The following is a 144,179-nucleotide window of genomic DNA, read 5'->3' on the forward strand; positions in this document are numbered from 1 at the left end:
CCTATAAGTGTCAAATGTCTGGTCTGAGACCAGATTTGAACTCAGGTCTTCCTGACTCCAGGGCTGGTGCTGTATCCACTGTGCCACCTAACTGCCCCTTATATGCCACTTATAATGTAGATGGTAATCCCACAATATTTTAAAGACATATTTATAGTGCACATCCAATTTGCCTTATTTTAAACTCTTCATTACTACCTTGAGTTTGACATTGGGATTCTTATTCAATTGAAAATGAATCTTCCTTATCAGCTTTATTATTTTATTGTTTATTTGGCTTAATTTGTTATCTGAAACTGTAACCAAGGCAAGAGGGGGAGGAAGAAAAAATAAGTAGAGTCAAGTTCAGATCCCCAAATCCAGAATGGCAGAGACGGGTGCTATGTGGTACCCGGTGTGGTAAGGACCAATACTGGAGGAGTTGGCAGCCAGCCCTAGAGAGTTGGACTAGGTGCTTTTATAAGCCATGAAGAAGAGTGGCCCAGCCTCAGGGAGTCAATCACCAGTAGTTCCCAGTCTCACATCAACTGCCTTCAAACAATAGACCATACGCTGTAATCAATTTGCTGGGGAAACTCTTCAGTTTCATCAGCAACTGAAAATTAATATAGCCATTTTCCCATAGCCCCTCTGGCATTTTTCATTTTCCTTTTTGGTCAACTTTGCCAATCAGATGGTGTGGTTGGTTTAATATGCATTTCTCTAATTATTAGCTATTTAGAACATTTTTTCATATGGTTATTGATAGCTTTGATTTCTTCCTTTGAAAACTTTATATTCATATTCTTTAACCATTTGTCTATTGGGAATGGCTCTTATTCTTATACGTTTGAATCAGTTTCCAAATATCTTAGAAGCAAGAACTTTATCAGGGAAACTTGCAGCAAAGATTGTTCTCCCATTCATATGCTTCTCTTCTAATGTTATCTGCTTTGATTTTCTTTGTACAAAAGCACAAAAACATTTAAATTTTATGTAATCAAAATTGTCCTTCTTGCTTTCTGTGTTCCTATCTATCTCTTGTTTGGTCACAAACTCTTCTCCATAAGTCTCACAGGTAATTTCTTTCTTGCTCCTCTCACTTGTTTATGATGTCACTTTTATATCAATCACGTACCCTTTTGGAACTTATCTTAATATATGGTGTGAAATGTAGGTCTATACCTAGTTTTTGCCAGAAGAGTTTCTAATTTTTCTAATAGCTTTTGTGAAATGGTGAGCTCTTATAGTAATATCTGGTAGTTTTAAGTTTATTTTTTAAAAGAAGTCTACTGTGCTTATTTATGTACATTATATACTTAATCTGTTTCATTGCTCAACCTCTCTATTACCTAGCCAGTACCAACTTGTTTTAATGATTGTTTTGTCCTATACTTTGAGGTATGGAGCTGCCAAGCCCTCTTCCTTCCTATATTTTTTTTTCATTTTTGACCTGGAGATTCTTGACCTTTTGTTCTTCCAGATACATTTCATTACTATTTTTACTAGCTCTACAAAATATTCTTTTACCATGTTTACTGGAATGACATTGAATAAGTTAATTAATTTAGGTAGTATTATCATTTTTATTATATTTCTTCATTATATTTCTATGAATAATGATAATTTCTTCAATTATTTTGATGTCTTTATTTGTTTAAAGAGTATTTTGTAGTTGCATTCTTATAGTTCCTGTGTTTCTTGGCAGGTAGCCTCTCAAGTATTTCATATTTTCTGTAGTTATTTTAAATGGAATTTCTTTTTCTACCTCTTCCTGCTGGCTTTTGTTGGAAATATATAGAAATGTGGATGATGTATATCTGTTTATTTTATATCTTTCAACCACTGAAATTGTTAATTGTTTCAATTAATTTTTAATTGACTCTCTAGGATTCTATAAGTAAACTATTGTGTCACCTGCAAAAAAGCAATAATTGTATTTTTTCCTTGCTTATGCTTACTACTTCAATTTCCTTTTCTTGCCTTTTTGCAATAGTTAGCATTTCTAGCACTATATTGGATAGTAGTGGTGATATGAATAGCCTTGCTTTATCCTTGATCTTATTGGAAAGGTCTCTAATTTGTCCTCATTACAGAAAAATGTTGGCTTTTGGTTTTAGATAGATAGCACTTATATTAAGGAAAGAAAGATCCAATTATATCTATGCCTTCTAGTTTGTTTTTTAAACATGGAAGGATGTTTGCATGTTGTCAAAAGCTTTTTCTGTATCTATTGATATAATGATATATTTGTTGTTCTTGTTATTAATATGATTAATTATGTTTATAGTTTTCCTAATATTGAATCAACCATGCACTCCTGGTATAGAACCAACCTAGTCATAGTGTATAACCTTTATGATATATTACTGTAGTCTCTTTGCTAAAATTTAATTTTAAAATTTTTGCTTCAATATTCATTAAGGATTTTGATCTGTTTTTTCCCTTCCTGCTTTAGGTGTTAAGACTATTTTTGGAATTTATTGGAGGAATTTATAAGACTCCTTTTTTTTCCTGTTTTCTCAAACAGCTTCTATAGTATTAGAATTAAATGTTCCTTAAATGTTTGATAGAATTTACTTGTAAGTCTATCTAGTCTTGGGGGTTTTTTTTCTTTGCGAGTTCATTTATGGCTTGTTCAATTTCCTTTTCTGTGGTTGGGTTATTTAAGTTCTCTATTTCTCGTTCTGTTAATCTGGGAAGTTTGTATTTTTGTAAAGGTTCATCTATTTCATTTAAGTTGTTGGTTTTATTGACATTCAAGCAAAAATAGTTTCTTTTATTTCTTTATTTCTTGTGAATTTTTTTTCATTGTTGATCATTTAAATTTGGTATTTCTCTTTTAAAAAATAAAATTAGTTAATGGTTTATCTATTTTATTTTCTCCTCTCCCAACAGTTTCCAGTTTTATTTGTTAAATTAATGATTTTTTTGCCTTCAATTTTGTTTATTTTTTAGAATGTTGATTTTGTCATGAATTTTTGTCATCTCTTGTTTTTCTTCATTTTTATTTAGCTACATGCCAATATGTTGATCTATTTTTTCTCTATTATTGATGAAAGTGTTAAGAGTTATAAGATTTCACCATTGAACTGCTTTGGCAGCATCTCAAAAATGTTGGTATGTTATTCCATTGTTATAATTTTCTTTAATAAAATTATCTATTATTTTTATAATATATTCTTTGATTCACTCAATTTTTGGTGTTATTTAGTCCCTAATTAATTTTCTTTCTTCAGTGGTGCTTTACTGAACAAAATTTTATTGTCTCCTGTCAATAAAATTTATGTTTAATATTTTTTCTTTTCTGCCTTTCCTTGTGAGGTTTTTAAGCCCTAATAAATGGTCCATTTTTGTAATGGTGCTACGCAAGGTTGAGAAATAGGTATATTTCTTTCCATTCCCATTTAACAATCACTAGAGGCCTATTTTATCTAACTTTTCTACAATTCTACTCATGTCCTTAACTTCCTTCTTGTTCACTTTTAAAATTAGGTATAAAAAGGCTACATTGAGGTCCTCACTATTATAGTTTTACCATTTCTTCCTATAAGTATTTATATGCTATGCTATTCAGTTTATAATGTTAAGTACTGATATTAATTCATTCTGTATGATACCTTTCAGCAAAATATATTTTCTTTTTTTGTGTTTTTTAATCAAGTCTAGCTTAATTGTTGGTTTGTCCTCGTCTGAAATCATGATTGTTACCTCTTTAGAGTTCAGCTAAAAGCTTCTTTATTTAAAATTTCTTTGTGTCTTTATGTTTCAAGTATGTTTCTTGTGAGTAATATATTCAGATTCTGCTTTCTACTCCATTCTGTTATCCTCTCCCATTTTATGGGTGAATCCATCCCTTTCACATTTACAGTTATGATTATTAATTATGTACTTCCCTCCATCCTATTCTTTTATACTCCCCCCTTTCTTTATTCCCTGCCCCCTCTTTAAAAGAAGAAGATAGTAGGGTAAGAATGTGCTAGTAAAAATGCTCTGTGGCTGATATGATGAGTATCTGCTTCCTTGATGCTCTTCTCTTTTCCTCACCCAGACCCCAATTACAGATTCTTACCTTTTCTTTCTTTCTTTCTCTTTCTTTCTTTCTTTCTTTCTTTCTTTCTTTCTTTCTTTCTTTCTTTCTTTCTTTCTTTTTCTTTCTTTCTTTCTTTCTTTCTTTCTTCTTCCTTCCTTCCTTCCTTCCTTCTTCCTTCCTTCCTTCCTTCCTTCCTTCCTTCCTTCCTTCTTTCTTTCTTCTTTCTTCTTTCTTTCTTTCTTTCTTTCTTTCTTTCTTTCTTTCTTTCTTTCTTTCTTTCTTTCTTTCTTTCTTTCTTTCTTTCTTCCTTTCTTTCTTTCTTTCTTTCTTTCTTTCTTCTTTCTTTTCTTTCTTTCTTTCTTTCTTTCTTTCTTCTTTTTTCTTCTTTCTTCTTTCTTTCTTTCTTTCTTTTCTTTCTTTCTTTCTTTCTTTTTACCACTCTTCACAGTTCTCCACTCTAAGCTTAGAATTTGTTTTCCTTATGACTAACCCCTCATTGAATCTACTATATCTATTTATCTATGTATCTATCTATGTATCTATGTATGTATGTATCTATCTATTTTTTTATCTATCAATTCATCTATCTATCCACCTACCTATTTAATTGAAGTGCCTTTCAATTGCTCACTTGTATATCTCTTTTTTTTTTTATGTTTCTATTGCCTCCTGAGGTGGTACTTCTCCTTGCCAAAGCAAAGGGTCTTCTCTACATGCTCAAGTGATCCCATTCCATTCTGTTTTCTTTAATAAATTGCCCTTTTTATCATCTCCACTCTCTCACTATCTCTTTATGTGATATAGGGGTGAAGGCAGACAGTGGCATAAGGCATCTGGATGATGGGAGAACAGGTAAAGATGGAGCACTTGGTAGTTAATATTTTTTTCAGTGAAATATGAGGTAAGGTTCTAAGCTGAAAGGGTGGGGAAGAGGAGAAACCATGGGAAGTTTGAGAAAGGATGAAAAAGTTGGGAAAAGACACTGTGATGAGTAGTATAGTGAGCAAATTAGTGAGGTATAAAAGGACTACCTTGCTGCAGTGAGAACAGAGTTAAGATTATGTAACAGAAATTTGCATATAGCCAATCGGAGAATTTGTTTTTCTTAACTCTGTGTATATACTGCAAGGGTTTCTTTTTTCCTGTTTGTTTTCACCCCAGTGGGGTTGAGTGTGGGAAGGGAAGGAGGAAGGATAGAAAAAGTGTATCAAAATAGAAAAAGGAAAAGAAAGGAAAGAAAAGAACATCATTGAAGCATAATTTTTTTTTAAATGCACAGAAGGAAATGGAAGGAAGTTCAGAAAGGATCACAAACAAGTAGGATAACTTTGCACTGAATATACTGGATTTATTATATATTTAGAAGGAATGCAATAGATCCATAATTTCATTTACATCCCTATTCTTTTTACTATGTATGTGGAAATTTTAATTTTTTGGTGATTTTTTTAAAGTTCAGAATTAAAAACAATAAACAAAACATGTAAAATTATAAGGTTTATTGTACGTCAATAGATTTAATTGTTTTATTTTACCCTTTTAATTTAGGCACCAATGTATTATTGAATTTTAGTTATTTGTGTTTATATCTTATTTTCATATTAAGCTGTAAATGAGTTCCAGGAGGGAAGTTTGTATTTTCCTCATGGTATAGCACATTTTATGCACTTAATAACTGCTTGTTGAATGAAAAAATGAATGATGGAACTTAGTCTTGAATCTTTGCACTTTACTCTTCTATCAGGTTTTCCAATCATGAAAGCTACTTATGCCTAATCAATTAAAAACACATGAAGCTCTACTAGGCAAATAAACCAGGGAAGTCAAAGATGGCGTAACCTACACTAGTCTGGCTACATGTCCCTACCTTGGGGTATTAGAGATATCCCTGAGGAGGAGTGATACCACCTCTTCTCTAATGGCACAATAGTATTACATTACATTCATATACTATAATATGGAGCTTATCTTGGTCTATAGCGTGAGATGCTGGCCTAGACCTAGTTTCTGCCAGATTGCCATCTTATTTTACTGGCAGTTTTTTAAGCAGTCTTGCTCAGGTTCATCTGTATGTTATTAATGAGTATTTTTATAATGGTGGAGGCTTCTTAGACCCAGCCTCCAAAAAGCTTCCAGTGGGTTTTGCGGGGATAGTGCCTGCAATGAATTTTGGGGAGCTAAGGGTACCCATTAGGGGTCAAGGGAGTGTTTAAGCAGAGGGCTCTCAACTTGGAATCTGTGGGTAGATTTTAGGAGATCAATGAACTTGAATGGGGGAAAAAATTACAGTTTCATTTTCACTGAACTCTATATTTAGCATTTCCTTCAATTGAAAAAAAAAAACAATGGGGGGCAGCTAGGTGGTGAAGTGGATGGAGCACTGGCCCTGGATTCAGGAGGACCTGAGTTCAAATCTGACCTCAGACACATAACACTTACTAGCTGTGTGACCCTGGGCAAGTCACTTGACCCCATTGCCTAGCCAAAAAAAGGGAAAAAAAAGAAAAAAAAACATTATTTGGCGATTGAATCTATAGCTGAGCATAGTGGTACATGTTGAGGTTTAGGGGTGCTGGGATCCCAAAATCACGACCCGGGGGTCCTGTCTGAATGAATTCGACCCAAGCCTTCTTTCAGACAAAGATGAGGTTTATTAAAGATCCACCATATTGGCCAGATTCTTAAGGAATCTGAATATTTGTGAGCTATTAGCTAGATTATAAAAATCTGAGCCCTTGTCTAGACTCTTAAAGAATTTGAGCACCTTAATGGAGACAAGATGGACCTTATATACAGAAAGACTGTAGGAGGGATCTAGAGAGGCTCTTGATGGGAGTGGCTGGGAGGTTGAGAATGGGGTCTAGCTAGGGTCAAGGGTGGGACTAGGTTAAGCGTAACAAAGAATTGGGAAATTGGGCATAAGTGATAATGACAACCCAGTTGATGGGATTATAGCCTCAGGCAAAATCCAGAGATTTGGCCATGTGGGCAAGTCCAGGATTTTTCTTTTCTGGGGCCCAGATCCTAAAGACATGGCACTTTCCCTTTAAGGATTCAAATCCTATCCCCATCAGTATACACTTGTAATCCTTACTATCAGGGGAAGGCTGAGGCTGGTAGATCTCTTAAATTCATGAGTCCCATGCCATAGTAGGGCTAAAGTTGATTTGGCATTCACACTAAGCCCAGCATCAATGTGTTAAACCCCAGGGAGCAGGATGCTATCAGGCTGCTTAAGGAGGGACAAAGTGACTCAGGTCAGAAATGGATCAGGCTAGAGCTTCCATGACCAGCAGCAAGGGGAGCAGGCCTGTGAGTGGCCACTGTACTTCCAACCTGGCCCATTTTGTCCCTATGCATGTGCCGTGGTCACATGTGTTCTCTAAGTATAAAACTTCTCCACTAGAGGTGTGGTAATTCATGGGGAATGTAAACCTTATCTGTGGGGAAATTTTTTTTTTGTGACTTTTTATGCTATCCTCATAGAGTAAATGTATTTTGTTTTGAACTCATGTATCCTTTGGCTGGCTGGTAAAAGTAAAGAGCAGGAGAGGCTTATAAGCTATGGTTTTGAGTGGGTACTGATCCACAGAGTTCCTGGAACCTGAGGCATCTTTTCTAGGGACCAACATGCTCTATTTGTGCTTGCAAAATTAGGGTAAAATCAACATCAAAGGCAACTTTGAAAGAAAGGCACAGAAAGAAGCTGATATGTCTTTGTGTACAAAGAAGTAGGGGATGTTCTACTCATTTTGCTTTGGCAATTATGGAGGGAAGGGCAGTGTTGTGAGATGAGTGCTGGTATGTATTTGTCCCTCTGATTTTTTTTATCATTGGCTAGAATAGCCACCTCCTTCTCTTGCCTCCGTGAGTCTTTTTCATCTATTAGACATTATAAGGTGGTTATGTACATGTGTCCAGTGTGCTGATATTTCCTCTTCCTCCTCTTTTCCTGTCTGAGTAAATGGAGAAATTAATGACTGGCATTGTGATACAGTAGAAAAAGTGCTGGGTTTAGGACCTGAGGACCTCAGTTTGGATCTTGACTCTGCTCCTGTGAGTCTGCATAATTGTGTGCCCTTTTGCAAGTTAGTTAACCTCTCTCTGGGCTTCAGTTTTCTCATCTGTAGGTTGTACTAGAGGACTTACAAGGTCCCTTTCTTTTGTAACATGTAAAGTGTCCATCCCCTCCAAAGTGTATGCATTTGTGGTGAGTGGAATTGGTAGCTGGTAGAAAGGAAAAGCTGAAAGGACAAAGTCCCTTATGCAAGAATGGCACCCAGGAAGGAGAGCAGTAGTACTTGGAGTGGTTTTCCTTTCTTTTTTAGGGAGAGATGGCACAGAAAAATGAGATTTGTCCTTATCTCATCTGATAAGTTGATAGCCTGGTTAGGCTAGTACAACTACAGAGCTGGGAAGCAGCACAAGGAACAGCTAGAAGATGGAGAGAGGGAGATAAGATTTTAAAATGAGCTTCTCTTTGCTCAGCAGGTCAAGACAAGGCTTAGGGAAGGAAAGGGACTCTAACAAAGAAGCTTCTCTCATCCTCAGAACTGCAATTGACTTTAGAAATTTGCATAAAGTTTGAACTATAGGATGCTCATTCAAATATTCCTGCTTCTTTTCTTTCTTTTAATGAAATTTTCTTCTGAAATATTATGAACTCCATGTTTGCAAGTGGAGGTACCATGAATTCATTTTCTCAGATTTCCTTGGCTATGAGCCAAGACAAATCAGAAAATTCCCTAAAGTGTACCCAGGTCTTCTGTTTCTTGAGACTCTGATACAAACATTATATATGGAATAGAATGGGAAAGTATTTGTTAAGTGTTTCCTAAGGGTGATACAAATAGAAAACCAAAACTCAAGAAGCTCACATTGTAATTAAAAGAGGCCACAAATAGAGGAGAGGTCAGCTGCTGGGCATCTACACAGTGGAGTGATTGATTGTACTTTCACCTCCAGTCTCACAAAATTGTAGGAAGGAAAGTGTTTTGTAAAACTCAAAACACTACCAAAATGTTAATTGATTAGTCCTTCCCCCAAGTAGAAAAAAAGGACAGAGTTCTAGTCCTTGTGTTTCAACATGCTAACAGAGCTAATCAGATATACGATTGAAAATATTAGTGAGCACAGAATTAATATGAAAACCATTAGTGTATCAGTGAGTAAATGAGATATCCGTGTTGGCAAGACACGTCCATACTACATTTTCCATTTATTTTGTGTGATATAGGCACAGTTAAACTCTCTACGCTATTCTTTTTAAGTAGTACTTCCAAGAGAACAGCATGTACTTTCTTGTGTTATAGTTTAGCCAGACCATACAGGTATTGGCCAGAATGGTTTGAAATGATCAACTACACATGTTTCAGCCAATCTGGCAGAGATATGTTGTACTTTGTGAGAGGGAAGGGAGGTGGTTGTAATGGCTCTTCAAACATTTTTCTGCACTACCCATTAATCAACAGCAGAACAGCCAGGAGGGACAGTATTGCTTGGTTTCAGGACAAAGAGGTGAGTTTTGTGGTTTGCAAGTGTGTGGATTGGGAATTCCAATTTTGACTGATTGGTGCTGAAGTCATTTCTAAAAATGGTTATCAAGCTAGGGTCTCTGTGCCTCAGTCACTGAATAAATCATTTTTAAACTCGACAAACCTAAGACTTGAAAGTCAGGTCTGCTTGTAAAAGAAAAAAAGAACAATGGCTTCACATTGAGAAAACACTAAGTTAAACACACTCTGGACAGGGAAGCTGTTGCTTGTGTCTTAACCACTTTCTTTCTCAACTCAAAACCCTCTCTTCTCTGTTCTCCCCAATCCAAAGCCCTATTCAGTCTAATTAGTTCAGAATGCCATGGCCAAAATAATTCCCAATCCCCCCCCTCACTGGTGGAATTTTTACTGCTTTCCAGAATCAGACTTCAACTTCCTCTCAATGTTGGGGCTCTCCTATCTGCATTCTCTATCTCTTCCTTCATGTCCTTTCATTATTCCAGTCATCTCTGACCAAGCACATCTTATATCTTCTCCCTAATACTTTTAATCACTCTCACATCCAAGTATGTTTATGACTGGAACATTCTTCCTATAACCTCATCAAAGATGAAATGCTTTCACTTTTCCTGGTCATGGAGTGGATAGAGCATTAAGACATGGCCTATTTATATCTATCAAATTTTGATGTTGATTTAAGAAAAGGTAAAAGCAAAATAACTAAAGGGGAAAAAATCATGACCTTCCAAAGCTTATGCAGTATGCTGTGAGGTTTTCTGTTCCATACAATCTTTTTACCACTCCCTCTATAAAATTCACATTTTCCCATCTCTAACTCAGTATACTTTCTACCATAACCACTAGGGTCTATATCAACTCTTAATAAATGTTTTCAGGCTTTTCTTTTCTGTTGTCAACCACTACTTCTGAGTTTATTCTCAAAGCCTCTCTTGTTGGAATCATCACTGCCATTTAAAAATTGCTCATCATTTTTGAAAGAGCCAGTGCCTTTTTCATAAAGCATCTCATAATGCTATTACTCTTCTACAATAACTTGAGTATTTGTAATACTTTTTTTGTAAAAAAATCCTAGAAATGGAAATCATTGGGCTATTCTTCAGTTTTAGATACTAAGACCACATTAATAGAACTTTCTATGACTTGCTGATAAGTAACAAGTTTGCTGATACTTGTAAAAAAGCTATTGCATCCTTTTAAATCTGATGGGAATAGTTCATGAATTATCTTCCTGACAAATCCTTTAAGTTTAAGCAACTTTTCATTGTGTCAGGAATTCTCAGTTGAAGCTGTGATATATATACACTTTAAGAAATGGAACTTTAGGATACAAAGGAAATGGTTGAAGACATATAGCAGCAAAATACAATTTGTTATTTTGAGGAAAGCACTCTTAATTGGAAGATCTTATGCACAAATTCTCTGAATTTGCCACTGAATTCTCTACAGAAAACAGCTTTGAATTTGGTCTACAAAATGTCAGGAAAGAGAAGGATTTATGAGGTGCAGCTTTATAAGAAAAAATCCAGGGATGGGAAAGTCGCCTGGGTAAGCAAAATAAGAAGTCATAAGAGAAATCAGATGAATCTCTGTGTAAATCTTTTGCTAATAACATTGTACATATGAAATCCATCAAATTCTGTAGATCTACTTTTCACCTTTATATGAATAAAACATATGCAAGTTTTACTTTTAGTTTCTGGCATTGAATGCCAGAAAATTTCCATGCTGTTTTCTTTACTGGGTACAATATACAATGCAATGAAGTTACATGGAACATTTTGTTCGTTGATTTTAATGGTCAGTCAGTTTTTCAACAAATTCATGCTAGTATTTTTTGCTTATCTTAGAGTTCCAACCAGATTGCATTGCCTCAAATGCATTTTGGGGAAGAATGTGAACATGAATGACATATGGAGTCCCTGTTGACACTGCAGATGTTGGTTAATTTTAGATTCTGAAAGAACAAAAGAACAGAAGCAATACTAGACAAATTAGTTTCTCTTTGGCCTTTTCTTGGAAAATTCCTTTTCTATCACCATCAGAGAATGGTGGGCTAGAGAATCTAAATTCTGTAGATCCAAGCCATCTTGTAGAACACAAATTTTTCTTTCTGAAAGCTATCTGACCTTAATGCTAAAAGAATAATTGCATTTATTTCTTGATGGAATGAAGCTAGAGATTCTAAAAGATGGAGGTGAGAACACAGAACATTCAAGGCAGGAGCGCACAATCTGTGCAAAAACATGGAGGTGGAAGATGGGATGTTATAAATGAGGAAACAAGAAGGAGACCAGTTTGGCTAGAGTACAGAGTACATGAAGGGAAATGATGTGAAAGTCTGGAAACATAGGCTGGAGCTAAATTGTGAAGGGCTTTAAAGCCAAAAAGACGAGTTTCGTATTTTATCCCAAGAACAATTGGGAGCCACTGAAGTTTGTTGGGTAGAGGATGGACATGGTCATTCCTGTTCTTTAGGAATCTCATTTTGGCAGCTGGGTGGAGGACTGACTGGATGGCAGAGAGACCTGAAGCAAGGCCATCACTTAGGACACTATTACAGCGATCCAAGTGAGAGGAGATGGGGCCCTTGGAGTGTTGGCTGTGTGAGTGGAGACAAAGCAGATGCAAGAGATGTAGCAGCAGAAATGGTAATGCTTGGCAACTGATCGAATACAGGAGATAAGGGAGAGAGATCATGGATTTAGAGGCCACCTAATCCAACCCCTTTATTTTGTATGGAAGAAAATGGAGACCCAGAGAAATTGTGATTTGCCTAAACAAGTAGTTATGTGGCAGAGGTGGTATTTGAATCCAGATCCTCAGACACCTAATCTCTTGCTCTTTCTACTGTATCAAGAGCTGTCTCTCAGCATTGAAAAGACTTGGCAATTGATTGGCTATGGGGTGATGATGTGAGGGGGAATTAAGAGCTGAAGTTGATTCCATAGTTACAAACTATGTAAGGATAACGATGCCCTCCATAGACACAAGGCAGTGAAAAAGTGCAGTGGGTTTAGGGGAAACGATAATAAACTCTATTTTAGACACAGTGATTTTGAAACACCTGTGACAGTGGAGATGTCCAGCAGAATAAGAATTCTACTTGACACTGAATGTTATGATAATGCCAACCAGTAATATTATGGTAATCTGAATATTTTTCTAGGTAATTCCAAAAGGCTTCCTCATCTTCCATTTTGCATAGCTCTTTATCATTTGCAGCACAATTGCACGCCTAAGAAGGCAAAGGTTTTTTTTTTCCTTTTCCATTCAGTAACTCTTTAAGTGCTTATGCTTGTCTACTGAGCACTGTCAAAATTAAAGAAAGAAAGAAACAGATGGTCTTATCCAATATTCCTCTTACAAGGAACTGATCTAATTTATTTTAGGGAGTCGGTACTAGTTTGGTGTTAGCAGTGAATGGAGTTGTTTCTAAAGCATTCAGGTCTATAATCATCAGGACTGGTCCCATTTCCCATCAATCAAATAAATCAAAATCAATCTTGATTTTGACTGAGCCTTAATTTCAGTGTAAGCAAATGTGTAATATAGTTACATCCTTTTTAGGCCATAAGAAGCATCATCTTGATAGGATAATTAATATTGTATTTGATCCTAAAGATTCAAGATAGACTGCATCCGTGATGAACAGCATCATAAATTCTACTTTTTATATACAAATCACTATAGAGATAATTTTGAATATTACACAGTGTTCTCTACATTAATAAATCATATACAAAGAAGTATTTTTATAAAATTCTGTCTCTTAATAAATAAGGGTTACCTAATTTTGAAATAACAGCAACTGCCTGTAGTTTTTTAAAGTGAATTTTGAGGCATTGATATCATTCAAGTTGGTTTGTTTTAAAATACCAACATTTGTCCTGTGCCAGTAGAACAATGATTACTGATGATGGTGTTTTGTTATCATGTCTAGAACAACATGTTTTCATTGAAGAATTTTAGAATGCTTTATTTATCAATTTCATAGGTGCTTTTTAGCAGGTGTTGTGATTTTCAATTTATAAAACTATGACTTGAAGTAGTTAAATGACTTCCAAAGGTTCCATGCCTATTCAAAGGCACAACTGAATGATGAAAATTACAATTTATTATTATGTTGTACTTTAAGGTTTACAAAGTGCTTTTCTAACAACCCTGTGAAGTAGACAATGGAAGTAAATTGTGCCCATTTTATCAGTATGAGGAAATTTTGGCTCAGAGATGTTAAGCAGTTTGTTCCAACTCACATACATGCTAAATGGGAAGCTGGGATTCAATCCCAGGTTCTTTGACTCTAAATCCAGTGTACATTTCACTATATCACACTATTAATGACATACACACACATATATGCATCTATACATACACATATTTTCTAGTTATATGTATGTGTATATAGATGTACACATATATATGTATGTAACTTTTTAAATAACACTAAGGCTCCATGGAGCTTCTTAGGTTCACAGAATCTCAGTGAGAAGGGACCTTGGAGGCTAACTATTCTAGCCCATACCTAAGCAGTAATCTCTTCCACAACATTTCCCCCCCCCTCTCCTTAAAGAATTCCAGTGAGGCCTCCCAAAGTAGGGCATTCATTCCACTTTGGGCCAGCTCTGTCTATTATTACAATGAGCCAAATTCTTCCTCTCTACGACTTCCACCCATTTGTCTATTCATACTTTGGGGCCAAGCAAAATAAATCTAATTTATATTCTACATAACCACCCTTCACCACATATAGTCTTTTCTACCCTGGTCTAAGTAATTTCAATTTCTTCAAGCAATCTTTAAATGTTATGGTTTCAAGTTATCAAGTTATTGGTATTATTCTGGATACTGTGCTTCTATGAATGTAATCTATTGCTAAATTAGTATTTTTAGAAGCAAGATATAAAATGCTGAATGTAGAGCACGTCCCTGAGGGCCCATCATGTACCCCTAAACAGATTCACAATATCTGGTTCCTGAATAAAATAAGGGCTGTTGTTTTCTATTCAGTGAAATTGTACATGTGATGACATGACATGATATGTAACAGTCTACCTGACCAAACAAAATGTAGGCGAGTATGTACCAGAGTACAGGGTATCAGGAAAAATACCAGGCACGAAGTCAGAATGATGTGATTAAATATAAATAATATGTTAATTTGACACAAAATATGATATGTGCCATCATGTCATGTGATACATGGGGTTACTGTCACCACATGTCATACAACACATGCTGTCATGTCCCATCATATAACTAGATGTATGATACATGGCACATATGTGTTAGCACAATAAGAAACAGGACGAGTGCCATGTGATGACACATGGTGAGAGTGATGTGTCATAGCAATGCTGTCACATATGATGACAATTAACATGTGATTACATGAGATGATGCAATGTGACCTCTTATAACATGTGACTTGTGATGTCAGGCAACATGCACTGATACATGATACAACCTGATGGCATGTGACACATGAAGGCAATGGCACATGTGATGAAAGGTGATGTGCCATGCCATGCAGGCAACACGATGTGACAATGACATGACATGTGACATGACATGATATGCATGATACGGTGTCTGATATAGGAATGTAAAAAAGGATCCGTGATTTCATTATTACAGGGATCATCCTAGTATGGAAATACTTACCACCATCATATGCTGCTACCAGTCTATGACATGGTAATAAGGAGATGCATGAGGCATAAAAATTAATCAAAATGATCAAAGTCACACAGTTATTAAATTGTAGGGTTTGAATTAGGACCCAGATGCTCAGAATCTAAATCCATCACTAAGACTCTGTCCTTGGCCTCACAAAACTTGCTGTTGTTTATTCTTTGTTTTTGAAGAGGACCAATGACATCACAGGGTGATGTCTCGACTCATTTGTGAATTAGATTTAAGTGAGGAGTTACACAGTCATCAGTCTCACTCTCTCTTCCAGAATCATCAAAGTCCAGTGGCAAGATAAAAAGTCAGAACAACTGTCAATGCCCAGGATGCAGTGACCTTGGCATCTTTGATGTCTACCTGGGAATTAAGGGATGACTAGCCCCTCTGGTGTGAGGGCTTGCTGAGCCCTTTTCAGGGCTGCTCATCCACCTTTAGTGTCCATCTTTACCCAACTCTCACCTGTGGCTCCAAGAAGCCATAGTATGAACCACTCCGATAAAACTGTCTTGGTGCACAGCCTAAAACCAGGCTGAGGGTAATTGATGGGTCTCAAACTGATCAGTGAGTTAGGAAGATGTCCATCCCAAGCACGTGTGAGTGCCTTTCAGCTCTTAAATTCATAAACATTACCTTAGGTCAATGATGTTAATTCTACCATTCTTTTAAACTATCATCCTTTTTTCTTCTTCCCTTCATAGCCAAACTCTTAAAATATTGCAGAGTTGTTTACACTCACTTCTTTAAATTTGTCTTCCCTTTCCCTTTTGTCCTATTTTTAGCAAGTCACCAAATCCTGCCTAGTCTTCATGTTCCTCAAACTTGTCCATCTCTCTCTACTGATATCACTACATTTCTTCAGCTCCTCATTGGTTCTGGAGGCTCATGACCGTAAATCTGCAGTGCCTTGCTACTCTTCTGGCTTGTGATTTTTAATCCAAACCACCCTGTATTGAGCTACTTGTATACTTTTTCTTAAAATCACATTTATTATTTCTTCCCTTCTTAACATTACCTATCCATCAAAATCCAACTCCAATGTCTTCTGCTCTATGAAGTTTTCCTTGATATCCCATATTAGAGACGAGATGCTTTCAAAATCCACAAAGCACTTTGTTTTATACCTTTCTGGTGCATTTAGGTCGTATTGTTTACTATAGTTATTTGTGTTAGCATCGTCTTCCTACTAGAATGTAAGCTCCATGAGGGGTGTATGGGGCTTTCAAGGAGGACTAGCACTTCTGGTATGGAGGCTTGCTGAGCCCTTTTCAGGGCTGTTCATCCACTTTTGGTGTCCACTTTTCACCCAACTTTCACCTGTAGTGGTTCCAAGAAGCTGCAGCATGCGTAATGGCCACACTGGTAAAACTGTCTGGGCACACAGCCTAAACCAGGTTGAGGGTGAGCAAGAGGTTCACCCTTTGGTGAGTTAGAGGGGTGGCTACCCCAAGCAAGTGAAGACTTCCCCTGGTGGGGAAGCAGATAAATGATCAACCAATCCTTTATCTAAAAACCTGCAGGGAGGAGAAACCTGATGCCTCCTGAGGCAGCCATTGCTAGATAGTTCTAGATATTAGATTTTCCTTACATAAATCCTAAAGTTGCCTCTTTGCAGCTTCCACCTACCACTGAGGCAGGACAAACCCAATTCTTCTTCCACTTTAAAACCCTTTAAATACTTGAAGATAGTAATCATGTCCCCCCAAGTCTTCTCCAAGAGTGGAGGAAAAATCTTTTTCTTTGTGATGGTTTAGGATATTTCATCCTACTGAGAGCTAAGAGGATGAAGAGAAGCTACACTTCAATTTCCCTTTCAGTCTTATAATGCTTTGATTTTATGATCACTGGGAAAGAAGTTAGCGCTAATAAAAGATTTCTGGGTTGCTACGTATTATTCCTTTACTAACCTTGAACACTTTTTTCCCCCTGCTATCTATAATTAAACCCTCTGGAGTAAAGACAGACTATTCTATTTTGTATGGCCAATAAGCCTAAAAAAATCTCCTAATTTTAGTTCATTGACACTATCTAATTTTAAATGGCACTCCTGACCTACTGTTCTCCATGGAATTCCATGTTATTATTGGAGGTTCAGATGGAAAATCAACTGATAAAAAATTCCTAGGCTCTGTGAAATGTGTGTGTGGGAGGAGGAGCTGGAGACCACAGTCATAAATGTCTGCTCACCCTACCTAAAAAGCCATTTCCATAGACGAGCATGAAGAAGATGAATTGCTAGGAAGAAAAACTCAAGGAGGATATTAATGGAATGTGTTTAAAGAGTTTCTTGTGACATTAGGTTTGGATTGTTGATTGAGATGTGTGATGGACTACAACTTGGAATCTACAACTTCCAACTGATGCTTTGAACCTCTGTTACCCTATTAGGAATGACAAAAACTGGACTACTCTTTAGATTCAGCCACTTACCTAAGCAGGCCATATCACCCCTGGATTTTTCTTTCTTTAGTTTTTTTTTTTCTAAGATAAAGCATGTTACTATTGTTAAGGGAGGTGGGGAGGAGCTTATGGAAAATTCAAAGCCTGTACATAGCTTAAAGGTACAATTTATGGAACACAATGAACAGCTGCTCTCATTGGAACATATTCACTCACCCCGCAAAGAAAACATTTTTATTTACCAACCCAGTCATACCATGGTAGATAATGCCTTTAGAATTTTCTATCAAAAAGCTTTGGCAGCAGAATCTCAGATTGATGGGATTCAACTACCACATAACAATTAGGTAAAAGCCATGGGTCTAGTCATAAAAAGAATACTGGATCCCTCTCTTTTGCTGCCTCCTGATATCAGCTGAAGGCATATGTCTGTAGGATGTGTGTAGGGGGAATGATAAGCAGAAGCATACGCACAGACATTCCCTTTCCAATTTGCCTGGCCACCTCCTTTCCTCTCAACCTGATTCTGTGATGCCTACTGCTTCTTCCTATACTTTCCTTACACCTAAAAACAGCAATAGTATATCTGAGACAATGGAATGGATAGGAGTTTTAAACAATGGTGGTAGTTATTTTTATTAGCAGAGAAGTTAAAACTACATAAAAAATCCAGATGACTCTACATTCTTAGTGAGAGCCAGCCTGAGCCAACAAGCACTTGATTAAGCATCTACTGTGTTCTAGGCATTGTGCTAGTCTCTGCCTTCAAAAAGCTTACATTCTAGGGAGAAGAGAACATGTACAAAGGTAGTTCTATACAAGATACATGCAAAGCACTTATGAGGTTACTTTAGGTGGGAAGGTACTAGCTGCTGAGGGAACCAGGAAATGTCTCGTGCGGAGAGGTGTTCTGGAGTTGATTCTTGAAGGAAACCTGGTATTCCAAGAAGTAGCCATGCAGAAGGAAAGCATTCCAATCATGGGGGATAGCCAGTGCAAAGGTATAGGGACCAGACAGTAAGCATTGCGTATGTGGAACAGCAAACAGACGAAGATGGCTGAGCTGTGTAGACTGAGCACAGGGAAGTAATGTGCAAGATTGGAGAGGAAGGAAGAGGATAGACTGTGAAGAGCTGGACATGCCAAAAAGATTTGTCTTTGACTCTAGAAAAGGGAATTACTGGAGTTAGCTGTGTAGGGGGATGAACACAGGAAGATCAGTGTTCAAGTGTTGGATTGTGTGACTTTGAATCCTCTTCTCAGCCTGGCCTTTTTGAACCTTTCCAGTCTTTCCACCCATTCTTTCCTTCACATATTCTTGGCAAGTCACTTAACCTCTCAGTATCCAGGCAACTCTCTGAGATTAACACATTGGTAAAATGTGTTTTATCCTTGGAAATTCCCTACAGTAGTGAAATCACAGATCAGAGCAGGAAAAAATACTACTAGTACCATATGTAATCAAAGGTAAGGAAGACTCTATTATCTTGAAAAGAGGCATGGGGGACAGTGGCAACATTTGGATTTTAGTCCTAAGTTCTGTTAACTGCTTAGCTAAATGACCCTGGGGAAGTCACCTAACCTCTCTGTCAATTTCCTCATCTCTCAAATGATAGAATTCTCTTCCACCTCTGTTAAACTCCAGTGGCTTCCTGTTACCTCTAGGATCAAAAGAAAAGTCCTCTGGCATTTAAATGACTTCTTAATCTAGTTCTTCCCTACTTTTTTAGTTTTCTTACACATTACTTCCCTCCAGCTACTCTTGATCCAGCCATACTGAGCTACCTGCTCCATGACTTTGACTCTCCCCCATACCTAGAATGTATCACTTCCACATTTTTGCCCCTTAGAACTCATAGTTTTTCTTAAGACTCAGCTCAAATGTCATCTGAAGACTTTACTGATTCCCCTGCCTCTGGCCTCCTTCCCAATCCTCCATTGTATTAATATTGTATGAAATATTCAGCATTACTTATTTATATACATGATGTCTCCCTTGTTAGAATGGAAGCTCCTTGAAGCAAAGGACAGTTTCAGTTTTGTCTTTGAATAACCCAGTGCCCTAGCTTGTAGTAGTCTCTTAATAAATGCTCACTGATTGCTATCTTCATTTGCTGAAATCCTTCCCTTTAATGAGTAGTTCGGGCATTGCCCCACTTCTTCCTCAGTGAGGTTAAATGTCGCAGCTAAAAGAGATCCCTCCTTCCTTCACCGACCATCCTTCTTTTTGACATCTCCTATGCTCTCTTCTCATTTTAATTTATATTACATCTATTTGTACATTGTATTTGGAAGGGAAGGAAGGGAAATGTTTCAGGGCTATTAAAATGTTCTTTCACATCTCTTTTTTCATTAATTTGAAAATGTTTCCTGCCAAAAGAGAGGACTCTAGGTCTCATCTGATCAATGGTGCCACTTTAAGATGACATGCCAATACACCTGGTATCAATTCTTGCCACCTGGGAAGAAGAGCTTGGCTTCTCAGTGTTTTACTATTGTGGTTTCCTGGGTTGGGCAGCTGGGTGCCCAATAATAATAAAAACCATAATAATGCTTCATAATTACTTGCTACTTTTTGCCAGAATTTGGACTTAATTACAATGAATATGAAAGGAACTGGCACCAGCTCCTTGCCTGTTGGGGTACAACACCCATGGGCCCGGAAACATAAATGAGACTGGGACTGCAACCTTCCCCTGTGGAGCCTATCCTGGCAACTTACCCACAGTTCTTTGGGCTTTTCAATGATCATCACAAACAAAGAGTACTTTTGAAGTACCCACGTGAGCCTGTCACTATGAAGTTAAATCATATTTACCACGCAACTGCTACCACATGTGGGTGGTACAGAATCATGGAATCCTGGGCCTGGAAGGGACTTCCAGTGGTTATCTCATTTATTCTTCTGCCTCCAGGCACAACTGTTACCTAACCCAGACAGGAAAGAGGAGTGATTGACTGTTTTTTCTTTTTTAAGGGAAGGAGACACCACAACCTGTTTGGGGCTGCTAGTTTAGTGGAGTCAGGGTTTCTTTTTAAAGTCTTCCTTGGGGTGACATGTGGCTTGTAAGGTCTGCAGTGCAGGAGTGCTGTATTCTTCTGGCCTAGCACCTCAGGCATTCCAGCTACATTTGTGGCTGACAAAGTGATGACTACAAAAAGCCAGGCAGGAAGAACACAGTTGGTCAAAGGATGAATACATGATGACCTAGGGGATGAGAGTAGCAAAGGTGGAGGTGACCTCTGCCCTCCTACCACTCCTGGCTTTTTGGTCATTTCTCCATTGCTGGCCTTTCCCCAAAAGGTGGGGCTGGAAGACAAACACCACACAGTCCATTTGTCCAGCAGCTCTGCTGAAAGTTTTAGGCAGGAGAAGGGAAATAACTATCTAAAAGAGGTGCCAGCAACCTTTGACAGTCCTCCCTTTAGGAGTCTGGGGACTTGGCTGAGTGGGACCAACCCTAGATAAGTTTGTAAGGTCCCAAAAGGCATCGACTCCCATTGTATACACTTATTTTTCACAACTTTGACTTAGATCCAGAGGCAGCTAGGTGGCAGATAGGGCAGAGTATAGGGCCCAGCAGCAGGAAGAACTGAGACATTTCTACTACAACTGCTACTGCTACAGCTACATCACTACTACTACTACCACCACATTACTGCTACTACTGCTACTACTGCTACAGCTGTTACTACTACCACCACATTACTATTACTACTACTACTACTGCTGCTTCTGCTACTACTATGACTACCACTACCACTGCTACTAGTACTACTACTACCACCACATTACTACTATTACTACTACTACCACTACTACCACTACTACCACTGCTGCTACTAGCTAACATTTATAGCTGACCTACTTTATGCCAGGCACTGTGCTAAACACTTTACAATTATCTCATTTGATCCTCACAACAACCCTGGCACTATTATTATCATTCCCATTTTACTGATGGGGAAACTGAAGCAGGGGTTCAGTCTAGCTTAAGTTTACTGGCTGCATGACCCTGGACAGGTCACTTAACCCCTCTCTGCCTCAGTTGTTCCTCACCTGTGAAATGGGGATATTAGTACCTATCCCCCAGGGCTGCTGTGAAGCTAAAATGACATAACAGCACAGTGCTTGGTGCCTGCCATATAGTAGGCGCTATTTTCTTGCCTCTCCCCTTCCACAACAGTCAAGGTGGGGACTGACACCTCGCCCCTCCCCCATCCCTAACCTCTGCTTGACCTCCCACCCCTTCGCCAGCTGACAGACTCCGCCCTCCTGAGTGACACTTCCTTTAAACCACGTGACTCGTGATCTTTCCCCTTTTCCCATTTCCACTTTGCCAGATTACACCTCCCAGCACCACGTGATCCCGCCTATCAACATGATTGGTTTCTCCCCTTCCTCGCGGATACAACCAGGCTGCATATGCCCGTTGCCCGACTCCAAAATGGCAGCCGCTCACTGCGCGCGCCCGAGCTGCTGGACCTCCTCGTTTCTCTTGCCTGCCCACCCCTCCCTCCGTTTCTTCTCTGGCCCTCACCTTTACGCCTCCCGATTGGCTGGGAACAGTCCCGCCCTTCAAAAGCGGCCTTTGCCATTGGCCGAAGCGCGCTGCCCCTCACAACGGCCCTCCCCCTCCTTCCCATCCTCGCCCCCCGCCCCTCCCCCCCGCCCTCAGCCCCGGGAGGTATTTTCCATTCCGGTGGGGGTTGGGGGGGAGGGGAAAAGGCTGAGGAGGGAGTGGGGGGCCTTAGGAGAGGGGGAGGTGACCAGGGAAGAGGGGGGCATCCGGTGGAGTCGGGGCCCCCAGGCTCCGTCAGGAGGAAGCGGGAAGGCGCCCTGGCGGTCACTGAAGTCGGGACGGGGCCGGCAGCCGGACTCGTCCGCACCCTGGCCGCGCCGCCCGGACCCGTCCTGCTGGGGCGCAGGTGCCCCTAGAGGAGGCCGCCCCGCGCCCCCGGGGCCCCCGCCGGTGAGTCTCGCGCTCGCTCGCCGCGCGCCACCCGTTGGCCTCGCTGCCTCCCTGCCTTCCTCCCTCAGCGCCACCGCCGCCGCCGCTAACGGCCGCCGGCCTCGTCCCCCGGGGCCGCTGCCGCGGCCGATCGCGTCCCTTTTTCCCCCGCGCGCCGGCGTGTGCCGCCCGCGCTCCTTGCGCGGCCCCGGGGGGCCGGGATGGGCGGCTCCGGGAGCGGAGCACGGGTTTGGGGCCGGCGCGGCGTCCTTACGGGCCGGCGTGGGGTTGCGATTGCCTAAGGAGCCCGGGCTCTGGGAGGAGGTGAGAGTGAGGCCGGCCGGGCGCAGCTGGGGAGGGAGGTGGGCTCGCCTGCCCCGACGCTGGGGGCCGGCACCGCTGGACGGGCCATGTTGGCGGGGACCCCGGGCAGGCAGGAGCCGGAGCGCGGAGTCGGGAAGGTCGGGAAGGATACGGATCGGGGCCGGCGGCGGCCACCGCGGTGGTGGTGGTGGGTGGGCTGGCTCGGATGAGGAAAGGAAGGGGGTCCCGAGCCAGGCCTTCCAGTTTGCGGGATGTAGACGAGCAGAAAGGGATGTTTGACCCCGGTTGGGAAGGATGCGGTGGCGGGGACTCGGCGCTGCATTTGTCTGAAGGGTTACTTTTGGGGGAGGGGGCGGCTAAAGCCCTAGTGTGCCCGAGAAGGGGGCTGCATTTAAAGATTGCATCTTAGAAACAGTCTGACCATAAATCTCAGTTAATGCCCGAAACTTTTAAGAGGCGGGTTTGGTGCCGTGAGGTGGATTTGACACTTGGACATGCTTCTCCAGCAGAGAAGCTCATCATTGAAGAGCTAGATTATCACTCGTTATTTTTAAATTGTATACGTGCTTGTATTTTGCATTTATGTAAATGTTATACTGTTACAGATGGAAACTTCTTTCCAATAACTAACACTCCTGGGGTTCACTAACTTGCTCAGCTACTTCCCAATTTAACGTTTGCACCGTATTGTTTTGTCCCCACATTTTCTTTTTTAATTCTTCGACTTAACAACTAATCCATAATCGGTTTAAATGTGCTTAGAATGATACTTTATCACATTTTACTACTTTAAAGCTATAGGTTTAAGCATTTTTTCTAGTTGCTTCATAGAAAATTATTCACGACTGGGAAGGGAGAAAGGGAAATGGGGGTAGCTGAGGGCCCTAGAAAGCACATCTAAAATCAGGTTGAATGTCTTCTAACAGTAGGGGATGGTAATGTCAGAAGCTTGTCTCAATATTAATAACCTTGCTTTTACATAACATTCATTAAAAAATTTGATTAGGCAGCAGAAAATGCACACAAGAATTACTGGCTTACCACTCATTTTGTAAATTTCACTGAGATAAAGCAAGCTGGAAAAATCATTATGCATTAAATATCTATGCATATATATAAAGAAATAACATACAAAAAGTTAGTTGAATACTATAAAAGTAAAACTTTTTTGAGGAAAAAATTGGTGTACAATTTTTTTATGTATCTCTGAAAAAATTACCTGTAAAGATTGGGCAGTTGCTTTTTAATGGACATTTTCCTATTTCTTCAGTTATTAATTGGCAATTATTATTGTTCTCCATATTGTATCTAAAATTTAACTTTGGTTTTTCTTAGGGAGAATGTTTTGGCACATAGAACAATGTCCTAAAATGACTTGAAAAATTATATATTCATACTTATGTGTTCTGCTTTGAGGCTTATCTGAAGCAAAAGTGTTTTTCTATACTTTGTCACAGTTAAGCTTAGCCAATTGCCAGGGAGGTTCCTGCTTATGGAATGCAAACAACTTATTCAAAATATGAAGGCAAATTTGCAAACATTAATAAGAATATATAAATTTTGTATGTGTGTATGTATATACACATACAACAAAATTTTCTTATATGCACACATATGTATATCCTTTGTGAATAATTTACATTTTGCATAGGGGTTTTTATTAATACTAAATGCTTTACGTTATCCAATTTATTTTCATGGTACTGTAAAGTTGGTAATTACAAGTATTTTGAAGCTAGAATCATGGCATGTTAGAACTGAACTTCCGAGATAATCAATTCTAAACTTTTACAGATAAAACTAAGCTCACAATCTAGTGACTTACCCAAGGTCATTGAGTGACAAAGCTGGTATTCTGATGCTAGGCTTGCCTTTCCTCTGTGTAGGTATATGTATGTATTCATGTGTAAAATGTATTCCAAAGTCAACTCTAAAATATTTTTGGGTTACTGTATTGTCACTACCATTTCATCTCTAGTAGGGAATTTATAGTTGATTTGTAATATTTCCCAAATGAAAATGAACTTGACTACCCTTAATTGGAGAACTTAAAGAATACTCTTCCTAAGTAGTTCCTCTTTTTGAAGAAAGGCAGTCATTTAAGTATCATCTGTAGCTGTCATTTAAAGCTGTATCCTTTTTTTTTTGATTGGAAGAACTCTTTAGCTACAAGTAGTGATTTTTTTTCATTCTTATTTTAAAATTTCATTCTAGACAAGGTTCTTTGGAATTCGTTTGTAAATCTTTAAAGCCATTATGAGGAGTTTTTTGTTTATATTGTTAAAAGTGGATTTTTATCCCCTTTGCTAATGCAATTTGAAGCCCCAAATTGATGCTTAGAGCAGAGAACTTAAGTGACATGTCCAAAATCACACAATCTGTGTGTGTCAGAAGTGAGACTTAAATTCAGGTCTTCCCAGCTTTCTTTCCATTATGATGTGCTGACCTTCATAATAAAAAAGAAAATTTAGTAATTAAAAAAATGGATTTTTAGTCATCATTTAAGAATTGTGGTACAGTTCCATGATTAATTCTGATCAATTCTCATTTCCTTCACAGTTGATTTAGATATATGTGTAAATCATGTATTCAACAAATATGTATTTAGCTTAGGCTGTGTTTAGAGCTATTCAGTGCATTAGCCACCTTTAATTGCATCATCCTAGATTGGTTCCTTTTTACTTTTATTTAATCCAGTATACTGTGCTTGTTATTTAGTGAACACACATATACATACATGTCAGAATCTCACGGTTCTGTTTCTCTTTCTGCATGCTTTCAGGATTGCTTCCGGTGTGTTCCTTAGAATCTCCTGTTTAGTGGGAGAGCTTTTTGTAGCACCTTTGTTATAGAATCAGACATTAATTTTTCGGGTCACAGTTAAGTCAACTGCCCTTCTCCATGCCTTGATTTACTTACATATGAAGTGGGAAAAAAAATTTATACTTATTATTAGGTTGTTGAGGAGAAAATACTTTCTAAACCTTAAAGCACTATATAAGTCAGTTTAGTTCATTTGACAAAATTTATTAAGGCCTAGTATGAGCCAGGCACTGTGCTAACTGCTGAAGATGAAAGGACAAAATAATTTGTTTAAGCTCCTGCTCTTAGGGAGCTTACATTCTTTTCAGGAAGGAGAGAAGAAAGGAGAAAATCATGTGTATATAATTACAAAATGTGTGCAAAATAATCACAGAGTTATTAGTTTGGATGATAGAGGTGGGAGATGGGGTGAGGGTCACTAAAAACAGTATGTGACTAGGCCCTGGAGAAGGTAAACTAAGCCTTGAAGAAAGCCAGGGATTTTATAAGAGGCTGGGATGAGGAGGGATATATGTTCCAAGCTAGGGGTAGAGCATTTGCAGAGGCAGAGGTGGGAGATAGAATGTTCTATATGGGGAACACCGGCTAGGTCACTTAGCCTGGAATGTAGAGTTCCTGAAAGGGATTAATGTGCAATAAGCTGAGGAGGGTAAACTAGACCTAGCTTGTGAAGGGCTTCAAGTGCCAAATGAGGAATTTGTATTTTATCCTGCTGGCAGTAGAGCCACTTGAGCTCTTCAAGCAGAGGATTGGCATGGCCAGGCTCTAGGACTTCAGGAGGAATATCAGTCTGGCCGCTGTGGGTGGACGATGGACTGGAGGTAGGGGGACACACAGTGGTCCAGGCAAGAGGTGATGAGGCCCTGGCATGAATTAACATAGAGGCAAGAGAGGCGGTGGAATTGATCAGACTTGGCAACTGTTTGGGTATGGGAAGGTGAAAGAGTACATACTGGAGGATGATTCTGTAGTTGTAGACACGGTTGAACAAAGGGTATGTAACAGGTAAAATAGGAAAGTAGTATAATAAAAAGAAAAGGCTGTAAGATCAAGAGGTCCATTTGATTAAACTCAGTTGCTGAAGTCAGGAATTTATAAGTTTTAATGCTGGTTGCATTCTTTCTCTAATGCTGACCATTAGAAAATCATCAAGTTTTGTCTCCTGTCGAGGTGAAATTATTCTGATTTTATTGATATAAATGTTAGATTTTAGTTAAGTGATATGAAATGCTGTTCCAGTTTTTTAAAATGTAGTTCTTGGATTCATTTGTACCAAGGGTGTATCATAGTGTCATGGCCATAGGCCGTAAGCCATTATGATGATGATGACAGCCTGAGTTTGCCTCTTTGGTTAATGACATATTTCCTTAAAGAAGCCTTGGTTTCTTTTCTTTTCTGTAAGTCCCTGGCTGTCTCCTCTTTAACGTTTTACTACTGCTGGTCCTTAATTCTTTGCACTCTTATTTGAGCCCTTCCTCTTGGCCTTTCACTCATATTGCACCCTTGGTTTCTTATCTCTACATGGAACTTATCATCTTGTTTCTCTTATGCATGAAACCTTAATATGTGTGCATAATGTGATGAAACAAGATAAAGAACATACGATGCTATGCAAACCTTAAGGCACCATATAAATATGAGCTGCTATTATGCTGGAATTGCCTACTCATAGTTTTAACTAGTTCTTTGTAACATACATGGTAGCAACTTCCTTGGATTCCTTTGATTTGTGCTATGTCCTTGAATGTACTTTTTGGCTTTTCCAGTGCTAATCCTTCTGTTTTGCCTGTTTTATAGGTGAGACGCTTTATTCAGAAAGGGATGAAAAAAAATCAGTAATACAGTTTTAGTTTTATATCTGTTTCTGGGCTCTCTAGTCTTGAGTGACCAGACAAACTAAGCATTACTCCTGTGTTCCTCTCTTGGGCATAAGCAGGAAAGTAGGACAAAAGGAGAGACAGAAAAGGTATAAAGAGTAGGGACAGCAGAGCAGAAGGGGAGAGACAAAAAGAGTTGTTTCACCCACAATGGCAGGTGGTATAGATTGCCTCTCCTGATGAGAAATAAACCACTCTCTTCTCTCAGCTTTCTAGATTCTCTACCTGTCTGACCATTTCTTTTCAGTGTCCTTGGCTAGCTATTACTAGCTTTTATTTGTAATTCCCTTGTCCTGGGCCCTCTTCTTTCTGTGTGCCTTCTTTCTTGATTTTCTCGTCTCCTTTCTGTGGGTATAATTATCTCTCTGCAGATGACCCCCAAATCTGTATTTCCAGCTTTAGTTTCTTTCTTGAGCTTCAGTCTCCCTTGGTTAAATTCAACAGGCATTATTTAGTACTTCCTGTGTGTGAAGAACCATGCTAGATCCTGGTGGTACAAAGACAGAACCAAAATAGTCCCTGTCTCCAAAGAATTTACATTTAATGACACATACACAGATATACCATATCTAATTAGTTGCCTAGTCTTACTGATTCTGTCTTCACAACTTCTCTGAAATATGGCTCCACTTAAATGGACTATTACTCTAGTTCAGGCCCTCACTTTCTTTCGTCTACATTCTATGCTCTGCCTAGTTGTCAAAGTAATTTTTCAAAAGCGTGGGTTTGAGCACGTTATTTCCCTGCTTAAGAATTTTCAGTGGCTTCCTATGACTTCTAAGATAAAATATCTTTTAGAATTCCTAATTTCCTTTAAGGCTTGCCTCTTATGTGTCATCCTGTAGGAAAGCCTTTTCTGATCACTGTGGTTGTTAATGGATTTCTCCTTCAGATATCTTTCATTTATCGGTTGACATGTAGTCCTCAGTATAAAGCAAGCTCTTGAAGTTAGGAACTTTTAAAGTTTTGCCTTTACATCCCAGCCTTGGATATATAAGGTATGTAAGTAAGTTCTCGTTTATACTGAAAAGTAATGAACTCCTCATCTTACATTCAGATGTTAAGTTAAAGGTCACAATTCTTCATAGTTTATGACTATTTGATTATTAAATATCAGCAAGTTTCATGACACTACCCCAAGGCATTTTGCTGAGGAAAGAGAAGGATTCAGTCTCTTTCTTTAAGGAACCTAGCATGTTAACTGTCTGACATAAAAGTACTTGCTAATTATGGGTTTCAGGAGACATCAGTAATACCACATTGTATTGAATTATACATAGTTCATTTTCCCAATAAGTTGGCTCATTCTGCCCTTAGGTGTGATATCTAATTCCATGGTATAATGAATTATTTTATAACCAGCTTCCACCAAGTTGTATGGTTTGTTGTAAAAATAAAGAGAAGAATAATTGTTATCTTCTAGATAGTCTGTCAACCATGCATAAAGTTATGGATACATAAACTGAGCAGGGTTGGAAAATTAAAAGAAAAATGCTTGATGTCATTATGCTTTAATAGAACAGTATTTGTATTGTTTGCATCTTTTTCCTTTAGGGTAGACAGCTGCTAGTCGTTTAAGTTAGAGGAAAAAAAAAAGTTATCCAAGTGTGAATCTGCCTCTTTCCAAAATTAAGAGGGGGACAAATGTTCACATGGAAGTTAGGAATGAAGACTATGGAACACTGTATTATTTAAGTGGTACATATGAAATGGTCTCTTATGTCCATATGGATATACAATTTAGGATTATTGGCACTATACCCTCCTGAGTTAGTTAGTGCTTTGTAACCCAGGATATGATACAACTAAACCTAATCTGATTTTTAAAGTTTTTGGTTTCATATAGTATGCATGATGAAACTTAGATTTTTTTTTTATCTTAAATTTCCTTTAAAAATAAGGATAATTTTTGAGCTTGCTTGAAGGGTAATTATCCTGAATTGCTCATTCATATTAGCCTTAGGGAAAGGTGCATTTTAATTCTTACTGAAAAATCAGTCAACAGCTTTGAATTTTGCCAGTGAAAGAAAACATGTTCAAAAGAAATAAAGTAAAGACTTACCTGGCCTTGTGTCTGGCAAGTCCTTTACTTTCCAAACTGCTGCTCTACTGCTTCTTACCTAAAATCACCCTCTGGGGTAACCTCCTTCCTGTTGCTACTTCTTTCTGTATTTTCATCAGTTTGATCCATTTTAATAAACATTTATTAAGTATTTTAGTGATTCTGAGATGTTATCATTATTGTGGGTCCTTCCTCCAAAAGTGCCTAACCAAGGCTTTATTATACTTTGTGACATGAACTCATTAATATCCAATGGAAACAGTACAGGGGCTTACTCAGCATTGGGTATCCTCTTAGGCCTGTGAAATGCCCACTATAGTTAATGATAGTTCAGTGTACAGAGTCTCTGTGCACTCTGTCCAGGATGCCCTTTAGAAGTCTTTATGCTGTCAAAGAACTCCCTCTAAACTTCCCATTTCTTCAGACTTCTTCCATACATCCCTTTTACCACGGATTAGTAAGTGAAACTTTTCACTATCACTTAATACCTTCCCCTGTATGTGCTTTATGCTAATGCAGAGGTTTTTAACCTTTTTGTGTGCCATGGACTCCTTTGGCAATTTGAGGAAGCTTGTGGACCTAAGAATGCTTTAAAATGTATAAAATAAAAGTAACGTAAAACATTTACCATGTTCCAGGCACTGTGGTAAGCACTTTACAGTTATTATCCTATTTGATCCTCACAATGACTGTGGGAGATAGGTGCCGTTATCATCCTCTTTTTATAGAGGAAGAAACTGAGGCAAATAAGTGACTTGCCTAGGGTCACAGGTAGTGTTTAAGGGTGGTTTTGAACTTAACTTTTCTTGACTCCAGGACTGGTACTCTATCCATTGCACCATCTAGCTGTCTATTACAAATACAAAGAATTAACAAAGTAAACCAATTAGATTGAAATATAATTATTATGATGGGTTTTTTTTTTAATTCATTGGCCCCACATTAAGAACCTTTGCACTTAATGGAATCACAAATCCTTGATGTTTACAGTTAAGTTGTTCTTCTTCTCCCTACTAGGCTGTAAACTCATTTGGAGGAAGGACTGTTTTTTCCCCCTACCTTTGTATGTCCAGTGCCTCCCTAGCAAAGCACGTTATCCTCAATAAGAGCTCAGAAACTTTGTTGGAATTAAATTAAGATAATGCGTGACACCCTTGCCTTGCCAACTCGAATTGCCTTGTATGTTATATAGGAATCTGTTACTGTAGACATTGTAATGAGTCTTCTAAGCCTTTAGTTTAATTTATTTAACTCAAAATTAAACTATTTAAACTCGAAATTAAATTGGCATTCTTGTATTTGATGAGATGAACCATAAAGTCACTTCTTACCTAACCCCAGGAGGGGAAGCAGCAATGAGGATAATTTCAAAGCTATATGTAAGTGGTATTTGAATGTATTTTTTGAGCATAGATATATCTGTTCTTGAAATGATAAATAGTACTTTCTGTTTGTATAGCACTTTACTACTGTATACTCACATTAATCTTATTTGAATAAAACATGTTATAAAGACCAAGAAGGGAGAGGGAGGTGTAAAAAATGTCTGTTTTCTCATCCAAGGGGTTCATTCAACAAAAGTTTATTTAGCTCCTGTCTGTTAGACAGATTAGAAACATCGTGGTGTAGTGACAAGATAGCTGGTCCCTATGTTAGGAAGACAAGTTAAAGTTCTGCCTGTCCTTGAGACTCTGCGCATATCACCTAACCTCATATTTCTTCTTCCCCTCTCCCTAGTCAACTTAAAAAAATTTTAAGTTGCAGAAAAATTGCCAATCCATATTGATAGAAGGAGGTTCCTCACCATTGAGCTATCTTTTCCTTTGTTAAGTACAGTGAGGAATACAAAAATAATTAGAAAGGATGCTTGTCCTTGTGAAGTTTACAGTTCTAGAAGAGGAAATAATTTCCTCTCCTTTTCACAATCAAATTCCTAGAAAAAGTTGCCTACACTCTTGCTTCTAGTTTCTCACTGCACTTTACAGTCTCTTGCAATCTGACTTATGTTCCTATCATTTGCTCTCTCCAAAGTCACCAGTGATTTAAAACATTTTTTATTCTTTTGCTGAACTCAACGGCCTTTTCTCATGTGTCATTGTTCTTAGCTGATCAGCCTTTGATGCTCTTGATTCATATCCCCTTCCCCCTCCAATTGCTCCTCCCTTAATTTCTGTGATACTACTCCTTTGTGTTTCTCTTCCTACAAGTCAGACTGGTCCTTCTGGGTCTCCACTGTAAGTTCATCATCCATATCCTCAAATCCCATGTAAGACTGTATCTCAGGGATTTGGCCTTTCCCATTTCTCTTCCTACACTCTCTTACTTAGTGATCTCATCAGCTTCTGTGGATTCAACTATCAATTTATGCAGATAATTCTCACCTCTATTTAAATTAGCTCTTTTGTCTCTCTTGAGCTCTAGTCTCACAGCTGCAGCTGCCTGCTAGACATCACCATCTCAGTATGCCATAAGCATCTCAAACTCAGAATCCTTCCCCCAAAACCTACCCTGTCACCTAATCTAACTTTCTTATTTGTCTTGAGGGCACCACCATTCTTCCTGTCACCGTATTTAAAACCCAGGAATCATCCTGGCTCTCCTCTTCTCTCTTTCACACTTCTTCACCAATCACTTGCCAAGTCTTGTTGACTCCTCCTCCTTAACAACTCTAATGTCCATCCCCTTCTCTCTGCTTGCACCAAAACCACCCTAGACTAGTCTCTCATCACTTTCTGCCTAGACTTTTCTGATTAGCTTCCTAATTGATTGCACTGCCTCAGATCTTTCCCTTATCATCCACACACCTGCCAAATTCCTAAATTGAAGGAAATGGTGACACTCCTTTGCTTAACAAACTTCAGTGGCTCCCCAATGCCTTTAATAATATAAACTGTTCTCTTTGGCTTTAAAGCCTTTCTCAACATTGTTCTGGCCTGTCTTTATTGATTGGTTATACATTCTCCCCCAGGTACTCTAGCTAGATGGGGTTACTTGCTGCTTCCCACTGATGACATTCAACTCTTGTCACTGTGCCCTTGTTTCTCAGGCTGTGCCCTATGCCCAGAATTTTCTTCTTTCTCAATTCTGCCTCTTGGAACTCCTGTTTAAATGAATGAATGAAAAGGTATTTATTAAGTACTCACAATGTGCAAAGCACTGGGGATACAAATAGAAAACTAGAGACACTGGCCTCAAAGAGCTCACATTCTAATAGTAGAGCTAACTGATGTAGGAGGTTTCAGCTGCATGTCAGATGGAGAGGTCTTATGATCCTTAGGGTGTAGCATTAATGCAGATGCTATTGCATTTTCTTTAATGTTGTTCCTACTGACAAAATCATTATTTCTAATTTGAAACCATTTTGACAGTACCAAGGACTTTGGTGTCAAGAACTTTTTTTTCCCTAGGTCGTCAGTGCTGTGTTTGCTGAGGAGGTGGAGAAGCAGTTGCTAGGTTGCATATCCATAGGAGTTGCTTCCGTAGATGATGGCTTCAAGGGAAGGTTAGAAACAGGCCCATCTTGGGGACACTGGCTTGCTCAGGACTCTTGCTTTATTTTACCTGACTGTTAGTGGCAGTTAATAAGAGATTGGTATTTTTGTTATTGAGGAATACGTACCCTTTCTTCACAAATTGATCCCTTAAATGATGACTGTGAGGATCTGGCTGGAAGCAGAGATAGTGGTTTGGGGAGGAGAGATGGAGAAAAGAGGAGGGGACCACTGTTATTCCCAGGGTTCTTAAATTCAGGCTCTTGGTCTGTCTCTGTTGGTGTCTGAAAGAAGATGGCTGTGGGTTTATTCACACATGCCACTTTTTGACTCTCTGTCAGTAAGGTCCCTTGTTACTTCAGTAATCAGTCAGTAAGCATTTATTAAGCACCTGTGTGCCGGGCACTGTGCTAAATGGGGGAGGGGGGGATTATAAAAAGGAGCAAAGGATAGTCCCTGCCCTCAAGTGATTCACAATCTCAATCTGCTTTAGCTTGGTTGGCTCCTCCACAGTATTCCTGGGTGTTGGCAGTGGGTATGAGGGTAAGTGGGGTCATTTGCTTGAATTAGCTGGCATGTGCCATCCTCTCTTTCTCAGGTTGCCTTGCTTTCAGTGTTCAAGTGCCCCTTCTTTCTGTAAGAGACTTTTTCTGATTTCCCTCAGTTATTAATGCCCTCTTCCCGCTATGTGTTTTGTGAGGTTTTTTGCATTGATTTGTCTATAACATATTTCATTCTCTAGTAGATTGTAATCTCCTTGAGGGCAGGGATTGTCTCACTTTTATATTTGTATCCCTAGCACCTAGCACAGTGCCTGGCATATAATAGGCACTACTTAAATGCTTTTTGAAATAGCTATTATAAAGTATGTCATTGTCATGAGAAAGGTTCAAAGTATTTTCAGATAAGAGAGGGTATTACTGGCTGCTTTTTCTGAGTTGGAAAAAGTAATGGAGTTTTAAAGACCTACTATACTATAGTTAGTTGGCTGTGTGGTGGAATGAAGTAAATTGAAAATTAAATAGTGATTTGTGAACTGAATATTAGCAATGGATATTATGTAAGGGCATTAAGGGGTGGGGGAGAGCTGGTTTTGTAATATTCTTAATACATAATTATTCCAATAAAATATGTAGAGAGATAGTTATAGATATAGTTAAAGAGAGACTTTTATGTCCTCAGTTTATAAACTTTTTAATTCATATGACCAAAAATAATAACCAACTTTTTTTGTACTTATTTATATAGTAGATTGACAAATTAAATAATGTAGTTCAACAAACATTAAGTGCTTACTAGGTGGTAGAGATCCAGTGGCAAAAAAAGAGATTCCCTTTTTCCAGAGAAGAGAGAGAGAATGTACTGTAGGTAGTTCAGGGAAGGCTTTGTAGAGGAGGTGGCAACTGAACCAGGTTTTGAAGGAAAATGCAAATTCTAAGATGTAGCGGTGAGGAGGTAATATATTGATGGGGGTGGGAGGGGAGAGGAGAGAAGGTGGGATGGCTTATGTAATTGCATGGAGACAGAAGGGAGCAGGTTTGGTTGAGGGGAAATCTGCTAATCCAGTTCAGCTATAATACAGAGTAGTTTTATAGATTCAGAGCTACAAAGTACCTTTGTTGTTGTTCAGTCATTTCTGATTCTTCCATGACCCCATTTGGGGTTTTCTTGGCGAAGCTGATGGAGTGGTTTGCCATTTCCTTCTCCAGCTCATTTTACAGATGGGGAAACTGAGCCAAACAGAGTTAAATGACTTGCCCAGGGTCATGTAACCAGATGTCTGAGGCCAGATAGGAACTCAGGAAGATGAGTCTTCCTGACTCCAGATTTGGCACTCTATCCACTGCCACCTAGCTTCCCCTGCAGGACGAGGCACCTTGGAAGCCATTAAATGGGAAAGAAATATAAGCATTTTCTGTAATGCCTTCTGTAGTGCCAGGCACTATGCTAAGCACTTTACAAATATCAAGCTTCTCATTTGATTCTCAAACAACTCTGGGTTGGTAGTGGCTTTTATTTATTATCCCCATTTTACACTTGAGGGAACTGCAGCAAACAGAGGTTTAATGACTTGCTCACACAGCTGGTTAAGTATCTGGGGTGAGAATTGAACTCAGGTCTTCCTGACTCCAGGCCCAGCTCTCTTATCCGCTGCTCCACCTAATGTCTGCTATGTTCCAGGCTAATTACTGGGGATACAAATACTAAAAAAGAAAGGCAGGCCTTGCCCTCAAGGAGCTTAAAATCTAGTGGGGAAAGACAGCACATAAAAGGAAATTGGAAGGGGAAGATATTTGACTTGGAGAAATAGTAGAGAAGTCCCAGCATAGAGCAGCCAGGTGAAAGATGAGATATCGTGAGCTGAGCCGCCTCCTTCAGTAGAAGTTGGAGTTTGTGGCTCTGCCTTCCAATTAGAGGGGCAGAGGGTGGTGATGAGGTAGAGGTGCCAGGGCTGATGGGGTATGGCAGGATGGTGAGGTTTTCCAAATAAAGAGCTTCCTGGTGGAGAAGTCAGAGATATCCTAGAGTTGTGTAGCCAAGTGAGAAATGAGATGTTCTGGACTGAGATTTCCTCCTTAAATGGAGGTTTAAATCTCACCCTTCCATTTTCCAGATAAGGAAACTGATATGCGGAGAGGTTAGCTGACTTTCCCAGGGTCACACAGCTCATCTTGAGGTAGAGTTTGAACCCAGGTCATCTGACTCCAAATCCAGAGCTCTTTCCACCACACACCACAGGTAAGTGGTAATGGGTAATGTTATGAAATGATTGGACAGGTCAATTGGAGCCAGATTGGAGAGGGCCTTAAACAATAAGATGAGGAATCTGTATCTGATCCTCAAGGATGTAGGTAGACACTGAAGATTTTTTTTAATCAGAGGAAGGAAGATTCTTTTGGTGCTTATATGAAAGATATATTAGAAAAGGGAGACAGTGAAAGTTAAAGAGCTCAGTTGGATAATTATTACAGTATTCCAGGCGTAAAATTGCTGAGAACATAAACTATGGTGGCTTTGTGATTGTATATTTAAAGTTGGAAAAGACCTCAGATGCCATTGAGTCTGGGCATCATGGTTCCCCCCATTTCCCCCACCCTCCATAGGACAGGTAATTTATTCTCCACAAGAGACTCATAAGGACTCATTAACAAAAATTAAGACATAAAACAGTCACTTAAAATTCTGATTGTACTATTTCAGGAGGTTGATACCAAAAACATCAAACTTTTTTTCCCCCAGAACAGATGAGTTAGGCATTTTGCTTTTATCTGGCTCTTTACTGTTTGAACTTCCTCAAAGTCCATGTCTGCCTAGCCAGACCATGGGTTGTGCTTATTCTTCTGTCAGTGTTAATCTTTTCAAAGAAAGGCCATTGTAGTTGTTACTCATCTAACACTAGGAACGCCTGAATTCCAAAGGTAACCACTCCCTCCTAAAATGAACATCTTTTATGATCACTGTTTGGTCCCTTATTCTCTGGGAAAGAAACAAAACAAAAGAGGAAGCTTTGAAATCCTGACTGAGGCTCACGTGAAAGAGTCCCTGCTCTGACAACCATGTGTAAGCAGTTCTGAGCTACACATATTCAGGAAAGTGACAAAAGATAGAAAGCCAAAGCTTATCTCTCCTTCCAGACTGACACAACAACCCTCCTATAGAAGAGACTGGGGGATGCTGCCCCCAGATTTGCTATGTTGGCCCTAGATTTCCCTTCAGTACTGAATGAGAAGATGCATGGATCTCATAGAAAGGATGGGGAGGGGAGGGAGGGCTCACTGGTTTGCCCCCATTACAAAAAAGAATACTTTTTCTTTCTGATAACTTAGAAAGTAGAGAGGTGGTCTTCAAGCTTTTTCTAGGACAGAGACCATTCTGTGCTTTTGAGCACAGGTTGACCAAACATAATACACTTTTATTTAGGTCACTGCAAAGTTACCTCAGCAGGTAGGTGGTAGAATGGATAGAGTGCCTGACCTGGAGTCAGGAAGGCCCATTTTCCTGACTTCAGATCTGACCTCAGACACTTGAAAGCTAAGTGACCCCAGGCAAGTCACTTCACCTTGTTTGCCTCAGTTTGCTCATTTATAAAATGAGCTGGAGAAGGAAATGACAAACCACTCCAGTATCTCTGCCAAGAAAACCCAAATGGGGTCATGAAGAGTCGGGCATGACTGAAAAACCACTGAACAACAACAAAATTATCTTTATTCTTTTTACATCGTAGAAGGAAAATCTTTGGTCCATGAACTCTAAAACCTCCATTTAAGGAAGGGGACCAGTTCAGCAATCTTTTCATTTTGTTCAGGCTGCATTCTTTTGGACTTCTTTGGATTTCTCCAGTTTGCTCCCTGAAACTCCATCATTGAGAAATCTCTTTATCTTGAAAGATCTGATCAGCCTTAGTACTCAACATGTCATCGGTACCCTCTGATTTGATGGTGGAACAGTGAACTACAAAACCTCTTATTTAAAGAGGGAGCCCAGGTTACTCATCTTTTCATTTTCTACCTGCCTACACTTTTTTGGACTTCTTTGGACTTTTCCACCATGCCTCTGTGCTGCCTGGGTACCCTCCTCCCCCTTCACACTTTTTAGCTTCTTTTTGTATCTTACCTCATTAGATTGTAAGCTCCTTGATTGCAGGGACTATCTTTTTCCTATTTGTATCCCTAGCACTTTGGACAGTTCCCTACACTTGGCAGGCTCTTAATAAATATTTATTGACTGACAGATTTTGTTCTTTCTGGTAGCTTTTGTGGCCAACGCCCTTGGAGATTTCTTCTCCCCTTACTAATGTTTTGACAGCCATCTCCAACTATTTTTGTGTTGTTTTAAAAAAGCATTTATTTTTATTCTGAATTTAAACCCTTAATAAAAACAAGCATTTCTACAGTACATTTAAGAAGATTGTTCATCAAACTGCAAATCTCTGTTATGGATAGCTTGCTTTTCTTTTAAATTTCGGATAAATTGAGCATATGACTTTCAGAGCTGCTCTGATTGTAATTCCTTCTGGCTTTCCCTGGCTTCTGTTGTCTTTTGGGGGGGAGGGGAATCACCCAATCCTTCTCCACCCCTGCTCCCCATTCAAAGAAAAAGAGAACTTTTTCTGCTGTTGTAGGAATTGTTCTCCTGATTCTGTTCACTTGCTCTACATCAGTACATACTACCTGATACCAACCTTAAATTTACCAGAAACTTCCGTTTATTGCCCCTGCGTCTGCATGGAAATGAGATATTTTCCTTCAGCCTTGTCCTGTTCCATTCAGATGTCTTTGACAACATCTTACCTGAGGGTATAGTTCATCAGGAACAGGTGGCTTGAATTCATTCTTTTTACTGCTTTCATTGACTGTTGGTTTCCTATTAGCCATTTTTATCCTGTTCTGTAGAAGATTCATTTTCCTTGGAAGAGATAACAGAAGCAAATCATTGATTCTTCCCTCTTATCATCTGTTGATCATGGCACTGCTTAACTCTTAACAAAGATCCTCCTTATCTTTTCTTCATCTTCTATTCCCCAATATATTTAAAACAACAACCAAAAAAAAATTTTGTTACTTTTACCTTCCCATCTCAACTTTAGCTTATTCACAGCTTTAGCAACCCTGATGCTCTTCTTACAAGTACTGTGTCATACCTTTGTGTTCATCCTTTACCTTCTCTTATTTCCATCTTCTATACATGGTTTAATCTAGGTTGATTATGGAAGTACCTGTGCATCCATATCAGGGTCCTTTTAGACACTTTCTTTTCTCTTCTTTATCAAAATTTCCTTTCTCTTTGTGTTTTCAGACTTTTTTTCTTGAGCTTCTCCTTTATTTCTTTCCTCTTAACCCTTTGAAATGTATGCTACTAAAATTTAGGGTGTGTGCCATAATATGTCTGGCTTTCTTCTTCTGTGCCATATATTCTAAAATGGTTACTCACTTCCTCCCCCAGGTTCTCATTATTTCCACTAAAGCAACCAGTCCTTTACTGTCATTGAGAATTAAATATAGAATAGAATTTCTCTTTGTTGGTTCCTCTATATTTTGAGGGTTGAAATTGTGACAAAAGAAAAGCCCTGAGAGACAGAGCTTCTGTGTAATTAATAATCAATTTATTAATTAGGCTAGCCAGCAATCAATGAGTTGATGGTCAGTAGTTTCTCTTGGTAACCAGTAATGGCTAGGGAGACCCTGAAATGGCTTAAATTCCTTTTGAAAGAGCACTCCCCGACAAGTGAAAATCAACTGTGATTGGTGAACATTGAATGAGGAGGTAGATCAATGTGGCTTGATCCTAAGACTTAGCAGCCTCTAGGCATCCGGGCATCTCCATTTGGACCTCTATGGCTCGTTTTCTCCTTCATGACTTGAGTTGCCCTAAAACTGTAGTGGAGGGGATCTAGGACTGGGGGTTCCTCCCCCAGGCAAAGACTCGCCCAGACAGGATTCTGTTGATACTCTAAACCGAAATTAGGCCTCCCCATTGGGTGGGGTCCTGCCCAAAGTTAATTAGCCTGTGCCTTCAGGGCTAGGAGCAAATCTTATCCCTTCTGAGATTGACTGGGTTTCAACAAATAAAAGGAAATGGTTGGATCACAAATTAATAGTTATTAACATAATAGTATATTTTGCTCAAAATGATCATTAAGATAAATCAAGAAGTTATAACAGTGGAGCCAGATGATAAAGAGGCAGCTATTCAGTTGAACTCTCCCGGCATACCCCTCCCAAAAACTTGAATACCTCAGCTGGAGTGGCAGAGTTAATAGAGGTTAGGGTGAGACATTTTTCCAGCTAAAGACAATTTAGGTCAGCAGGCGAGTCCTGTGACGCCAAGGTGGGGGTTGACATGCAGCACAGTGCTTGGGGTAGCATAACCAGCAATGATGCTGAGACAGCAATAGCAGGGAGCTCTCAGCCCAGAGATGGTAACGGAATCCTAGAACTGGTCTGAAACAGATTACAGGGGACCCTTTGCTGGCATTGGATGTGAGATTTTGTTACATTGTCCATAGATAATTCAGATTATGGTTCCAGGGTGAAGAGGAGCACTAACACTTGTGGCCGCAGGGGAACAGAGGCCCTGGTCACAATTCCAGGGTGGAGAAGAGTGTGGTCACTCCCACATCAGTTTCCTCACATGAATTAGCTTTTCAATTTATAATACTCCCCCTTGGTCTTTTTTGACCATGGTTTTAAATTTTTTTTTTTTTGTGGTCTTGTGAGCTTTTGGGTATAACAAGTTCTATTCCTGCATTGTAGTAAGTCTCTTTGGTTTTTGGCTTGGTAGATGAACTTAATTTCCCCCCCTCCTTACGCTTTCCTTTTAAGTTTAAGCCTATTTGATTAGATTTTTCAAGATGCTGGTCAGATTCTTACCAGTTCTTGTTAAATATACTCCATCCCTGTATTCCTGTGTTTCAAACTGTAGAAATTCAAATTCCCTTTCTCAGATACCATTTTCTTAACCAGTTGTTCACCTCCCAAATGTACTTTTTCTGTTTTGCCTTAGATGGGCATTAGTAATAAGAATACTACCTACATCTTTGTTGTCTTTAGTTTCTTACCTGAGACTTAGTAATCTTTGGCAACTGTCTCTAGGTTCCTTCTGGCAGTATCATTTGTGCTCAGGTGAATATTCAGATGTGGGTAGAAGTCACTTGTTTTAACAAGTCTATTCTCTTTTACATTTGGTGTGCCACAGGAAGACAGCTGATTTGTCATTTCTATTAGGTGGACGAATAGCTACCTCAGTACCTCTTAGCAGACAGTGAATCACTAACTTACCCTTATGCCTTTAATCCTTACCAAATGATCTCTCACCTAACAGCACCTGTGTGTCTATGTAATTATTTCTTGAAGGAATTGCATATTATTTACATTTCACAGATTAGGAAACTGAGAGCTACAGGAGATTGTAACTTGCCCATGGCCATGTTGTTGAATCATTTCAGTCGTGTCTAACTCTTCATGACCCCATTTGGGTTTTTCTTGGTAGAGATACTGCAGTAGTTTGCTATTTCCTTCTCCAGCCCATTTTACAGTTGAGGAACTGAGGCAAACAGGGTTAAGTGACTTGCCCAGAATCACACAGCTAGGAAGTGTCTGAGCCCAGATTTGAACTCATGAAGAGGAGTCTTCCTGATTCCAAGCCCAGTGTTCTATCCACTGAGCCACCTAACTGCAGCCCATGGGCATCCATCTAGTAGTTGTCTGAATTGGAATTCATCACAGGTCCCTCAGACTTTAAGTCCATTGCTTCTTATGCTGTACCCCGATGTCTCTTTGTCTATATTGAGGGTTAAGATGATGGAAAACTTAATCAAAGAAAATCTGTTAAAGGAAAACAAGAATATTTTCTCTTGAGAAATTATACCTAAAGTTCTTTTGAAGAGCAAAATGTATTAAAATTTGAATAAGTGAATATGATTCATGTAGACTCTTGTAAAATATTTTAAGAAAAGTTATTAATTTTTAAAAATCCAAAGGTAAAATTAACAGAGAAACAAAAGTAAAGGTTAGGAATTGCTAATGCACTTTTGGTGGAGTTGTGACCTGATCCAATCAATTTGGAACTATGCCCAAAGGTCTGTAAAACTGTGCATACCCTTTGATCCAGCAATTACCATTGCTAAGTCTATATCCCCAAGACTTAAAAAAAAAATGGAAAAGGACCTATTTGTACAAAAATGTTTATAGCAGCTCTTTATGTGGTGGCTAATAATTGGAATTCAAAGGGATGCCAATCATTTGGGGAATGGCTAAACAAGCTGTGGTATATGGTTGTAATGGAATATTATTGTGCTATAAGAAATGACATGCAGGATAACTTCAGAAAAACCTGGAAAGATTTACATGAACTGATGCATAGTGAAGTGAACAGAACCAGGAGAATGTTGTACACAGTAACAGCAATTGTTTGATGAAGAACTGTGAATGACTTAGCTATTCTCAGCAATGCAGTGATCCAAGACAATCCCAAAGGACTAATGATGAAGCATACTATCCATCTCCAGAGAAAGAACTGATATTATTTGAATACAAACTGAAGCATGCTATTTTTCACTTTCATTTTTTTCTTTTATTTGAGTCTTCTTGTACAAAATGACTATATGGAAATGTTTTACATAAATGTACATGTATAACCTATATCTGCTTGCCATCTCAGGAAGGGGGGAGGGGAGGGAAGGAAGGATAGAATTTGGAACTCACAACTTTAAATAAAAATATTTTTTAAATTGCTATCATTCTTCTGATTGGAGTAATATGCACATTGTGGGTCCAAGGCTCATATCCTTTAACATTTTTTTTAAACAACTTGAAAGTTTACAAGGGACTATACTTTTGCTGCTAGCTTAAAAAAATAAAAAAGAGGATAATCTAGGAAAGACCATCTTTTTGTGTGTTTTATTATTAGAAAGCCTAAAATAATACATTTAGGGAAAAATAAATAAAACTACATACAGGTTTTTTATTATGACCTAGGGAAGGGACCTGAGAGTCATAGTAAACTTTTTTGAAGCTTTTTTTTCTTCTAGTTTTCTGCAGCTTTTTTTTTCTAGTTTTCTACTAAGTCTAAAAAATTAGGAAAATCCTGACCATGATCAGGAACAATACTGGACATGAGGAGTAATGGATGACCGTGGATAGTCTTTGTGTTCTGTTAGTACCAGATCTGGAATCAGATGACTCGGGTTATCATGGCAATGCTGCTTTAAAACCTGTGTGACCTTGGGAAAGGTAACTTTTTTCTTTAAGCCTTAGTTAACCCCATCAGTAAAATAAGGGGTTTAGAGTAGATAGTATCTTGAAATCCCCTTCTACCTTTAGAAGTTGAATCCCATGGGCTTCTGAAATTGAGGATGGCTCCCAGCATGTTGGGTGGAACTCTAGGGGTGAACTTATGGGAGAACATGGACAAGAGCCACATAGGACAGGCTGGAATGAGCAAGTTATAACCTTGTTATTTGGAGAAATATCCACATTAATGAGATCATAGGCCATTTGAATGTTTAGGTCTTTTTTTAATAGTTGTGCATAAGATGTAAGTCCAGATAAGGGTAACCATAATGATTCAGGTATTTAGGGAGTTGCTATTTTTCCTCAAACTAAAATTAGAATTCTTCTACCTAGAAAGACAAAAGTTAGAAGTGATATCCAATAGCATTCAGTCATGAAAAATATATAGACTAAGTATACCAGTTCCCAAAAAGTTAGAACCAGGGGATATCCCTTAATAGAAAAAAAGGCTGTTAATTGGATAAAATATTTTTTGTATTAAATAGCTTTGATAAAAGTCCACTATTTTAGGTATTCTGGGTTGCAGGTGACTCAGGCCAATTCCCTGGTAATTTAGGTTTAACATTAAAATAAAATGACACTTGCCGGTCATTCATCAGTTTAACAAAAAAGAGATTTACTTAGCTATAGCAAGAGAAGGATATGCCTTGAGGACACATTGTGTTTATTCAACTGATGGAGGTTTCCTTGCTTGAGTTGCCTATTATGGTCTGCTAGCCATCATAGCAAAGAGCTTGGAGCTCCTTTTGGCTGTTTTGTACATGGGCAGCCAGAAAATGTCAAGAGTTTAAGCTATTAGTTTCTTGACCCAATCAAATTTTTAATTTGCAGGGTTTCAGTACCTTGCACTGGGGGAAGGGGTTAGAAAATTGTTACTACCAGATGCGGTATGTAGGGAATTAACATGAGTATTTGAGATGAACTATTTCCCAATAGTAAATAGCCAAAGGATTTACGAAGAGTTTTCATAAGAGTAGCTTGCATTTATATAGCACTTTAAGATTTGTAAAACACTTTACATGTATATGGTTCTGTCATTTGATCCTAGTGTGATTGTCTTGATTTAGTAAATGAAGCCAGCAGTGGGCATCTTCCATTTGGATCTAAGTTATCTTTGTTAAGTATCTTTTTCTGCTATGATAGTAATTAAAACTGAGTATTGAAATAAAATAATCTTAGAACTAAACTTTCAAATGTCTATCACAAAATGTTAAACCAAGCTTTTCAGGAAACAATGAAGTATATTCAGTCAAACTGCTATCACTAAAAATATTAACAACAATCTTTAAACAAAGTTTTGGTGCCATTAATAAATAGTTTGTAAAATATGTTTTATTGTGTCTGCCTCGTCTTTTTTTTTTGGAGGGGGGTATGTTTTAAAGTATATGTAATGCATTAGTAGAGCAGTAAATCTATACATGCTCAAAATTTTTTTATTGCAAGGATGCACAGACCTGCCACTCTAATGCGGTATTGATGGACCTATGAATTGATGTAACTGTTCTGCAAAACAGTTTAGAATTATGAGAGAAAAGTAACTTTTTTAACCTAGTGATTTCTCTACCAGCCACATATCCCGAGGAGGAAAAGAAAGGAGGGTCCCAGGTACACCAGAAATATAGTAGCACTTTTTGTGATAGCAAAAAAGTGGAAACAAAGTGAGTGCTGATCAATCAAGATACAGCCGAACAAATTGTGATATGTGAATGGCCGGGAATACTATTGTACAGTAAGAAATGATCATTAGGGAGAATTCAAATAAATATGAAAAGACTTCTGTGAAGTGTAATATAGAGTGATGAGAGTTAAATTAAGAGAACATAGTATAAACAAAGATTTCAGTCACATAAATGAAAACAATTATAAAAGGTAGCTTAAAGTAGCTACAATGAACAGTCTTAGTTCCAGAGCTCAAAAAAATGGAAACACAAGCCTTCCCCAAGTAGGGAAGTGGTGAATTGTGGACATGAAATGTTGTGTAAATTGTTGTAAGTTGTTATTTTGTCAGTTTCAGTTAATTGTTTCATTTGATTTTGAGTCAGTGCTTACTGGGAAATGAATGCAATTTTAAAAAAACAAAAGATTTCACTTTTTTTTTTAAAGCAGGGAGAATTAGATAGCACTCCCAGTGATTATCTTTTAACAATCAATCTTAAATGCCTGTGAGCCCTATTTACAATGAATTTAGAACATTATACTTTAGAGTTAAGCAAAAAGATTGAGTGATTATGTTGGGGGACCACTGTCTCTTATTTGAATAGGTGTTTTTCCTTGACCCCACTAACTTGTATTATAATCAGTTTAATATGAAGCACATATTTTACTGGCAGAAATTCAAGCGAGATTTGGGTAATGTGTACCAGTTGAATGGCAGGACAAAAAGTTTTCAGTCTTAGTCCTTCATCCCTTTTGTGGCAACAAGTATTTTAAAAATGCCACAAAATTGTAAATGTGACCGGTTAAGTACGCTTCTTTATGATAATTTTCTTGGTTAGTTACATCATGTTATCAGTGAGGTCAACATCTTAGATTTGATTTTGGTATAGGCCAATTGGCTTTGTTCCATGGTCATATATGTAAACTGAGCCTGGCCAGTATTTTTGAAAATGAATCTTTTTTAGGTAATAAACCAGACTAGTTTTATGATTTACTCTAAGAAGTCTGCCAATACACTAATTATGAAATTGGTAACTCAATGGATGGAGCACTGGGCCTGGAGTCAGGATGACCTGAGTTCGTATCTGGCCTCAGATACTTATTGACTGTGTGGTCATGGGTAAGTCATTTAACTTATTTGCCTTAGTTTTCTGAATTGTAAAAGACAATAATAGCGCCTGCCTCACAGTGTTGTTGTGAGGATCAAATGATATAATATTTGTAAAAATGTTTATTACAGTACCTGGCACATAGTAGACATTATATAAATGCTTATTTCCTTCCTATCATTTGGGCTGAGTTCACAAACTTATAGAAGTGCAAGGAATATTAGAGATCATTGAGTCCCAGTGTAGAAATTCTATCCACAACATTCCTGACAAGTGGCATCTTCTTCTGAATACCTAGAATGATGGGAACTTCATTAACTGAAGCTGATCTTTCAGTTGTTAGATGACTCTCTGAACTTCCTTCCCTTTTACAAGTCATTTTAAAATATCACTAGCTCAGATGTGCATCTAATCTTAAAAATACAATTCTTTTTGAACTGTATTTGAAATCATTTTCAAATTGTATGCAATTTTCAGTTTTATTTTGAATTTGTTCTTTAAAAGGCTGAGGCAGTGTTATGGAGCTATTATTTGGAACCCAGTTCTCACCAGCAGGCTGAAGTCAGTCTAGTAGGAATGCACCCTTAAGAATGAAATTCTCAGAATACAGCAAGACAGTTCCAATATAGAGGAAAAGGGGAATTGTCTAAAGAGAATGATGTGAAAATAGCAGGAACTTTTCGGCCAATTTAAATTTTAAAAAAAAATTACAGCAGATGTAAGCAAGGACAAGTAGTGGATCATAAATGCAAAAACAAAAAGTGTGGCATAGTTCTTTTAGGTATTTTTAGAGTTTAGGATAATAACATCTGACAAAATCAGAGTTAGATCTGGAAGGGACCTTAGAAGTCTGTAGTCCTCTAGCTCTTTTACTTTGTAAATGAGGCCCAGAAAAGTTAAATGCCTTGCCCAAAGTCACAAAGGTCATAAGTGACATAGGTGCAATTTGAACCGAGGTCATTTGACTTCAAATCCAGTTTTTTCTACTGTACCATAGTAGAACTAAGGTTTCTGGGAAATACTAATGACAGGAAAAAGGATTTTACTTTCCTTTTGTGCTAAATTGGGCAAAAAAGAAGGTTCAGAGGTGGGAAACACTAGAAATTTAGGATCTACTGTCTGCAAGGCCCTGTGGCAGGTACTGGAGATACAGAGATAGAAAACAAAACATCTCCTTACCCTCAAGAAGCTTACATTCTATTTGAGGGAAACAACAGGTACCCAGTAATTAAATACAGAGTAATTTTAGGAGGAAAGAAGAATGCCTGAGCTGATTTGTGGAAGTGGAGAGGAAGGGGTGTGAATTCTAGACTTGGGGGCTACTTGAGCAGAAGCACAGAACAAGGAGATAACATGTTGTATATGGAAGGCTGTCATGATATTCTTTTGGACAATTGGAGAGTGAAGTTACATAGATTCAGAACTGATTGAGTGGCTTGACCCAAAGAATAGTCATAATAATTTGCTGTCTGTTTGGAAGAAAGTCTTCAGTGATGTGTCTCAAGGATCTATGTTTTCTTTGGAAGTATAACTTTTCATCAGTGGATAAAGCCACAGGTACCTTTATCCCTCTTACGTAAAATGTTGCCAAATACAGCTTAAATGTTGAATGATAGAGCCAGGATCCAAAAGTGCTGATAAGCTAGAATATTTGACCAAAGCTAAAAAGATAAAATTTATTTTAAAAAATTACCTTCTCAGGTACAAGATAGGAAGGACATGACTAACTTTCACAAATTGTTAAATAAAGATCACTGTTATTCAGGAGTGTGATGTGGTAGCCAAAAAAGCTAAAGTGATCTTGGGCTTCAGAGAAGTTCAAGACTGTGTTGGTTATAGTTCTACTAGTTCTGCCTGAGAGCATTTGATAGCTAATATTTCAAGGCAAAGAAGAAGTAAACCAAAAAATAACGGGTTTGGTAATTTTTTTTTCTACAACTCTTCACATGGATTATGGTAGAACTACTACCTCATTTCTCTGATGCAAATTGAGGAGATTGGGTTGGATGGCTTCTGAGGTAGGTCCCTTTCTACTTTAGAATTATGATCTTTAGATGTTCCATGTGTTGTTTAGGAAAGTGGAAATAGCACTAAGGGAAATAAAGATGTAAAGAACAGCTTGTTCATACCATGTATCCAAAAGGTGTAACTTTATTTTTAAAACATCAAGGAGGTTCTTCTTGAGACCTAAAATTGGGAAATGTTCCAAATAATTGGAAAATATCACAGTTGTATTATTACAAAAAAAAAAAACAAATGAGAATCATCAGTAATTATTTGTCTGCATGCCTACTCTTATTGCTATAAAATCTTTATGAGAGTAATCTACATATACATTGAGAATACCCTCTATAAAAATATGAGAGGGCAACAGGCAGGCATTTCTAAAACATTTCTACAATAGACTACATCTTCACAGAAATATAATTGAATGCAAGGTGTTAGGAAATATAAGATCCCACTATACTGATTTTTAAAAAAAGTATTGAAAGCACATTGTGGCTTTGAAGGCTCTACTTCAACAGTGTATATTTTGAGATCATAACAAAATTCTTTGTTACATCCACAGAGGGAACTTCCTTTTCAGCATTCCTGATTATAGACATCAAACAAGCCATAAACAGGCATCCATATGTTGGCCACTGTCACGGAGGATCTCCAAATAGAAGAGGTCTTTACTATATGGGATGAGGTCTTTCTGATGTTTGTCTTTGCAGATGGCATCATGCTTATTGCATCAAGCCCCAGAATACAAGAACTCATTAATGAAATCTGTAACTACTGAAGTTCACTTGAGATAATATTAGGAGTCTGCACAGGAAAAAAAAAACATATGGATGAAAAATGTCTATAGTCCAGACTATGACATGCATTTGGATGGGTGGCTCATTAAATTAATCCATTAGTCCAGGCTCTGTGTGTATGTGTTGTATTTTTGTGCCAGACTCTACATAAAATTGTCCGTTCCCAGAATTGAAAGAGAAGAATGTGACATATGGGCTGGATTGTGTTTGGGAAACTGAGTGATTTCAGCTGTCTCAAGCTGCTTCTGAACACACAAACTCACCTTTTTTAATTCCGACTTTCTTTTTTATTCCATAGGCATTTCCTAATAGATCTCCCCTCATTGAACCCTTGTAATAAAATGTAAACAATAATCAACTCTGAAGAATTTGACATTGTATACAACATTCTATATGCATAATTCCTTACCTCTACTGAGAGGAGGAAGGTAATGTCACTTTTCTTTTAGTGATGCTATATGTATCATAGAAAACCACAATCCAAAGAATCAAAGTTATATATGACCAGAAAGGAAATAGAGAAGCTACATGGTAGATGTAAGTAGACTACCACTTATATTGCCAATGAGGATGTTCATGCAAAGTGACACAAAGGATTTCACTCAGGAAAATCTAGTATTGGAGATGGGCTAGCAGCCTGAGTGCTGCATTGGTACTCAAATGATGTGAAAAGACCTTGAGAAAGACCATTAACACATTGCAGTAAATCATCTGTAGAGTTATTTACGAGAAGATGTAGACAACTGTGTATAAGAAGGCATGAATGGGTTGTGATTTGTGCCATTACAGAGGAATAGTCATGTCATTGAATTCATGTTGAATATTCAGTGCCTAACATGTAAAAAAGATCTGTACTGATTACATAGTGAAATACAAATATAAACGACAGGGTCCCCATCCTCACAGATCTTGAAACCAAGTTTGGGTGAAGTGGCAGTGTAAAGCCATACATAAATAACTTGTAAAGTGTAGTGTGATTAAGGTATACAGAAGGAGTGAAATACTAATATGAATGGCACAACTACTCATTCTCATCCTTATTGTCTCATAGTATAAGTGACCCATAACCTCATATTCCAAGTTAATTTCTGGGCCTGTGCACAGGGCTTGGGCTCAAGATCTAGCCAGACTCAAGAGGCCTATTTTGGCACACAGCTCACAAAGGGAACCTTCCAAGGTCTGGAACACCCAGCTATGGAACTGCCCTTTGGCTTTTGATAAGCATTTTTAAAAATTGGATATGGATAGGTGAGAGAAATATTTTGTTAATAGCTATGGTAATAGTGAGTTTACTACCTGCAGATGCTAATTGTATGAATTACTGATTGGTTAACAGACATATGCTGTATAAATTTGTGTCCATAAGGATTTTTTTTTAAATTCTGTTGCCAGGACTTTAGAGTTATATTCAAAAGTAAAAAAAAAAATCTTTTGGGAAGACTGCTCTTTTTGATTAATTGGTTTACTTGTAAGAATTATCCATTATTAGCAGTTTTGACAAGAAGCGGCTTTATTTTTATTAGTGACTATGCCCTTTACTGATCCTCTGGTGTCTGTACTGCCTAATCATCTTCCTCCCTTTTACATGATAAAGAGTTTGGTTGAATTTTTAAATTGAGTAAGAAATTTAAAGTTACTTATAAATATGATTTCAAGTATTCTGAAGCCACCTGCAAAATTTCTTTCATAATTAGCTTTGTTCTTAAAATATTTTAAAATGATTTGATGATATTAGTAGAGATGTTTTATGGACAGTCTTCATTTGTTGCAAAGTAATTGCATGGGTCAAAGGCCTTTTTTGCCCTAACTGGATTCTAGATTTTATCCACATTTCGTTGAGGGGAGAGGTGAGGGAAACCATTGTGGGGGAAGAATAAATGTCAATTAGGTGAAATTTAGAGACAAAAGATTTAATTATATTACTTCTAGAAAAAACTCCAGTTGATTACAAATGGTTTAAATAACAAAGTTAAATGTAATATTAGATCTTCTCCCATTTAGAATAAAACTTTCTCCTAGAACTATTTTACAAGTATTGATTATCTGCCAGCAGTACTCATTAGACATGCAAGGTGTGGGCCATAAACCCTGGTTAAGGCCTTGCAGTCTAGTTGGGGAAACAAGACAGACACACTAAGATAACATAGAGAAGAAATAGTTAGAAAGTACAATGAAATAAACTTTAAAATATTAGATTGTGAATCATTTATACCACCTACATATGCATAGTAGATGTTTGCTTACAGGAAGCATTTGTCATAGTGCAAAGCACTGTGCTACGTTCGGCTATACAAAGGCTTAAAGAAAACAGCCCCTTCTCTCAAGGAGCTTACATTTTATTGGATCAAGGAGTGGTGTGCAAAATATGTACTGATTCATAGATACAAAGTCATTTTGAGGAGAGGAGAAGTCACAACTGGGACTTCATTTCAAGAAGAGGGAATGCCTTGTATAAGGAGTAGCAAACAACATAGTTTTTAGGAAGGGAATTAATGTGAAATAACTGAAAAGTAGGCTGGAGCTGGGTTATGAACATTTTAAATATAGGAGTTTTTTTGATTGTTTTGTATAGGCAATATAGAAGCTTCTTGAGCAGGAGAATGATAGTCTGCCATTTTGGCAGCTATGTAGATGACCAGTTGGAGAGAAGAGAGATTGGAAGCAGAAAGACCAGTAGTAGGTCATAGACTAGAGCTAAAAGGGACCTTAGAGTCCAGTCCATTTATTTTACACATGAGGAAATTAAGGCCAGAGAGGTTAAATGAAGTGACTTGCCTAAGGTCATATCTTAAAATGATAAGTACTGGACTTCAAATCCAGGTACTTTAATTCTAGAGTCACTATACTGTATTGCTGTTCAAGTGAAGAAGGCTTGGATGAGGGTGGTGGCTTTGTGAGTACAGAGAGGGGGATGGATACAGGAGGTGCTATGGAGGTTAAGAAAACATGATTTAATATGGATGGGGGTAGGGATCAGGGAGAATGAAGATTCGGAGAAAACACAGATTACAAACCTGGAAGAGACCAGAAGCATTGTGCAACTCTACAGAAATAAGAAAGTTAAGAAGCAGGGTATGTTTAGGGCAAAAGATAAGCTTGAGTTTTGAGTTTGAGATGACTGTAAGGTATACTCTTGCAGACAGATGTTCAGCATATAATTGATGCTGAAGTGGAGCTCAGGAAATTGATGAAGGTGAGATATGTGGATTTGGTAATTCCTACACAAATAACTGAATCCATTGGACCTGATTCGATGACTCTGTGTAGGAGAGAAGAGGCTCCATTTTGGAGTCCTGGGTACACTGAAACTTAAATGGTGTGACCTGGGTGGTAACTGAGCAAAAGATTGGTCAGATGGGTAAGAGATGAATTAGGGGAAAGCAGTGTCATGAAACCTTAAGGAGAAGGGAAGAGGTAGTCAACAGAGGAGGGAAAAGAAAGAACAAGCATTTATGATGTATTACTATATTCTAGGCACTGTGCTAAACATTTTGCAAGTATCTGATTTGGTCTTCACAGCAATCTTGGGAGGGAGGTGCTTATCCCTATATTACAATTGAGGAAACTGAGGCAGAAGTTACTTGACTTGCTCATGGTCACACATCTAGTAAGTGTCTGAGGTCAGCTTTGAATTTAGATCTTCCTGACTCCAGGCCTGACACTATCCACTGTGCTACCTAGATCTTCTAGTGTCATTTTTTTTTTAAGGCCATTGGGGTTAAGTGACTTGCTAGGGTCACACAGCTAGTAAGTGTCAAGTGTTTGGTCTGAGGCCGGATTTGAGCTCAGGTCCTCCTGACTTCAGGGCCGGTGCTCTCTCCACTGTCCCACCTAGCTGCCCCATTTTTTGTTATTTTCTTTTGTCTTTTTTTTTTTTAGCTAGATCTTCTAGTGTCAAAAACTGCCAAGCCATCAAGAAGAGTAAAAGGCTGAGAAAAGCCCATCATACCTAAAAATTAAAAGACCATTAATAGTCTTGGAGAGAGCAATTTCAGACCAATGGTAGGATTAGAAGCTAAATTTCAAGGGGTTAACAAGTGAGTGGTGAGAAGTGAGGAAATAGAGATGCCTAGACTTTTTCTAGGAATTTTGCTGTGAAATGTTGGAGATATATCAGATGACAGCCTGGGGAATTATCAGGTTTCAGTGAAGGTTTTTTGAGGTTGGGGAAGACCTGAGTATGTTTGTAGGTGGCAAGGAAGAAGGTAATTGGTAAGGAGGCGCTGGAGATGAGAGACAGAGGCTCTTATTAGGGCTAGAAGGGAATGGGGATATAGAGCCACAAGTAGGAATTAGCAAGAAGGGCCACCTCTTCAGAGACTGGAGAAAAGGAGTGGGAGGGATAATGTTGAGAGGTTTTGAGGTAGAGAATTAGGTAGCAGAGAGATCTCAGGGTGAATACCCATGATTATTTTCAAAGAAAAAGAGATGGAGTCCTTTGCTGAAAGGAATGGGAGAGAGGATGGTATTGTAGGTGCCTTGAAGAAGAGAGTGTTTGGATCCACCTTTGGGATGTGTGATCAGGACAATCGAGGAAGAATAAAAGGACTGAAGGATTGCTTTATAACAGTGAAGCTCCAGTTAAATTTAGTAGAAATAACTTCGTAATGGATCCATTCTTTATAGCTGTGTGACTTTACTCAGCCCAACATGAGGGGCTTCTTGTTCATTATTATTACACAGCTTTCAGTTTTATTTTTTGTTGTTTTTTCCATTTATGTTGTCATAGTTTATACTGTTTTCCAGACTCCGCTTACATCACTTTGTATCAGTTCATGTAAGTATTTCCATATGTCTCTAAATTCTTCATATCCATTTGCACAATTATCCATTACATTCATGTGCCACATTTGGTTAGTCTTCCCCAGTTGTTGCTTATCTATTTTGTATAATTAGTTGCTGAATGGGTAAATAAATTTCAGAGATAAATAAAGGAAGTGTTGAGTAAGGAATGCAGTGGTAAGGTACAGAAAGGATACCTAGAATCGCAAAGCTTGAGTCTGGAAGGGTTTGACACTAAGCAGAGATTGTATGACTCCTCAAAAGTCTACATTAGCTCTAAAAAGCAAAACCAAAACACTTAAAATAGTTCTTAGAGTCAAAAGCCAAAGGCTTCAAAGAATATTCTCTCTCCCTCAATTCTTTGTTAGTTTACATTCTGCTTTCGTCAGCAGTGAACAAACCAATAGATGTGATTAAGCACATGCAAGGCATTTTGCTAGACATAACTACATATCCTTTATAGATCTGCACAACAAAACTATAGGCATGAAGGGACAAGCTATATACATAGTTTGGCATTTACAGTTGCAGAGTAGCTGTAGAATTGATCTTTGCTTCGTTTAGAACGCAGATCTGTTTGGTTGTAATAAAAGTAGCTCTCTTTTATGTAATGCTTGGTTTGTAAAATGCTGTGCTTAGTTTATATTACATTTGATTATATTCAGGTTTCGGGTATAAGTAACCAGATGATAAGATTGTCTGTGAAGAGATTAAGAAACCAAGGGTTTAATGTGAAGAGTGAAAGGCCAAAAGGAAGGACTAAAACAAGAACCTGCAGAACTAATCATGTGCAGAAGAGAGGAAAGCTGCAGTGAAACCTAAGGCAGAGCTATGGTCAGCCATACATTTCCTAAGAGGGAGAAAAAACTCAAATCTTCTTAAGGCATGATAGCACTAACAAGAGAGGCAAATTCAAGCTGTCGTTATCATCTTAAGCCATTTCTGTTGACCCTGTGATACACCCATATTATAGTGAAACCAAGAACTACAGTTTTAAAAGTTGGAACGGTATTAAATCACTTACTAAACCTAACATTCTAATTAGTAAAATCAGAATGATTTTAGCTTGACCAAAGGGGAAACAAAGATCAGTGATTTTCTAATGATCACATTAGAGATGCAGTGCTGCCAACATTAGAATTTATGAATTCCTGACTTTTGCGCCTGAGGATAATCAACTAAACCTATTGATATTACAATCTTTTAATTAGGCTGCATTTTTAAGTCTTAAAATCCTTACTCAGGTTCACAACCTTAGAGGCAGCAAGGTGGATAGAGTGCTGGGCTTGGAATCCGGAAGATCCCAGTTCAGATGTGGCCTCTGACACACCTCCTAGCTGTGTGTTTCTGGGCAAGTTTTCTCAACTGTGAAATGAGGATAATAATACTACCTACTTCTGGAGTTGGTAAAAGGATCAGATGAATAATATTTGTAAGGCACTTAGCACTTAGTAAATGTCCTTTCCTTTCTTGTCCTGTCCTATGCTGTCCTTCATCCTCAACTATTCATTCTCCTCTCATCCCCCATATGCAGTCAGTTGCCACATTTTGTCAGTTCTACCTCCACAGCTTCTCTTAGCATCTGTCCCCTTCTGTAATCTCCTCACAGGGCTGCTGCCCCTGCTCAGGACCTCATCACCTTTTGCCTAACTGTAATAGTATCCTACTTGGGCCCCTTTCCCCCAGTCTCCCCTCTCCCTTTAATTGATTTGTCACACAGCTCTGACTGTGCCACATACCTGCTCAGGAAGCTCTGGTGGCTCCTTCTTGTCCCTAGGATCAAGTACAAACATCTCTGTTGGGCATTTAAAGCCCTACAGGGTCTGGGTCTGGGCTTAGTGCGCATCGCTCCCCTTCAGGAACTTTGCATTGTAGCAGCTGACCTATTTGCTGTTCTCCGTACAAGACTTTATAATCTTGCATCATTGAGCCTTTATACTTTATAATTTTCTTCAAGGCCCAGCTCAAGTTCCACTCTCTATGTGAAGCCTGTCCTGAATTTTCTCTACCCGCAGTGGCTTGTGCCCTCCCTCAACTCCAGAAATTACTTTCTGTGTACTTACTTATTTATGTACATGTGGTATCCTAGAAGCAGATAAATAAAGTGAAGAAAATAAAATATTAGTGCATAAAGCTTAGCAACTACAACATAATTCTTGACAACTTGATTTTTGCAGAAACATAAGAATTTGATGATGGTGTCATTTTTGCCCCATTCTTCACCTAACAGTCTGGTGGAATTTGTAAACTGAATTTGTAATTTGAAGCTAGCTTGCTAAAGAATCCAGAAGATAGGAGCAAGAGATGGAGTGGAGAATTCAGAATAAGTTATTGAGTATTTGTATGTTTTGCATACAGTATTCTCAATTTTATTTGAGTGCATTGGTAAATACAAATCTACATGCTCTTAATTAAAAATGGGGCTTCATGATGAGTAGACAGTACAAAAACAGCTTTTTATTGATTTTTAAAATTACATACCATTAACATTTCCCACTGCGTATCTCTCCCTACTCTATTCCATAGAGTCTAAAGAAGAAGAAACAAAATCCAACGAAACAAACTACTGAAAAATGTGATGATACATGCAGTATTCGATATCCATGGTCCCTCCTTCATTTTTACAAATGAATTGGGAGACGTGCCTTCTCATGTCTCTTCTGTGAGTCCAAGCTTGGTCATAATTTCAGAGCATTTAGTTTCAATTATTTTGTTATTGTTCTTTCCTTTTACATTCTTGCACTGATGTTATTTAGTTTTCCTAGTTCTGTTTACTTTATTTTGTATCAGTGCGTATAAGTGTTTCCCTGCTTCTCTGTATTGGTCATATTTATAATTTCTTACAGCATATTAATGTTCCATTATATTCATCTAACAAAGTTTGTTTAGCTGAGGGGGTTTTAAACTGGCTTCTATGAACGTATTACTTATTTAAATAATTGATTTCCTTTGTAATCCTACATATTTTATTTTATGGATTTAAAAGCATTATTCCAAAGAGTCCTTAGGTTCCATCAGACTGCTAAAAGGGGTCCAAGCCAAAAATGGGTTAAGAACTTCTCACTTTGCCATTCTCCAAGTGGTGGACTTCTTCTTTGATTCCAGTTCTTTCCTGCCACCAAAATCGCTACTGTAAATATTTGGTGTATAAGGAAGGGATACTTTTCTATTTGTCATTGATTTGTGTGAGGTCTTTGCCCATCAGTGTAATCTCTGGGTCAGAGCATATGGACATTTTAATTGCTTTCTTACCATAATTCAAAAATTGCTTTCCAGAATGGTTAGACCAGTTCATAACTCCACCAACAATGCACTAATATGGCCATTTTTTCACAACCCCTCCCAACAGTAACTGTTCATTTCTTTTAAAATCTTTGCCAGTTTCCTGGGTGTGAGATAAAACTTCACATTTGATTTGTATTTTTCTTATTATTAGTGATTTAGACCATTCTTTCATATGGTTTTTAATAGTTTGTAGTTCTTTTTTGAACTGTTTATTCATATTCTTTGATAACACGTGTATTAGATAAATATTTCTATTCTCTTTATATCTTTGATATCAGACCCTTATCAGAGATCCTTGACACAAAGGTATTTTTACCCATTTAACCTGTTTATCTTAGTTGCATTGATTTTGTTTATGCAAGAACTCTTCAATTTCATGTCATTGATGTTATCTATTTTATCTTTGCTCCTTTCCTTTATTTAGTCAAGAATCTACCCCTTAAATGTTGCTGAAGAATGTCCCAGATCTGTTTCTCTTCTAATTTTTTTTTTATAGTATGATCTTTTAATATTCAGGTCATGTATCTATTCTGAATTTATTTTGGCATATACTGTAAGATATCAATCTAAACCAAATTTTCGCCACACCACTTTCCATTTTTCCTAGCAAATATTGTCAAATATGGAGTTCTTTCCTGGATAATCGAGTTTATCTAACACTAGCTTAGTGAGTTCATTTATTTCTGATTCTTCCTTGTCTTCTTGTTCCATTAGTCTATTTGGGGGGGGGGCAGGGGGAGGAAACCAACTATTGATTCCATTCTTGCCACTTGACCCTTCTTGCTTTCAAAAGGAGTTTAGAAAGCATTATAAACATTTGATTTCCAGTACTTTGCCAAGTGCCCAGAGAATTCTGGATCTACTCTTGGGTCAGGAGGTACACATAGTCCAAATTAACAGTAAATTTTGCTATGAAAGCTTTTTGGTTTAGCCTTAAAGCATCATGTTTGTGAATGGAATCCCTTATTTCAGTGCTCTGCACAGAATCTTGGAGAGCGTTGCTGCTAAATCCGATTTGTTGGTCTGTTGGATAGGGTGGTGAGTCATTTACGCTAGCCAACAAATAGGATAGCTCTTTTTATTCAGCGTCCTCAGAAAGCCAGTACCTAAGCACTTTTGTAGAAAAACGTGGGCTCCAATAGCTTTCTTTCCTAACACTTCCCAAATGGCAAGTTTTTATTGCCTTTTATATATGCCTGGGACTGGAGAATACAAAAAGTATAATATAAGGTTTCTCCATGCAAAGATCTTATAGTCCAGAAGACAAAATATACCTGAAACAACTAAAATATTCAATAAATATATATTAAGTACCTCCTTGGTGAAAGGTCATGTTATGACACATGGATAGATTTGCAATAAACCCTTTTTTCAAAGATTTTATAATCTGATGAGTGTGGGTTTGGAGAATTTTGTGCAAATAACTGTAATTTAAGGGAAAACGTGCAAAGGGAAGTGATTTCAGGACAGTGCTATAAGGAGGGAGTAGTGGTAAGGGAAGTAGTCAGGGAAGACTTCGTGGAAGAGGGAGCATCTAAGTTGGACTTTGAAGGAAGAGAGGGAATTAGACAAAATTACTTAATAGGTCAGAGCATACCGAGTTTGGGAGACAGTGTGAACAAAGAGAAAATAACAGGAGAGGGCAAGATTAGAACAAGAACATGGTCTGATTTCAAGGGAAGAAGAGTAAAAGTTAGAGAAATATATTGAAGCCAAATTATAGAGGACCATGAATACCAGGATCAGGAAGTTTTATGGGCACTGGAAAGCTATAGAAGTATTTAAAATAGAAGTGACACAATCACTATAAATTATTAGGAAAGTTACTCAGGCAGAAGCATAAAGAATGTTTTGGAGATGTCACAGGATTGTAGGACATTAGATGTCATCTAGTCCAACTTTCTCCTTTTACAAATAATATAACTAAGTACCAGGAAGGTTAAAATGATTTGCCAAGGTTACATAGATAGTGGCAGAGGTAGGATTTGGACCAAAGGCCCTTGATTCACATTCAGTGCTCTTTCCGTCGTACCATACTGAGGCAAGACCATGAGAGCCTAAAGCGTAGTCGCAGTAGGAGTAGAAAGACAGGGACAGATATGCATAAATAGTAGTTGACAACTGATGGACTCTTTCTTTCTTTCACTGAATACTTACAAAGATCACTCTGAAGTTATAATGCAAGGCTGGGTTACTGGTAAATTGGCAGTGCCATCAAGAGGGACAGAACTTCAGAGATGGAAGGGACCGCAAAAACCATCTAGTCCAACCTATATCTGAATAGGAATCCTTTGTACAAAATATTCAGTAAGTAGTCATTTAGTCTTTGCCTAAATAAAAGCAGTGAAGGGAAACCACTGCTTCTTGAGGAAGCCTATTTCACTTATGAATAGCTCTGATTATTTAAAAAATAAAATTCTTGATTCCAACCATCAGTTTATGTCTTTGCAACTTCTAGTATCTAGTTTTGTTTCTAGTTTTGCCTTTTGGGGACAAGCGAAGCAAGACTGATCCATTTTCTACATTATGGCCTTTCAATACCTGAAGACAGTTATCCATATCTCCCAGAATCTTTTTCAGGGTTGACATCCCTTCCTTCTTTAATTGACCGTATGGCACGAACTCAAGGCCCTTCACCTTCCCATTGCCCTTCTCTGGATGTTCTTCTGTTTCTCAGTGAAAACAGTACTCCATATGCAGTCTGACCCGGGGCATAGTACAGTGGAACTTTCAAAATCTTATTTAGGTAGTATTGTCATTGTTTTTATATGGGTGCAACCTAACCATGAGCAATTAATATTTCTCTAGTTACTTAAATATGTCTTTATTTCACATTCTTATTTCTGAAAATTATATAAGATTACATTAGCTTCTTTGTTTTTTAAGGCAATTGGCGTTAAGTGACTTGCCCAGGGTCACACAGCTAGTAATTGTCAAGTGTTTGGTCTGAGGCCGGATTTGAACTCAGGTCCTCCTGATTTCAGGGCCGGTGTTTTATCCACTGCACCATGTAGCTGCCCCATGTTAGCTTTTTTTTATGCTGTATCACATTATTGAGCTTTCAGTCCACAAATATTCCACTCCTTTTTCATAAGAACTTATGTCTAGTCATGCTTCCCCATCTTGTACATGCATATTGGTACCTCGAACCCATTTCTATGATTTTTATTTTCCCTATTAAATTTCCATTTCAAATCTAGGAATCTTAACTTGTAGACTTCACAGAAGTCTCATACATTTACATCACAAATAGTCCCAGATAAGATTCAGGAGGCACTGAACATCATTGGTAGCAAACATCACCAAAAATGTAATAGATTATATCTTAACATACAGGAAATGACATGTTACTGATAGGGAAACCATTCCTGAAACAGCTGTCTGTAGTCAGACAACAAACTTGTTAGAGCAGAGATAAAAATATAAAGCTATAATGGAGAATATATGGCATGCCATTAAAACAACTCCAATCTGATTGATTTAAATTATTCATGCTATAATATGGGACATGAATGACCAAAGAACACCAATAAGAATTATTATTCAACATAGAAATTTAACTAATACAAATAATTTGCTGTAATAAGGAGGCTAAAAAGTGCCTTAGAAAACATTTGACTGACTTGCCAACCACAGAGAGATGGCAGCCAAGAACAATGCCATTTTGGAGTATAAACTTCTTTATAAAGTCTTATAGAGAAAGGTCATGAGTAGAATCATGTCATAAGTCAGCAAGAAGATGGAGAAGGAAAAATTAATTTAAAAGCTTGTAGTGAGACCTAAGAAATCATTCCAAAGGTATTTAAGAGTAGTACATCTGGAAAGAGGGCAACAGACAAAAGATAGGCAAGATCTGCACACATTTGTTTTTAAACAAAATTTTTTTCACCATCAAGAACATGGCTTTTAAACTCAACATCCCAATCCCAGAAAAGCTGAGTGAGGAAATAGAAATCATTCTGGGAAGAAAAAGAAAGCAAAAACAAGTATAGGAAAGATTTGTACAGAGTAAGTCAGTTTTGGAGGTAACAGAGTTTTGAGGGGTAAATTCTCAAGATATCTGAAGGGAAGATAAGATACCAAAGACATGGGGGAAAAAAACCAACTTGGACTTTAATAATTGGTATCTTTAGCTTCATGGCTTGGGTTAAAATAGACTTAGGTTAGGGATTTATAGGAAATTGATATTCAAGCAGCTAATACAAACATGAGCTTTATTATTATGTGACATAGCAAACTGGCAAAAAAAAAAAGCATACACATGCATTCTGTGGGGATATAGACACACCTAGATTTGTCCCCATGGATGTAGGAAACTCACCCACGTTGAGGAGCAAGGCATGTTGGGGAATGTATGTTTTCAAAGTTGGGGTTCAAGCAGAATAGTTTTGTACCCTGAAAATAGCCTTGGTTGAGAAGAGGTAATCAATGCCAGATGTGGGAGGGTTCATTCCTAATCAGACCCAGGTGTGGTGGAGAAATTCCTAGGGTCACTTATTGATACCAGGCTTGGGGGTGGGAGTTTCTTAAATTGGATCAGAAATTAAGTAAGGATTTGAGTTTGCTGTCTGCGATAGCAGAAAAGGAATGGTTTACAGGCTGCTGCAGTCATCCAGGAGTTTTATCCAGTCAAAATCTATGAGTATTAACTACTTGACACAGGGTTGAAATAGGTCACAACAGCAGAAAAGGTACAAAAGTGTTTGTCATTGCATATATGCTTTATGAGCACTAGGACCACTTAGCCTAAGTGATTCCATTATTAAAGTCATAGCTTTATAATTATAACTATAACATAAAACAATATAAAAATCACAATTACCACAATAATTCCAAAAAGGGGAGGAGGTAATGTAGGGAACATTACTACTTCTCATTCATATAAAATGTTTATGAGAATAATTTGCGTAACTGATTGAGGACATCCTTAGCTAATGGTAGTAGAAGAAAATGAGTAGGCTTTTGTAAGCGACATTCCATGATAGATCCTGTTTTCACTGCCATGATTGACCAAAAGCTGTAGAGAATACAAGATACCATGTGGTTATTGACCATATAAAATGAAGATATTTGATTCAGTAAAATGAAATGCCACCTTGAACATTTTCTGTTGAGTGCCTTCTGCTAGGAAATAGTTCATCTGAGCACAATAGGTACCAAATTAAAAATTTTTTTTTCTTGATTTCTAGAGCAAGAGTGTGAGGTATTACGTGTAAAAGAAATTATCTCCCCCCACCAAATAATAAGACAGAAGGCACAAAAATGAAAACTCTTCTGTCGATGGGGCAGAATTTTAAAGAAAGCAGTGTATTTTCTAGAAAAAAAAGAGACAACTCAGAATTTTACTTTCGATTTTCAGTAACTAAGAGGGAGGTCCCAGAAACTATGAATTGAATTGGCATCCAAAGGTGGACTTTCCCTAAATATTAAATAAAAAGTGTGCACAAGAAGCCTGGATCCCCTTAGCTTATGTTGGCGTCCATGCCACTGTCCAGATTATTGATAAAATTGTTCAACAGTACAGGGCCAACAAGCACATACAAGTGCTAAGGGGGCTTTTCACTAAAAGTGTCATTTGTCCTATTAATGACAACTGTCTGGATTTAGTCATTCAGCTGGTCCTGAATCCATCTAACTGTACTGTGTCTCATCATCATCTTGTCCACAAGGATCAGTCATTCAGCAGATATTTATTAAACACCAACTATTGCCAGGCACTTTCTAGGGATTGGAGATTCAGGTACAAAAAAATTCTAAGGTAATTTTTGACAGAGAGGACTCATAGCTTAGAGCTGGTAAGAAAAGTCTTCATGTAGGAGGTGGTACTTGAGCTGAGTTTTGAAGGAGACTAGGGTGTTTAAGAGATGAGGAAAGAAGGAAATTTTTTTTTTTTTTTTGCTTTTTGTGTGTGTGAGAGAGGCAGTCTGGGGTAAGTGACTTGCCCAGGGTCACAAAGCTAGTAAGTGTCAAGTGCCTGAGGCCGTATTTGAACTCAGGTCCTCCCAAGTCCAAGGCCTGAGCTTTATCCACTGCACCACATAGCCGTCCCAGGAATGAAATTTTTTAAAAAAGCATTTATTTAATACTTGCAGTGTGCAAAGCACCAAGCACTGGGTATGCAGACAAAAAAAAGTAAGATAGGTGCTATTCTCAAGAAGCTCCTATTGTAGTGGAGTGTTATTGCTTAGTCATTTCAGTGATATCCAACTCTTTGTGACCTCATTTGGGATTTTCTTGGTGAAGATACTGAAGTGCTTTGCTTTTTCCTTCTCCAGCTTATTTTACAGAAGAGCAAACTGAGGCAAACAGGGGTAGGTGACATGTTCGGGGTCACACAACTAGTAAGCGTCTGAGGCTGGATTTGAACTCAGATCTTCCTGATTCCAGGCCTGGTGCTCTTATCTACTGTGTCACCTAGCTGCCCGTTAGTGTCCATGGACAGAACATATGAAAGGTTTCAGCTGCATGTCAGATGCAAAGCTCCCATGGTCCTTAGGGTGCAACTGCAAAACAGATGGTAGTTCTTCTTTAATATCATTTCTACTGATAAAATAATTAGTTTCTGATGTTGAACTATTTGACAGTGCCATAGAGTTTGGTGGCTAAAACTTTCTTTTCTGAGTCTACAGTGGCTGTGGCTATAGCCCTGACATGAACAGTTGCCAGGGCTGCATCTCCACAGGGTTTACTTTCCAGGATGATGTCTGTAGTCACTGAAATGTCCAGTGGAAGCATTACTCTTGCCAAGTCACTTAGGTTTCAGGATCTTGAGCTATCTCCATCCATGTCTAAGGAAAGATGGTGATCATTTCATTGTTTTGACTTGCCTGGCACATGCCACTGCTTTTTGTCTCAACCTTAGAGTGTCTTGCTTCAGCTGGGCCACCTAGCCTGCCCTGTGGGGGGACATTGGTGGGGCTGACTGGCCCCTTCTCCACAAGAATTACTTCCCTGATGAAGGTTGTTCTGGAAGCAGGATATGTAGTCTGGGGTGTCCTGCTACTACAGAGCTCTTGGGATTCTCTGAAAATTCGCTGCAGACATGATTCACACGCAGAATCTAAGCAGTAAATCCACTTAGGCCTTTGAGAACTACTAGGGCTTACCACCCTGTGTGATAAGAAACCTTTCTTAATTTAAATTTCGCCTGTTTTCACACAACAAACGTGTGTGCGTGTGTATACATACATAGATACATACATATACACATACACATTCCATTACCCAGCTTTGTTCCAAGCATTTTTCATTAGGCAGGATCTGTCAGAACTTGAGCTTTTTCTTTTTAGAACCCAGTCATGACCTTTTTTTTTTAAATTTAAAATTTTTGAAATTTAAAAATTTTTAATTTATTTGATTTTTTAAATTTTAATTTAATTTTGATTTATCAACAATCACTTCCATAAGCTTTTGAGTTTTAAATTTTTCTCCCCCTCCCTGCCCAAGATGGCATGCAATCTGATATATTGCTCTACATATACATTCCAGTAAACATATTTTCACATTAGTCATGTTGTAAGGAAGAATTAGAACCAAGAGGAGGAATCACAAGAAGGGGGGGGGGCAGGGGAAATAGCAAATAGTATGCTTCAATCTACATTCAAACTCCATAGTTCTTTCTTTGGATGTGGATAGCATTTTCCATCATGAGACTTTTGGAGATGACTTAGATCCTTGCATTGCTGAGAAGGGCTAAATCTATCAAACTCACTCATCACACAGCGTGGCTGTTACTGTGTACAACGTTCTCCTGGTTCTGCTCACTTCACTCAGCATCAGTCCATAAAAGTCTTTCCAGGTTTTTCTGAAGTCCACCTGCTCATCATTTCTTACAGCACAATAGTATTCCATTACATTCATATACCAAAACTTGTTCAGTCATTCCCCAATTGATGGGCATCCCCTCAATTTGCAGTTCTTTGCCACCACAAAAAGAGCTGCCATAAATATTTTTGTACATTTTCCCATTTTTATGATCTCTTTGGGACACAGCCCTAGAAGTGCTATTGCTGGGTCAAAGGGTATGCACATTTTTATAGCCTTTTGGGCATAGTTCCAAATTGCTGTCCAAAATGATTGGATCATTTCACAACTCCACCAACAATGCATTAATGTTTCATGGCCTTTTCTTCAGGAGGGAGTGTAGCAGAAGCTTAATGAATGATGAGCTACATAAAGTAAGTCTTTTCCTTTTCTTCCTTGGTGCCTAAGCTAATTTAAAATAAAATTATTTTAAAATTATGTCAATTTTTAAAAAGAAAAATATCAGCACTTTTACAGAAGAATGCTGTTTAGATGTAGAGTACTAAAAAGAACAAATATGTTCTGATACATGTATCTTGCTAGCAAAAAAGCAAAGTAATTTCATTTGAAACCACTAGATTAGTTAAAAGGTTGTTTTAAAAATAATTTTAGCTCCCTTAAAATGGAGATGTAAAGCTTTGGGGACATCACAAGTGTTTGTTTCAGTATGTGTTTTTATATATGCCTTCCTTGATATGGATTGGTTCCAGCTGGGATCCAAATACTTAGTTATGTGCTCACTGTTACTTCAAAGCACTAAAAAGTACTTTTAATTGTGTTTGGTGGTTCAATTTGGGGGCTGTTTGTAGAGTGCCCATTAGTCACTTTAACTTTTGATTCTACTATTATGAAAAAGAAGTTTAAATAATTTAGAAGTATAAAACCACTATTTCTGTCAGTCAGTAATGTAAGTTAATAATGACAACCTGGACACTTAGCTAATTGTATTGCCAAATTGGGTGAAAAGAACAGATCTTTAATGCAGAATATTTTGGAATCATTAACTGTTAGGGCTGAATAATACCCTTTTATTGAAATTCTAACTTGTATTTCTATGAAAATATTAAAAAATGACTTTTGAAACATGCATTTAAACTTAACTGTATTTGAAGTTATCCATTGGAATATAATTGAATGTTTATTGCATTCTTTTTTGTGGAAATTTCAATCAGATATAGGCCATGCCAAAATTATTTTTCTCCCTGGTAACTCAAAATCACATTGCCCATCTGGGGCTGGAGCTACATCCATGGACTGGCGGCTCACTGTAGTTTAAAAACCAAACTAAACTCCATTTGTTATAAATGTCTCTTTTTGTTTGAGTTTTGGGGTGTTTGAACGGCTGGTCCGTTGAAAAAAAACTACAACAGTCCATGTAGAATGCCTTCTGTTAGGAAATAATTCTATGAGCACAGTAAGTCTGGATCCCCTTAGTTTATGTTGACACGTGTAGCAAAGTGATTGTCAAAGATTATTAAGATGTGGTTTTAAAAAATGCATTGAATTGAAAAATAGTTACATAAGGACAAGATTTTTAACTGCAGTTCTTCACCGTCTTTCTACCCTTTAAGAACTAACTAGTAACTTGAACCCATTTGTAGTAGAAATGGTAAATTTAATCTTATCTCAGATGTGTCTCTGTAGAAGTATTTTCTGTGATTTTTTCTACAAGTCAATCCCTGCTTCCTCTTACATACACAGAAGTAATCTTTGGCACCAATTAAATGTTTAGAAATATGGGGTCTTTAGAGGAAAAGAGAAAGTAGTTCAGTAAGAATTCCAGCGCCTACTGTGTGCTGAGCACTGAGTGCCAGGGTCCCTATACTCATGTAACTTGTAGTCTGGTGAGGGAGAAGGTGTGAATAAAATGTATACATAAATCACTATGATACACAGTACTATAAGAGTGATGAGGTCTGTATAGGAAGATGTCATTACTAATGGGGATCAGAAAAGATTGTATGGAAGGAGCAGCATTTGAGTTGTTCTTTGTAAACAGATAGTTGGGAACTGAATTTGTGTAATGGACCTTTTGGGCAGCGAGTCCTATAGACTCCTTAGAATAATATTCTTAAATATATAAAACAAAATCATAGAATTACAAAGGATACATGTTGAGGTAAAGTTACTAAAATATTTTAAAAGTTCATAAACCACAAGTTAAGAACCTCTGTTTTAGGAAGATATTACATTAGTTCAGACAGATGGTAATAAGGACCTATACTACATTGGTAGTAGTGAAAAGAGAAAGGAAGCAACAGATGAGAAAGATGTGTTCATTCAAGAAACATTAAGCACTAACTGTTCACAGAGTATTTTGATCATTAGAGAAGTCTTTGATAAGACATGATCTGTTAGTCTGTGGAAGCATTCCAACCTTCTTTCCTCGCTCTTTAAAAGGCTGTGTGTGTGGAAATGGTGGCCAGGTTGTGGAGAGATTGGCAAGGAGGAGGAGTTCTGTTGTAAATGGGGAACCAGTAGAAGGTTTTGAGCAAGGTACGGGTGTGAAAATGGGATTTTAGAGAAGGTTATATTGGTTAGAGGAAACTGAATGGAGGTAGGCTAGTTTAGAAACTTAGTGAAATCATGTATGAAATGATGAGTTTTCAGGGTATGGTGGGTTCCATGGGAATGAAATAATTAGGATGGACACAAGAAACAATTTGAAAGCAAAATCAACATGTATTAACTACTCCTGTATTTAGAGGGTAATCAGGAAGATTAAAAGTGACTCCAAAGTTTCCAGTTTGGGGCACAGGAAGTCTATAATCTGTAAAACTAGGGAACTTTGGAGACATTTGGCTGGTCAAAAGGGGGAAGATGTGTTCAGTTTTGCAGTGTCCAAAGTAGAATTAGGCAGACTGCAGACAGAGTATTTAATAGCTGTCAGTGAAGAACTTGGAAAATATGTCACAGAAGCTGAGAGAAAGAATTGGTCCATAATATCCTCCAAAATAGAAACTTTTAAGATAGTAATAATATTGTTCATAGTAACAATGAAATATTTGAGTACATAGGGAATGGTTGTTTACAAAAAGGATTTTTTAATGTTTTTGTGTCATGGATCCCTTTGACAGTTTGGTAAAGTATATGAATCTCCTCTCAAAATGTTTTTTAATGTGTAAAATACTAGGATAGCAAAGGAAAACAATTATATTGAAAAACAGTCTTTGAAAAACAAAATTTTGATCTTGTGTAATCTAGCACATGATCTATTAACTGTAGTACTTCCAAAGTGGTGATCATCACAAGTGTTATTTTGAGATATCTGCAACAGTAATGTAACATGAAAATACCTGTGATTTCTATTAGTTAAAAAGTCATAGGTACTGCTAATACTACTAGGGTTGTTTATTTACATTCATAATACAAGGAAATGTTCAATTTTAGTTAGAAGTTAGTGAACGTAATTTTTTTCCCGTTCAATTCCCATGTGCCTTGAAATATCTGTGTGTTGAAATATCTCTTAGGGACCTTAATGTGTATCTAAGGGACATAGATATTTTTATGCATGGAATTTTAGTTGGAATTTAGAACCTACCAGGTCTAAAGAAGTATTAGCATTTTATCCTCACAATAACCCTGGGAGGTAGGTGCTATTATTCTCCCCATTATACAGAGGAAGAAACTGAAGCATAGAGCAGATTTAAGTAAATTGCCCAGGGTCACATAGCTAGTAAATGGGTGAGGGGGGAACTGAACTCCGGACTTCCTGATTCCCAAGTCTGAGACTGTATCTACTGTACCATCTAACTGCTATTTTTCTAAATCTAAAAAGACTTCTGAGAAAACTATTTAGAAGGGCTAAGAAATACTGTTTTTAACATCCTAACAATATTTACTCCAGATAATCAGAGAAGACAGCAGTTTATCTAAGGCACATATAATTGGTAAACAAATTAGATTTTTGCTTTTGAGCACTTCAGAAAGTAGAGGTTCATCTTCCTTTGCCTTTCTCTTCAGAGCAAAAAGGTAGACATTACGTAGCACTTAAATTTTTTTTATATTGACATTATTCTTTATGTTCTTGTTCTAAGAAAAATAAAGAACATTTTGTATTTTCCTTGGAAAAATAAAAAAAATAACAGTTTAAAATTGCCTTATTTTATTTTCCTTTCCTTGCCCTTTTTTCACTTTACCTTTAAGGTAAATCAGTGGAAGAAATTGAGTCCTCTATATCTTTTATATATCTTCTATATCTATAGCATTATACATCCATATCTATATCTGTAGTATTAAGGATGATGCTCAGTGGCTCTAATACACTGTAAGATTCAATAATACTTTCTGATGCATCAGAGATTAATAATGCCCAGTATGATCTGCATGAGCTTTCCAAATTCTTTTTTTAAAAAATTAGTACTCTAGATATGCTGTTAGCCATAAATAGGAGTTTACTATATAATCAGCAAATGTAATAGGGCATATGAATCACTTAGGAAATTATCACATAACTAGGATATAATATATAATATAATATAATATAATATAATATAATATAATATAATATAATATAATATAATATAATATATATATATAATATAATATAATATAGTGGGAGTTATCCAGAAGATTGCCATTCTTAGTATACTTTTTCTTTCAGGTTCTGAAAAATTTTTAGTATGACTGTTCAGAAAACATTAATGAAAATTTCAAGACGTACTTCTCCCCAGTGAGTACACTTTGGTTCTCTTAAACTCATTCAGAAACTTGGGTTTATAATAGGCATGATTTCTAGAGGGGGAAAAATGGTCTTTGTAATCATCTAAGTATATCACTTTTGACCTGTGATCTTAATAAATACTTTTAATTGACTTTAACTTAAAAGTAGTTGGGATCATAGGATCGTAGATTTTGGCCTGGAAGGGCCCTCAAGAGTTACCTAGTCTTATGCCCTCTTTTTAAATATGAGGATACTGATTTTGAGAGAGGTGAAATCGCTTGTCCAAAGTTGCACCAAAGTGCTAAGTAGCAGAGCCAGGATTTGCACCTACATCCTTTGACTTCAAATCTAGCACTCTGTCCCCTGTACTATACTGTGCCTCTAGGTTGACCTGTTATTTTTTTAAAAAAATATTACTGAATTTGTAGAAGTTAGTTTTGCCTTTAAGAAATCTTATTGTTAACTGATGTCAGATTTGTGAATTACATAGTCTTTGCTCTTGAATGTCTCCAAACATCAGAAGGAATAAATGCAAAAAGTGTTTTCAAAAGAAGAATTCATGGTTCTTAGTGATAGATTTCATATGGTAAATGAAAGTGAAGAAAGGTTAAAAATATTGCTCAAACTTCCAGGTTAAATGATGGAGAATGATGATATCATTGAAAAAATATTATTTTGATGGGTTAGTGAGTCAGGGAGAAGAAAGATTGGGTCTAATGTGTAGAATATAATGGAAAAGATTCAGCCTGTCACTAGGAAATAATGACTTCTCCATTGAGCATCTGTTAGTGAAAAGAATCAGTCTGGCCACTATCTTAAGTGGTAGTGACCCATAAATCTCCTGTTTCCCTTTTACCATTGAAGACCTTTAATTTAAGGGTTTTTAAGGCCCATCTCATCATTATTTAATTTCCCTCTTAAAAAATGAAGGGAATAGAGACAATGCTGTGTTAGGTTAATTGAAGGAAATAAGAGAAGCTTTGGGGCATCTTTATAACTGTCTTCAAGTATTTGAAAGGATATTATTTGCTGAAAGCTAGACTTCAAATTTTTTAGTTTATTGCTTTTCTAGTTATGTTAGTTGCATGCCCAGTTCATTAATTTGTTCTTTCTTTTGATGATGAAAGTATTCAAAGTGATGTTTTTCTCCCCTGTATTCAAAAGTTTTGTTTTTTTTCTCATTGTCACTTTCATGAAATTGCCTATTATTTCTATAATTCGTTCTTTGACCCACATATTCTTTTGGATTCTATTTTTGAATCTTATTTAAGTTTGAATCTTTTCTTCAAATGCCCTCTTATTGATAATAATTTTTATTGCATTGTGATAAGTAAAGGATATGTTTAAAAATTCTGCTTTTCTGTATTTGTTTGGGGTTTATATGTATAGCACATGGCTAATTTTTGCAAAAGTGCCATCAACAGTTGAGAAACATACACAGCCAGCCTTTAACTTTTGCAGGTGTAATGTTTCTAGACAAAGGCATGAAAGTTTTTTTGTTGATGCTGATACAGTGAACCTATGGGAAATAGAGGGTTTGGTTTCCCACAATCACCAAAAACTATAATCTTTCACTAGAGATTGCCAAAAATACACTTTTTTGCATGTACTTATTTATAACCAAACATTATTTCTGAAAATAAGGATCTTTCCTAACACAGTAACCATGAAATAACCTATAAAATGTAGAACACAAAATAAAATTGATAACATGCAAAACATTTTTCTCACTAGTAATTCCCTAGAATTCTGTGATCTTTTGTGCTAATATCACAATTTAAAAATATTGATTTCAGATAGTATTCACTTTTTAAAACATAAAATCTACAGTACTATAAATACTGTACAGCAAATAAAAATTCTTAAAACTAAGGCATTTTTTTTAAACTTGAATCCTGCCTACCACTGTGTCAAAAGGCAGTGTGAGGGCATTGCACTGTGCTCTCTACTGCTGTAAACCTCTCTACCTTGGTCACCCTCTGAAAACCATGGGAGAGGTTGCTGGGACTTTAGTTAACTGCTATTGGATGACACTGAGACTGGCAGGGTCTGGATATCACCTCTGGCCTTCATGGCTAATGGATGACATTGGAGATTGTGAAGGATGTACCAACTTGAAACAATATGTCCTAGCAGGTAGAGAGATACCTCCTCCTATATCTTCTTTGAGCCCAAACTTGGTCATAATTTCAGAACATGCTGTTTCAACTGTTCGTCGTTTATATTATTTTCTTTGTTCTGCTTACCTTGCAGCAGTTCATATAGGTCTTTTTATGCTTCTCTGTATGTCATGTTCATTGTTTTCTACAGCACAGTACATTCCATTACATTCATGTTCTACAACTCTTTCAGCTATTCCCCAATCAGTAGGCACCTACTTTGTTTCCAGTTCCCTGTTTCAACAAAAAGTGCTGTTATAAATATTTTGGTATATCGTGGGTACTTTCTTTTTGTTATAGACTGTAGGCTCTATTCACTGTGCCACTTGGGTCCCACTAATTTTATGTGATCTTTATTAATAATTCAGGTCATCTTTGTGGCAAATGAGTGAGATGTTCACCTAAATCTAATTTCTGCCAGCTTCTTTTCACTTTTCCTTGTGATTCTTGTTCTTTCCTGGGGAATTTATTTTCAAGATTTTTGTACAGTGGACTATTGAGTTTATTTCTGATTCTTCCTCATGTAGTTTTTTCCATTGAGCTACTTTTCTAATTTTTATCCATTTTGATCATTTTTGAAAACTGCTTTGTAATATGGTTTGAGGTCTAGAAGTGCTATTCCCACTTCATTCTTACTTTTTAAAATTATTTCTCTTGTTATTCTAGATCTTTTAAAAATGAATTTTGTTATTTTATCTAACTCTGAAGTTACCTTTTTGTAGTTTGCATGGTATGGCACGCAGCTTCTGAATTAGTTTCAGTAGTTTTGTCAGTTTTATTATATAGACATGGGCCAGACATAAGCACTGAATAAATGATACTATCTAGCTCTCTACTCTGTCTTTTTTGTCATAGCCCATTGCTTTAACCTGTAGAAGATAAAACACTAGATTTTATCAGACCATTTCCTTCTTTCTTCCTTAGAGATAATATAGTAGAAACTCCAAATATAAGGTCACTCAGTGGATCACAGTAGCTGCCAGTTAAGAGAAACACTCTGGTCTATTTCATGGTTGGCCAATATGATAGTTCTGCTGTTACTTCTTTTTTAAAAAAATTTAATATTTCCAATGAACAGAAATCTATTTTCTCTCCCTCTTGCCTCTTGTTCCCCATGGAGGAAAAAGAGAGAAAAACAAAACCCTTGTAATGAATAATATGTACAGTCTGGCAAAACAGATTCTTACAGCGGCCATGTGCAGTTTCTCATTCTGCACCCTGAGTCCATCACTCTTTTGTCAGGAGGTGGGTAGCATTAGTTCTCTAGAAATGTGGTTGGTTATTGTGTTGATCAGAATTCCTAAGTTTTTCAGAGTTATTTGTCTTTACAAAATTGTTGTCACAGTATACGTCTGCTCTTAACTTCTCTCTGTACCAGTTCATATAGATCTTACCAGGTTTCTTTGAAACAACTCCGTTCATCATTTATTAGAGCACATTAATATTCTATCACATTAATATACCATATTTTTGTTGTCATTCCCTTGTTGATAGATCCTCCTTTAGTTTCCAGTTCTTTGCCACTACAGAAAGAGCTATTATGAATATATTTACATATGTTGTTCCTTTTCCCCTTTCTTTAGGTTGATGTCTAGTAGTGATATCACTACTAGGATCAAAGGATATGCAGAGTTCCTAACATGTGGGGCATAGTTCTAAATTCCTTTCTACAATAGTTGGATTAATTCACAACTCTGCCAATGGATATACCTGTTTTACCATAGTCCTTCCAAAATTTGCCATCTTCCTTTTTTGTCACTTTTGCTGATCTGATGGGTATGAAGTCAAACTTCAGAGTTATTTTTATTTGCATTTCTTCTCTTATTAGTGATTTAGAGCCTATTTTCATGTGGCTGTTGGTTGTTTGTATTTCTTGAGAATTGCCTTTAAATATCCTTTGACCATATATCTATTGGGAAATTGCTCTTATTCTTACAAATTTAAATCATGTCTTTATATATCTTGGAAATGAGACTTTTAACAGAAATTTGCTGTGAGCATTTTTTTCTGAGTTACCTGTTTTACTTCTTTTAGCTACGTTGGTTTTGTTTATGTAGTGGGTTACTTAGCAGTGGATTATTGAGTACTTGATTCTTCCTCGTGTAATCTCTTCCATTGAGCTACTGTTCTGTTTTTTATGCCAAGACCAGATCATTTTGATAATAGCTTTATTACTATTTTTAATTTTATGGAATTAAAATTGTCCATTTTAATTTGGTGTTCTTTATTTCTTGTTTGGTCACAAACTCTTCCCCTGTCAATAGACCTGAAAGGAGTTACTTCCTTGCTCTTCTAATTTTGTTTATGATACCACTTTTTATGTCTAAGGGGTTTACTCATTTGGAAATTATCTTACCATATGGTATGAGGTGTTGGTCTGTACCTAGCTTCTTACTTAGCAGACTACTTACCAGTTTTCCTAGCAGTTTTTGTCTGATAGTGAGTCCTTACCATAGTAGCTGGGTCTTTGGGTTTATCAATCATAATGCTGCTATTTATTTGCTTAAAATAATAATACCTAACATTTATATAATGTTTTAAGGTTCTAATGCAGTGTCCTTCACAATTAGTAATTCATTTGATCCTCATGACAACCTTGAGAGGTAGGTGCTGTTTTCATTACCATTTTATAGAAGAGGAAACTGAGGTAGACAAAAATTAGTGACTTGGGGTCATACAACTAGGAAGTGCCTAAGTTTGGATTTGAACTCAGGTCTTTCTGACTTATGGGTCCAGGGCACTATCCACTGAACTATCTAGTTTCCCCTTTGTTTATATATGTCCTATGCTTCATTTCTTCCACTGATCAACCTCTTATTTCTTAATCAGTACCAAATTGTTTGGGATTATTACGACTTTGCAGTTCAATTTGATTTTTGATATTGGTGGGCTCCCTTCCCATTTTTTCCCCCATTATTTCCTCTTGAGGATCTTAAATCTTTTATTCTTCCAGATGAATTTTGTTATTATTTTTTCTGACTCTATAAAGTAATGCTTCCGTAGTTTGGTATGACACTGATTAAGTAAATTAATGTAGGTTGTATTTTCACTTTTATTATGTTAGCTTGACCTACCCATGAGTGATTAATATTTGTCTACTTGTTTATTTCTGTAAAAAAATGTAGCTCTATTCAAATAGTTGCTCTGTGTGACTTGGTAGATAGATTCCTGAATATTTTAAATACCATGTGGTTTTTAAAATGGAATTTTGATCACTTTCTGCTGAATTTTATTGGCAGTGTACAGAAATGTTGATGTTTTATATCCTGCTACTTTGCTAAAGTTACTGTTTCGTTTTTAGTTGATTCTCCATTGTTCTCTAAGTAAACTGTGTTAACTGCACAAAGTGATAAATTTGCTTCCTCTTTGCATGTGTGCTTACTCTGATTTCTTTTTCTTGTTTTCTTATTGCTATAACTTGCATTGATAACACTATACCAAACTTGTAATAGTAGTAATGGATATCCTTGCTTTTATTCCTAATCTTAATGAAAAGACCTCTGGTTTATCTCCATTATATGTAATAGTGACTTGATTTTAGGTTGATACTACTTAACAGATTAAGGAAAGTTCCACTTATTATTATGTTTTCTAGTGCTGCTTTTTTATTATATAGCTTAAATGGTTATATCTTGTGAAAGACTTTTTCTGTACCTACTGAGATAATATAGCATTTGTAGTTATTGTTATTAAGCTGGTCTATTATGTTAATAATTTTCCTAAAATTGAATCAATATTGCATTTCTAGTATAAAGCCAGTCTGGCCAAAGTCTATAATCTTTGTGTTATGTTGATGTAGCTCTTTGCTACTATTTAAATTTTTTTTGCATCAGTATTAATTAGGTATATTGTTCTATTTTTGTTTTCCCCCTCCCCACCTCTGGTTTTGATTCTTCCTTTTTAGGTCTCAAAATCATATTTGTATCATAGATGGAATTTGGTAGAATCTTCTCTTTTCCTAATTTTTTTTATTTTGTTAATACTGAATTTAACTGTTGGATAGAACTTACTTGTAATGCCATCTGGTCCCAGTGTTTATTCTCTTGGAAGTTTATTTATGGTTTATTCAATTTCTTTTTCTAAGATTTGATTATTTAAGTTATCCATTTCTTATTTTGATAATCTGGGCACTTTAGATTTTTGTAAATAATCATCCATTCCATTAATTGGTATAAAACTGGGCAAAGGCATTTCTAATAATTTAATTCATTCCTTCATTTTTTTGTGTGAATTCTCCTTTTTCATTTTTGATACTGGTAATTTGGTTTTCCTCTTTCTTAAAAAAATCAAATTTATTAATGGTTTATTTTACTATTTTGTTTCCTTTTTTAAAAAATCTCCTTGTTTTCTTTGTCAATTCAGTGTTTTGGATGGGTTTTTTTTTCTTTCAGTTTTGTTTGATCTGAGCTTTGAAATTACTTTTTTGTGGTTAATTGAATTTTTTTTTCATTTGTTGGTTTCCTAGATCTTTTTAAAAATTGCATTCCAAATTCATTTGGTTCTTTATTTCTTTACAAAGCCTTTTGTAATTTTCCCACTATGGATTTTGAGTGTACTTTGGTAGATTGAATCCCAGCTATTTTAAGAGTATTGTGGTTACTTTGAATGAAACTTCCCTTTCTATGATTTATTCTTGGACTTTGTTACAGCCGTATAGAAATGCTATTGATTTTCATAGATATAGGTCCTCAAGTGCAGCCATTTGACTGAATCCAGACTTCACAGAACAAATTCCCCCATTAAAATGATTTGTTCTGTAAAACTTAGATTCAGTCAAAAGGCTGCACCCAAAGACCTAGAAGGCCATGTGTGGCTTCAAGGCCACAGGTTCCCCACCCCTGGACTCTATCATCATGTCATCAACAAATCAAAGTATAAGGATAGAGCAGAGCCAAGATGGTAGAGTAAAAGAAAGCATTTTTTCCTTGCTTTCCTAGCACACCTCTTCCACAGTAACCTAGAAAACATGCCAGACTGGTTTCTGAGCAGGAAGATAAAGTCATAGTGAGTCTTTTTTCCAAACCAGAGTAGTTTAGAAAGACAGAAGTACCTGTGGGCACTGGGGGCAGGGGCTAACCAAGAACATGCAGCAGCAGTGCCTTCAGCATTCTAGCAAGGGGCTGAGACTGAGCAGAACAGGAATTACTGGGCTAGGAAGAGAATCTAGGGGGTGCCTGAACTAGTAGTGGGAGCAAGAATGCGTGCCATCTGGCAGCTCTAACACACATTATCCATACAAAGGCATAAAAAAACTGAAGAAATATTAATTGCTTATGAGTAAGCAAAGCCTGTGTAATAAATGACACTAATACCTAAATTAATTTACTTATTCAGTTGCCATAGCAATCAAATTATCAAAGAATTATTTTATAGAGCTGGAAAAAATAATAGAATCCATCTGAAGGAATGGAAGGTCAAGAATATCAAGGGAATCCATTTTTAAAAAATTAGAAGGAAGAGGAGCTGGCAGTATAGATCTCTTACTACAAAGCTGTAATCATCAAAATAATTTTAAAAATATTTTGATTAGTGGAACAGATTAGGTACAGAGTATATCAAAACAAGCCAGGTAAGCTAGTGTTTGATAAACCAAAAGATCCCAGCTGTTGGTGCAACTCACTATCTGACAGTAAGCGCTGGGAAGACTGGAAAGTAGTTTGGCAAAAAGTAGGTATAAACCAACATCTTATACTATATACCAAGGTAAGCTCAAAATAGATACATAATTTGGACATAAAGGGCATGATGAGAGGCAGGTTAGTGGAGCATGGAAGAAATGACCTGTCAGATCTGTGAATAGAGGAAAAGTTCATGAACAAACAAGAGTTAGAGAGGTTCACAGGAGCTAAAATGGATAATTTTGATTACATAAAATTAAAAAGGTTTTTCATAAAGAAAACTAAAACAGCTAAAATTAGAAGAAAAGTAGGAAACTGGGAAAATCTTTGCAGGTAGTTTTTGTGATAAAAGTCTCATTCCTAAAATATATAGGGAACTGAATCAAATTTATAAGAGGAAGAAACATTTCCCAGTCAATAAATGGTCAGAGGATATGAATAGGCAGTTTTCAGAGGAAGAAACACAAGCTATCAGTAGCCGTATTTAAAAAAATGTTTTGAACCACTAATAATTAGAGAAATGTACATTAAAACGACTTTGAGACAACTACTTCACACCCATCAGATTGACTAAGATGATCCCCCCCAAAATGGAAAATGCCAAATGCTGGAGGAGAAATAGCTACTTTATTTAATTCACTATTGGTGGAGCTATAAATTAATCCAACCATTCTGAAAAGCAGTTCAGAATTATGCCCCCAAAACTATTAAATTTACATACCCATTGACCTAGTGATAACTGCTGTACCCCAAAGAGATCAAAGAAAGGGGGAAAAGACACATGTGTACAAAATATAGGAGCTCTTTTTGTGGCAAAGAATTAGAAACTGAGGGGGATGCCCATCAGTTGGAACAGCTGGACAAGTTATGGTATAAGAATGTGATGGAATACTATTGTGCTAAAAGAAATGATTAAAGTGATGGTTTCAGAAAAACCTAGGAAGACATATGAATTGATGCAGAGTGAAGAGATCAGAATTAGGAGATCAGTTTATATAGCAATACAGTTTTGTAGAGATAATCAACTTTGAAAGACTTAGTAACTCTGATCAACACAGTGACCAACCACAATTCCAAGGACTCAGGATGAAAAATACTATCCATCTCCAGAGAACTGATGGACTCAGAGTTTAAGTTGAAGTATTATTTTTTTTCTTTTCCCTTTTCCTCCCATAACAAGCGTAATGCAGAAATTTTGTTTTGCACGACTTTATGTTTGTAATGTATTTGGTATTTCTTGCCTTCTCAATGGGTGGGAGAAGAAGGAGGGAAAAGAATTTGAAAAAAAATTAATTTTAAAAATATGCAGAAGGAGAGGAGAAAGAAATTCTGAAGGGAGCCTAGATGGTCAGGGAAGTGTTGGTCTATATTTATGTTTTAAATTTAATATATGCTTTTAAAAAACAAACTATGTAATAGAAATTAATAAACTGTTGAGACCCCATAATTCTCTTATTTAAATGTTCATATTTGTTAAATTCATAGTAAAAAAAATTTTAGTGTGCAAGTTTAAAAAAATACAAAAAAAGGAGGATGCTTCCCTCCCCCTCGTATTAGTTAGACATTGTCTTCGTCTTGAAACTCTTTTGTCTTACTGTTATTGCTTAATTTTTCTACAACTATTTCAAATCACAGTAATGACAATAAGTATTCTTGTTTTACTTCCCTGTTTATTGGGAAATTTTCTGGTGTTTCCCCACTGCATACACTACTGTCTCTTAGATTTATATTTTTTTTGTCATTTAAAAAAATGCTTCTCTACCTAATGCTGTGTATGGTTTTTAGCATAAGTTAATGCTATGCTTCGTCAGGGGCTTTTCCTGCATCTGCTGATGTAGATACATAGATAATAGATATAAATATATACACACATATATGTATGTGTAGAGAGAGAGAGAATGTGTCATGTGGGGTTTTTTACTCTTTTGTTTTTAATATGTTAATTGTTTTCTTAATGTTAATATGGTTTAAATCTTCATGTCCCTGGTATACGTTCAACTTGATCGTTGTGAATTTCTTTTTAATAAATCACTGTATTCTTTTTCCAGTATTTTATTCTTTTTTTAAAAAAATTGATTTTCACTACTGATATTGGTCTATGTTCTCTTTGCTTTCTCCTTCTCTAGTTTAAATTTTAGGGCTATATTTTTCTCATAAAAGGCATTGGGAGTATTTTCCTTCTTGACATTTGAAAATTTATGTAGTATAGATATCAATGTTCTTTAAACGTTTGATAGAATTCTCCTGTCAATAGAGATTCTTTTCTTCTGTTATAGCTAGTTCAGTTTCCATTTTTGAATTAGATTAATTATAGTAACTATTTGAAGTTGTTGATTTTGGGTCAGAATTTTTCAATTTTGTTAGTCTTTTACAGAACCAGCTTTTAGTTTTATAGTTTCTATAGTCTTTTGGTTCTTAATTCATTTTTCCTCTGATTCCTCTTAGCAACATAATTTTTCTTATAAGAATAGCTTTAGCTTCATCCCATAAATTTTAGTGTCTGTCTCATCATTATCATTGCCTTTTTACATAATTACTGTTTCTATTACTTGTTTTTTGATTCATTCATTATTAGGGATTTTGTTATTAATTTTCCTTTTTGGTCTGCCTTTTGCTTGTGCTCCATGTATTGATTATTGTTTTTATTTAATTATGGTTTGTAAGTTATGTGTTTAATATATCTATTTATTTATAATTTCTTGTGCCCATGCTGTGCAGTGCTGAGAAATATTTACATTCTTTAATGTTCCCATTTTGATGACTCCATAAATCTTTTTGCTTCTAAATTTTCCAACAGTTTATTCTGTTCTCTATTTTCTTTGTTAGTTATCTTTGTTATGTTAATTAAACTTTGAGAGAGGAACATTAAATTCTCCTACTATTATTGTGTTACTATCCATAGCTTTTTGCAACTCAGTTAACTTTTCCTATATAGACTTAGTTTCTATGATAGTCATACTGGTTTGTTGCCTATGATTCTTTTAAGCATAGTGTAATTTCCTCATCTTTTAATATCATGAATTTTTATTTTTGCTTTGTGTTATAGCATGATTGGAAGCCCTCTTTTGAATCACTTGATACTCCCATTTTGATTCTGTGTGTGTGTGTTTGCTTTATAGATATGGTTGGTGTTTTTTTTTTGTTTGTTTGTTTTGTAAACAACAGCTTTGGGGGTTTGTTTTTGGTGATGGTGGGTTTTTTTTTTTTAAATCTGTTCTGCCGCTCTTTGTACTGTTTCAAGGACATTTCTAACAACAGTCTGCTTTCTGAGGACTGGCCTAGTTAAATAAGAAGAGACTCATCACTAGTAGGCTAGGTACCAGATGATGAATTTTTTGGCCGTGGCAATTTATGAAACTCATGGGATTTTAGTCTTGGAGAGGATTTTAGAGATAGTTTGGTCCAGTTGCCTCATTTTACAGAGAAGAAAACTGAGACCTAAAGAGGTTGCAATTTTCCCAGTGTCACAAAGGAAAATACAAAATGGCCTTTAGTCTTTTGCATCTTCCTTCCATTTCTGCAGTGGCTGAATAGAAGGCAGGTGATGATTAAAATTAAAGGCTTTACCTATCAAAAAGAAATAGGAGCAGAAAAAGAAGACTGACCCATCAAGCAGCAAGATCAGGGAATGCCTGATTGATAGCCATTTGTTCTATTCCTACCCATACAGAGTGAAGATTTAGAAGAAAGCCCCAATATGTTTGGGAGACAGTGCAGCCAAGAGTTGCTAGGATGAGAAAGCATAGACAGGCTGTGATTTGCATTGTTGGAGGGAATACCCAAATCCGCTCACTCACAGAGCCATCAGAGTACATGGGTGAGGTTATGGGCATCAGTGTGCGTAATTAACATTTTGGACTTAGACCCTCAGCTTATAATACAGGGCCTGGCATGCAATAGTTATTTAAAACTTGTCATAGGAACTAGATAAGGACAGTGATTGGGGCCAGATTTGAGGCAGAAATTGAGCTAGATCATATTTGTGAAATTACGGAGTACTTCCAGTGATTCCAAACTACTGGCTATAGAAAATAACCAACAATGATTTGAGCACCACAAGTTGTGTAAAAACTATCATATTGGTGTGAGTATGACCAGAAAGGTTAGACCATTCATATTTTGAGAATATTGATATAAGATTAATATCTCTGGGATGTTAGGTTCTTCTTCTTTGTAATAATTTTTAAAAAGACACGAACAAGAATTATGTAGGCTAAGATGTGAAAGAATTGTAAGTTCAGTCGATAAAGACTATCCACGCTGTTGACATCATGAATCCATCAGAGTAAAGTATCCTGACCCTACTTTTTGCTTATTGCCACCAGTATAATATATTGTAGGGCATTCAGACTGAAGTAGACCCTAATGGAGCTCGCCAGATCAAAAGAATTCAATAAAAACATATCAAAATCAGTGCTATAAAAAGCATTGTCTAGTCAGAGAATAAAGCATAACGTTAGAATTTTATATTTATATTTATGCAGTGTGGTGTGTAGTATATAGAAGAAAATCGAAATTTTGAGGCATCGATTTGTCTGAAACAATTTGGAGCCAAAACAAAAACAAAACATGAACATAGTTGACATTATAGCTAATCTACACCATAAACTAAGCATGGCTAATCTGTACTGTGCTGGCCAGAACCAAGGAATGCAGACTGTTTTGAACATCTAAATTCCCAAAGTGTTTCCTAGGAAACAGTACAAGAGTTCAAATGATTCATAAAATATTCAGTTGGACAGATGTTACATATGAGAAGACATTTCCAGTTGTGGCACAGAAGTTATGCCACAGTTTAAGACTTTTGTGTTATTTTTAAATTTAGGCAAAAACTTAAGGCTTTTATTGGCTGTGTCAGGGGTGGAACTGTTGGCTAGGCCTAAATGCCCATGCTAAATTGGACTAGAAGTTACAGTTGAATGGGTAAAGTTTCAAAGTAAGAAATGTCTTTATTAGAAAATGAAATATCCAGAAACTTATCAGGCTCCTCATCCATTCTAACATCCCCCCCCCACAAAAAAAAGAAAAGAAAAGAAACAATCACACTTACTCTTGGTCTTTGAACATCTACATAACACTTAGTTAAGCAGAAAGCCTACTGTGTCCCAGACAGCGTGCTAAGCATTGAGGGAGTACAGAAATTTTAAATCTTCACTAACATAACATAGAGAGAGAAAAGGGCTAGATTGGGGGGGGGGGGTCCCTTGCCAATAACTGCTCCCTCTCTGTTCTGTCGGGCCACTTTTCTAGTGTGCTAGTGAGCCCCAGGAGATAGCTCACCAGTGCCTTCTGGTTTTTTCAGTGCCATCTCTTTCCCCTGAATTCCATAATGCAGGGTTGGAAAACGGAAGTGTAGATTAAAGTTTCCTTTCCCCCTCTTCTCCAAAGCAACATCCCTGAATTGTTTTAAGAATGATTTGCTACAGAACTTTACTAGGGAACTATAGTAAGATGGATGTTGGGTGGGATAATTCAGTTCAGATATTAAGGGCTTTTTATGTGTAAGACATTCTGGGATAAACCTTCTACTTCAGGAAGAGATTTTGAGCCTTCTTGGCTTGGAGTCTTCGCTAATGCCGCTTCCTGTTCCCAGAACATTTCCTCTCACTTGCCCTCTTGGATTCTTCTTCATCTTTTAAAATATAGCTCAGCTGTCACCTTCTTTAAGAAGTCTGCCCCATCCCGCCATAACAAACTGGCCTCTTAAATTCTCATAGCAATTGGCTAACAGTGCAATACATGTTTCATGGAATATCTAGGCTATTTGTTTTTGTGTCTTTGCTCTCTATTAGAGTGTGAGATCAGTGATGGAGACATTGTCTTATCTAAACTTTGGTATCTTGCACAGTGTTCCACACAAAATAGATGGACATAGTGATTAAATTTCTTAAAGTTACAAAGAAGTTACAGAGTTTTAAGTAGGATGATAGTGCACTTAGTTTAATTTCACTGTTTAAACAACCTGATCTATTGAGTATTTTTTTTTCTATTGAGTGTTCTTAATCAGCCAGTGTCAGCCTAAACTGCCGGGCTTCTTAAACTTTTTCCACTCATGACTCCTTAAGCAACCCCCACTTTAAGAAGAACTGGCCTAGAGGAATAACTTTGACTTTGGCTTTGTTCTGTTCAACATTTTTTATCAATAACTTAGATGAAAGCTAGTTCTGCCTATAAACTTTTCGAATGACAGGAAGCTTAGGGCAGCTAATATCGGGATCTGGATCCAAACAATCTTGACTTGCTGTAAAAAGACAAACTGAATTTAACAAGATCAAATTGAACCAGAATAAATGAAGGCCTACACTCAGATTAGGAAAAAAACTCAAATGTACAGTTATAGGAGGGAGCAGGATGAAAGAACAGTTCATGTGAAGAAGATATAACTTGTACTCAGGAAATATGATAGACAAAAACCAGAGTATGATCATTAATAATAGCTCTAGTTAATAGGTCATTTACATAGCACTTTGCAAAACAAATTATTATCTCATTCAATTCTGAAAACCCTGTGAGGTAGGTGTTGTCCTTGTTTTACAAATGAGGAAACTGAAGCTTAAGGAGGTTAAGTGAATTGCCAAGGGTTACACATGTAGGAAGAGTATGATTCAGGATTCAAACCCATGTCTTACTGACTCCAAATTCAGTGTTACATCTACTATGCCATGAAAGTATAGTGACCAGAACAAGAGGAATGCTTAATTTCACTGAACATCAGAACACTGGTCATCACACTTTGTGAAGGACATTGACGTTTCCAGGGGAGATCCTGTGGAATGTAAAGGAGATATGTACATGAGTTCTGCCTTCAAATATGTAAAGAACTTTTTTTTTTAAGAATCAGACTTGCCCATAGGGGAGAATTTGTGCAAAAGTTTTATAGAAAGGAAGGTTTTTGTTCAATGTAAGGAGGAGCCTTCTAAAAATAACAGCTCTCCAAAAATGTAATGAGCTGTTTTGTTTAGGTAGGGACTCCCCTGTCAGAAGTGTTCCAAGTAGAGACTGAATAACTGCTTTTCCAGGAATGTTGTAGAACCACTTGTCAGTGATGTTGTTGCCAGAATGATTTGCTTGAAAATTATATCTTAAAATGTTTTCATCAGAAAGGGGAAAAAACCAGACTAATGAATTGGGCATGCAACTAAAAAAAAAAAAAAAGAAAAGAAAGCTAGGAAACCAACAAATAAAAATAACCTCAACTAATCACTAAAATAGAAATTCCTAAAGTCAAAGAATAGATTAACAAAATTGAAAACAAAAAATTCAATTGATAATAAAATTAAAAGCTATTTTAAAAAAACTCAAGACAGCAGATAAACCATCACTTCCTATGATGTTATAAAAGGAAACTAAATTGACACTATCAAAAATGAAAGAGAACTAACAAATGAAGAAATAAAGTATGTTAAACAATTTTTTCTAATTGTATGCCAACAAAACTGGTAATTTAAACTAAGTGGATGAATGTTTACAAAAAAATATAAGATATTCATATTAATAGAACAGGAAATTAAGAATTTTAATACTCCAATATCAGAAAAATTGAATTCTTAAATGGAAATAATTGAAGTCCCATAAGTGAATTCCCAAAGGGAGAAAGGGGGGGGAGACTAGAATCAGATGGATTTAAAAATTAATTCTATCAAATATGCAATGAATAATTAATCCCAATATTATATAAACTTTGAAAAAATAATAAAAGAAGGGATCCTTGCAGATTCCTTCTGTGATACAATTATGGTCTTGATACTTAAGCGAGTTTAAAAAAAATGGAAAAAGGAAACTGTAGACAACGATTGCTAATGGATATTGATACAAAAATTTTAAGTAAAATATTAGCAAAGAAACTACAGCAACCCATAAAAACAATATTGTACGTTATGACCAGGTAGAACTTAAACCAGGAATTGGTTCAACATTAGGAAAATATCATATAATAAACGATAATTGCTTAAAAAAAACAAAACAACAAGATGAACTTAATAGATGCTGACAAAAAGCTTTTGGCAAAATAAAACCCATTTCTATTCTAAATATAGGAATAAATAAAGTTTTTCTTAATATCAAAATATTATCTATGTAAAACCAAAAAGTCAACATTATATGTGATTGAGATAAGCCAGGGCCCTGTCCAGTAAGATTAGATATAAGGCAAGGTTGTTAATTGTTGCCAGAAATTTTGACATCTGAACAATTGCTAGCTATAGCAACAAACAAGGAAAAGATATTGGAAAAATAAGTATAGGCAAAAAAGAAGCCAATTTATTGCTTTTTGCAAATGAAATTACTTTTAAAATTATTTATTTATTTTTAGCTTTCAAAATTCACTTTTATAAGATTTTGAGTTTTAAATTTTCTTCCCCTCTTTTTCCTCCCCCACTCCCCAAGACAGCATACAATCTGATATAGGCTATACACGTACAATCGTATTAAACATATTTCCACATTAGTCATGTTGTAAAGAATTAGAACCAAAGGGAAAAACCACGAGAAAGAAATGCACCCCCCCCAAAAAAAAAGAGAGAGAGAGAAAATAGTATGCTTTAATTTCCATTAAGATTCCATAGTTTTACACTATGGGCTTGTACTGATGTAACTAGTTGATTTGGAACACTGGAATTCCATTTTTTCCTGTCTTGTTCCCCTCTGCCCCACCCCCCATTTGCTTGTAAAGACAGTTATGCCCCAGAAAGGTTTCTTCAGTTACATAAAATTCTGTTTGTGAAATGACATCCTTGCCCCATTCATAATTCTTGTCTTGTTAGGGTTCTTCCAGTTGGTGTAACTTTCAGACCTCTTGCCTTTGAAAAGTGGAAGGATCTCAATTTTGGATATTGTCATGTTTTCACCGTTTTATTTTATTTTGTTGTTGGGGGTTTTTTTTGTCTTTTTTGTTTTTTAAAATAAAGCTATATAAAGCTTGTGGATTAAACAGAATAAATTTCTAAATTAAAAAAAAAAGAATCCATAGTTTTTTCTCTGCATGTGAATAGCATTTTCCATCATTAGTCTTTTGGAATTGTCTTAGATCATTGCATTGCTGAGAAGAGTTAAGTCTGTCAAAGTTGGTCATCGCACAGTGTTGCTGTTACTGTGTACAATGTTTTCCTGGTTCTACTCATTTCAGTTGGCATCAGTTCATGCAAGTCTTTCTAGGTTTTTCTGAAGTCCACCTGCTTATCATTTCTTATGGAACAATAGCATTTCCATCACATTCATATACCGCAATTTGTTCAGCCATTCCCCAATTGGTGGACACCACCTCAATTTCCGATTCTTGGCCACTACAAAAAGAGCTGCTATAAATATTTTTGTACATGTGGATGATTTTCCCATTTTTTGATCTTTTTTGGATACAGACCTAGAAGTGCTATTGCTAGATCAAAGGGTATGCACATTTTTATAGCCCTGTGGGCATAGTTCTAATCTTGGTTGCATTGGCTTTGTTTATGCAAAACCTTTTTAATTTAATGTAATAAAAATTATCCATATTGCATTTCATAATGTTCTCTATCTCTTGTTTGGTCATAAATTCTTCCCTTCTCCATAGATCTGACAGGTAAACTATTCCTTGCTCTCCTAATTTGTTTATATTATCACCCCTTTATGTTTAAATTGTGTACCCATTTTGACTTTATCTTGGTATATGGTTTCAGTTTCTACCATACTATTTTCCAGTTTTCCCAGCAGTTTTTGTTAAATAGTGAGAAGCGGGTATTTTGGGGTTTATCAAAAAGTAAATTACTGTAGTCATTGACAACTGTTTCTTGTGTACCTGACCTATTCCACTGATCCACCACTCTGTTTCTTAGCCAATACCAAGTGGTTTTGATGATTGCTGCTTTATATTACAATTTTAGATCTGGTATGGCTAGGCCACCTTCCATTGCATTTCTTTTCATTAATTGAAATGATCTTTTTACATTGAGATTTTTAAATTAATTGAAACAACTTCAGTAAAGAAACAGGATATAAAATAAACCTACACAAATTATGAGTCTTTATGTTTGGGAGTCTGTCTACCGTGATACCATAAGAACTATGTGAATACTACTATAGAATACTCTTTACATAAATATAAATCCAAATAATTGGAGAAATATTTTAAAATATACTGTATTTAATGTTCATTTTTTAAAGTTTTCAGTTCCTAATTCTCTTTTTCCTTCAGTCTCTCCCCCACCCACTGAGAATGCAAGCAGTATGATAGCAGTTAGACATGAAGTAATGCAAACATTTTCATATTAACTGTGTTGCAAAAAAAGGCAAGAAAAATAAAGTTTAAAAAGTATGCTTCAGTCTGCACTCAGAGTTTATCAGTTCTCTCTCTGGAGGCAGATAGCATTTTTCATTGTGAATCTTTGGGACTTGCCTTGGATCACTGTATTGATTAGAGTAGCTAATTATTTCACGGTTAATCATCATACAATATTGCTGTTACTGTGTACAGTGTTTTGGTTCTGCTCACTTCACTTTATATCAGTTCACATAAGTCTTCCCATGTTTTTGTAAAACCATCCCCTTCATCATTTCTTATAACATTTTGATATTAGTTGCTATTATTAAAGTATGTTACTATTATTAATATGCAATTAATAATTAGTTAAAATATCTATAATATCTATATTAATTAATATTATTACAATGTTAATTGCTCATGGGTGTAAGGGAAAGCTAATATAGTAAAAATGATGATACAATTTAATTTATTTATTCATTTTCTATACTTATCAGATGACCAAAGAATTACATGAGAGGGCTAGAAAAATAATAGTAGAATTCTTCTGAAGGAATTAAAGGTTGGGATTCTCAAGGGAAATAATGTGGGAAAGTGGGAAGGAAGGAAACCTAGCAGTTCTAGTTCCCAAATTATACTACAAGGCAGTAATCATCAAAACTATTTGGTACTAGTTAAAAATTTTAAATTTCAGTCAGTGTGAAAGATTAAGTGTGCAAAATACAGAGACAAATGAACGTAGTGTTCAGTAAATCCAAAACCCCTAAGTACTATGGTAAGGATTGATTATTGGACAAAAACTGTTGGGAAAACTAGAAAGCATTGTTGCAGATACTAGGTTTAGACCAAGTTCTCATTCCTTATAGCCAAGATAAGTTTCAAATTGATACATTATCTAGATAGAACAGGTCATATTATTTTAAAAATTAGTGGAACAAGGAAACTTTAGATAGGTAAAGAGTTTGTGACTAGACATGAGATGGAGAAGATGACAGAAGATAAGATGGACAACTTTGATTACATCTAGTTGAAACTATTTTGAACATACAAAATCAGTGCACGTGAAATGAGAAAAGAAACCATTAACTGGGAAAAATCTTTGTAGCAGGTTTCTCTGAAAAAAGTCTGATACCGAAGATATAGAAGGAACTAATTCAAATATATAAGAACAAGAGCTATTCCTTAGTTGATAGTCAAAGCATATGAAAACAGAGTTCTTTTTTTTTTTTTTTTTTTTTTTTTTTTTTTTTGCTTTTAGGCAATTGGGCTTAAGTGACTTGCCCGGGGTCACACAGCTAGTAAGTGTCAAGTGTTTGGTCAGAGGCCAAATTTGAACTCAGGTCCTCCTGACTTCAGGGCCAGTGCTCTATCCACTGTGCCACCTAGTTGCCCCTGAAGACAGAGTTCTTAAAGGACAAAATCCTATCAACAGCCATGCAAAAATAACTCTAAATCATCAATAGAGAATGCACACTAAAACAACTGAGTTTTGTTTGTTTTTTAGGCATTTAGGGTTAAGTGACTTGCCCAGGGTCACACAGCTAGTAAGTGTCAAGTGTTTCGTCTGAGGACAGGTTTGAACTCAGGTCCTCCTGACTTCAGGGCCAGTGCTCTATCCACTTCACCACCTAGCTGCCCCAAAACAGCTGAGTTTTTACCTTATACCTTATACCTGTCAGATTGGCAAAGATGGAAAGAAAAAAAAGAAAAGATTTTTACAGGGATTGTCAGAAGATTGGCATACTAATGCACCATTGGTGTCATTGTGGGTTAACCTTACCTTTCCAGAAAGCAATTTGGAACTAAACCCCAGAAGTTACTAAATTATTCATGCTTTTTGACCCAGTAATAACACAATTGTGTCTAATACTTAAAGAGATCAGAAAAAGATGAAATGACCCATACGTACAAAAACATTAGTAGCAGTTTTTTCAGTTTTTTGTTTGTTTGGTTTTGTTTAGCAAAGAACTGGAAAATAAGAGGGTACCTATAAATTAGAGAATGGCTAAACAAATTATGGCACATGAATATGATGGAATATTGTTAAAACTAAAGGGAAAATCCATAGAGAAACCTGGGAAAACTGTAATGAACTGATGCAGTGATAGGAGTAGAGCTAGGTGAACAATTTATACAGTAATAGCCTTGTAGAGAAAAATAGCTTTAAAAGATTTAAGAATCCTGATCACTCACACAGTTAACCACAACTGCAGAGAACAGGTGGTGAAAATTGCTACCCAGCTTCAAAGTATGGAAAGAGACATTTTTTTGCACATGGCAAACGTGTTTATTTGTTTTGACTATACTTCTTTGTTACAAGTATTGTGTTTCTGGCTGGTACTTATGGTGAACTTTCTGTACTCCAGTGGCATACCTACTTCTGTACAGAGAGGTTCAACACCTAAAGGTTGGCTATCAGGTGAAAGTTTATTTTTTGCCTAATCAACTTGCAAGACCTTTGGATTTAGAATATTAAAGGACTGTAAAGTTCTAGTTAGAACCTCTTATTTTACAGATGAGTGAACTGAAGCCCAAAGAATGTCACCTAATAGAGTCTCTGACTGGCCAGTGCCACACAGGTATTAAGTAGCTGATACTGTGTATGTGGCCCAACTCTGGCCCTGTGTGCTAACCAGAGAGCTGGGCTTTATTTTTTCTTATCTTTCTTTCCTACTACCTGATGTGCTGTCAGGTTTTGCTCCAGTTATTTGCTCAGTTCTAGCTCATTAAAGAAAATTTATTAGGCCACTCGGATGTCCTCTTTTCACTTCACAGTGTTTACTTCCCCAAATCTGCCATTCTAGTTGTGCAGAATATAGGCTTTGCAGGGGGTTTCTCTGTCTTTGAGTGAAGTCTTATTCACCTTACCACCATGAGTCCTGTCTCTGAAGGGGTACCTCTTGCTCCATAGTACGGGGACAAAATTCTTCCCTATCTGGACTTCTGACTTAGGGGAACAAGGAGATACTGTTGACACCTCTGGACATGGGAGGATCCCATCTCAGAAACTTAGTAGCTGTGTGTGACTCTAGGCAATCACTTAACCCCTCAAAGCCTAGTCTTTAAATGGGGATAATGATGGCTGTAACACTTAACTAAAAAGCTTGTTGTGAAGCTCAGAGGAAGTAATATATGCAAAATCTTTGTTGTTGTAGTGGTTGTTATTGTTACCTGGGCTGGCAAGCAGCAGAGGCAGGAGCCTAAGGTGAACTTTTTTGGTAACTGTCCGTGTGCTTGGCTTATTTGAATGCATGGAACACATACCTAACACCCTCTAGGAGACCCTGCATGCCCTGCCATTCTCTCCACCCCAGCACAGTGACCACAGAGAGAAGAAGTGTGTTCCTTGTGCCTCATTGCCACTTCCGGACAGTCCCTTTGCCTCTTGGCAGCCTTTTTTCTTTGCTTTTCCATCTGTACATATCCCCTAATTCAGGTCTTCTTGCTGGAATCTTCTGTCTCCTAACTTGGAGTTCAGTGACTGGTTCACAGTCTACTTCTACATCTCAGCCTGTACCCTCGTACTGTGACTTGTAGGTTTTGTTTGCTTTAGGTTTGTTTGGTTTTTTTAATTGTGAATATAACGAATAAAAAATCTCATGACATAAGGAACAAGAAAGAGGCCCATGTAAGAAACTATGAACTAATACAACATACAGTGTTTTGGTTTTTGAAAAACGTGTATTTGTATGTGTGTATATATAAACTCAACCAAGTGGTAACAAATTGCTGTATTTTTTTACCCCCTCCTGCACCTCCCAGATCTCCGTTCTGTGCAGTTTTTAAGATGTTTTATTGATACTTTTTCTTATGTCCATCACTATCACCCTCTTCTTCCTCAAGTAGGAGCCCTTGCTTGTAACAAATACATACAGCCAAAACAAATCAAGATATTGGCCATATTTGAGAATGCATGTCTGATGCTATACCTCTACCCAGTCCACCTTTCTGCCATGAAGTAGAAGACATACTTAATCATTTTTTTTGAAGTCATGAGACAGGAAGTTGACACAGTGGACAGAGAGCTGAATGTGGGTTTGGGAAGACCTATGTTCGAATTGTACCTTAAATATCATCTAATTGTATGACCCTAGACAAGTCAATGAACTGCCTCAGTTTCCTTATTTGTAAAATGAGGGAATTTTATTTGATGGCCTCTAAGGTCCTTCCTGGCCAGCTATGAATCAGTGATCCTATTGATGGATTACTGTTTAAGTTGAAGTTCTGGAATCGTTCATAATTGTTTCTACTCATATTTTTCTGAGCAGTGCCTATATTATTCTGGTTCTTCTTGCTTCACTATGCATGTATTCATATAAGTCTTTCATCTTTCTATGAATATTATATTCCGTATTTATTATGGTACAATAAAATTCCTTTGCATTAATATGCCACACCTCTTTCAGCCATTCCTAAATGAATGAGCATGCATCTTATTTCCAGTCCAGCAGAAAAGCACTGCTATAAATATGCTGAAACCCATTGGTGAGTTAGGGGGGTGTCTACCCCAAGGACACGAAGACTTCCCCTATTGGAATGGGCAGATGAGAATAATTTGTTCCAACAGCCACACAGGTGGCTGAAGCAGGTGCTGTAGAACACTTAGAGCTTGGTCAGACGTTGAAGACACCAAAGTCATCCACTGCATCCTGGGCCATCACCAGTCGTCCTGACTCTTGTCTTGCCGCTGGACTTCAGTGACTCTGGAAGAGAGAGTGAGGCTGATGACTTTGTGGAACTCTGCCTCACTTACATCCAATTTATGTATAAGTCAAGACATCACCTCTTGATGTCATTGGTCTTCTTCAGAACAAAGGATGAACAACATGTACCTGCCAAAATTATCTTCCTAAGGCACAATCTGATCATATCACTCTCCTACTCAAAGATCTTTACTGACTTCCTTTTGCTTGTAGGCTGGTAATAACAGCTAGGTGTCACTATGGATAGAGCTTTGGGCCTGAAATGTGGAAGACCTGAGTTCAAATGTAGCCTCAAACACTAGCTGTGATGTCCTGGGCAAGTCACTTAACCTCTGTTTTTCTCAGTTTCCTCATCTGTGAAATGGGCATAATAATAGCACCTACCACCCAGGGTTGTTGTGAATATCAAATGAAAAAATAATTGTAAAGCACTTCATTTTACAGTACCTGGTACATAATAAAGCACTTTGTGTTTGCTGTTGTTGTTATGATTATGATGATGGTGATGATGAAGATGAAGGCCCTGCACAATCTGACTCCAGCCCTTTCCAAACTTACGTTATATTCTTCATCTTTTTCACCCACTATGTCTCAGTGAAATTGCTGTAACTATTACCATACCCAATGTATTTTCACCTAACTTTATGCATTCACAGAAGCCACCCTTCGTGCCTAAAATATACGAATACTGCTCCCCTCCTCTGACCCTCTCCCTCCCATCTCTGGGAATCCTTCTCTTCTTTCAAGACTTAGTCCAGATATCACTTTCCCCAGTATCCTCCAATCCCCTATCCCCCAGTTGTTCATGCTTTCTTTTATCTCAAATTATCTTGTATTTTGTTTTTACTTATTCACCTCCGATGTTCTGTTCACCTCTTGCTGGCTTCCCCTCCTCCCCCTTTAGAATGTAAGCTGCTGGAACTCAGAGAGGTTCTGTTTTTGTTTTGTATGCCCAGTGCCTAGCACAGTCACTTGCACAGAGTAAACAAACATTAAATGCCTGATTGAAGTCAGGTGTTCTTAAGAAATAAGAACATAGAGTACTTTCCTCAGAATAACACAGTCATATTCTTTCCATTTCACAGATGGGAAAACTGAGTTTTGTATAAATTATGTTGAATTATCTATTCATGGAAACACAGTTCAGAGTCAGCTTCCTGACTCCAGTTCATTGTTTGTACTGTGCCACAGTAGCCGTTATCAGTTTTTGTTGTATTGCTATGAACTTCTATGTATTTTCTCATGTTGTGGAACAGGATGAGAGAGAACAGGACATATACAAGAAAGAAAATATCTTGGAAAAGAGTCAAGAATAATATTTTCTCTGAGTGATCCTACCTCTTATGATTACTTAACTTTAAAAAAGCGGCTTTATTGCTAGAGTAGTCTTGTCTAAACTGCATAAATGTTCTTTGCCCTTGGCCAAAGCAGATAGAGTAAAGATGCTATGAGCTACTTGTCATTCCTGGGGTGGTAGGAGGAAAGCGTTAGCTTTTGTTTTCTATTCCTACCTGGTTAAGGCTATCTAATCCTCCTTCCTTAATCTTACCTTTATTCCTTCCTCAAGCCCAGTATTTTCCTTGGGAAAGAAGGGAAGATAATTATTTGTATATATGATAATCTTAGAAATTAGATATGTTTTAATCTTAGAAATTCTTATTTTTGACTAAAATCATGTACCCTAATGTCTGCATGGTAATCAGTGATGGAGTAAATTGGAAGCTAACTAGTATTTCTGTCCTTTTTTTCTAGTAACATTCCCATAATGAAGCCTTTTTGATGGGAGATGTACGTAGATGCCAGTGGTTTTAGGTGAGTGAATGATAGACATAGGAATATTGTTTGCACAATGATTAAAAACGTTTATGTTTTAGAGTTTCTTTTCATTCAGGTTTCACACTTGAGTCTCATGAACCTTTGGTGGAGGCGGAGGCCTGAGTGGTTGCTGTTAACTCGTGGCTGCTACTCCAGTGCCTTCATCTCAAGATTGAAAGTCATTTGAAACTCAGATCTGTTTACTGCCAGGCATGTACCACAATGCATTGTTAGCCAAGTCAGGCACCTGCAGCCCTCCAGCTGAGAAGTGGGAGGACGTAGAGGGAGAAGCAGCTAGGCAGACACGGGAGTCTGCCGGTCCTTCCCTTCTGGATTTTGGGAAGCAGCTAACTTCTTGATTGAAAGCTCCTGAAGAGCCTCCTCTGGCAGTTGTAAAACAGAAGTAAAAGGGTTGGGGGGGAACACAGGCAAAGAAAATATGGGAAGATAATGGGAGAGAACTTTAAAAAAAACTGCATGTGTGGAATGATATGGGCAAGGGGAGCCGGGAGTGAATGTTGTAGTGATAATGAAAATGAAGAACAGATAAGGCTCATTTACTTGTAAAAATGTCACAAGTTTTAAATATTATTTCTGTACTTTGAAAATGCTGAGTAAGAAATTTCCCTCCCAATCTTTGATTAAAATGTTTGAATTTAGGGTTGAAAATAAAATGTAAAAAGGAATACTACTTTTTAATATTTATTCAAGAAAGAAAAATAAAGATGATTGAGATTTTGTGAGACACAATAGTTCTGTAAATAGAAAGTTATAGCACTTTTTGGAAAGAGTTGAAAATCAGGGAATAGGGGTAGAAAAGCCTAAATGATGCTACTTAGGTATTTGTACATTATGTTAAACTAACAAAAACAAATTCTTGTGCAAATGTGCTTGTGTGGTATTAATCTTTAAAACTGTATGACACTAACCATCTTTCTAGTGATGTTTAAGGAAATTCAAATTACTGTATAGTCACAGAATGTCATAGTTGGGAGGGACTGCCTTTGCCAGTTAGTCCTGTCTGTACCTGAAAACTCCTCACGCTCTCCAGTGGGGGGGCATCTACTAGGTCTTGAAGAGGTCCAGTTTGTTTTTGGATAGCTCTAATTGTTAGAAGTTTTTCCTATACCAAACCGAATTTGCTACTTTGTACCTTCCATCTGTAGCTCCTGCACACTGGAATCAAGCAAAACGTGTCTAGGCCTTCTGCTGCAGGACAGCCCTTTACATGCTTGAGGATTTCCCCGTGAGTCTTTTTTCAAGCTAAATTGATCCTCATACAGTATTGGCTATATGAACTAATCTTGTTTGGCCTCTTCAATGCTCTTCAGCTTGTCAGTGCCCTTCCTATTTGGTGCCCAGAACTGAATGTGGTGTCTCATCAGGGAAGAGTGCACCCAGCTTCTCACTAGCTTCCGGAGGCTTTCCATAAGTATGCCTTAGGATCACATTAGCTTTTTGGGCCAAGGGAATCAGGAAAAGCATCATGGAGAAGGTGGTGCTTGAGCTAAGCCTTGAAAGAAGTTAGGATTCTCAGGGACAAAGGTGAGGAATGAGTGCATTTCAGGCATGAGCACAGTAGTGTAATATGTGAGGAACATAGAAAAGGCCAGTTTAGCCAGGATGGTTGCAATGAGGAAAGGGAAACTGGAAAGATAGATTGGGGCCTAGTTCTAAAGGACTTTAAAAGCCAAATAGGGTAGTTCATATTTTAACCTTCCACTTCTAAATAGTTATAGTGTTTGTTAATAGCATACAAAACATCAGTGAAACATTTGTACATCAAAAAGGATACAAAGATATATATGTTTCTTCCTCACCTTGGCCTCCAGTCTTGTTATTTTTGTAAATGAAACTACAAACATCACTGCAACCCAGAATTATCCAGACACCTAGAATGATGTTGAATGGCCCTTTAAGGCACTTGAAGACTAGGATTTTACATTGATGTAGACAGAAGGGACTGGAGTCTTTTATAAATCCATTATTCTAGGGTTGATATAAGCAGACCTCAGGTACTTTTGAATATGCCAATCACAAGTAGGTCCCATAAGGATTAAACACAAGGATTGGTAGAATTCCTTTGATGTCAGGGGCTCTCATGGAAATTCTAGCCTTTTCTGTCAGCCTGTCTTTTCCCTCTAGGTAAAGAATCACCTAATATAATTTGCCAAGTGTCAAGAAGAAAGCATAAATATTAAATTTGCTTCTAACAACTCTATTAAATATTGTAGAGAGATGCTATAAAAGTAATAAAATGCTTTAGCATATTATCTTTGAATTTCATGTAATCTTTCCCATCGATTTTCCTCACAGTCATGTGTTGTGATAATTATCTGTATTGTAAAGTTTGTTATGAAATACCATAGAATCTGAAGTTGAAAGGTCAGCCTGTCCAACCATCTCGTTTTATAGAGGAGGAAACTGAGATCTAGGCAAGTTGAGTAACTTGCCCAAGTTTGTCCAGATAGCTTCAGTTTCTATAAAAATTTATGTAGTCTAACAGACGAATATGTAGGAGAATCAGTCAATAAGCAATTGTTAGTCATCTACTCGGGCAGTTAAGTGGTACAGTGGATAGAGTGCTGGGTCTGGAGTCAAGAAGCCTCATCGACCTAAGTCCAAATCTTGCCTCAGACCCTTACTACCAGTGTGACCCTGAGCAAGTCACTTAACCCTGATTACCTCAGTTTTCTCATCTGTAAAATGAGCTGGAGAAGGAAATGGCAAACCACTCCAGCATCATTGCCAAGAAAACCCCAGATGGGGTCACGAAGAGTTGGACAGGACTGAAAGGACTGACCAGCAACAAGCATCTAATTTGTACCAGGCAGTGGAGATGCAAAGACAAGCAGTCCTTCTCCTCAAGGAGTTCACATTCTGTCTGGGGAGACTACATAAGCATTTAGCGAAAGGAATAAGTATTTCTCTAGTACCTTCTAAGTGCCAGGTACTGTCCTAAACAATTTTTATAAATATTATCTCATTTGAGCTTCAAAACAACTTATGAGGGGGAGGTGCTATTGTTACCCCCATTTTACAGTTGAGGAAACTGAGGCAAATAGAGGTTAAGTGACTTGCCCAGGGTCACACAGCTATAAATATCTGAGGCCAGATTTGAACTCAGGTCTCCCTGACTCCAGGCCCAGCACTTTTTCTACTCCACTTCCATGTACTAATTTATGTACACAAATGTAAGTCTATACAAAACCATGTGAAAAGCAGATATAAGGGTAATTAATTGGTAAGGGAGAGGCTCAAATTGAGTCTTGAAGGATATTAGGGATTTCAAAAAGCAAAAGTACGGCGGGAGAGCATTTCAGGAATGAGAACAACCAGAGCAAAGACATGGAAATGAGAGATAAATGACATTTGTGAGCCACAAGAATTCTGGTAAATGTGTAATAAGACTGCAAAGGTAGGGAGCCAGGTTGGGAAGAGCTTTAAATGTTGAACAGGGGAGTATGTTAATAGCGAGCCACTAGAGTTTATTCAGTAATGGGATGACATAGTTTCACCTGTACTTTAGAAAAATCACCTTAAGGGCAGCTAGGTGACTCAGTGGATTGAGCTCTAGCCTTGGAGTCAGGAGGACATGAGTTGAAATCTGGCCTCAGACACTTGACATTTACTAGCTGTGTAACCCTGGGCAAGTCACTTAACCCCAATTGCCTCACCAGGAGAAAAAAAAAAAGAAAAAAGAAAAATCACTTTGGTGGTTTTGTAGAGAAGAATTTGTAGTGGCAGGGATAGGTATGAGGAAACTTGATACAAGAAGACAAAATAGGCAGCTTTGTAGAAGTTGATGAGAACTTAGCCTGAGGTGGTGACTCTGGGACTGGATAGAAGGAGGCATTTGGAGATCTGATAGAGATAAAGATGAAAAGATTTGGCATCCATTGATATGTGGAGTAGGTGACAATGAAGAGAAGAGAATGACCCCAAGGTTCCTAAACTTGGGTGACTAGAAGAAAAATGGTGCCATTGACTGAAAAGACAGAAGCTTGGAAGTGAGGCTTGGGAGCAGTGATGAGGGCAATGAATTCTGATTAGAACCTATTGAGTTTAAAATAGCTACTGGATGTCCAATTCAAAATGTTTACATTTTGTCCAGTAGACATTTGGTGAGTGAAACTGGATCTCCAGAGAGAGACATAAAAACTAGCTCTATAGATCTGAGAATCATCTGATTAGAGATGATAATTGAACCCATGAGAACTGATAAGATGAAATGAAAGAGTATAGAGAGAGAAGCAGCCGAGGACAGAGATTTTGGAGTAGACCCACAGTTGGAGAGCATAGTAATATGGATCCAAGATTTAGAGCTGGAAATGACCTTAGTTGTCACTGAGTCTAACTTTTTTATTTTTCAAGTGAGGGAACAGGCCTAGAGCAGATGTTACTTATCCCAAATTACAGAGCTAGTAAGTGTCTGAGGGTTGTATTCAGACTTGTTAAAGTCTAACCATTGATCACAGAGCACAGACGGCTCTGAAAAGGAGCAGTCAGACAAGGAGGGTGAGAGAGCATGCAGGAGGGCTATGGGTGCATCAGAGTCAGATGCTGCAGAAGAGGTCAGGAAGGATGAGGGCTGGGATTCAGTTGTCAGATGCAGCTGTTAAAAGGTCATTGTTTGCTTCAGAGAGAGCAGCTGTAGTTGAGGGGTAAGGTCTGAAACCAGATTGTAAAGGGCTGAGGAGGAGGGAGACATCAAGTGTTTACACTTGATATACAAGGAGCTTGACTGAGAAAGGAAGGAAAGAGAGAGGACAGCAAATCCTTTCCCCAGAATAAGGTTGAAAAGATGAAAGAGTATCTCACTTCCCCAAATGACCTATACCAATACCCTCACAACTAGTATTGTAGATTAACCATTTTAATAACCTTTGAGACCAGATTAGAACTTAAAACCTATCAGAACTATGTTGTAGAGTTTGTTACTTCAGCAGTGTTACTGAAAACTTTCATCGAGGCCATTGTACAGGTAAAATACAGCAGAATGCAACAGTGTACTGGAATTTCACTTGAAATCAAGGCCTAGAAGTAGCCTATGTTCTAGATATGTGCGGACCTCACCTGGAACAGTAGCAGTTGCTCTCCATGATAGTGGGAGAGAAGGGGACAGAGAAGCATAGTGACTGATATATAAATTAACTTTAAAACCCATTAGCCTTTGCCTGTAAGATGGAATTTTCTATTTTTGCACTTTGTTCAAAGTGCAAAACTGTTCAGTTTTTCCATCTTTATCAATTCAATCAATAAGCATTTATTAACTGTTTACTGTGTGGTGGATGCTAGAGGCAGGAAGACAAAAATAAAACAGCCCCTGCTCTCAAGAAGGCTACATTCTGTTGGGAAAGATAGCATGTACATGTGTAAGTATATACAAACTTATTTTTTAAAAAAGGAGTCTTATAATTTGGCATAATCAGGAAAGGTTTTGTGCAGAAGGCAGTGCTCAAGCTGAAGGAAGATTGAATCAACTATAGGATGTGTGAAGTACATTCCAGGTGTGACCCACAGAGAGGAAAAAGAACTATCTTGTGTGAGAAACAAGAGCAAGAAGGCCAGGCCAGGAGGCTAGCTTGTGGGGAGCTCGAATTTTTAAATGGAGGAGCTTAGGTGGTAATAGCAGTAGAGAAGCACTGAAGTTGTTGAGTAAGAGAGTGACCCCAGTGCTTCAAAGAAATGTGCCTGGTAGCTTTGGGGAGGACAGATTGAAGAAAGGAAGGGCTTGAGGCAGGAAATCAATTAGGCCATTGCAGTAGTCCAGATCGGAGGTGATGAGGGCCTGAACTACGGTGGTAGTTAGTTGTGTTTGTGTAGTGGGAAGAGAAGAAGAAAAGGAATAAGGACTTATATAGCACCAACTATGTGCTAGGCACTGTACTAGGTGCTTTTCATATCGATATCTCATTTTATCCTCATAACAACCCTGCAAAGTAAGTGTCCAATCTATGGTTGAGGAAACTGAGGCAGACAGAGATTAAGTGACTTGCCCAGGGTCACACAGCTAGAAAATGTCTGAGGCTGGATTTTGAACTTGGTCTTCCTGACTCTCGGGGCAGCTAGATGGCGCAGTGGATAGAGCTGGCCCTGTTTGCCTCAGTTTCTTCATCTGTAAAATGAACTGGAGAAGGAAATGGCAAACCACTCTAGCATCTTTGCCAAGAAAACCCCAAATGGGGTTGTGAAGAGTCAGACACGACTGAAACAGTTGAACAACTTCCTGACTCCAGGTCCAGTGCTCTAGAGTAGTGCTCTAAACTCGGATAGAAATGGGGGCCACTGATCTGTACAGATGGATCCCTGTGGGCCATATATTGACTAAGTTTTGAAGCATAATGTTATCTGTGTTTCACTATATTTTTATTTGTTTTGTCAGATACTTGCTTCCCCAATATATTTTAATCGGGTTCAGATCGCACTTGGGAGTGCTTTGCAAGCACATTATACATTACTTCCCTTCATGTATTTTTATGTTCCAACCCAGCTCTCTGGTGCCTGTACATGCTGATCCATCTTCCTCCATTGCTGCCTTACACTGGCTGCCTGCCATGCTTGAAATTCTTTCCAGTTGTTAGGGCCTTGTCCACTACACCAAGCTGCCTTTATACTATTTTATATATAGTTGGTGCTTAATAAGTTCTTGAATTGAGTTCAATTGAATTGAAGAGATATATTACAGGAAAAGAAGGTGGGTCAGTCACAAAATAAGAGAATACCAGCTGTATAGCCCCATATCCTCTTGGTATCCGTGTAACATCAAGAGACCTAGAGGTAGACCCCAGTACACTGATGATCCCTTTCTGGAGGATTCATCATAGGACATGGTCAAGAGTCTCACCAGATGAGAAATTGTGGATGGGTTAACAATCTATACCATTTGATGGAGAACCTATAGGAATGAGATCATAGATCAGTCAGCCCACACTTAAGTGCCTAGAGTGGTAGACATTATCCTAGGCACTGTGAATAAGGAGAAAAAAATAGACCCATTGAACTTACAGACATTCCTAGTGAAACCTTCACCATCATCTCCACACCTTCCCTCATGGTTCACATTTGGGATGCCCTGCACAGTGTAGTTTTTTACCTTATGTAGGTACAACTTCTACTTGGTCCTTTTCCTCCAAGTTGCCACCAACTGCCAAATGTAGAACTTGCCACTCATATGAAACTTTCTATTACCCCACTTATAAAAGTGAAATTATGTTTAAAAAAAAAAGATGTAGTGTACATCAAACCTTTTTTGTGGAGTTCACACAAGGGAAAGGTCCAGGATCTAAAACACAACACGTGGGACATAGAGTAAAGAGGACAGGGACAGACAGTGAGACAAGAGAAATACAAGGCCAAGGATACCACCTTATTTCAGCAACTGGAAGGGGTGAGTACAGGCAGATAAAAGTTATTCTGTGGAAGGGGTGGACACAGCCACATCTTAATTACTAGAGTCACTTGGTGCATGGCCACAAGAGTAAGAAAAACGACTTTGGAGAAGCTGCCTGGGGACTAAGCCCTGGGTCTTTGTCCTGTTTAATATGGGATGATATCTTGGTTCCTGTCACCTTCCTGATAGGGTGTCTCAATAAGGCAGTGGAGGTGATGTGTTTCATGGGGGGGGGAGGTAGGTTTGGTTTTGTTTTTTTTTTCCCTCAGAACTATCTAGTTGATTTCCTATTCATGTTATAGGGAGGGATCTAGTTAATCAAATAGGAAAAGCATGGGACATGGAAGTTTCCAGAAAAGGGAAATGTTGTGGGCTATCTTACCATAAGTGAGCTTTTGGAGATCTCAGGCCCCCAAAACAGATTTTTGGGGGGCCATCACAGTAGTTGTTTTATCTTGAATATCTTAGAATGTGCTTCTAGTCATGTAGCTAAAATACTTTAGCTCTTTTCCTGCTTTGACATGAATCAGATATCCAATTACAAGGCTCCTCTATTAATAAATATTATCATATGAACCATGTTCAGTTAATCAAGTATTTATTAAGAGGTGTGTTACTTTGGGGGATTTTTTGTGTCCACTGTCTTCCGAGAGTTAGAAAATTTCAAAAACTTGCAGGGAGGTCCAATAGAAGGACTATTGACTCTGGAGTCAGGGAGCCTGGGTTCAAATTTTGCCTTGGATATTTATTCTCGGTGTGACCTTGAGCCAAGTCATAAGCACTTTAGGCTTTGGTTTCCTCATCTATGAAGAGGAATCTCTGAGGTCCCTTGTACCTCCACATCTATGAGTCCATGATCCTACAAATCGAAGTATTGTGTACAGAAGAAAGAAGATATAGCTAGGGATTGGGTGAAAAGATATCCCTTGAACAAAATTTTGAATATTCATTCTAAAAATAAATGAGGGAAAAGGAATTGGTTTGACTGTGTGATAAGGTTAAACTGATCCAATTTACCATTCTCAAACAGAATTTTTTTCCCTTATTACCCAAGAGGAAAGGCTAATTTGATCTTTTCTTTAAAAAAAAATGCTAACATCCTACTTCTTAGGCATTTCCTTTTCAGGAGGGGAGGGATTGCCTGATTTTCATAAAGCACCTTAACTAATTCATTTTGTCTTTTTCCTCATTTGAATTTAGATATCATAATCAATGGATAAAGTGGGGAAGATGTGGAACAACTTCAAATACAGGTGTCAGAATCTTTTTAACCATGAAGGAGGAAACAATAGTGAAAATATAGATGTGAACTCCAATAGATGTTTATCTGTCAAAGAAAGGAACATGAGCATAGGGGATTTGGCTCCTCAGCAACAAAGCAGTCCCTTAAGAGAGAATGTTGCCTTACAACTTGAATTAAGCCCTTCAAAGAATTCTTCAAGAAGAAACCAAAATTGTGCCACTGAAATCCCTCAGATTGTAGAAATAAGCATTGAGAAGGAAAATGACTCGTGCGTCCCCACCACAGGAGCAAGGCTTGCGCGGAGAGACTCCTACTCTCGACATGCTCCATGGGGTGGGAAAAAGAAACATTCCTGTTCTACAAAGACACAAAGTTCATTAGATACTGAGAAGAGGTTTGGTAGGACCCGAAGCGGTCTGCAGAGAAGAGAGAGACGATATGGTGTGAGCTCTGTCCATGACATGGAGAGTGTCTCTAGCAGGACGGTGGGAAGTCGATCTCTGAGGCAGAGGCTGCAGGACACTGTTGGGTTATGCTTTCCCATGAGAACTTATAATAAACAAGCTAAACCCCTCTTTTCTAATAAAAGAAAAATACACCTTTCTGAATTAATGCTTGAAAAATGTCCTTTTCCTGCTGGATCAGATCTAGCTCAGAAGTGGCATTTGATTAAGCAGCACACGGCTCCTGTGAGCCCACACTCAACCTTCTTTGATACCTTTGATCCATCTTTGGTTTCTACTGAAGATGAGGAAGATCGGCTTCGGGAGAGAAGACGACTCAGTATTGAAGAAGGCGTGGATCCTCCTCCCAATGCACAAATACACACATTTGAGGCCACTGCACAGGTTAATCCCTTGTATAAGCTGGGACCAAAGTTAGCCCCGGGAATGACTGACATGACTGGAGAAAATGCTGCCGCCCCGCAGGGGAGCTGTGACTCCGAAGAGGATGCCACCACTCTCTGCCTGCAGGCCCGGCGGCAGAAGCAGCGCCAGGGTTCTGGAGACAGCCACACCCACACCCATACGGGCCGCCAGGGAGCATGGAAGGTTCACACGCAGATCGACTACATTCACTGCCTCGTGCCTGATCTGCTTCAGATCACGGGGAACCCCTGCTACTGGGGTGTGATGGACCGCTACGAAGCGGAGGCCCTCCTCGAAGGGAAGCCTGAAGGCACTTTCTTGCTCAGGGACTCTGCTCAAGAGGACTACCTCTTCTCTGTGAGCTTCCGTCGTTATAACCGATCCCTGCATGCGCGCATCGAGCAGTGGAACCACAATTTCAGCTTCGATGCCCATGATCCCTGTGTGTTTCACTCCTCCACTGTAACAGGGCTTCTAGAACATTATAAAGATCCAAGTTCTTGCATGTTTTTTGAACCGTTGCTTACTGTATCACTAAATAGGACTTTTCCTTTCAGCCTACAGTATATCTGCCGTGCGGTCATCTGTAGGTGCACTACATACGATGGGATTGATGGTCTCCCTTTACCATCAATGTTACAAGACTTTTTAAAGGAGTATCACTATAAACAAAAAGTTAGGGTGCGCTGGTTAGAGCGAGAACCAATAAAGGCAAAGTAAACTCCATTCAGTGCCCCATGTAGGCTTTTGTTAGATTTGCTTTTGTGTGCATCAAACAGTATACCAATAGCAAGCACATGTACCAGTATTAGGTTTTTTGCAATGTCGTACTTAATCTTAGTTTTAGTATCTGTCAGATGCTCTCTGCTGTTACTTATACAAATAACTGTGGTGCCTATTGAAATAATTAGTAGAGGACAAAGCTGCACATGTTCAATAAGGCCTACCCATCCACAAACACACATTTACTGATTTTTCTAAATGTTTGGTTTTTAATAGTTGTAGTAATAGGATGAAGCAATTTTGGGGCATTTGCTATGATATTCTATTTCCTACTGAAGAACAAATGATTAATATTGGGTGAGCATTTCAACAGTGTGACTAATATTTGAAATGAGTATTTTTTCTAAAAATTTTTTCTATAATCTTACAAAAGTTGTAACATTTATAGTTCCTCTAAATCAAGGTTCAGAAGTCCAAGAAGTCAGATGGCTTACCTTGCCTGCTGCCTTTTAGAAAAGAAAAGCTCTGGCCACAAGGGCACTGTGCAGTCTACTTTTCAGTGTTGGTATTTTTTGTAATCTCCTTTTCTCCTTTACAAAGAATCCCAATTCCAGTTTTTCTAAAGACTAGTTCTTAAAACTTTAGATTATTGTGTAATCAATAGTAGAATTTTATTTGAAGACCTAAGTAGGAGAGAGAACATTTTTGATTAGTGCTTTAACTTGAACAGGCATTTGTAATAGCTGCTGACCACTTAGTGCTGCATGTGAATTTTTAAATGCTGACGTGCAATCTAAACTTTGATTCATGGAAACTGGATCATTTCTCATGCCCATAATCAGTTTTTGAACCATGGAAAAATGAGAAGCAAAGTGTGTAGAAGCAGCCCAGATACTAGTTAGTTAATAACTAGAATGGTTATTGAAGGTGAGCTGCATTTAATGGTTTGGAATGGCAGTATTTATCTCTTTTGGTGTAAAATATGAGTCACTGATGATAATTTATAGCGTTCCAATAGTCACTTTTTAATGGAAAATCTGAAAGCTAAATTACAGATGTAAAAGGTACTGTACAACCATCGTATCTGTAAATAACTACATTAGCACCTTTTTGTCACTTAGAATAGTATGCGATACTACTTGAGTGAGCTGTTTCAGAAGTAATATCGAGTTCTAGCGTTTGTTTCTTAGTATTGGACTGAATGAACAGCTCTGTCCTAGACATTTTGCACTAAGATAGTTGGCTCTCCACACTTGTGTCTTTTGTTAATGTGCTCTGTACCAATGGTGAGTGCTCCGTCGTTTCTTTGCCTGCTGCTACAGAAGTTGTTTTACACCCCTCTGGCAATGGCCAAGGCTACAAATACAAGAAAAGTTATATTTGTATGCAACACTAACCCTTTTATTGTGGATGTATGTTTCTGCTTGCTGTGCCTTGTTATGGCTGCTTCTCTGTGCTAATGAAGTATGTTTGGTGTTCTCCTTGTATATCTGCTGTTTTATACATTTGCAAAAATTTATCTTGTAGCAAATTGAATTGTTTGGGGTTTTTATTGAGATTTACCTGGTTACTAGTATAGCTAATACAGAAATATTGTGCAGTTGATATTGGCTTATCAGAGGAAAGTAACTCTGACTTTAATGTCACACATCTTTTTCAACCAACCACAATCACATATGACGTTGAATGATGTCTATAGTTACTGCAAATTATGGACTACGCAGTTGAGTTTTTACAAAATAAAGGATTAACAGAGAAATTTTTGGCTAAACCTATTGTTAATTCCTCTGCTGATTACAGGTAAAAGGCTGAAACTATTAATGTTCTATCTTTTTTTGGAAAGTGAATATCAGTATTTCCACATTGCTTCAGAAGCGGTGGTAAAATGAAGTTTTGTTATGAACTAATGATAAAGCAGCATCGTTTATTGGTTTGGGGACCATTTTAATTGATATTAAACGCCCAAAATGTAGAACTTTTACCAAAGACTTGTCCATTTTAAAGCAAAATGGGGAATGAAGGGACTTTTGTAATACCTACTGCATCTAATAGTGGTCCCTCAGTGATATATACCAAAGTGTTTGAGAACTTCATCCAAACCTACTTTAAAGCATTATGTGCAATTAAGTTGTTACAGCATAATTCTATTGCCTAACTGTTGGGTCCGTTTTCTTGAGCTCGTGATGTACCTGGAAAATAAATTAAACCTCTTTTGTAAGTCCATAATAATAATTGAAAGGACTATATGCAAGTAAGATCATATTATAAAGGGGTAACTTGAAACTCCAAGAAATCACTTAATGTATGTTTTTATATGCTCGTAGCAAACTGATGTTCTAGTTATGTTGTTTTGTAGTAGCTCTCAATGGTTTTATGTGTTTAAAAAATTTCATATGTTAAATGGAAATTGTTTTTTAAAATGTAAATATTTGAGTTTATGTAAGCATGTATGTGTGCTAATGTCACCTACGTTTAAGTTTTTGTGTATAAATATTAATATGCAACTTTTTGTTTAAAAATCCCCCTAAATATTAGCTGCTTACATTACATTAAAGAAAAGAAAGAAAGAAAAAGGCATCACCAGCATGAAGTTGCACCTGTGTTTGTATTCACTGTGTCTTTTCTCTGAATTCTGTTAATGTTTCTCAATCAGATTTGGGGGTTTGTGATCTTTTAAAAGTAACTTTTAGTTTGAAAATACAACCGTCCTAGAGTTTGGGCATATGTTTTTATTCATGAACGCATGAAGAAGATAAAACATGCATTAAGCACTCACTGTGTGCCAGTCACTGTGCCAATAACTGGGGATACAAATGCAAGCAAGACAGTCCCCCCTGTCCTCAATCAGCTTATGTTCTACTGGGACAAGATACCACTCAAAAGAGGAGGAGATGGGGAAAGGGCCAGGGAAGGAGTGAATAGCATGGCTTAGAAATGCCCTGAAAGTAACATGGAGTCCTAGTTTAGGGCAAGATCAGGCAAAAACCAGCCTCCCAGAGTCCAATGAAATGTAAACATTGCATTTCGTAATGAAATAAGGAATATCAAATCTGAGGCAAATTGTGAATCTTGAAATTATATTTGTGAAAATGTTTTATGGATGCAAATTAATATTTCCTTAGCCAAGTAATAGATTTTCAGATCTCACATAAAAATCATTTGAGGCCTTAGCATAATAAATATTCTTAAGGAATTTTCATGTAAACATTCAGTGATTTTATAAAGCCCTCATCTTAATTCTGGTTTACATTTACAATAAAGTGCATATAGAGATAAATCATTAATATTTTTCAAGCCCAACATAATCTAGTTTTCTTTTAGAATGGGGTTGCTTATTTAGATACAGCAAATATTTAAAATCATGACTATACTTAGATTTATTTATCAGCTATAGTAAGCTGAAAAATAATATGCATCCTCTTATAAACTCTTAAGAGGAAGCTGACACAGATGAGACAAACTCAATTTATAAAAGCGTGTAATTGTTGGAACCTCATATGAAACACCTACCAAAAATGTGATGTTGCCTTCGATGTAGTTACATGCTTTGGTTACTACTCAGTTTTACTTCCGTACCTGTGTAATAATTGCAGTTAAAACTAAAGTAGAGGGCGCAGTGGATAGAGCACCGGCCCTGAAGTCAGGGGGACCTGAGTTCAAATTGGGCCTCAGACCAAACACTTGACACTTACTAGCAGTGTGACCCTGGGCAAGTCACTTAACCCCAATTGCCTAAAAACAAAACAAAAAAAAAAACTCGAGTCCCTTGACACTGAGCACCAACTTCTGCCTAGAAAGTGATTTCTGACTCAGATTGGGCTCTTGTGAGAGTTTAAATTATGTAAATGAATCTGTGATCTCACTAATAGGTGTATTCCCTGCAATGATTCAGCTCACAGCCCTTGTAATAAAGACTTGGGGATATGTAGTTACTATATTAAGGAGAAGCTGAGGGAGGAAGGGACTTGATGGCTAGCTACCCTGCTGCTTTCAAACTGGCCGTGTCGCTTTTGGAAACAACTTTTCAGACCTTCTAGACAACTCTAACTTGTGGGTCAGTTGCTGATCTGCCCCTTAATCTGGAGCTCCAGGCACCATTGAAATCACAAGTCTAGAACTGTTGTTCACCACCCCTTCCCAGTATGCTAATAAAGAGGGAGACAAAGGTTATTTGTGGTGAGGGCTATTACTACTAATAAGTTTAGGTCCCTTTTTTGCGGGCTGTCAGGCAGGTGTTTTCTGTAAAAGAAGTGGTGGTAAAATGAAGTTTTTCATTTTACCTCGGTAAAATCAGATTAAATTGAAAAGCAAGAGTAATCTTGAAGAGGAAAGAGTTAAAACTTTAGATAAACGAGGGTATGTAGATATACAGATGAGTTTCAGGTTGTAAAAGCATCACGACCCTACAACACGTGGAGACTTTGTTGTCTTTTCTGACTGTTGTACCCCATTTGGGGTTTCCTTGGCAAAAATACTGGCCATTTCCTTCTCCAGCTCATTTTACAAATGAGGAAACTGAGGCAAACAGGGTTATGTGACTTGCCTAGAGTCATACAGCTAGGAAATATCTGAGGCTAGATTTGAACTTAGGAAAATGAGTCCAGGCCTGGAGCTTTTTCCAACTGCCCCACAGGCAAATTAAATAATGGAGTCTCCTATGATGCTTCTCCATTTTATAGAATAGAGAGAAGGGCTATTACAGTTGTAGAGAAATTTTCTTATATCAATATGTAATATGCAGGTGGTTTATGTGAAATAATTATTTGATTAAAGTGACATTGTGCCTTCTGAGTGAATGAAACTTTGGAGGTTACACAGATGAAATAAAATAATGCCTGCCCTCAAGGACCTTATAGTGGCATCTATATAGTTGAAATATGACAGAATAAATGTTTGCTTCTGTTTTATTAATAAAAGGCAACATAGTATTGTGGGTAGCTAGTCGGAGAGCCAGGAAAAACCTCCCTGTGACACATAACAGGCTCTGGGAGCCTTGGCAGTTAACTTCCCTTCTCAGTGTTCTGTTTAGCTCTAGAACAGTAACTCACAAAGAAGGGTTGTTGGCAGAGGAGTTTTCTCACCGGTTGGAGAGCTTGACACCATTGAAACCAGAGGTCCCATCTATATCCCTAATAAACAGCATTTAAAGTTCCAGAAAATCTCATTTAGTATAGAGAAAGCAAACATTTTAACTACAAATATCCTTGACAACTGTGTTCACATTGGCTTTTGAAAGTGAAGGATTTTAATAAAAATTAACTTCAACATATATGCTTTGAGGGACCCATAATCTTATCAGTATAGGTATTCTTTCCTTTGGTACAAATAGTGACCTATCCACATCTTGATGAAAAGATCAAAATGGCCATTAAATTGTAATACATTTATTCATACAGAAGCTGTTGATGACTTTTCAAACAAGTTCTTTCAAATATAATTTTAGTGGTGACAATAAATTTATAAAGCTTGTTAGCTACAGTCAATTTCCCCCAAATGTTAATATTTTAAAATAATGCCTATTGAAAAAGCTAGAAAATCTGATCCATGACATGCATTTATTTTGTGGTAAATCAAATTATATTTATGACAATGAATGCTCAAAACCTCTGATAGTACCAAAGCAAAATTTAATTCTTGCACGGAATGCAAAAATATCTCAAAATAGCTCTTATACTATGTTTAATAAGCATAGTTTACTGGAACTACTAGAGTGGTTCACAGCTGCACCCCCCCCACCTCACCCTTACCTTTTAGTTGTCTCCCATTTTCTTACCATGCAACAGGGACTCTCCCTAAAATAGCTTTAGACTAGTGGCTTACTGGGTTCACGTAAGTTATCTTTTTTTGTCCAAGACTTCGTATATTTTAAGATTAAGCATTAAAATACAATAACTAATTGTATTGGTTGATTTTTAGCTCAGCCAGTTTAGGCTGCGTTAATTGTGTTGAGGTGAATCATCACATAGTTGACAGTTACTAAAATTGTAACATTACATCCACAGCACTGGTACTATACATGCAGCTTCTAGGTGGTGTGGGAAAATACCGTTACAGTAGAAAATAAGGACTCTGCTATTATGGAGCTATGAACTAGTTAAAAGGAAAACAAAATGTGTGCTTAATGTTTTAAGATTGGGGAAAAATACATGCAAAATAATAAATTACAAAGTGATTACATGAGTACTTAGTAGGTGCAGGAAGAGTAGGATTAAGCCAGTGCAGAAAAGACAAAGGAGGTGCCAGCTATGCATTGGTGAGAAGAGCATACACAGAAGAGTAGCAAGTGAGAAATAAGTTCTTGCATGACATAAGAATGACTTAGCTGAATTGAGCAGGGTGGTGGAAGCACTGGATATGGCATCAGGAGACCCGAGTTCCAGCCCTGGCTCTGCTGTTTCCTAGGTGTGAACTTGGGGCAAGGCATTTCAGCCCAATCTTCAACTGTGAAATGAGGCTAATATTTGTATTATCTTCCCCAAGATCAAGGCAGCTAATGGGTATGTGAAGTGATTTGTAAGCCATAAAAGTACTATTATTAAAGTAGTTATTATTGGAGAGGTAAATTAGGAGACAATGGGAATTGAAGCTGGAGAAATGAAAAGGAATAGTTAATATGCTTCATTTTTAGGCTGATTCTTTTTTTCTTAAGCAGAGGTTCTAAAACAGGATGAATTATGAGTATAATGCTTGAGGAAAAGTAGTGTTCTTGCGTATGTAAGTCGAATGGATTAAGGTCAGCAAAAGCAGAATGGAGGGGAAAAAAGATCAAGGAGAAATCAATGGATAAGATAGTAGCTTTGAGATAGAAAAGAATCCAACAGACATTATGAAGGCAGCCCACCTTGGTGACAAGATGTAGGACTTGAGAATCAGCTCCTAGCAGTTCAGTGTGAAGGTTTCCTTAACAACTGAGGTAGATGCTCTAAGGGAAAGCAAATGATGAGCTGTGAACTTCTTTAACTCATTATAGGTATGCATTATGTTTTCTTTTTTTTTCTTGCTCTAAACATTTTGTGTTTGGCTTATTTTGTTTTTTAAGAAAAGTAGAGAATGCTATTCTGCAAAGAAACTCTTGTGTCTCCAAAAGCTAGCCAAAGGTATAATTGGATGAATCTTAGTCACTCCTAGGTATATCCAGAAAGTCAAGAAAATTTAGTGCTGGGCTTGGAATCAGGAAGACAAGTTAAAATCTTGTTTCTGCCATTTTACTAGCTTTCTTGATACTGACAAGTTATTTAGTCCCTCTAAATTTCAGATATCTAAGACTACTGGGTTGAGGTAGTCCCCACACTAAATAAACTCAGTGATTTTTGCCATGTGCTAATAAGCCTTGATAACAAACTAACTCAAGAGAAAAGGGAATAAGTAAAGTAAACCTCCAAATAAAAGCCTTACTCCAATTGATGTCATTTTTTTCTCATTTGCTTTATATCTCCCCTGGCAATATCAAAATACTGCCTTGTCTTGAAGTCGGTATTAGTGTTCAGAAATATGTGGTACTAACACATTGATCAAAGCTTTTGTCTTTATATACTGTTAGGATTACAAAAATAAAAACTAGGAAAATAAGACCAAAGAGTTATCAGCAAGATTACTACCCAAATGGGCCCATTGTATCCTACTCCCCCCAGTAGTTTGGCACATTTTCACCTATTTAACAGAATCTGTAGCTTCCTTCAAAGCAGAGCTTCCCAAAGTGGGCCATACCACTCCCGGGGGGGGGGGCACTGAAAAGATCCAGGGGGGGCAGTAGAAGCCTTGGGAGCAATTGAGGGGCATTGGATAAAAATAAGGGGGCAGTGGAAGCATTAGGAAAGAAAATTTTGAAAAAACCGTTCATATATGTTTCATCTGTTGTGTAACAGAGTTATTAAAAGTCGTAGTGATTACATTATTTTTCAAACAAACACACAAAATGCAAGTTATAACTAATCAGTGGTCAAGTCCACCAACAGGTCTTAACAAGCAAGTGTTGGCAGGTCAGCATGTCACACATTGTCAGGAAATCCAACATGTATCTACAGGAATATGTGCATGTAATGACTTGTTTACAATATGGTACGCTATGGTTATATGATGTAATATTATATCATCGGAATTTCAGTGCAGGAAAAAAAATTCACAAATTTACAATAAATTATTGAATTTAAGATCTGTCATTTAAAAATATATGTATTTTTTGAAATAATGCAAATTCCCAAAAAAAAAAAAAGCCATTAAAGTGTTAAAGAAGGTAGATTTCCAGGGAGGTGCTGAGTAATTTTTTTTAAAAGGGGGTGGCAGGCCAAATAAGTTAGGGAGCCTCTGCTTCAAAGCATAACTTACATACCACCTCATACATGAGGCCTTTCCTGCACTTCGCAATCCTCCTAACTATTAGCCTTAACTCCCTCTTGAAGTTATATATTCACTTATTTGTGAATCTAAATTCCCTTTGGTAATTTTTCACTTTTCATCCCCATCACCCAGCACAGTGCCTGACATGTAGTAAGCATTTAATAAATGTTTTCATTGAATTGAATTCTTTTAAAGTACAGAACTCTGAGGCAATTGATTTATTTTAAAGCCAGAAAGAAAATTGTCATAAATGTCAGGATGCTTTTGGGAAACAGCTATAGGCTCAAAATTTTATGAAGGACCTCCTACCAGCAAGATAGCAAACGTTTACATCTGCATTTTCATCAAATTCTAAAATGCAAGAGCATGTTTAATCTCTAATAGATGTGTGGTTTCCGTACTAATACATACAATTCTTTTAAAATGTGGAGAGATTTAAGGGGACCTTTGAAATCTTTGCAAATAAAGCTGGAAGGTTTGGATATGATGCAGGAATGGGGTCTCTTATAAAGGGTGCTCGAAAAGAAGTCTGAAAGTTCCATCTAGGCAGTTTTATGAAGGAGGAAAGGACACAAATTCTATAACTTTGCCATAATGAAGTTGAAATAATCTTTAAATAATACCTAATCAAGAAGAAATAGTGATGGGGGGGAAAAAAAGATGGAAAACCCCAACTAAGCCAAGTAACCCAGTGGAGTTAGAGATGAATCAGAGTTTGTGCAACTAACTAGCTTTCATCTAGGCAATAAAAGCTATCTTGCAACATACTCTACTCTAAAAATGCCCTACACCTTGTTTGAAATAAAACAATGCTAATATTTATACAATTGTGATGTTTCAATGCAAGCTTTTGGCATATGGAAAACACAAAAGATGTGTTTGACATCTAATGCTATGGTGGAAAGAGTACTTGCCTCAGAATCTAGGGAAACCAGGCTTCGAATCATAGTCCATCAGTTAAATGCCTACTGTGTGCATAAGGCAGTCAGCTAAGATAGAAAGGCAATAGAGAGTTCCTGCTCTATAGGAGCTCATAGTCTAACGGGAAAGACTACATACAATGAAATGACATATGGACAACTCTTCTTCCTGAGTTCAAATGTGGCTTCAGACACTAGCTGTGTGACCCTGGGCAAGTCACTTAACCCTGTTTGCCTCAGTTTCCTCATCTGTAAAATGAGGAAGGAAATGGCAAACTACTCCAGTATCTTTGCCAAGAAAACCCCAAATGGGGACATGAAGAGTCAGATACAACTGAACAACAACAATGATGGACAGAAGGAGGGCACTAAAATTAAGGGGGACCAGGAAAGGCTTTTTCCCACCCTTGTACTAGCTGTGACCCTAAGCTAATCACATAAATCCCTCTCCACATTTCTCTCTACACTCTTTTGGTGACCTCATCAGCTCCCAGTGGCTTAATCAGATGACTCACAAAGCTGTAGATCCATCCCATTCTCCCTTGAGCTGCTTCAGTCCCACATCACTAGCCTCCTGCTGGATGTTTCAAACTGGCTGTCCTGGAGATACCTCAAACCCCACAGGTCTAAAACAGTACTCAGTATCTCCCCCCTCCTCCACTCCCCTTCCCAAAGTGCTCTCCCTTCCAAGCTTCTCTTTCTGCCATTCTTACAGTCTCCAGGTTCCTAATCTCAGCCTTATCCTTGACTCCTCACTTTCCTCACCATATATGTCCCGTCTTGCCATTTCTAGTTACACATCATGTCTTGCATTTGACCTCATCTCTTTACTCACAAGCCAGTACCTTAGTTTAGGTGCCCACTACCTCTCAACTGGATTATTATAATGGTCTCCTAGTTTGTTCCCTGCCTCTAATCTATCCCCACTCTGATTCATCTTCCACATAGCTATCAAAGTGTTTTTCCTTACATGTTGATCTGATCATATCATTGCCCTACTCTGTAGCTCTAAGATAAAAGATATACTCCTGTTTATCTTTTAAAGTCCTTTAAAACCTGGCCCCAACCTGCCTTTCCAGCCTCATTATATCACCTTCAAGCACTCAATGCTCCAAGTTGTCTGACCTTCTCAGCTCTTGACATGAGGCACTCTATCTTCTATCTATGTGCCGTCACACTGGCCTGCCCTTTTCCCAAAATACATTCCTCCATCTACCTCATAGAATCTCCTGCTTCCTTCAAGGTGCAGCTCAAAGCAACACCTTCTACGTGAAGCCTTTCCTAATATTCCCCCAACTGCAGCAAGTGTACTCCCTTTTTAACTACCTTGTATTTATTCTTTAAATCTATGTAGCATCTCTTCTGAGTGGTTCCCAGAACCTGAAGTAATGGTTTGAGGTCCTGAGAGGGGCAGTTGCTACTCTTAGGAGTTTAGCTGCAACCCTGACAAGTTGGGTTTCTAGTATTGTTACTCATGAGCCCCCACTGGTGTGTTTTTTATTATGTGTATGTATAGTTACATATATATATATATATATATATATATATATATATATATATATATATATGAAAATTTATTTAACTAGCTTTTAGAAAAAGCTAGTTTCCAAAATGGTATAATATGAACTTGGACCCCTCCACTGATAGACTGACCAACAATTAAGTTTTCTCTAGCTGTTTAAAGTCCCCAGAGGCATAGTTAGCTTCTTTGGTTAGCAATGAGCTGTTCTCTTGTTGACCCAATCAAAGAATTCAAATCTCATAAAGAGGTCAGATAATCTTGTTTACTGGTTCCAAACTCCACCAATATATTAATTCAATTGAGTTGTCTAGGCCTTCTATGATTATACACATGCTGTCTCTCATGATTGAATGTGAGCTTCTTAAAAGTAGGAATTATTTCATTTTTTGTATTTGTATCTCCAGCACCTTGCACAATGTTTGTTGATTGATTGATTCCACTGAGCTTCTTTCTTCTCATCTACAAAATGAGTATCATACCTGAAGTACCTCATAGGATTGTTGCAAAACTCAAACAAATAAAATAATGTTGTATAAAGGTTTGCAAAGTGCTTTACGAAACTTAAAGGTCTATATATTTTAGTTATTTTAATTATGAATAGAAAGGAACTGGCCAGTATAAAATACTTGTAAAATGTAGTTCTTTTTCTAAAAAACTGAAAAAGATATTTTGTTTTCATATATCACCTTTCTTTTGAAGAAATCAAAGCACACTCTTACAGTTTTGGTTTTCTTTTTCTTTATCTTTAGGTCCAAGACATAAAATGAGGTACTTGGTGGTAGAGGCAGAGTTTTAGTAGGGGAAATCAAGAGGAAGATACAACCTGAGAGGTTACCAGCAGCTCTGGGATGGTGATCTTCAGGCCAAAACAGAATGGGGGGTGGTGGTATTGTGTGGGTATGGTGGCATTAGTAATAGTTTTTTGGATTGGTATACCTAGGTTCTCATCACTCCTCCTCAATGTGTAGGATGCCTTAATCTTTACACACACACACACACACACACACACACTGGCCAACACAAAGCAAAGAAGCCAGAAATCCTTGAGTTCTAGATGGTAAGGACAGGTTGTCACTCAGGCCACTCTGATTGGTTTCTTCTAAGATTTTGCAGCAAGGGGGACACTAGCATTTGGCCTGGGAAACCCTGGTAGAGAATAGGAGTTTCCACAAAGGAGGGGGGCGGAATGAGAACAGAAGAAACCTGCCTCAGGTGAGAGCTGTGGATGTCAGGCCAAAAAAAGAAAAAACCTGAGTTTTTTACTATCCCACTTGTCTTGGATAATACCATTGGAAATATTGGAACTGGAATGTAAACCCAGGTCTTTTACCTCCAAAGACTTGAGCACTGTTCTCCACCTCCTGTGTGTCTCAAGTACCAATGTGGATTGGTGATGATCGGATGAGTACATTATGCCTGTGTCTACATGCCTGCTTTCAACCTGATGGTCTGTTCATTTAGTTGATGACTGCTATTTTCATTATGAGCTGCTAGGCATCAGAATTTTGCTTTTACTCTGACAAAATGAAAAAGCATATTTGCATTTACTCATATTCCCTAGGATAATTGTTTTTGCCCTCTCTTTTGATGTGCTAAGAGCCCCTAATAATAAAGCATCAAATCCAATAAAGCTTGAGGTTGGGAAGAGATAGAATAACATAATTATTTAATATAGACTATTATTATTCATGTATATATAGAGAACTTTACAAGTTACATAGGAGCATAGATCTGGAGTCCGCTCATTTTATAGATGAGGAACCTAAGACTGAAAAAGACGATAATGCTCAAAGTCACATACAGGTAGTAAGTGTCAGGTCATTCATATACCTTTACAAAGCCAAAGGTTTATAAAGCTATTTTCTCGCAACTCTAAGAAAGAGGTAAAGCAAATGTTCTTCTTCAGTTTAGAGAATAAATTGTCCATTTTATATATGATTGTTTGTAGATATAAGCCAGTTGATAGACATTTGCTGCAACATCTAGAAAGTGAATGAGTAACTAGGGGTGAGTTTAAGCATGTTTTCTAACTGGCTTATTTCAGAAGCATGCTAAAAATATAATCCATTTTGTATGGGAGAGACTATGATGCATACTACAAATGCAGGCATAGTAATGAGGTTATATAATTACATATGCATTATAGATAAATAATATTTATTTCAAAAATGGAAATTCACCTTCTTCTTCTTTCTTCTGTTACATATTCACAAACATACTCAGAGCCTAAACAAATGTTGATAAAGACTAAAGATGACAAGGACCATGCATGTAACTATAATAATTAAAAATAAAACCTGGAGATCCAATAGTTTCATTAGCAGAAGGAGCATTTGACTTGGATTGAGGACACTGGGATTCAAATCTCGGGACCAACATTCAGCTGTGACCATGACTAAGTCACTTGACCTTACTAAACCTCAGTTTTCATATCTATAAAATGGGGCTAATACTACTTGTACTGGACTGATGTGTTGAAAGCACTCTGCGAATCTCAAAGTAGTATAAAAGGTGAGTTGTTGTTATTATTATTATATTATTGTTTTTATGAATTCAGGTCATTAGCACATTGATTTTAGAGGTGGACAGTCCTAAAATAAGAGTAAGGATCAGAAGAACAATATACATAATGAATACAATAATGTAAATGAGAAGACAACTAAAAAGAAGCTGAATTCTGAGTAAATAAAAATTCAATAATCCTCCTAGAGGCTGGTTAATGAAACATATTTCCCTTCTCTTGGCAAACAGGTGGGGAACTATGTGGGCAGAAGGTAGTATATATCATCAGATACTATATTGGTTATTTTTGCTTAGCTGTTTTTCTTTGTTACAAAGTGGGTTATAATCAAGGATGTGTGCATGTGGGATTATATACCCAAATGGCAGTAATGGAAAAACTTAGTATCCATATGATGGAAGAAGATCTAGGGGAATACTCCCAGCATGTTGGGTGGATCCCCTTTGGCAGATTTGCAAGAAGACATGAATGAGCACTGCACAGGATAAGGAGTAGATGAGTTGCCATCTGTACCCCTGAAAGGACAACACACATTGATGAGGTCACAGATCCGTTGAAGGATTACTATAATCGGCATTTTGCTGTTCCTGCCCTTTAAACATTTCACTCCTCTGAGGCCAATAAACCTATTCATAAATGTTAACCATTTGGGGAAGGGGCAAGTTTTAAAAATTGGATTACTCAGTTTAAATATCTGAAATACTGAGAAAAAATTTGAAGTCAACAGATCAGTAAGAATTCATTAAGCTTTTATGTGCCAGGCACTAGGGATACAAAGGAAGGCAAAAGCATGTTCCTTGCCCTCCAAATGCTCATAGTCTAATGAGAGAAAGAACATGAAAATAATTATGCAGAAACAAAATATGTATAGGATAAATTGAAGATAATCACAGAAGGAAGGCATTAGCATCAAGGGAAATTAGGAAGAGGTTCGTGCAGGAAGGGAGGTTTTAGCTGAGACTTGAAAGAAGCTGGGAAAGCCAGGAGGTGGAGACAAGGAGGGACAGCATTCCAGGCATGAGGAATAGCCAGGGGAAAATGCCCAGAGCTGGGAAATGGAGTGTCTTATGCTAGGAATACGAAGGAAGCCAGTGTTACTGAACTGCAGGGTACTTGGAGAAGAAGACTAGAAAGGTAGGAAGGGACCAGATTCTGAAGTGCTTTAAAAAGTCAAACAGAGGATTCTTTATTCGTTCCTAGAAGTAATAAGGGACTGCTGGAGTTTATTGAATAGGGCAGTGGCATTGTCAGAATTGTGCTTGGCAGCTTGGCAGCTAAGTGGAGGGTGGACAGACTCAGGAGAGATGAGGCAGAGATCAACCAGCAGATTATGGTAATAGGGCAGGCATGAGGGGATGGGGGCCTTGACCAGGGTGGAGCCAACGTAAGAGGAGAGAAGGGGACATATGTAAGAGATGTTAGACAGGTAAAAGCAACAGGAATTTGCAACAAATAGGGTGGAGGGTTGAGCAGGAAGCTGAGAGTTGAGGATAACACTTAGGTTATGAGTCTAGGTGACCTGGAGGATAGTAGTGCCCTCTACAGTAACAGGGTGGAAGTTAGGAAGAGGGGAGGGCTGGTGGGAGTGGAGAGGGAAGATAGTGACATGTTGAGTTTGAAGTATTTATGGGACAGCCAATTCAAGATGTCTAACAGCCAGGTGGAGATTCAAGACTGGAGGTCAGGAGAGAGGTTAAGAATGGATAAATAGGTCTTTCACTCATCTATATGGAAATAATCATGGAAACCGTGGGAGATGATGAGATCACTAAGTGAAATATATAGAGGGAGAAGAGAAGACGGCCCAGGGAAGGGTCTTGGAGGGTTCCCGTGGGTGGTGAGAATGAAGTGGAGATGAAGATCCAGTAAAGGAGAGTGAAAAGGAGCAGTGAGAAGGGTAGGAGGGGAACCAGGGGAAAGAATGTCACGAAAACCTGCAGGAGAGAGCATCCAGAAGAGAATGATCCACAGCAACAATGGATGAATCAAAGTCAGGAAGGATGGCGATTGAGAAAGAAAACCATGCGATGAATAGGGAAAATGTCTTGGTGCTGATGTCTCATTAGGAGCTCAACGTTTTTCAAGATTTGGGGTTTTAGTTGTGCACGCCAAAACTGAGTGAGAGAGCAGTGGGAGTTCATTCTCATTAGCAGTTTGGCTGGGTTGCATTTTGTTCCTAATGTCCTGAGAAAACTCAGCCTGCTGCTTCCCTCCCTCTCTCTTTCCAACGTTCCTCCATGTTGTGCACTTCCCCACACTTGACAATCCAGCCTTCCTGGCCTTCCTCACACATAACAATTCATCTCCTGTGCCTTCAGTGGCTGCCCTTCCTTCGTGTAGGAGATTTCCTCTTCCCTTCTGCAGCTTAGAAGCCCTAGCTACCTTCAAGATTCCGCTCTCAAGAACCACCTTTTCTTTTTTCTTTTTTCTTTTTTTTTTTTGGCTAGGCAATGGGGTTAAGTGACTTGCCGAGGGTCACACAGCTAGTAAGTGTTATGTATCTGAGGCCGAATTTGAACTCAGTTCCTCCTGAATCCAGGGCCGATGCTTTACCCTCTACACCACCTAGCTGCCCCTCAAACACCACCTTTTGTAGCAGATCTTTTCCCATCCCCCCAGCTCCTGGCACCTCCCGGCACCTCCCCCTCTGAGGTTACCTTGTGAATGAAGTACTAAGTCCCTTCAAATCTAGCTTCCTTAAACCCTTACAAGCTGGATGACCCTGGGCAGATCATTTAACCTCTGTCTGCCTTAGTTTCCTCATCTGTAAAACATTCTATTGCATCTGTAAAATGTAATAGAACCTGCTTCCTAGAGTTGTTGTGAGGATAAAATGAGATTTTTAAAAAAGACTTTGTTCTTTTTTAATCTTCATTTTTTTATTTATTTATTTAATTTTAAGGCAATTGGGGTTAAGTGACTTGCCTAGGGTCACATAGCTAGTAAGTGTCAAGTGTCTGAGGCTGGATTTGAACTCAGGTCCTCCTGACTTCAGGGCTGGGCTCTATCCACTGCGCCAGCTAGCTGCCCCTAAAATGAGATTTTTTTAAAGAACTTTACAAACTTTAAAAAGCACTATATAAATGCTGTCTATCTTGAGATAGTTACTTACATGTTATTTTTCCCATTGACACCTAAATTCCTTGAGGGTAGGCTCTATTTTCCATCTTTCTTTGTATCCTAAACACTGAGCACATTGTCTGTTATAAAGTAAGCACTTAACCAACGCTTGTCAATTAATTGATTCATTTATCATTGAGAGGGGCCTTAAAGGGCTTTTCCCTGGCAACATATGTATCAATAGAATCCTTCAGTTACAGTGACCTGATTTGTGTTGTGGTGCATTCCCATAACCTCCCTCCTCTTTTCCCACCTCCCCAAAACGCCTCTAACCACTTCATCTCTGATCATGGGGCTCACTTTTTTTTGATGGTTACATACCATTTTCACAAAAACCATGTGAAGTATTAAATGAAAACTATTATCTGACATTTTATAAATGAGAAAATGGAGCTGACATGGTTTAAGCAAGGCAGTAGGGCGGGTAAATATTTGTTGTAGCAGAAAAGAACAGAGGCCGGAGAATCAAGGGACCTGGCCTCAAACCACAGCTTTGACAGGTATTATTTGTGTGTCCACAGGCAAAGGCCTAAATAACCAAAAGAATGTTTGGAGGTGCTTAGGAAAAGGGAGCAGGATTTCATGAAGAATAGGGCAGGGAATAGATGATGCGAAAATGTATCTGGGAAATCCATCCAGTACAAACATACCCAGTGCCAAACTATAAAATTGTTAAATCCATACCACATGAGCCTATTACTAAAAACATCTTGCTAAGATTGCATGCTGGAGTCCAATTCTTGTGCATGGGTGTGCATGTGTGTGTGTCCCTCCTCTGGTTTCCTGGAGCACTTAGTGTCCGTACCACCCATACTGACACTTAGTCATTCACTGCCTTGCATTGTTCTCTTAATTTTTTACAGGCCCCCTTCCAACTTGGCCAAGTTTCTTCTTTCTAAGACTCAGTTTCTTCATTTGGAAAATGAGATGGTTGGACTAGGTGACTTGTGAGGTCCGTTCTACCTTTAAATCTAAGTATCATCAGCCTTACTTTTCCCAGCTAGACCGGAAACTTCTTGAGGAGAAGGACTGCATCTTATACTTTCATTGTCTCCCCAGTAGGGCCCTGCACAGGGCTAGGCACACAGTAAGTATATAAATATGTAAGCATATAAATAGATATTTATACTTTATAAATTTGTATTTATAATAAGTTAGAGGGGACAGGTAGGTGGCTCTGTGGTTAGAGCACCAGCCCTGAAGTCAGGAGGACCTGAGTTCAAATCTGGCCTCAGACCAAGCACTTGACACTCACTAGCTTTGTGACCCTGGGCAAGTCACTTAACCCCAATTGCCTAAAAAAAAAAGAAAGAAAGAAAGAAGGAAAGAAAGAAAAAGAAAAAAATATATAATAAATTAGAAAATTATACCAAATACTTAGCAAATTTTGATTCCTTCTCCTTGAGGAGAATTCTTCAAGAAAACACAAGTTCTTCAGAGCAGGAATGACTTTTCTTACTCAGACTTAATAAATGTTCCTTGAATTGAATTTGCTTCCTTAATCTGTGGGCCTGATGACAGCTCAGTCTATAAGCAAATACAAATAGCAATAGATCAATAATAAAGTCTTAGAAGATTGACTAGGCCCAGAGAAATACAGTGACCTGCTTATTGGTACACAATTAAGGACTGGAGGCAGCAAGATGGCACGGTGGGTAGGGCACTGGGCTTGGAATCAGAAAGACTCATGTTGGACTCATTGAATCTAGCCTCAGACACTCATTAGCTCTGTGTGACCATGGTCAAGTCATTTAACCCTGTTTGGCTCAGTTTCCTCATCTGGAGAAGGAAATGGCAAACCACTCCAGTATCTTTACCAAGGAAACCTAAGTGGGAACACAAAGAATAAGACATGACTGAACAATAATAACTTTCTGACTACAGTTTCAGTCCAATGCTCACAACCTCAATAAGTATATCTAAATACTGGGTCTTTCCTCTCTGACTTTGGTGCCTGCCTAAGGAATTAAGATTTTTATCCAAAAAAGGAGAACACGCAAGACCTAACATGGTGCCCTTTTCCTCTTGGAGCTCTTCATGTTCAGTGCCAACACCAAATAAACTAGGAAGGTCTGTCCTGCCCTCCTATACCTGGAATCCCTCCTCCATCACTTTCTCTTCCTTTTCCTTGTCTCTTCTTCAAGCACCCGATGCCCTTATTTCTCAAAACCTACCCTCACAGAAAGATCTGGTTCATACTAAAGTTTCAAGGTCCAATAACAATTTACACTGTCAAGAGGGACGGGGGTGTTCATTTCAACGGGGATCAGTGTCTTAAGTTAAAGGAAGGAAGGTCTCAAGGTAGAACTTCAGCCATCTGTAAGCAGATGGGAAGATTTGGAAGGGGAGAAAGAGGGGACTTACGTATAAGACTCCTACCAGGATGCCTGCTTATTGCTTGTAGCCGAAGGGCCAGGACTACAGCCTTCTATTAATAATGCATGGCTCTGTTTTCTTTCCTGTGATACTCCTCAGGGCAAGTGAGTTCACCCACTGTTGCCTGCCTTCCACCCTTTAAACAAGTTTAGGTCACAGTCTAAAAAGGCTCCACTTAACCTTTTCACTTCCTAGCTGGATAAGAAAAGCCCATCTTAACCAATAACAGAAAAATACCAGGTGCCCTATGTTCACTTGTGCTTCCATCTTTTCTTGCTAAGAAAGGCTGTGGTACCAGCCTTTGGCTCCTTGGAAAGCCAAGGGGGCAGGTAGACAAGTAAACCACATTTACCTTCTCTGATTTTTTTAAAAAGCATTTATTAAGTACCTACTGTGTGCCAGATGTGGTGCTAAGTGCTTTACAAATTCTGTCTCATTTGATCTTCACAACAGTCCTGGGAGGTAGGGGCTATTATTGTCAACTAGCGCCTAAAGGATTCAGAGACAGCTCTTTGAGCAGCTAACCAGTTGTGTCTAGAAGAGACGAAAGGCTGTTTTCTTCCATTGGAGATCAGAAGTGTATCTTTCCTCTCTTAGTACCTAGTACTATATGTGTAACCCATGCCTCAAAAATAATTTGCATAAGACTCTCCTCATTGGTGGAGATTAATTAATTAATTACTCAATGCTCTGAGGCTATGGAAGATGTAGAGTTGGTGAGGGTTAGAGAGAAGAGCGATCTAAGCCTTCTGGTTTCCGGATTGGAAGGACAAGACACAGGGTTCTGACTGTCCTTCAACTTGAAGGGAGAAAAGGGCTCTGGGAAGAAGCTGACATAGGTAACAACCTTTCCAGAGCCTGGCAAGGGCTTTAATACTGTGGGGACAAGGCACAGGCCCTTTTGTTCTGCAGCTACTTCTGGCTTGGAGTGGTTTTTAGGAAGGTGATGGAATTTCCCTTCCCACAACTAAGACCACCAACACCAACATCAACACCACCAAGGGAAAGGAAGAGCTTGACTTTGAGTGCATTGGCAGCCAAAAGAAGGGCAACAGAAGACAATGGCCACAGAGATTCTAGACAACCATACTGGAGGAACAGAGTGAAGCATCTTCCAAAGGAAGAGAAGGAGCAGAGGTTTTTGAGGGTGTTCTGAAAAGAGCCAAGCAAGACCATGGGGATATGTGGATTCAGGTGATGGATAATCCAAAGCAGAACATACATGTGCCTTGTGATAAGGAGTTCATTCTATCCCAAAGCTGAAAGCTTCCCACTGCTTCTGATTTTAAGGAATAGAACCTATAGAGGCACACTTCAGAATGGTAAGGAAGAAGAATCAAGACAAGGCAAGGTAAGTAAGAAAAAAGTAAGTGGAATAATTAATCACTGCTGCTCAGTTGTTTCAGTCATATCTGACTCTTCACGACCCCATTTGCGGTTTTCTTTGCAAAGATACTGGAGTGGTTGGCCATTTCCTTTTTCAGCTTACTTTACAGAAATTGAAGCAAATGGGGTTAAGTGACATGATCAGGTGACATAGCTAGTAAGTGCCTCAGGCTGGATTTGAACTCGGGAAGACAAGTGTTCTCTGACTGTAGACCTGGTACTCTATCCACTGCACTATCTAGCTGCCCCCCAATTAATTAGAAGGTTAAACAAATTGATAGGGATAGTACACATTGGTGCTGTGTGGCTTTGGAGTCTTTGAAAAAAGGGAAAGGAATTTGAGTGAAGTTGTCTACAAAAAAAGTATTAACCAAGTGCTTAGGGTTGAGGTGTAAACACCCACAAGGTTGAAAATCTCAACCATTAGGAAGAGTAGGGGAAATTGTGCAGTGGCTTTCGTTGAGTGTGAAAATCTCAACCATTAGGAAGAGTAGGGGAAATTGTGCAGTGGCTTTCGTTGAGTGTGAGACGTTTGTATTTCTGCCTTAGCCAAGTGGCTGCTATCTGTGTTCCAAGGGTTGACTGCTCTCCCTCCTGGATGTAAAAGTGAAAGGATTCAAACAATGCCTTTCCAGTGTTGGGGAGAATGAAGATTTCTTAGAGGAAGTAGAAGTGAGGCTTCAGTGCCAGAGAAAGGGATCAGATGTTGAAGAATGAAGATTTGAGCCTTTTCGGGATGATGGAGTATCCTAGAGCAGTATCATGAGAAGAAAGAGACACAATACAATTTGGACTGTCAGGTGAAAGGTTACTGAATAAGCAGAAGAGGAATAAGAGAAGAGTAGTAGTGGTTGATGTACCCTCTAACCAGGGGTATTTATGTGTTGATTTGATAACAATGGAGAAGGCTGTTGTCTTCTTGCATATATCAAAGACATATCAGCAAACTTCCCCAAAAGGGTGACAACTATCCACTTCTGGTGATGCATATGGGCACAAATGACACCTCCAGGAGCAATTTTAAAAGTATTGTCAATGATTATGAAATTTGGAAGCTGAAGATTGTGGGGACACAGGTGGTGTTTTCCTCACTGCTACTGTAAAAAATTACATCTTTATTTTCACTAATCTCTATGTAAAATATAGCATTTCCTTCTATTACTTTTATTTTTTCACTTAATGGTATTTTATTTTTCCAATTACATGTAAAGATAGCTTTCAACATTCACTTTTATAAGATTTTTAATTCCAATTGTTTATCTCCTTCCCTGTCTCCCTCTCCCCTCTCTCCCCAAGATAGCATGCAATCTGATATATGCTATCCATACACAATTATATTAAGCATATTTCCACATTAGTCACATTGTGAAAGAAGAATCAGGAAAAAAGGGGAAAACCATGCATGAGAAAGAAAAAACAAACAAAAAAGAGAAAATAGTATGCTTTGATGTGCATTCAGACTCCACAGTTCTTTCTCTGGATGTGGATAGCCTTTTCCATCATAAGTCTTTTGGAACTAGCTTAGAAATTGTAATTTTTTTATTAAACATTTTTCAAACAACAATCTGCCTTCTCTCCCCCTCCCACCTCTCACCACTTTTAATTGGGAAAAAAGAAAAAGAAAACCTCTTCTACAACCATGTATAGTCAAGCAAAATAATGCTCCGGATGGGCTGTGTAAAAAAAATATATCTGTAAAATATCTAAAAAAAAAGTCTCAATCTGCACTCTAACTTTATCACCTCTCTTTCAGGAGGTGAGTAGCATGTTTCCTCATTGGTCCTCTGGGATTAGTCAGTCAATAAAGATTTCTTAAGTGCCTACTATGTGCAAGGCACATAGTAATGCTAAGTGCTAGGGAGACAAAAAGAGTTAAAAGACACTCTCTGCCCTCAAGGAGCTCACAATCTAATGGGGGAAACAACAAGCAGATAAATATGTACAAACAAGCTATACACAGGATAAATAGGAAGGAAGGGAGGGCAGGCATTAGATTTAAGAGGGTTGGGGAAGATTTCTTGTAGAAGATGAGATCATGGTTGATTATTGCATTAATCAGAGTACCTAAGTCTTTAAAAGTTGTTTATCTTTACCATATCATTGTTATGATATATATTGTTCTCTTGGTTCTGCTCACCTCACTCTGCATCAGTTCATACAAGTTTTCCCAGCTTTTTCTTTTTTTATTTGTTGTTGTTGTTTTTTTTAAGTGACTTGCCCAGGGTCACACAGCTAGCAAGTGTCAAGTGTCTGAGGCTGGATTTGAGCTCAGGTCCTCCTGATTCCAGGGTTGGCACTCTATCCACTGTGCCACCTAGTGCCTGCCAGCTGTTTCTGAAGCTATCCCCTTTATCATTTCTTTATAGTACAATGGTATCCTTCATACCTATGTAGTATGATTTGTTCATCCATTTCCCAATTGCTGGGTACCCCTTCAGTTTCTAATTCTTTTTGACAAAAAAAGCTGCTATAAATATTTTTATACGTTCTTGGTTAGGATTTATTTTTCTTAGGACTAATCCCTCCCATAATCTAGCCTCTCTTTTATTCTCCTTTTTCCTTTCTCTGCTTCCCCTCCTGTTTTCCTATTGAGTGGAATGTATTTTTGTACCCAACTGTGTGTGTATTTTTCCCTCCTTTGACTAATTCAGATGAAAATGAGGTTCATGTCACTTGATCCCTCCCCCTCTTCCTCCTTGTTTTTATAGATTTTTACTTATACACCCTAATTATGTATGATAATTTTCCCCATCCTTCTTTTCCGTTCCCTTCCCTCCCTTTTCATTCTTCCATTCTAGTCTGCATTTGATTCTCATTAAGAGGGATGAACTGGTTGCTGTGCTGGAAATTATAGGAATCCTGATTAAAGGGATGGAAGGGATTATTCCATCATCGACTCTGTGATAAAGGAGAAGAAATGGAGGCATAGCCTGAAATGTACCCGAGATTTAGGAAAAGCAGATTTCAATGGGTTTAGAGGAAATAATATAAAATACTTGAGGGGAAATCAGCACAAGAAGATGCTCAAGAATGAAATTCTGAAGACAAATAGAGAAACAATACTATTGAGGAGAAAAAACTGGATCATTTTGAAGAGTCAGATGTGGATGCACAGAAACTTTGCCAATCAACTTTGCTTTTAAAGAGAAATGTTCAGAAATTGGAAGCAAAGCAAGGGAGTAGAAGGTAAGTGCAAGTGTGAAATGGTCTGATATGAAGATTCTGGAGTGCTAAAACTCAGGAAGAATTGAGGATGGCAAGGACAACAACAAAGGCTGGGTTTGGGTTCTTGTGCTTTGTTTTGTTTTACCTACATTGGAAGAAAAGAAAGACGAGCATCTTTGCTTAGGGTGAATGGGATGATGATGATAACTGATAACAGAACAAAGGATACTTTTTCTCTTATTTTTTGTGTTTTTCTGCAAAAGGAAATTACATTTACAGGCAAAAGTCTAAATTACCTCTTGTTCTGGAAATGACAGAACAAAAATGACGAACAAAGTTGAGTCTCGAGAGAAATAAGGAGACAGTACAATATACCTACCTTCCTCTGGTGGATTTAAGTCATGGTGGCTTTCAGAGGACAGTGAAGAGTTTGGTAAAGGAATTGGAATTCATTTGGCAAAAAAGGTTGTCATATGTGGATATAAAGGAATATTACTGCGTTTTAAGAAATGATGATTCTGAAGAATTCAGGGAAACAGGAAGATTTGTATGAACTCAGGCAGAGTGAAGTACGTAGAATCAGGAGATCAATTTACACAAAAGACCACAAAAATGTAATATAAAAGAATATAGAAAGACCTCAGAAATCTGATTAATGTAGTGACCGATAATGATTTCAGAAGAGTAATAGTGAAGCATGCTTCAATCTCTTAGTAGAGAGGTGGTGGACTAGAGGTGCACAATAAGGCATGCACTTTCATGCGTGGTCCATGTGTTTATATGGTTTGCTTGACTTTCCTGTCTTGTAACAAATCAATAGCAATGGGCTTTGAGTTTAGGTAAGCAGAAGAATGCGTCAAAATAAAAAAAAAATGGTCTTAGCCAAGCATGGAGGATAGGGGTGGGAGTAAAGGGGAGAAAATGAGACCTCTGAAAGACTGATAGATGCTGTAAATCTATGCCATTGATCCCATTAGCAGATACCAAGAAAATTTTGTAAAACTTTTAAAAAGTGAATATTGCAAAGGTAAGTTAAGCTGACTGTGCTCATTGAAACATTTGGCCAAATCACCTGTCTTTTGAAAGGATGTGACTGAAAGTATCCTGTTAGAAGCCATTGTGATAGAGGGGAAGGAACACTGGGTTCAGAGTGAGAAGAACTGGATTTTAATCCTATTGGACTTTGATTAAGTCACGTCACCACTCTTGAGCTTCAGTTTCCTTCTCTGTTCAAGAAAGAGATGAGAGAGTAAATGGCTTCTAAGTAATGACCCTTTCCAGTTCATAGCATGATAGGTTTAGAGCTGGAAGAGACTAGAAATCATCTAATCCTACCTCCTCATTTTATAGATGAAAAAACTGAGGTGCAGAGAGCTTGAAAGAACTTGTCCAAGGTCTTACAGTAAGAAGACTTGGTCTGCAAATCCAGGTTGTTCAAATCTTAATCCAATGCTATTTCAACTATCTCAGCTCAGTTCCAGTCAACAAATATTTATTAAAGGCTCACAACTAAAGTCATAGGATCAAAGATTTACAGCTGGAAGGAACCTCTGAGATCACCTAATCCAATACCTTCATTTTAAGGATGAGGAAGCCAAAGCCCAGAGAGGTTGTGGCCTCCCCACAACCACATACGTAGCCGAAGGGCCCAGGGGATACAAGGATAGATGTGACACACGAGTCATGTCTCAGCTCTCAGAGAGCTGACAATCTGATGGGGCAGGACGGAGAAAGAATGAATACCTTTGATGGAAAGGAGAGTGATAGCATTGCAAAGGGCAGCGAGGCAATGGGCTGCAATGGGGGAAATGGCCAGTGGAAGTGCTGTCTGTTGAGGATGTGTGTACACTGGGGCTGGGTGAAGTTGCTTTTGCACGCATAATGGAAAAGCCCAGTTTTGTTCACTTGTCACAACTCCCCCGCTTTGGAGCAGGTGATCTATGCCTTTTGGATTGGTTTCTGAGCTGACATGGGCTAATCACACAGAAGACACACATGGGGACACAGATACTGGGCTGTCCTGGGTGGGGGAGGGGCTGGAGCTAGCTGGCACAAGCTTGCTAGAGCCGTTGGTTAAATATACATCAGAAATCAGCAAATGTTATTAATAGGGGTTCAATTTATTGTTTTGTTGATTATCTAAACTTGAGAAAGCAGTGGAGTAAATGTTAATGATGCAGATGAAACTTAAAAGTGCACGATGAATATATTTTTCCCCCTGGAAAACTGGTTGTTAAACATTTGCTAGCACACTTCTGGATAAGCCTCTGGGTCAGGAGGTAGAACCATCACCAGAGGCCTCCTCTCCACCCTACATCAACATGGAGTCTTGAGCAGATGGCTAGCTGTTGCTTCTTTCTCTGTTCTCTCTATTCTTTCCTGTCTTTGGTGAAGAAATATGGGAGACAAAAACACAAAGCACAAGCACTTATTAAAGCCTTACTATGTTCCTGGCAATGGCAGCTAGATGGTGCTTAGAGTGCCAGGCCTGAAATCAGGAAGACCTGAGTTCAAATCTGGCTTCAGGTACTTCCTAGTTGTATGACCCTGGGTAAGTCACTTAACCCTGTTTGCCTCAGTTTCCTCATCTGTAAAATGAGCTGGAGAAGGAAATGGCAAACCACTCCAGTATCTTTGCCAAGAAAATGACCAAGCAACAACAATGTTCCAGGTACTGTGTGGAGCTCTGGAGATACAAAGAGTGGCAAAAAAAAATGGTCCCTGCTCTCAAGGAGCTCACAATTTAATGGAGAAGGCATGTGAATAATTATGTACAAACAAGAGATAGATAGATAGATTAGATAGATAGATAGATAGATAGATAGATAGATAGATATAGATGGAAGGAGATATAGATGGGAAGGAGGGAGACACAGAGAGAGAGAAAGTAATGATAAATTAGATAAAATCAACAGAGGGAGGGCAGTAGAATTAAGGGAAATCAGAAGTTTCTTGTAGGCGGTGAGATTGGATTTTGAAGGAAGCAAGGGAGGCCAGGAGACAGAGATGAGAAGGGAGAAAATTCCAGGCACTGGGGACAGTCACTGAAAATGCCTGGAGTCAGGAGTTGGGGTGTCTTGTATAAGGAACAGCAAGAAAGCCCAGGTCTCTGGATCAAAGAGTACTTGGTGGGGAATAAAGTGTAAGAAGACTGGAAAGGTAGGAAGAGGCCAACTTACGATGGACTTTGAATGCCACAGTATTTTACATTTAATTCTGAAGTCAATAGGGAACCACTGGAGTTTATTGAATGGAAGAAGGAGGGAAAAGGGGAGACATAGTCAGATCTGCACCTTAGGAAGATTAATTTGACGACAGAGTGGAGGATGGACTGGAGAGTGGGGAGAGACTTGAGGAAAAGAAACCAACCAGTAGAACGTTGCATGAAGTTATGAGGACTTGCACCAATATGGTGGCAGTGTCAGAGGAGAGAAGGGGGCTGATATGAAAGATATCGGGAAGATAGAATAGAAAGGAGTTGGTAACAGATTTGGAGATGGGAGCTAGGGGATGGGGAGAAAGATTGAGGAGTTGAGGATGACACATAGGTTGTTGAGCATAGGTGAACGGGAGGATATGGTGCCCTAGCTAGTAATAGTAAGTTTAGGAGGAGAGGAAGGTTTAGGAGAAAAGAGAATGAATTCAGTTTTGGACTTGGAGGTCACTTCCAGTTTAAGAATATTACAATTAGGCAGAAGCATCTTCTGATGTCTTTGGTGAAGCATATTTTGCTTGTCTCCCTCCATACAGAAATGGAAGACTGAGGATGAAAAGAAAACATAAATGTTTCAGTGATGCTTGGGCTGCTGAAATCCATGAGTGTTTCCAGAAGCAGTGCTGAGTAGGAAGAAGCCAGACCCAGCATGGTTCTGGGAATCCGCCCTACTGACAAACTGAGTGCTGAGGCAGATTTATTTGGCTCTTCATTTCTTGATGTCAAAAAATAAAGACTCAAATGACACCTACTTTCTGCTGATGTTCTAGGGCTGCTGAGTCGTTTCAGTCGTGTCTGACTCTTTGGGACCCCTTGTGGGGTTTTCTTAACAAAGATACCACAGTGGTCTGGCATTTTCTTCTCCAGCTTATTTTACAGATGAGGGAATGAGGCAAACAGGGTTAAATGACTTGACCAGGGTTACACATCTAGTAAGTATCTGAGGCCAGATTTGAACTCAGGTCTCCCTGACTCCATGGCAGGTGCTGCATTTACTGTGCCACCAAGCTGCCCCTTCTTGATAGAGGGCCTAGGTTCAAATACATCTTTTGATACTTACTACCTCTGTGACTTTAGGCAAATAATTTACCCTCCTTGACCCTCTGTTTTTTCATCTATATGTAACAGCCCCACAGGGACTATTTCCCCAACTCCCACCAGACTGGAGGCTAATTTTCCCCTTGTACATTTAAGATCCTCAGGGAGAGTGAGCCAAAAGTGAGCATATGTGGCCAAAGAGTAAACTCACATCTGATTTATATTATACATTGCATAGGAGCAAGGATCTTGCTTTTCCTTTAGGTGGTCACTGAAGACATGGGGTGGGGCTGATTTATGACCAGAATAAAGAAAGACAACAGACTATGTTTCTGTTCCTGCATCTCTCCTCTCTTGCCATGCATCTTTGGCTAATTCACCGATCAGTTTAAGAATTCAAGTTCCTGTTTCATCCCCCAGCCAGAGATGTCCAAAGGAAGAGCCAACTAATACCTGCTTACAGCTACTTTCAGTAGTAAAGCACAGTGCAAAGACTGCTGTGGTCCTGTGTCCACAGCCTTCCAGTACCAGTAGCTAGGGCCACTTAATCTCCCACCAACAGGCTTAGTGGGCTCCAAGTTCTAGGATGGACACAGCTCCAGAAAAATGAAATATAAAGACTCTTGGGGGGAATAGTACTTTGCAGCTTGGGACCAAGTCAGCCTTGCAGCAGGTCCTGCTTTGAACTATTACTTAAGTTCTAACAATTGGTTTCTTGTCTTCCCCCCCCCCATTTTTGTCACAGTTATTGGGTACTTCTCTTAGTGCTTTGTGCCTGAGCGACCCAATTCCTCACTAAGGCAAATTCCTCAATTTATCTGCACCCTTGGTTCCATTCTCTCTGTCCCATTATATCTCCTGTCCCTCACACTTAGAATACATTCCCTTTTAACTTTCACCTCTTAGGATCCCTATTTTCTTCAAAGGTAAGTTCAAACACCACTTCTATGTGAGGTCTTTCCTGATCTCCTCAGCTGCTGTTAACATCCGCCCCTTCACATGACATTAAATTTTTTTGGATGTAACAAGTAGAGCTACTATGGAACCCTAAAGTCTTAAGTGTAGCACTATACCTTCTCCCTTTCTTCTAAGGGGGCTCTTTTGCCCTGGACCCATGTGCACAGTAACTGGGTTCAGTCCAGGGGGACCTTAACCTCTAATGAGAGAGGTTAAAGTTCCTTTCTCACATTCTTTGGTTATTTCCCACCCCATCCCAGAGCCCCCAGGGAAAATTTCTTAAATCTTAGGTTTGGCACATGTGAAGGGTCTCCTAAAGTAAGGGTCAGGGTGAGAAGGGTAGAAAGATACTCAATGTACAATATAAACCAGATGTTTGTTATTGTTCAGTGATGTCTGACTCTTCAGGACCTCTTGTGGGGTTTTCTTGGCAGAGACACTGGAGTAGTTTCACCATTTCCTTCTCCAGATCTTTTTTCAGATGAGGAAACTGAGGCAAACAGGGTTAAATGATTTGCCCAGAGTCACACAGCTAATAAATGTCTGAGGTTGGATTTAAACTCAGGTCTTCCTGACTCCAGGCCTGGCACTCTATTCTCTGCACCACCAACCTGCCACATATGTTTTCATATGTTTTCACTATTTCTCTCTCAAGCATGAATGCCTTTCTTCTTACATGTAAAGACAGACCCTATAACCAGACTTAGTATTTAAGATTTATCCTCTCTGGCAATCTTATTTAAATGCAAAATATCCATGTGATATAAAGTATAGATTATCTTTCCCATTTTACAGGTAAGGTACTGCCCCTTTATTATATGGACATTCTATTTACCGAAAAGGACATTTTTTGCGAAACACAGAGAAATGAACCTTACGGAGAAATACAAACACTTGTGAGAGAACCCTGGAGAAAAACAGTCTCACAGATAAAAGCAATAGAGGCAAGAAGAAAGATGCATAAAGTTCTAAGAAGACCAGAGTGAAAACATGCTCAGAGGCTATTATTTTGATTGATTAAAGATGGCTTACATTGCTTTCCAGTGTCTAATTTAGATATGACCGTTTTTAGGACTTGGGAGGTGTTTTGGTAACAAATTGAATCAAAGAATTGTTTTGGAGCTACAGGACTATTTTCTATTAACTATGTCATTTCTGATAGAAATGTGGATTTGGGGTTTCTCAACTGAAGATAGAGGTGGATGATTATATAAAGAGGCCATGATTTGAGGCATTAGATGCCGGTTGAAGAGATTCAGAGAAGTTACTTAAAGAAGACTGAACACAGAGATTTATGGAGCAAAGAAAGCAGAAGAAGAGAAGCTGAGAGGTGACAGAAGCCAATGGTGCTGAAACTTGACAGAAGGTGAGCACTGCCCAGACCAGATGACTAGTGACAGACAGGCTTTGCGGATGAGGTAGGTGCTGGTCCAGTTAGAGGAAAGCCCTGATGCTGAGAGCTGACTGGAGAAAGCAACATTGTATTTGAAGAACTTCCTGGAACAAGGCTACCTTGCTCTCTAGCACCATTTTCACCTCTAGAGAGGGGAAACCTCTCAGAGACTTGCCTGTGTTGCCTTTTACTGTCCTTTATAGTGGGGGAAAATTATTCAAAGGTCACAGAGAACAGAACTGAGTAATTTTGTAGATCCCAGAATGAAAGGGAGCTGATTTTTACTGAAAAGCTGCTTTGGTATATAGCTAACAGAGCAGACCTGGGAAGCTCTGCACACCCCAGACTTAGTATTACTATTAGCAAAAAGAGCTTAACACTGCTTCATCCAGCGGGAGTAGCAGAGAAGCATCATCATCCTGAAAGGCCCAGAAGAGGAGTGGTCTTTCCCAGCAGGTGATGCGTAGTTCAGATTGTTCTCTAAAGAGACCACAAGACATCCAGGCCAGCTTTCCAGAGTTGTGAATTGCCCCAGGCACATCGGTTTCTTTATTTGCATGTCTCACTGCTAAGTTTCTGAAGGTTTGCACCAACTTCCCCCTTCCTGCAGATACCGTGTACTTTGATGGCATTGGGGCTCAGGTTTTTGGGTGGACTTTTATATTTTATTATTCTTGTTGTTGCCTTCTATTTAGTAAATGCTTCGTGTTAAGTGAATGTCATTGATACTGATTTGACTTTTTAAATTTTTATTTATTTTAAAAGCATTTATTATTTTTTTCTCCTAATGCCCCCCAGTTGAATTATTAAAAAAAAAAGTTCCTCATAACAAGTACAGATAGTCCAGAAGAACAGTTCCCACATTGTCCATGTCCAAAAATATGTGCACCATTCTGCATTTTACGTGCATCACCTTTCTGGCAGGAGGCATGTGGTGTGCTTCATATTCAGTCCTCTGGATTAATAATTTATCATTTCATTGACTAGAATTCTAAAGTCTTTCAAAGTTGTTTTTCTCTATAATGTTTTCATCCAATAAGTTGTTCTCCTAGTTCTGCTCACTTCACTCTCCATCAATTCATAGAGAGCTTTCCAGTTTCTGCTGAGATTGTCCATTTTATCATTTCTTATGGCATACTATAATTTGTTTAGCCATGCCCCAATAGGTGATCACCCTCCAGTTTTTGGCTTCTATAAAAAGGTATTCTCTAATTAATTTTGTACATACAGGTCCTTTTGCTTTGTTCTTTGATGTCTGAGGTATAGGCTCAGCCATAGTTTAACTCAAAGAATGTGCACAATTTGGTAACTTTTGGGGCCATAGTTCCAAATAACTTTCTAGAATGGTTGGACTAATGTGATTTGTGCAAAAGGTAAATACACTGGTAGGGGCTCAGGAGCTACAGGCATGAGTGTAGAAGTGAATGTTCCCCAAACCAGAGTTATCACAAGGATCCTGTGAATGAATTGTAGCTGCATGGTTGCCCTTCTGGGGAGCCACCATGACCTGCTAGCCATAGATGCTGGTGGGATGAATGAGCTAGCCCCAGCCTAGGAAAAGAGAGACCTCAGAGAAAGTTAGGGAATGGTACCACCCCAGACACATCTGTACTACCGACAGGTAAAGAAACTGAGACCAACTGGTTCTCTCCAGGGGTATTAAAAAGCAAAATGACACAGAGAATCATCTATAAAGACAAGACTAGAAACAAGTCCCCCCCTTTCCCATGCTTCTTTCCTCTATAAACTCCCAAATAATGCTAGTGTAGACATGCTCCTACATCCAAACAAGATAATAACTAAGTCATTTAGGTTTAAAAACAGCTATGTAATAAATTTTCAGATAAATGGTCCCTCCTTCTTAAAGTTTAACTATGGAGTGTGACCATGGTTAATAATAGTGAAGAAGTTAAAATTGTCTAAGCTTAAAGTACCCTTATTTAGCTCTACATGGGTCTCTTGAAATAAAAGATTTAAATAAGTAAGGAAAACTGTGAAAAAAATTTTTAGCAGATGGAAGCTTCTCTTTCCTTTGACAGGTTGAATTAAAATCATGCAAATGAACATGTCATTGAAGGCTTTCTTCCCACTGCCATCCTCATCCCCACAGACTCTAACATGCTAAAATTGGATTTCTCTGGGAAGAATCTAAATCTGGCCTTGCACACACAAAAATGCAGCAACTATTCAAAGAAGGAGAGTAGGCTCTGCTTTCTCTTCCCTGTGGACATGGAGTCATTGGGTTTCACCAAAGATAATGAAGCAAAACTAAGAATTGTAAATCTTGTAAACCTGACCAGATCCCACATGAAAAGACAAGACAATAAATGATATTTTAATTCACAACACCAGACCAGCTCTTTCTTTGTCTGCTTCCACCCCTGTCACTTCTTTTCTCCCATCTCTTCTGCTTTGATTTTCTATACCACTTGGTGAGTGCCTTCTTAAATCCTATCTTAATTTTTAGTTGTCTATACTGCACAACTTAGCACTTATCACATATTATTATATATGTAATATATTATATAGCACATAATTACATGATATATGTTATATTTAATATACTATAACATAATAATATATCATACATTAGTAAATATGATTTGTTATATATGGCTATTTACTAATTGCTTAGTGTGTTCATCTCATCTCCCCCGAACCAATTACAACCTTCTTGAGGCCAGAGATGCTCTCAAGGGTCTCTTGTAACCTGCATAGCAGCTAGCACAAGGCTAGGCATAAAGTAGTTGCTTAGTCAATACAAGTAATCCCACCTTTCCCCTTTCACATTTCAGCATTTCACCTCTCCACGTCTGCGGCACGCATAACGAAGAGCCATATCCTCCTACCCCCGAAGCAGCCAGACGTACACCTGTCCTAATAATTGTAAAAGAGATTTTTTGAGGGTCTGTCTGTTGCTGTTTTTTTTTTAATCCAAACTAATGACCAGCTAATTTTTTCCAAGGGTTTCCAAATGAAGCTCTCTATAATGTATTCAACACTGTTACTGCTATTATAATGTTATTTGCATCTTTCTGCTATGAGCTGCATAGGGGAGGGCTGAAGAGAGGACACTTGATCAAGATTTATGACTAATGCTGGGGCAGCTAAGTGGCATGGTGATTAGAGAGCCAGCCCTGGAGTCGGGAGGACCTGAGTTCAAATTTGGCCTCAGATACTTACTAGCTGTGTGACCCTGAGCAAGTCACTTAACACTGCTTGCCTTAGTTTCCTCAACTGTAAAAAGAGCTGGCAAACCACTCCAGTGTCTTTGCCAAGAAAGTCTCAAATGGCCTCACGAAGAGTTGGACATGATCGAAACAATTCAATAACAACAACATCTCTTCTAAGTAATTTTATTTTGGAAGAAGGGGTATTTCAAGCGTAGTCATAAGACAGAGTATATTCTGTAGAGACATACATGACTTCCTGTGGTCTCTGGAATCTGGGGGAAAGGAAAGGAATAAACATTTATTATACAGACCTGTTATGTGCCAGACATTGTGCTGAGCACTTTACAGATGTTATCTTATTTGATCCTGCTTTGAATCACATAGAAACTCTTCTGTTTAGCTTCTAAAGCCCTGTGTAATCTGGCCTCAACCCATCTTTCCAGCCTGATTGTACATTACTCTTGCTCCTCCAATCTGCAATCCAGCTACAGCAGCCTTCTCTCTCATCTTCATACCCACCATTCCATTTCTCGCCTCCATGCCTGCCCTCTATTGGCTGCTCCCCATGCCTGAAATGCACTGTCTCCTCACCTGTGTCTCACAGAATCCCTTTTTTCTTTCAAGACTGTTCAAGCATGTGAAGCCTGTGATGATTACCTCGACTGCCAGTGCCCTCCCTTTCAAACTACCTTATATTCAATGACTTTGTATTCATTCTGTGTATACTTACTTAGGTCCTTCTTCCCTCTCCCCTCCCATTAAATTTTAAAACACTCCAAGTGGAAAATATTCCATTCTTTGCATTGGTAGCTCCAGTGCCTACCATGGTGCCTGACACATAGTAGGCACTCAATAAATACTTGTTGAGCATTTGATGTGGTGGTCTGCCTCAACCTTCTTCAGCGGAGTAGGCAAAAAAAGTGGCATAACTGAATAAAAAGAGATTAAATACTTATTATGTGCCCAGCACTGTGCAGAACTAGTTAAGACATTCACACATGAGACAATGACTTAACAGCAGAATTAAGTACTGTAAGAATTGTTTCGTGCTTATGTAACAAGTGTGGTGTTGGTGGAAAATCTCTTTAGGATTCTCTTCCTGTTATTCCCCAAGAGTCTAGTTGGGAATTGGGTTCATACTCTTGGCTCTGCCCCACCCACTGGAAACAGCTTATGCTGAAGTCCAACCTGAAGAGTCATTTAGATCTCATATTGTGATTTTTAAAAATAGAACAATTTACTTGAAATGCAAGCACTGTGAATAAAGAAAATAGAACAACAAACACTCCCTAAACTCTGAGCAAATGACCTTAATTCCTTCAAGCACCCCAAGGATAGAAGGTTGTGAGTTTTGCCCCAGTCCCACCTCAGTGCTCAGACCTAGCCCCAAGGACTATCTAGAGGAATCCACAAACATTGAAATAACACCTTGGTCCATCACTACAGGAACGTACATCTTCACATCTGGGTTACCAGAACATATAAGAACATCAGAAATGTCTTTCCATATGTTGGTCATCTCTGAGACATGCATATCCATCTCAGATGTATATCATCTAAGAGATGAGGAATCAATTGCTTGTGTTCCTGCTGAGGATGAGGTGAAGTCTGCCTATCGGCTGCAAAATGGATATAATAATGGCCACGGTCATTGTGAAGATAAGATGAGCTAATATTTGTGAAGTGCTTAGCACAGTTCTTGGCACAAAGTAGGTGCTTAATAAATGTTTGTTTTCTTCCTTCCTCCAGCTGGAAGATTGAGGATTTCCTGGAAATGTTGAGTTCCTGGAGAGTTCTATAATCCAACTTTCTAGAGGCAGAAGGTAAAATTTTTGGCCATTGCCAGCCTCTTGGAGAGAAGAAACTGGAATCCCAGCCTACCTGGGAGAAAAGCAGGCATTCATGAGGTCATAGATGTAGAGGTGAAAGGGGCCTGTCTGGTCCAAATCTCATTTTACTGAGGCCAAGAGGGGCTAACTAACTTGCCCAAGGCCACACAAGTGTTCTGGTCAAGGATAACCTCTTGGGGAGAAGATTGTGCTTATGGGACCAGAGTTGTAAGAGCAGCATGGAACTAAGTCAAAACATGGGGGAGCAAAAGACTTGGATTTTGTCCTCTGCTGTTAATGTGAGTTCTTTAGATCATGCAGTTCCAATGGAAAGGCAGTTGGCTTTCTAGCGGTCTGCAGTCTTAAACTTATTTTCCTTCCCTGCAGTTTCCAAACCCTTGAGATGGTAACATAAGGGTAGAGGACTAGGATAGTGGGGCTGAGGGAGGAGGGGAGTGGAAACTCACTGAAAGGTTGGTAGGAGTAGAGCTGATGCATTCACTCTGTGAGTCCAGGTGTGATGTTAACTGAAAGAGGTCTTTGAACAGTTAACAAAAGGATGTTTACTTACTTCTACCTGAGCAAAAATAAACAACAAAGATACAGTGGCACTAGCTTCTTTTCTTTATAGGGAAACTTGTCTATTTAGCAGCATAGGGTGTGGTGACTCATGAGGTGTCATTGGGCTCCAATGAGATAATGGATTAAAGTACTTTGCAGACCTTAAAGTGTTCTGTAAATTATAATTTTTTTTATCATTATTGTTACTATTATTACTAGCCTACAGTCACCCAGACCTCCAGTTTGGTGATGACCTCATTCAGCCTTTTACTGTACTCCTGATGAGTTCAGCCAATGCTTCTAGAACAAGGTGGGTGTGCTGGGAAATATTTAACAACCTGTTGGGGGTCTTTGGGGGCAGAAATAGATGCAGATGCACTTTTAAGTTTACTCTGCATTATCAACACTTTCTTAAGTCTAGACAATCAACAAAGCAATAAATCTAGCTGTGGTTTGTAGTATTGCTGGTTTCCAAAGTGTAAATGGTCACATTAAAAATTTCACAGTCCAGTTAGATACTGGTTTTCAGACATCCACCAGGTCGGAGGGGCACTGACTTCCATGTGGGTGGGATCTTTTATGCCCCAAGCTTATCAGGAAGTCAAGATAACACATCTAGAGGCTACCAGAAAGCTTCTTATATCTCACCCCCAGGCAAACTAAACCTCACCTTAGTCACCTTTTAGGAACAATCTAGTCTAACCCCCGTTAATGAAGGAAGAACCTGGTACATATTGGTTCTATCACAAATGTCAAGGAGTTGTTCATCTTTTTGTTTTTCAGTTGTGTCTGACCCCGTTGTAGTTTTGTTGGCAAAGATATTGTAAGTAGTTTGACATTTTACAGATGAGGACACTGAGGCAAACAGGGTTAAGTGATTTGCCCAGGATCACACAGCTAGTAAGTGTCTGAGGCCAGATCTGAACTCTGGGAGATGAGTCTTCCTGACTCCAGGCCCAGCATGCACTGTGCCACCTAGCTGCCCCAACTAGTCTCCCCAAATTAATTTCCCTTGTAAGGGGAGTCCAAGCTACATGTTACTGTTATGAGTCTAAGGGGTTATATAGGGCACGAAGTGACTGTGGAACTAAATGTATGGGGAGAAGGAGTAGCTGAGCTGTTTATGGGCAACTGAGTCCTTTATTCATTTTTTCTAATTTCTGTGGACTGACCTTGAGCACTTGCCTCTACCTACATCTGTGGAGAATTAGGCATGAACTATATTCCAACCACATTTTGAAAATTCCCAAAGGCAACTTTTGGTGGGTACAAAACAAGTTAAAACAAAATAAGATTTGATGGGCTGCCCCAGTCACTCATAAGCATTTATTTATTAAGTCCTTACTGTGTACCAAGCACTATGCTAAGTGCTAGGGACACTATAAATAGATAAAACAGATGATAGATAAAAAGGGAGGAGCTTATATTTTAATAGAAGGAGGCAATTTACACATACATCAGTACCTACAAGATAAATACTGATTAGATGGGAAAATAGCCTTTGAAGGGGAGTCACTAACAGCTAAGGGTGGGGGTGGGGAAAGGAGAAACGTCTCCTGGAGGAGATGATGCTTGAGCTGAGTGTAGAAGGAAGCTAAAGATTCTCAGAGAGGAGGTGAAGAAAGAAAGCATTCCAGGAACGGAGAACAGTCAAGAGTGTCAGGAACCAAGAGTATTAAGTTCGAAAGACAATAAGTAGAATAATAATATTGGGATGTGGCCTTTGTGGGGAGGAGCAATGTGATAAAAGACTGGAAAGGCAGGAAAGGGCCAAGTGGTAAGAATTTTAGATGCCAAACGCGGCGTTTCTATTTGATCCTAAAGTTAATAGAGATCAAATATAACATTGTAGTTCATTGCAGAGGGAGTGAGATGATCAGATCTGAGCTTAAAGAAAATTATTTTTGCAGTTGGGAGAGACTTGAGGCAGAGAATCCAATTAGAATGTTCTGTCTTTTCCCCAGCACGGTGCAGCTCATGGTCCCAAAAAGCAATTGAAGCTACTGGTCATTTCTAAGCATTGTACTGTGGACAGATTAACAGGGGTATTTTCTCCTAGACCATCCACAGATCACCCCCACCCCAACTCCAGCAACTGAGAAAGTGCCCCTGACTCATTATCTTCCTCTAGAACTGATTCAAATATTCCCTGAGAGGATATGAAGTTAATTAAGAAGATCAGCATAAATTGAAGGCAAGGTCTACATGAACATGACCTCCCCTGCAGGCATTATGGATGTCATCAGCATTAAGAAAACAGGTGAACATTTCCATCTGGTGCATGACGCCAAGGTCTGCTTTGCTGCTCATTGCCTTGCAGCTGAGGAGGCAAAGAAGAAATTGCACACAATAAGAAAGACCTCTGTGGGAATGAGAGGCATCTCCCATCTCGTGAACATGATGCCTGTACCCTTCAATACCCAGATTCTCTCATCAGAGTGAACCATTCTGCTTTATTTGGAGACTGGTAAGATTGTCTATTTCAAGTTTGATACAGGGAACTTATGTATGATGAATAGTAGAGTTGATTTGGGTCTGATTGGTTAATCACCAACAGGGAGGGACATTTGGGCTCCTTCTCTGTGTTTCATGTGGAGAAAGAAGTTGGAGGAGGAGAAGGCTATTGAAACAGTAAGGACAAGAAATGATAAGGGTCTCTATTAGGGTGGTATCTTAGTAAGTGGAGAGAAGGGGACATATATATGAGAAATGTGGCAGAGAAAAAAATTACAAGCTTTGGCAACTGATTGAACATGTGGATAAGTGAGAAAGGTGAGTCAAAAATAAAATTGAGGTTCCAAACGTGGGCAACTGGGTTGGTGATGATGAAGGGAAAAGGGAAGGTCAGACTTAGGGTGAGTTTTGGGGAAAAGGAAATGAGTTCTGGTTTAGATATGTTGTGTTAGATATGCCTACAGGACATCTAGTTGGAGATGTACAATGGATAGTTGGTGAGATGGGACTAGAGCTCAGGAGAGAGACTAGAACAGTATAAATAGATCTGCTGCATAGAGATGACAATTGAACCTACAGGTGATAACGAGATCACCAAACGAGAGAATATAAAGACTGAACCCCAGTCCAGCCAGACCCAGAGCTTGGGTTACTGGGTCATAGGAAGCTCCTCCATTAACATCTTCCTCCCTTGCCTCTTCATGGTATGGAGGTGATTCTGAATTTTTAAAGACCTAATTGACATAAGAGAAAACATCACGGCAAATTCTATCAAAATGCTAAAGATTTGCATCCAGGTCCAGCAAAGGACAAAGTGTGGGTCATCCAAAGACTAGCCGAGCTGAGCTCAGAGAGACAATGGCCCAGATGATCTCTAGGGTGGGCTATGATTTTCATTTCAACCATTTGCTTAATGGTGTCGTTTCTAGGAATGCGTCATGGGGAAAGCGTGAGGATTCACAATCTCTTCATTCTTCCTTGTCAACTACTATTTCCTTCTTCTGTCAGTGTGCCTGACTCTAGTAACTCTTCCTATCTATCTTCCAATTTGGTTTTTCTAGTCTGCTATGCACCAGGAAATCAGATAACCAAGCTGGTTAGAATGATATCTCAAATATGAGTTATTCAGGATTGAATGATTGACCAAGGACCTCTCCCATGAGTAAGCTGCCTAACTTGAGGGCACGGCTTCCTGACAGTTGAGGTTGCTACAAGTATGACCTCTAAATAATTGAAATGTTACTGTATTTAATTTCGACTTCCTCTCTCCCATTATTCTCCTTTCCATCCCTGTCTCCTGCCATGCCAGTAAATTGAATTTGGCTTATTCATTTCAATGCCTGGAGCCCTAGAACACTGCCTACTGTGGATTGAGGGGGTGGATGGGATGGAACAGGATGGGGGAATAGATGAGTTTAGCTAAGCACTGGGACATAAATAGATTTGCACAGGCACACATTTCTATTTTTTAATTGCAGATTTCAGTCCAACATGAGTTTGGTTTTATCAGATGGCATTACCATATGAAATCATCTTTTCCCTTAAATAAATGTTTTGTATCCTTCTTAAAGGGTACACTATTTTAAAACACTCAGTTCAAACTCTGTGACTCCATGTATTTAATTGAACATTTTTAAAGTACCTGCTACAAACAAGTCACTGTACTTTGATATAAAGACAAAAATTTTTAAAAAAAATCTCCCCACAATTTCCCTCCTTTACCCAAATCATCATGTTCAGACCCCATGGGAACAGCTAGGCCATGGGAAGACCAGCAATTGGGAATGATCTCCCCTCTTCCTTTCCCTTCCTCTCCTTCCCAGTGCTCAGGCCCTATCAGGGCTGTCAGTTTGGAATGATATGATTGCCGTTATGTATTTGGGTAGGATGGAAGTCCTTTCAGGGAGATGGAGGACTCCTGGGTCTGACCATTTGTCTAGCCACTATATCCTCAAGTCTTCTGAGACATATCACCCACCCTGCAGGCCCTCACACACTCCCATTTGACTTCGTGCACCCTGAGGACTTTGGGGCCTTCTATCCCCAAGCAATTAAAATATTTAATGTGTTGTGTCTCCCCCAATTAGAATGTGAGCTCCTTGAGAGCAGAGACTGTCTTTGTATGTCCAGAATTTGACACAGTGTTTAATAACCATTTTTTCATTCATACATACATTTTCCTGAGGAGAAAAAACATATATACAAATAAACACACATAAGGTAAGACAAGGAAGGAGAAACCACTAATAACTGGGGGAGGGGTCCACAAAAGGCTTCAGATGGGAGGTGGAACAGGAGCTAAACTTTGAAGGGCAGTAAGGATTCTAAGACAAAGAGGTGAGATAAGAACTCAGCCTAAGTGTTCAGGATAGCCGATGTGAAGGCAGGGGAAGCTAGGTGGTACAGTGGATAGAGTGCCAG

The 144,179-nt window shown here is 38.1% G+C and overlaps 1 protein-coding gene and 1 pseudogene across 4 annotated transcripts; both read left to right on the forward strand.

The window, feature by feature from the left end:
• Positions 1-22,495: 22,495 nt before the first annotated feature.
• Positions 22,496-106,510, forward strand: SOCS5 (suppressor of cytokine signaling 5). 4 transcript variants are annotated; one of them, XM_021001249.2, is made up of 5 exons: positions 22,499-22,586; positions 68,976-69,044; positions 93,502-93,561; positions 94,731-94,810; positions 102,158-106,510. In XM_021001249.2, exon 5 carries the CDS (start codon positions 102,170-102,172, stop codon positions 103,787-103,789), a length of 1,620 nt encoding a protein of 539 aa, XP_020856908.1. In that variant the 5' UTR covers positions 22,499-22,586; positions 68,976-69,044; positions 93,502-93,561; positions 94,731-94,810; positions 102,158-102,169; the 3' UTR covers positions 103,790-106,510. The 4 variants fall into 4 exon arrangements, with proteins under 4 accessions (XP_020856909.1, XP_020856906.1, XP_020856908.1 ...); XM_021001250.2 differs by lacking the exon at positions 68,976-69,044 and having other exon boundaries at positions 22,496-22,586; XM_021001246.2 differs by lacking the exon at positions 94,731-94,810.
• Positions 106,511-135,326: 28,816 nt separating this feature from the next.
• Positions 135,327-141,931, forward strand: LOC110218550 (small ribosomal subunit protein eS4-like; annotated as a pseudogene).
• The last annotated feature ends 2,248 nt before the right edge of the window (positions 141,932-144,179 follow it).

Source organism: Phascolarctos cinereus, unplaced genomic scaffold (genome assembly GCF_003287225.1).
Source record: "Phascolarctos cinereus isolate Bilbo 61053 unplaced genomic scaffold, phaCin_HiC Scaffold_2;HRSCAF=192, whole genome shotgun sequence".
Classification (NCBI taxonomy): Eukaryota; Metazoa; Chordata; class Mammalia; order Diprotodontia; family Phascolarctidae; genus Phascolarctos; species Phascolarctos cinereus.

Bases quoted from the DNA above. Each gene is read 5' to 3' on its own strand.
- SOCS5 (XM_021001250.2), top strand. From the start codon at position 102,170: ATGGATAAAGTGGGGAAGATGTGGAACAACTTCAAATACAGGTGTCAG.